This window comes from Oncorhynchus tshawytscha, linkage group LG16, assembly GCF_018296145.1.
Source record: "Oncorhynchus tshawytscha isolate Ot180627B linkage group LG16, Otsh_v2.0, whole genome shotgun sequence".
Lineage (NCBI taxonomy): Eukaryota > Metazoa > Chordata > Actinopteri > Salmoniformes > Salmonidae > Oncorhynchus > Oncorhynchus tshawytscha.
This window is the reverse complement of record NC_056444.1, coordinates 77,389,966-77,520,836: the sequence shown is the minus strand read 5'-3', so window position 1 is coordinate 77,520,836 and position 130,871 is coordinate 77,389,966. Positions and strand designations below refer to the sequence as shown.

General features: G+C 42.6%; 2 protein-coding genes across 2 annotated transcripts; one reads left to right on the top strand and one right to left on the bottom strand.

Annotated features, from left to right (window-relative positions):
• Nucleotides 1-13,596: 13,596 nt before the first annotated feature.
• On the bottom strand, nucleotides 13,597-19,796 carry LOC112216629 (acrosin). Its single transcript, XM_024376617.2, has 4 exons — nucleotides 19,336-19,796; nucleotides 18,687-18,964; nucleotides 14,449-14,591; nucleotides 13,597-14,289 (listed from the first exon to the last, which is right to left on the bottom strand). Exons 1-4 carry the CDS (start codon nucleotides 19,530-19,532, stop codon nucleotides 14,053-14,055), a joined length of 855 nt encoding a protein of 284 aa, XP_024232385.1. The 5' UTR covers nucleotides 19,533-19,796; the 3' UTR covers nucleotides 13,597-14,052.
• Nucleotides 19,797-20,771: 975 nt separating this feature from the next.
• Nucleotides 20,772-120,252, top strand: LOC112216376 (sodium channel protein type 8 subunit alpha-like). The gene is made up of 27 exons (XM_042299691.1): nucleotides 20,772-20,858; nucleotides 30,393-30,725; nucleotides 44,509-44,627; nucleotides 46,236-46,325; nucleotides 46,561-46,689; nucleotides 48,067-48,158; nucleotides 57,458-57,679; nucleotides 58,069-58,132; nucleotides 58,940-59,081; nucleotides 67,182-67,388; nucleotides 67,587-67,598; nucleotides 68,372-68,659; nucleotides 74,060-74,371; nucleotides 76,122-76,257; nucleotides 79,994-80,232; nucleotides 84,667-84,840; nucleotides 85,933-86,289; nucleotides 86,588-87,061; nucleotides 89,415-89,535; nucleotides 90,372-90,526; nucleotides 91,947-92,120; nucleotides 101,193-101,315; nucleotides 108,260-108,544; nucleotides 109,863-110,054; nucleotides 110,852-110,956; nucleotides 111,849-112,119; nucleotides 119,011-120,252. Exons 2-27 carry the CDS (start codon nucleotides 30,450-30,452, stop codon nucleotides 120,159-120,161), a joined length of 5,910 nt encoding a protein of 1,969 aa, XP_042155625.1. The 5' UTR covers nucleotides 20,772-20,858; nucleotides 30,393-30,449; the 3' UTR covers nucleotides 120,162-120,252.
• The last annotated feature ends 10,619 nt before the right edge of the window (nucleotides 120,253-130,871 follow it).

Sequence of the window (130,871 nt, the reverse complement as noted above, 5' to 3'; positions counted from 1 at the left end):
CCACACTAAAAACAGGATTAATACCCCATGATGAGCAGATCATTCTCCAGATCAAAGTACAAAAGTGTTATTGTACTACTGCAGTTCTAAGTTCCTATGTGTTGCATCATTGGTCTAAAACCATGATCATCATGAAGAGAAAGACATTCAACATCAGCATTAACAAGACTGAAGGGCACCCTGTCATCTACGTGATTTCAGTCATTAATATGTGCATCGTGGTCCGAGATCATCAACGTCTAGCCCCTCAAGCTGAAGGCCAACTAGAGGCATATCATCAGCATATTTTGAATAGGCTAAAACATTGTATTGAATCATGATTTAGTTTGTATAGGCATTAAATAATACAGGTGTATAAGAGTGAATGCAGTTGAAGTCGGAAGTTTACATACACCTTAGCCAAATACATTTAAACTCAGTTTTTCACAATTCCTGACATTTAATCCTAGTAAAAACTACCTGTCTTAGGTCAGTTAGGATCATCACCTTATTTTAAGAATGTGAAATGTCAGAATAAGAGTAGAGAGAGTGATTTATTTCAGCTTTTATTTCTTTCATCACATTCCCAGTGGGTCAGAAGTTTACATACACTTAATTAGTATCTGGTAGCATTGCCTTTAAATTGTTTCACTTGGGTCAAACATTTCGGGTCGCCTTCCACAATAAGCATCCCACAATAAGTTGGGTGAATTTTGGCCCATTCCTCCTGACAGAGCTGGTGTAACTGAGTCAGGTTTGTAGGCCTCCTTGCTCACACACACTTTTTCAGTTCTGCCCACTAATTTTCTATGGGATTGAGGTAAGGGCTTTGTCATGGCCACTCCAATACCTTGAATTTCTTGTCCTTAAGCCATTTTGCCACAACTTTGGAAGTATGCTTGGGGTCTTTGTCCATTTGGAAGACCGCAAATGACCAAGCTTTAACTTCCTGACTGATGTCTTGAGATGTTGCTTCAATATATACATATTATTTTCCTGCATCATGATGCTGTCTATTTTGTGAAGTGCACCAGTCCCTCCTGCAGCAAAGCACCCTCACAACATGATGCTGCCACCCCCGTGCTTCAAGGTTGAGATGGTGTTCTTCGGCTTGCAAGCGTCCCCCTTTTTCCTCCAAACATAACAATGGTCATTATGGCCAAACAGTTCTATTTTTGTTTCATCAGACCAGAGGACATTTCTCCAAAAAGTACGATCTTTGTCCCCATGTGCAGTTGCAAACTGGGGCGGCAGGGTAGCCTAGTGGTTAGAGCGTTGGACTAGTGACCGGAAGGTTGTGAGTTCAAACCCCTGAGCTGACAAGGTACAAATCTGTCGTTCTGCCCGTGAACAGGCAGTTAACCCACTGTTCCCAGGCCGTCATTGAAAATAAGAATGTGTTCTTAACTGACTTGCCTGGTTAAATAAAGGTAAAATAAAAAAAATAATAAAATAGTCTGGTGTTTTTATGGCTGTTTTGGAGCGAGCAATGGCTTTTTCCTTGCTGAGCGGCCTTTCAGGTTATGTCGATATAGGACTAGTTTTACTGTGGATATAATACTTTTGTACCTGTTTCCTCCAGCATCTTCACAAGGTCTGTTGTTCTGCACTTTTCACACAAAAGTACGTTCTAGAGGTCGACCGATTAATCGGAATGGCCGATTAATTAGGACCGATTTCAGGTTTTCATAACGATCGGAAATCTGTATTTTTTTTTACACCTTTATTTAATCTTTATTTAACTTGGCAAGTCAGTTAAGAACACATTCTTATTTTCAATGACGGCCTAGAAACGGTGGGTTAACTGCCTCGTTCAGGGGCAGAACGACAGATTTTCACCTTGTCAGCCACGGGGGACCCAATCTTGCAACCTTACAGTTAACTAGTCCAACGCAATAACGACCTGTCTCTCTCTTGTTGCACTCCACAAGGAGACTGCCTGTTACGCAAATGCAGTAAGCCAAGGTAAGTTGCTAGCTAGCATTAAACTTATCTTATAAAAAACAATCAATCATAATCACTAGTTAAGTACACATGGTTGATGATATTACTAGATATTATCTAGCGTGTCCTGCGTTGCATATAATCTGACTGAGCATACAAGCATACAAGTATCTAAGTATCTGACTGAGCGGTGCTAGGCAGACGCAGGCGCGTAAACATTCATTCAAACAGCACTCTCGTGCGTTTTGCCAGCAGCTCTTCGTTGTGCGTCAAGCATTTCGCTGTTTATGACTTCAAGCCTATCAACTCCCGAGATGAGGCTGGTGTAACCGAAGTGAAATGTCTGGCTAGTTAGCGCACGCTTATAGCGTTTCAAACTTCACTCGCTCTGAGCCTTGGGGTGGTTGTTTCCCTTGCTCTGCATGGGTAACCCTGCTTCAATGTGGTGGCTTGTTGTCATTGTGTTGCTGGTTCGAGCTCAGGGAGGAGCGAGGAGAGGGATGGAAGCTATACTGTTACACTGGCAATACTAAAGTGACTATAAGAACATCCAATAGTCCTATAATTACTACAACCTAAAACATCTTCTTTTTTTTTTTTTTGCCCTTTTTCTCCCCAATTTCGTGGTATCCAATTATTAGTAGCTACTATCTTGTATCATAGCTACAACTCCCGTACTGGCTAGGGAGAGACGAAGGTTGCTTTTATATGTTCTCATGTTCTGAGGAAGGAACTGAAACGTTAGCTTTCTTACAAAGCACATATTGCACTTTTACTTTCTTCTCCAACACTTTGTTTTTGCATTATTTAAACCAAATTGAACATGTTTCATTATTTACTTGAGGCTAAATAGATTTTATTGATGTATTATATTAAGTTAAAATAAGTGTTCATTCAGTATTGTTGTAATTGTCATTATTACAAATGCATTAAAAAATATCGATATATTTTTTTGTAAATTGGCCGATTAATCGGCATCGGCTTTTTTGGCCCTCCAATAATCGGTATCGGCATTGAAAAATCATAATCGGTCGACCTCTAGTACGTTCATCTCTAGGAGACAGAATGCGTCTCCTTCCTGAGCGGTATGATGGCTGCGTGGTCCCATGGTGTTTATACTTGCGTACTATTGTTTGTACAGATGAACGTGGTACCTTTAGGTGTTTGGAAATTGCTCCCAAGGATGAACCAGACTTGTGGAGGTCTACATTTTTTTCTGAGGTCTTGGCTGATTTCTTTTGATTTTCCCATGTCAAGCAAAGAGGCACTGAGTTTGAAGGTAGGCCTTGAAATACATCCACAGGTACACCTCCAATTGACTCAAATTATGTCCATTAGCCTTTCAGAAGCTTCTAAAGCCATGACATCATTTTCTAGAATTTTCCAAGCTGTTTAAAGGCACAGTCAACTAAGTGTATATAAACTTCTGACCCACTGGAATTGTGATACAGTGAATTATAAGTGAAATAATCTGTCTGTAAACAATTGTTGGAACAATTATTTGTGTCATGCACAAAGTAGATGTCCTAACCGACTTGCCAAAACTATAGTTTGTTGAAAAACGAGTTTTAATGACTCCAACATAAGTGTATGTTCAACTGTATATAATACACCGAGTATAATACAGGTATATCAGCCAAGGAATGTTTGTTTACTAAACGCTGTGCTAGCTACTCACGGTCTGTTGTAACATGTTCCTCCAAAGTGGCCAAATACAAGATAACACAAACTCCTGCGATGGCTATCAAAATGAACAATTTGGCACAGGAGTTCATCTTAGCAAAGTAAGTTAGCCAGATGTTGCTAGCTATACGGCTCGACCAGGCGTTCGCTAACTAGCTACATTGACAAACTGGTACGAGAAGCCTTTATTCAAACGGTCAAAAACTGTTACATTTGATGACGCACCCCCAACATTGATCGTTGAGTGCGCGCCACACAACAGAGCACCATGATTGGCGAACTCAACTCGTCATACACAATGGGCGCGTTCGTAAATGCACTCCGATTTCAGAGCACTCTCGTCTGAGTGGGGCAAAGCGCAGAATAATTGATTAATTTACGAACGCCCAGAGCACACCCTGAGTTCCCTCTAGAACTCCAGAGTGAATTTACGCATGCACCCCCATCGTAACGTCCAGTCCACTTTGCAGTGGAGGCTGCCTTAAAATATGCTTATATGCAGGCCAACCAAACGGTGTCATTGCAACATATTGGCAGCGGCGGCCACTGACTGAATATTTGGGGCGCGAGCCGGGTCGTTCGGCTCAGCTCACCAAAAAGAGCCGGCTCATTTGGCTCCCAAACGGCTCTTTAAAAAAATGTTTTTGTATTTTTTCAAGTCAAACAGTTTGCGATAGTTTGATATTGACTGGTGTTAAAACAATTCTAATTAAACGATTAAAGGAAATCACACTCTACCTTAACCACAATTATTTATTATTTAAAAATGCATTGGTTTATTACGAAAAATAATGCTATTAAACATTTGCATTTAAAGTATAACTTTTTAATCTATATAAACAAAGTGCATATAAATGTAACAATTCAAAACAAATACAATCTGAACAACATAATAATAGAATATTGCACCATATCAAAGAAAAATAAATAACAATGTGCAAAACTGCAGCATCCCACTTAAAACATTAAACTGGTCCCTTTTTTCGCTCTCTTCTTTATTGCCATGTTATAACCAGCAGCACACAGCAATGCTGACCATATTTAGCTTTTATGAGAGATTTGCATTCAGAAATGCAAGCTGCCTCACTTTCGAGGGGCTGATGAGCTTTCTTCTCTCAGTAATTATTTGTCCCGTTTTCGAGAAGACCCTCTCAGAGGGAATGGATGTGGTCACTATGCAGAGACTCCCTGTCCTGACTTTAGTAAGCCGTGGGTAGACAGAGGCCTTGTTCTTCCACCAGCTCAGAGGATCTGCAGATCTTTGGAGGGGCTCCCCCAAATAGGACTGGACCTCCATTATGGCATCAGCTGAGGGATTCCTTCATGCTGCATCCCCAGTTAATCTCTCGTCAAACAGCAGACGTTTGTGGCACTACTGCTGGTGCTTCTGCTCCATCTGCTCCCTCTTCTTCCTGTTGCCTGAGCCAGCTAACTGCCGAGGCTGTCCCTCCCTGTTGCTGAGGTTATTCTTTAAAGAGCCTCATCAATCGCTCTGGCATCACTGAAGGCTAACTTCTTAAACCTGGTGTCAAGCACAGCGGTTTCTGATAGCACGTGATTATATTCCATTTCTGTCCATTGATGAACATAGGGTGTCCATCAACTGGTTACGTTTGCTTCTCTCTGGCAGCTGGCTGTGATTCGCTGCAGACCCTCACACAGGAGTATCATTTTTGAGGCTGTCACATAGCTGAAAAGAGAGAACAGTAACTTATTAGTTCAGGTTCATGTTTTGTCTACTGATACTACATTCTCATCTACTGCTCATATACACATATAACACTGGATTAAATAATGATGTAGTAATAACTGCTTACTGTACCTCTCTCCACTGATCTCCATAGTGACCTGCTCAAAGTGTTCCAGGACTCTGCACACCTCCTCCACCACCTCCCATTCCTCTTGGGTCAGAGCATCAACAGGTGCATTGACAATGGCCAAAGTAGAGATGATGGCATCCTTTGACTCAAGAAACCTCTTCAACATATAACATGTTTAATTCCACCTTGTAGTGTAGTCTTGTCTCAGGCATCCCCATCTGGCATTGTGTAGACTTTAGTTTTTCAGCACCTACTGTGCTCCTGTGGAAGTATTCCACAGCAGCTTTCACTTTGTCCACAGTGGGCTTCATCACCTTCAGAGCATCTCTTACAATCAGGTTGATTGTGTGGGCAAGACATGGATGATGGATCCATTTGAACAATTTCATGGCTTTGGTTATTTTAGCTGCATTGTTGCTAACACAACACACCACTTTCCATCTACTTGCCATTCTCTGGCCACTCAACAGTTCCTCTGCCAAGTTCTCTGAGGTGTGTCTGTCACTGAACTCAAAGCAGTCCAGAAGACAGCTAGACATAAAAAAAATCTTCAATGAAGTGACATGTAACCGACATGTAAGAAGTGGTTATCCCTGATGTCCAGCAGTCAGTGGTAAGGCAAACTGTAGTAGCGTTTTGGACTTCTCCCGCACTGAAGCCTGTGTGCTATCGTACAGTTGTGAAATAAGTGATTTTAAAAGGGTTTTTAGGACATGTAAACATTATTAAGTTGCATTGTTTAAAGTGGCTAGTGATACATTTTTTACATCAATTTCCATCAATTTCCATTATTAAAGTGGCTGGAGTTGAGTCAGTATGTTGGCAGCAGCCACTCAATATACCACAAAGAACAACCCTTAGCTGTGGTATATTGGCCATATAACACAAACCCCTGAGGTGCCTTATTGCTATTATAAACTGGGTACCAACTTAATTAGAACAGCAAAAAGTATGTTTTTGGTACACAGCTGATATACCATGGCTATCAACCAATCAGCATTCAGGGCTCAAACAAATCAGTTTATAATTGTAGCCTAAATAAATCCCGTTTCCACATGTGCATAACTATAGATAAATCAGACAGGATAGTTTGAGTGATGAAAGTTGGACAGAGGATCTCAATCTCTGTGCAAGAAACACTTGGATTAACTTTTTAAAAAGGGGCAGTTCCCCTCATAGCAAATAGCTGGCAACACAATCCAAGCAATGTTCACACGGCTTGTCCTCCCACAGAGGTGGAGCTGCCGCTGCTGGGTTCCAAACCTGGTGGAAAAGATATTGAACTTATTTTTATGATGTCATATTCTGGTCGCACACTGGTTGAAAAGTACTGATTTTTCCCCCATGTTTTTACTGACCAGAATATGACGTCTTTTACTGACCACCACACCACCAGATTTGTATTAATACGATTGGTGTGATGAGGTAGATCCTCATCAAGGACCTCTGAGCACAGAAGGCGATCAGGAGTGTAGTGGTCCTCTTGAAGAGTGGTGTGATGGGTCAGATCTGCAGTGAAGAGTATTTGCGCATTCCCTTATTTTTATCCCCAGTTTTTTCCCCAATTTTGTGACATCCAATTGGTAGTTACAATCTTCTCTCAGATCGAGAGCCATGTGTCCTCTGAAACAAGACCCTGCCAAGCCGCACTGCTTCTTGACACACTGCTCGCTTAACCCGGAAGTCAGCCGCACCAATGTGTCGGCGGAAACACCGTCCAACTGACAACCGAAGTCAGCTTGCAGGTGCACGGCCACAACAAAGAGTCGCTAGAGCACAATGACACAAGGAAATCCCGGCCTGCTCAAACCCTTCCCTAACCCGGACGACGCTGGGCCAATTGTGAACCGCCCTGTGATTCTCCCGGTCACGGCCGGCTGTGACACAGCCTGGGATAAACCCGAGGCTGTAGTGTCACATCAGCACTGAGATGCAGTGCCTTAGACCCCGAGGCTGTAGTGTCGCCTTGGCACTGAGATGCAGTGCCTTAGACCCCAAGGCTGTAGTGTTGCCTCGGCACTGAGATGCAGTGTCTTAGACCCCGAGGCTGTAGTTTCGCCTCGGCACTGAGATGCAGTGTCTTAGACCCCGAGGCTGTAGTGTCGCCTCGGCACTGAGATGCAGTGCCTTAGACCCCAAGGCTGTAGTGTCGCCTCAGCACTGAGATGCAGTGCCTTAGACCCGAGGCTGTAGTGTCCCCTCAGCACTGAGATGCAGTGCCTTAGACCCCTAGGCTGTAGTGTCGCCTCAGCCCTGAGATACAGTGCCTTAGACCCCGAGGCTGTAGTGTCGCCTCAGCACTGAGATGCAGTGTCTTAGACCCAGAGGCTGTAGTGTCGCCTCAGCACTGAGATGCAGTGCCTTAGACCGCTGCACCACTCGGGAGGCCTTAGCGCATTACATCTTTATCAATTTGAGATTTGAAAAGAAAACTAGAAAATTACGTTAAAAGTATTTCCTTGGCATTAGTTGAAGAAATGTGTGTCAGTTATAGCTTAGAAAGCAAATCGATATCCTAAGTTTTCTGGCATTTCATGACCCTTACTGTAAGCATAAAAAGAGAAGAAAATAAATTAACAATTGGCACAATGTGGGCATGCAGGATAAGACAACAGTAACACACAGTAAAATATCTTTAACACTCATAATCTACAAAAAATGTCTCGTTGTCTATGTCAAATGTCTCAACTGCTCACATTTACTTACCAATGGAGCACACATGAGTGGTAGCAAAGGCATATTTGTTCGTCTGTCCCTTCATATTAGGACATTAATTCATTGGTCATAAATCTAAAAGAATTTAAGAAAGAGGATATCAAAAGTAGACAGTAGTTGGATAATATCTTTTTTTTTTTACTGATCTCTAAATGGTAAAGTTTTTCTTTACCTAATACCTAATACTGTTTCTAAACACACCGTTCCATAATCCTGAGGACATTGTCCTGTACAGAGATTGCCAAGCTTTCCTCAATTGGGGGATGCAAAAATGTAAGTATGTGCAAAGAGACAAAATATCATATTTTTCCAAAGTTATGGTGTCTGTTTTATCATTCCTGCAACCAGTGGCGGATTTAGGTATAGGCGATATAGGCAGTCGCACATCTTGCCGGAGGCGGCACGGGCCAGCCTCAAGAAAAAAAGAAAAAAAAAATCGTCAATGATATCATGTCACCGTGTGGGACTGTGGGTCAATTAACCTTGTCGGAGTGGGCGCCCTGATTCTAGTTTGTGAGCTAGGCAGGCTGCTGCTTGGGAAGGTCTCCCACTCAGAAGTACGAGATGGGGGGGGGGGAATCTATCAAATAGCGCACCTTTGTACAGTATCAATGCAATTAGTAAAATCAGTCACACTACGAAATACTACCAAATAAACCACAATTCATTCATAATACTGTGAATATAAAGTTTCAGACATTGTTGCATTTTTTTCTGGTTTGTGTGAAATTGTTAAGAATAATATAAACCAGTCTGCACACCACCGAGGTGAATTGGTTTAGTCTTGACTCTTGGTTGACAGTGTTGGGGGATGGGTAATGTATTGATGCTCGAGTGTCAAATCCCCACAAATTTGTCTTTGTTACTTCTTTTGATATTTCTGAGTCTTATTTTTGTATATACTTTTATATTTATACAGTTTTAAATGTTATGATTATTTATTTGTGTTGTTCCAAAAGTCTGAATAAAAATTACATTTAGTGCCGAACAGTGATTTTTTTTTTGTTAGCGGGGGTGTAATTGGCAAATCTCTTCTCTGCAACTGCGCATCTGTGTGAGTTTGAGTGAGCGACAGGGAGAATGAGTAAGAGAGAAAGTGGAGGTGTCTGTTGAATCAGGACACATGGGTTTTGCACCTGAAAAAAAAAGGCGAGTTAAAATATATTATTAGAAGCGGTGCTATTTCAATTGAATATACTTACACTATGATCAGGCAAGCATGGTCAGCTGAATAGGATGTCTCGTGGGGAATCCAGTCTCAGTGAGACCTGATGCAGAGAAAAACAAACATTAATGATCATCAGCATAGCTAGTACAAACCAAGCTCTTACCAAGCCAGTTAGTAGGAATCAATACACATTGAAGATCAGAGTATCAAAGAGAAAAAAGTAACATTTCGCACACAGAACTTTCCGTTAATGACTATGGATTTGAGGAGGGGTGGTTCTGCTCTCTCCATTCCCCGGGATGTAGCAGAATAGATCACTGGTTACTGAGTGGGTGTAGAGGCCATGCATCAGGTCATTGACGTTTCAGGAACTGTAAAGTGAGAAATAAATCATGATTAACCATTACCTAAGGTCTTCACTAAGTTAGACTTAGCCTAGCAAGTACACTGACTATCGTTCCCCTCAGAAATATGTCAGTCAGGCAGACAAACTGAGATATATAGAGAGAGATGGACAGCAAAACCTTGGCTATTTACATTTCTTAGTCAGCAGGCTGGATAAATACTGTACTACTTCGCTTTGTTCTCTCCTCCATCCAAGCTAGAAGATTCCTGAAAAAAATAAATAATAATAATTGAAAAAGGCTGTTGAGAAGTGTAACTTCAGAATGAGTGTTGGGGGAGCAGTGATATACAAAATGTATCATATTGTCAAATACAAAACACACAAAATTCAAGGATTCTTGATGAATCAAGAAGAACTTCACATTCATATTGGGGCGTACACGTTTCAAGAACTAGGCTTGCTAATAATGTCTCACACACACAATCAATGTTTCCTGTATTTGTATTAATCAACCACACACACACAAAGCTAGCATAACACAATGTTGACATGATGAGAATCTTTTCTATAAGTTATTGTGATCATTATCTCTCTCCGTCATACATGCACAACACACACAACATTGTCATGTCAACGTTGTCATGCTAGCTATCTAAAGCTATTGTGATCATCATCTCTCCCTGTCTCTCACACAGAGACAGAGAGAGAACACACACACACATTAACTAAACAGATAGTATCAAAATGTTAGCTAGCTATAACAGGTAAATGTACCATGTCCATGAAGGATTAGCCAGAGAGCTAATGTTAGTTAACTAAAATGAGCTATCTAGCAAAACGTTCCTTGACGTTTTTCTCCCCAACAAATCGCTGCTTTACACTCTAAAAAGAAAAGGTCCCTGGACTATCCTTTAGGGGTTCTTCATAGTTGAACTGTGGGGGAACCCCTATAAGTTCTTCAAATAACCCTTTTAATGTATCCTCAAAGAACCTTTTGGGTTTTATTTTTTAACTACCCCCCCGTCCCCTATTATTAATAATAATAACAATAACCCAATGTTTTAGTTCTCAGTGTTTATGATTTTAGTAGCAAAGCAGAATAATAAAATCTAAATGAGGTAAACTCCCAGCAGAGCCCCAAGTCCGATGGATATATCCTCTGGCGTGTTGATGTTAATGTGTTGATGTTCTCCGTATCCACAGCCAGAATGAATTTGCAGTGCATTGTGATCGAACAGGTTTCCTGTTATATTCATCAGAGGTGTAGGGAGGGTGAAGTCCCAAAAAATAGTACGTATACAGATGATTAACTTAACATGCACACAACAGAATTCATAGCTTGGTTTTTGTGTTGAATGTGAATGAAAAAAACCTGTTTTGATAATGACGTATGGGATATTTATTGTAATGGTAAGGGAGGACGATGGTAAATGCGAACTGCATAACATACCAATAGACATACTTTTGTCAAAAGCGAGCTGTTCAGTCATCTGCACGCAGTACAGCCAGCCTTCAACATATTCTTATAGCCTACATATTCTTACCTCTTGATATCCATTGAATTGTGTCCATTTTTGTTTTAGAAAGATTGGCACACATATGAAAAGACAGAGGGTTTATCATAAAACAATATAAATTTAGATCATACAAGGGACAAACCTTAAATTGAGATCTTCACATTTTTCAGTGTCCTTTCAAATCGAAATGTTTCAGTTGGGCAGTTAGATTCCTGCAAGAACCCCCAACTAAGAAGGTTCCTCGATGAACCCCACCTCCTATGGGGTTCTTCGAAGAACCTTTTAGGAGCCATTTTCAGTGCTAAGAACCCTAAGATTCTTCAAAGAACTTTGAGGATCTTAGAAGAACGCATGTTGAGTGTAATAAAAACCTAAATGGCCTTACTCCTCAAAAAATGTATTGAGCCGTATAAGCTGAAGTGGATTCGGCCCGATTACCATTAGCTGGAGCCCAGAGTAATATGATTCTGCCGGACTCTGGAAATTCTCAGCCCGCATGAAGCCACCCAAGTCCATTCCAAGTCCCCTGTATCTCAAACGGAATACGCCAGAGCCCAGCGTGTTGACTGGGTACAGCATGCCATGACACCCTAACACGGCTTGGTGCGCTCTGCCTGCTGTTGTTTACCACGTGTGCTAAACTGAATCATGCAAACCCTGTTGAAAAAGAACATTACTCAAATTGTAATAATTGTAATGGTTCTTGTGTCTTATATGCAATGGGTGCATGAACCACAAACACTATGAACATGTTTATATAGATTGGTGTCTATTAATTGAGTAGTATTTAGATAACTGATCAGTAGTTCAATCAGATTTCAACCAAAAAACAGATATCAACCAAAATAAGACGTATTTTTCATGGCGTCAAATATACATAATGAAAAACATGTCGGGTTATAAGACGTCTCGACCAGAAGTAAGAGACATCTTTATCAGGTCGTATGCCCACTGGGTGAGGGGCAGAGTAGTGTCATGACGCTGGCCTGGGGGTAGGTTTATGACAGTCATAAATACCTCTCCCCCCCTTTTTCCTCTCTCTACCCTACTGATGTGACTATTGAAAATCCCTTGGTTAACATAGAGATGCTGTGAACATCAGAAGGTGGGGGGAAATTAACCATATTTTGGTAATCCGACCAGTTGAACATATGCGTTGGTACTTAATGAATATGATGTCAGTTCGGTTGTCATCTGAGACATTCTCATCAATGATAGGATGACATAAATGGTACAGTGGAAAGTCTACACATTATAGTTATCAGATTCACATGGAATTGTTGTGCAATTTAAATGTTTGAATATAAAATTATTGGTGAAAAGATTAAATGTAATTTTAGCTTCCATGAGAGATTTGGGTTTTCATAAGGTTAGGGCTCTGCTCAATCAGTGGCCCGCCCCTGTGAAGACACATGGGTTATAAAACTATGAAAACACACCCTTCTCCCTCCACTATATAAGCCCTTGACGAAAATGTAACCTCCTGTTCCGAGGACGACGGTCCATACGTTAAAAAGGACTAACATGTCAACTACAGAACTAAGCCAACCTCAGCGTGAGCTTTGGTTATGAATGGTATGAACTAAAGAAGTGAGACATTCTAGCCGTTGAGTTAGCAACAGCAGCTAAAAACGTGGGCTAGGAAAGGACAGACAGAGTATCCCGCCTACCACCCAACAACGACGCTACAATGTTTCCCGTTTACCACCAGAGACACTCTTCAAAGGACTCTGTTGGGCAACACGGCCTTCCATCTACCACCAACCTAAGCGCAGCACAGAGTAAATATTTATTGCATTTTCATTTTCCAAATGGGCGGTAATATATAATGCATAGGATATTGTATTTACAATAGCACAGCTTCTCCCTTTTTTCCTCAGTCTTCCCACTCTTTCACTCAAACCCAACCCATTTTCCTTTGTGAAACCAGCTGTCATATCTGTTCCGTCCACTAGGGACGTTTTCCTTTATGACATCATTTGTATTTAAGGTATGATTCATTCTGTGTATATGTAATTCTGTGTGATTAGTTAGGTATTTAGTAAATAAATAATTAAACCCACTTTTGTATTGCTGATTCAACTTGTTAGCCAGGGTTTGTGAAGATAACCAAGAATTGACAACTTTCAGATGAGACTGAAATAAGGTGACGAGTAATATTGACTGCTATTGATGTAAAATATTACTAGGTCTTTAAGAGTTTATTTGGAAGATAACAGCTCGGTGCCCCAACTTTCTAGTTAATTACATTTACATGATTAGCTCAATCAAGTAATATTAATTACAGAGAAAGGATTGTACAGAATAGCATGTCATATCACTTAATCCGGCCTAGCCAAAGACACGACAGTAGTAAGTAACTGAACAGATGTTTTTGAACAATATATTTGTGAAACAGGAAAATGTACACATTTACATCGCATTTAAAACATAATCCATTAATTATATAATATATATATATATATATTTAATGTTTTTGGGACCAATCACAAGAGTGGCACCTCTGCTCAGTGGTTGAACTTGACATTTTTGCCAACCTGTGAGATCAAAAACTTGCCAATATAAGTAGGCTAGTAGTCCTAAGGAATATAATAGTATAGAATTCTCTCAAGAAATTATTAGTATGCTATAACATTTAATTTCATGTTCCTTAAGGCCTAGCTAATGTTTTAATGGGCGTCTTTATCCTTCAACAATCATTAAATTGTTGAAATGACCCATCAAATATAGCCTACAGAGCCTTTGAATAATATGGTTTATTTAGGCTACTCCTGAGAAGTGACAGAACTATTGACAATGTAAAGTCATCAAAATGTAAGGACCATCCATGAGAGAGTAGTTTATGTCAAACACTAGACTAGATTCAGCAGTTCACCTCATTCAGATAAGTCTAGAAACCACACTGGACAGGACTAAGATGAAACAGTTATCTAGCTGACAGACGGCTGACAGGGATCTTGACTGAGTTGTCTTCAGCCAGGCTGAGTACTTGCTGGCCATAGTATACACTCCGGGTCTTTTAGGCAATCCGCAGGCATCCCCAAAACTTGTCACGCCAACAATGTAGAATTTTTCCTGATCCTCACTGAAGCACTGGAGTGGACCTCCACTGTCTCCCTTCATAATGCAGTGAAAACAGAGTATGTTTATGGTATTATCATGGTGAACACAAGTTTATTCAATGGAACCCTATTTTCCATGAGCTCTGGTCAAAAGTAGTGTAGTATAAAAGGGAATTGGGTGCCATTTTGGACACAGACATAATGGCCACCTCACCTGACATGTGTCGACCCCCCCGGTCTCAAAGCCAGCACAGATCATGCCATTCTTGATGTAACCGTTGTACCAGTCGATCTGGTTACAAGTATTTTGCTCAAACAGCTCCACCTCAGCTTCTTGCAGTATGTCCATTGGCTTTCCTAAAGAGATACCAGACACACATTGTTCCAAGATGGCGTAGCAGTAAGACGTGTGTGTTTGTCTTTGTCTTACCCTGTGTTTTATCCCGTGTAAATAGCAATAGTCTTTTCGTATACATCTTAATCTCACTTTCTATCTACGAACTAAATATACTTTCCTGCAACCCACCTCACCCAATGTGGTACGGATCTGCTATTTTTATTCCTGGCCGTGGAACTTCTATCAGGAGCTAGCCAGCTAACTAGCTACTAGTCTTTGTTAGCCACGGCTAGCGGTATTCACTTTTTTCTCGGTCATCAGCCAGCCAGCCAGCCTTAGCTCAGACAACACCTGCCTGTCTGCACAGAGCGATATCAACCCAGAGCATATTTGACTGCTTCTATCTACCACATCACCAGATTCCTGGCGCTCTGGATCATTACACCGGATCATCGCAGCTAGCTAGCTGCAAACAAGTGGCTACTGTTATCTAATGCATCTGTCCCGAAGAAAGCACCAGCTAGCCTCGAGCTAGGCCCATATACCAGCTAATTCTAGGGCTACAATACCTCCTTTGCCAATTGGCCTGGACTCTTTGTCGACAAGGAGCCCCGCTGATCCATCACGACTGGACTGCCGACGTGATTGCCCGATGTGGTCTCAATGGGCTATTATGTTACGATGTCACCGAAGAACCATCTACTAGCCCAGGCCCGCTAGCTTTTATGAACTCTGTGTCCTCTGCTCGCCTAGCATAGTAGTGACTACCAAACTATACCCTGACTCACCTATTGTTGCTCTTTTGACCCTATGATCACTCGGCTACACAGTTGATGCCCCCTGGACTGTTTCAATAACACAATACCTAATTTTGTTTACCTGTTGGCCCCAGCCTTAAACTCAGGTCCTGCATGTACCAAACTGACCTTTCATCGCCATTTACCCGTTGTCTTAGCTCTTCTGATCAACACCTTTGTTTGCTTTATGTCTCTCTAATGTCAATATGCCTTGTCTACTACTGTCTTGGCTAGTTCTTACTGTTTTATTTCACTGTAGAGCCCTCAGCCCCGCTCAAAATACCTTAGATAGCTCTTTGTCCAACCCCACACACATGCAGAGATCTCAATTGGCTTAACTGGTGCCTCCAGAGACAAGACCTCTCTCATCGTCACTGTACTCGCAACTTACCATACCATTGTCGGTACATTATGCCTTGAATCTATTCTACCACGCCCATAAATCTGCTCCTTTTATTCTCTGTCCCCAACGCACAAGACGACCAGTTCTTATATCCTTTAGCCGTACCCTTATCCTACTCCTTCACTGTTCATCTGGTGAAGTAGAGGTTAACCCAGGCCCTGTAGCCCCCAGTTCCGCTCCTATTCCCCAGGCACTATCATTTGTTGACTTCTGTAACCGTAAAAGCCTTGGTTTCATGCATGTTAACATCAGAAGCCTCATCCCTAAGTTTGTTTTATTCACTGCTTTAGCACACTCCACCTACCCTGATGTCCTAGCCGTGTCTGAATCCTGGCTTAGGAAGGCCACCAAAAATTCCATCCCCAACTACAACATTTTCTGCCAAGATAGAACTTCCAAAGTGGTGGTGTTGCAATATACTGCAGAGTTATGTCATGCTATCCTGCTATCTACTTTTAAAAATCCACCTTTCCAGAAATAACTCTCTCATTGTTGCCGCTTGTTACAGAGCCCCCTCAGCCCTCAGGTGTGCCCTGACCACCACATGTGTGCCCTGAACACTACATGTGAATTAATTGCCCCACATTTATCTTCAGAGTTTGTACTGTTAGGTGACATAAACTGGGATATGCTTAACACCCCGGCCTTCCTACAATCTAAGCTAGATGCCCTCAATCTTACAGAAATGATCAAGGACCCTACCAGGTACAACCCTGAATCCGTAAACACGGGTATCCTCATAGATATCCTCCTGGCCATCCTGACCTCTAAATACACCTATGCTGTCTTCAACCAGGATCTCGGTGATCACTGCCTCATTGCCTGTGTCCGTAATGGCTCCGCGGTCAAACGACCACCCCTCATCACCTCAAACGCTCCCTAAAACACTTCAGCAAGCAGGCCTTTCTAATCGACCTGGCCCGGGTATTCTGGAAAGATACCTCATTCCATCAGTAGAGGATGCCTGGTTATTCTTCAAAAGTGCTTTCCTCACCATCTTAAATAAGCATGCCCCATTCAAAAAAATGTAGAACGAAGAACAGATATAGCCCTTGGTTCACTCCAGACTTGTTTGCCCTTGACCAGCACAAAAACATCCTGTGGCGTACTGCATTAGCATCGAATAGCCCCCATGATATGCAACTTTTCAGGGAAGTTAGGAACAAATAGACACACGCAGTTAGGAAAGCAAAGGCTAGATTTTTCAAGCAGAAATTTTCATCCTGTAGCTCTAACTCCAAAACATTCTGGGACACTAAAGTCCATGGAGAATAAGAGCACCTCCCAGCTGCCCACTGCACTGAGGCTAGGAAACACTGTCACCACTGATAAATCTACAATAATTTCAATAAGCATTTTTCTACAGCTGCCCTTGCTTTCTACCTGGCTACCTACCTACCCCGGTCAACAGCTCTGTACCCCCCACAGCAACTTGCCCAAGCCTCCCCATTTCTCCTTCACCTAAATCCAGATAGCTGATGTTCTGAAAGAGCTGCAAAACCTGGACCCCTACAAATCAGCCGGGCTAGATAATCTGGACCCTTTCTAAAATGACCTGCTGCAATTGTTGCAACCCCTATTGCTAGCCTGTTAAACCTCTCTTTCGTATCGTCTGAGATCCCTAAAGATTGGAAAGCTGCCGCGTTCATCCCCCTCTTCAAAGGAGGAGACACTCTAGACCCAAATTGTTACAGACCTATATCTATCCTACCCTGCCTTTCTAAGGTCTTCGAAAGCCAAGTCAACAAACAGATCACCGACCTTTTCGAATCCCACCGTACCTTCACCGCTATGCAATCTGGTTTCCGAGCAGGTCATGGGTGCACCTCAGCCACACTCAAGGTTCTAAAAGACATCATAACCGCCATTGATAAAAGACAATACTGTGCAGCCGTCTTCGTCGACCTGGCCAAGGCTTTCGACTCTGTCAATCACTGCATTCTTATCGGCAAACTCTACAGCCTTGGTTTCTCAAATGACTGTATACATCATTGATGTCGCTCTTGCTGCTGGTGATTCTCGGATCCACCTCTACGCAGATGACGCTATTCTGTATAATTCTGTCCCTTCTTTGGACACTGTGCTAACAGACCTCCAGATGAGCTTCAAAGCCATACAATACTCCTTCAGTGGCCTCCAACTGCAAGTAAAACAAAATGCCTGCTCTTCAACCGATCGCTGCCCGCACCCGCTCGCCCGTCTAACATCACTACTCTGGACCTTTTCTGACTTAGAATATGTGGACAACTACAAATACCTAGGTGTCTGGTTAGACTGTAAACTCTCCTTCCAGACTCACATTAAGCATGTCCAGTCAAAGATTAAATCTAGAACCAGTTTCCAATTTCGCAACAAGCATTCCTTTTGCCACTATGGCCAATTTATTGCCGTCCCTCCCTATTCTTACTACATTTGCACACACTGTATAGATTTTTCTATTGTGTTATTGACTGTACGTTTGTTTATCCCATGTGTAACTCTGTGTTGTTTGTGTCGTACTGCTTTGCTTTATCTTGGCCAGGTCGCAATTGTACTGTAATTGAGAACTTGTTCTCAACTGGCCTACCTGGTTAAATAAAGGTGAAACAAAAATAAATAAATAAACATGCTGTATTCATCTACTGCTAAATTCAACATTCAGCACTGTTATACCCTTATAGCCTGGTCCCAGAAATGTTTGTGCAATCACAATGGCACAAACAAACTGGTACCCAGGCTAAGGCTTTTAACACCTAAACGTATCTTCATTCAGGGGTACTGCACTGTGGCTGAACCTCCTCTCAAATGGATGTGTTTGTGTTTATACGGGGGGTTGAGAGCAGAGCAAGAGGCCAGTTTCCGATGTTACAGTTAGATTAATAACGGTTGTATTGTATCATATTGTATTATCATTTCCTAATAGATCCCACACAAACCTTTGAAAGAAGTGCTGCCCCAACCACTGATGAAACACTGGTTGAGGTTTAAGTTGAACTCCTCCATCTCGTCTTCCACTGTACAGACAGGCTGGACAAAGTCTGTGTACTCCAGTGGAGAGCTGAGACGCAGAAGAGCTATGTCGTTGGAGTAGCTGGGGTGGTGGAACTTCTCATGGGCTCTGACCTCCACAACATAGCGGCACTGGGAGTACTGCCCTGGTTCTGTTAGCACGTTGAGTCCTGCCACCACGCGCAGACTGGACCTCCTATGGGGTCTGGGCACAGCAAAAGCAGTTGGGGCGTTAAACAACAGAAATGATTATTTTGAGCAGAAGAGTATCAGCAGCTTTTTCCATTGTTTACTGACTAGAAGGAAAAATGCATTATTGAAGGATGCGAAAGTATGTATCTGTCACTGCAATGTAATTTCTAAGTTAAATAATTTTGTCTTATTAAGCCTATAAGCAATTGAAGAAAATATTTTTTTATCAGTGACACTTTCAATTATGTATCTCAAGTGATTCTACCTTTTTGGCTTGATCTTTTTGCATGTATGATTAGGCATGGTGATGGCTGGGTAGCCTATGTAGATTTAATATAGGCTATTCATGTGATTTATTTCTTGTTGGTTATATAGATGACTCACGGAACGATAGTGAAGCAGTGTGCAGCGGTGAGCACCCAGAGGCTGTTGACGATGGTCCCGCCACAGAGGTGCCAGGACCTCACCTGCACGCTGACCTGCCAAGGCCATGCACCCAAAGGTGCATTGCGCCCTCCAACAACACGTGACCCTCCTGGAGCGTCCGCCAATGGCCGCTGTCCGCATGCTGTCATCACCATCGCAGAATAATGGAAATGTAGAATGTAAATTTAAGTTTCAGTTGAAAGTTATGCAGGTCAAGCATGCGCACTAATGATCACATATGAAACTGATTATCACAGCAGGCCGAGTATGGCAAACGTAAACACCCTTTACTCTGCTTATCATAATCGATGTAAGGTCAATATCAAAGTAAACATATACTGATTAAAACACCTGGTTTTCTGATTAAAACACCTGGTTTCGAATTATTAGGACATGTGAACGACTTAATCGGCGTTCCAGCGATATATTTAATCTGCGCATGTGCCAGCCCGTAGCACAAGCCCTCAACAGGCTGGAATCAGCCTTCGCGTCATCGCTTATTGGCAACATTTAGCGCGCCCGTTGCGCACAATTCTTTTCATGATATATCTGGTATTGATCTAGGACTTACTTCCTTGTTCCGAACCTTCAGAGAACAATACACTTATGGACAGGGCACATTGTAAAACGATTCCAAATGTCCTAAAGTCCATCTTTATGGGAGGAAAATATAGGTGGACTAAACTGGCAGGTGGATTGGTGGATCTCCAAACATTGATTGATTCATTCATGTATTGTTCCAAAGCAAAGACTTGTCGGCTTTGTGACGTAATAAAAAGTTTGGTCACCTTTTTTTACTGTAGGCTGTGTGTGAGGTCACTTATCAATAACTAGGGACTGGGATAATGTTGATACCGGCTATCATAGGCTACAATATAATTTCAGATTTTGCATATAATTATTTGCAACGAATTTTAGGCCCAATTTACACAGTGTCTCATGTCATCAATGTAGCCCACATCAGTAACCTAATGATCATTTACAGACAGTAAAACATTATTGTATGCCAACAACTCATTAGGCTACATTGGCCACGATGTAGATCTACAGTAGCCTAAACGGCATATCATAAATCTTACAAGACTGGAAAAAGTGCTCCACAATGGTCGGCTGATATGGCCAATTCAGTTGCTGTGCCTGTGCTGAACGCCCTACAGGCTAGTATTTTTAACTATTTCACCTCTTGTCGAGGTATTTGAACAAAAGTTAGATAACAATTCACCTCTTTATTGTGTTAACATGTACAGTAGGCCTGTTTTTGACGCACAAATGAATGGTCGTGGTGGTCACTGATTTCTTCAGTAAAATGCATTTGCCGACACTCCCTTATATTTCTGCTGAGTGTCATCAATTATGCAGCCAGAGTAGCTGCAAGCACTGAGGCAGCAGCAACAATATGGCGACAATCCCAGTTTCTCCCGAATCTTTTCGACATCTGCAGTAGAGCAACGCCTTTCTGGGTTCCTTGTAATGCTTATAAAGTAGGTCAATTCTTAGCTTTTTCTAAAATGGTTGCATGTTTTGATGAATTGGTTGGTTCTATAGTCTGTCAATAATCTGATAAAAATGTCGCAGAGCTTCTCTCACCAGCATCTTCTTTTTTTGCTTGAATTGGCTGCCTGCCTTAGCCTCAACCTGATTCCCGTTATATTTAAGCTTAATAGATATATTGCTAATATCCTTCACTGAGCTGGCCATAATATTGTTCAGACAAGTAGGAAAAATTATAAGGAGAAGAGGATGGCCACAATTTTGACAGCTTCAAAAACTCAACGATTTTATTTTTTATTTTTTATTATGATTATCAAACAACAATATATGATTTTGTGCTTAAATTTAATTTAATTTCGTGGTAGTTAATGACACGCTGCAAATATTGTCCAAACGAATGTATGGTAATGGGCGTCAGTAGCCTGACGAGATCATTCTCTCCCCCACCTTCCCCCAAAAATGCTCATCCATCTAATCGAGCCTATTCTAACATGTTGGGGTGTTTTCTGTGTTGCCAGAGCCTTTGAAACTATGCTGCTATCCTCCACGAGTCTTTTTCATCAACCTTTCATCTCAAAATTGATCATCAAAGCAAGAACCTTACAACCATTGTAATTTCGTTGCATACACATAGCCTGGTATCGATCAGGTGGTCGACATGGCTTTACGGGTGTGGTAGCCTACACATCTCCTTCCTTCAATTGGAGCCGAGTTTCCTGAGTCTACCATGTTGATGGCGATAAGGTAGGACTATGTATTCGAGATGGGAAATTTTGCACGGTGGGGAAATATAACAGCCTAAAAGCCTAACATAGAAACCACCCACTGCAGCATTTCGTTGTGTTTCTTAGGCTTAATGCGCCGCACTTTTGGGTAGGCTGGTGCTAAACGCGTACATTGCAATATCTGTGCACGATGGTTAATTTGTCGTATTATGTACAGTAAGTCTACAAACCGACTTTGTGATAAGATTGGCAACGGTAGAATGATCGATATAAAAACACATGTTTTGTTATACATCAAAACATTCAGTGGTACTCGATTGCCGGTGTTAAGCGTATTACTCCTCCCGTGAAAATCAGATTAGATAACAACGATACACTGAACTAGTGTGCACGTCTTTGGCAGGGAGATTGTTGTCATTGAGTTTGTAGTAAACAATAGTAGCCTGAAATTGATAGGGCCATCGACTGCCAGGAATATGGCAGGTTCTGGTGCAACACACTGAGATCTGCCTGCTTCATTACAGAATATAGATTGCCATTTGCCATCATACCATGCCGCCGAATGTGTATCCTAGGCTATATTTGGAAAATGTTTGTCATTATGTGAAGTAAGGACATTTGTAGTAGCCTAAGGCCATTTGGCCAAGGGTTTACCTGTGAGACATCGTCGTTAACAGTAAGAGCTGCATGGCGCTTTCTGTATACTCTGCCTGAGATGGTTACATAAAACTGGGCCGGGGCACCGCCACCCGATGAAAGAAAATTACAGAAAATGTGTTCATTTCGTATTATGTATTATGTCCCACAAGCAAGAATAGAATATGAGGTATGGTGGCTATCGAAGTTATGCTGATGCATAGGCTAGCCTAATCTTACATTAGCCAGTGTGGTAACATTTACGTAGGTAAGTAAACGCCGTAGCCTAAAAAAACATGTGCATTTTGATATTGCTTGTGTTTGTTTAATCAACGGAACATATTCCATTATCGGATTATACGACACCTGCAGCCCCATATCTCTGTTAGTATTAATGTAGCCTATGACTTTAGACTCATGGCCTGCAACCTAAAATCCATTTCTGCCCAAATATCTTGTCCTGTTATCATTAACGCCCCAATACAATACTGTTTCGGAGTAAAGCAATCAAAGAAAAATAGTGTGCATGTTGATTTTGCATTCAAAAGGCTTTTTTTTTTACAATATATTTGAGCCACTACTCTCGCTTGCCTCTCGATCTTGTGGTGCTGAAATGGACAGCGCCCGTGAGCAGCGCGAGACGAGGGAGAGAAAACTTCATTCCAATCCCTTTCCCCTTCTTTCTCTTATCTCTGATTTTAGGCTGCAATATTGTTGCTATTCTAGCCTGTTAGAAGTGTTTCGGGCTGCCTGTAAGGTTGGTTACGTTGTCAATCCCTGTATTTAGTTATATTGTGTCAATGCAAACAACACAGTTATACAACAAGCTCTACAGTGAACGAGCATTCAGTGTGAGGACAAAACACTGACATTTACGTTTTTATCGTTGGTTGAATTTAATATTTAATTTTAAATCGTGAGATTTATACAACGTTATTCATTGCAATATGTTAGCGGGACGTTTCGATATTTGCAGGTTTATACATGATAAATGATAGGCCCATTTTGGATGTAGGGCTCATCCTCCCTGACCGTCTTGGTTCAGAGGTTAGATGAACCCTCTACAGAATATGTAGGCCATAGAATGCATAATTTGTAGTTTGTGTGAATTGTCCTTATACGAGTATACCAGAACCTGTACTCTGGACAGCTTGATGACATGAGCTTGAGAGTCACAAAAAACGTTAAGAATATTGACTTAAAATATTGATGACGGGCAGTTTGTGTGTGTGTGTGTGTGTGTGTGTGTATGTGTGTGTGCCTGTGAGAGAGAGAGAAAGAAATTGCACGTTGACTGAAGTCATATTGTAGAGAAACTTTGTATGTTGTTGAATAGTGATTGTGGTCGTGTTTAGAAATGGTCTTTGGACAGATGCCCCAACATGATTATGTACTAGTGTCATGTGCAGTAGCCTATTACAGTTACACATCCCATAGGTCTCTTTCTTCCTCTGCTGGCACAGAGATTCATGACACGGCACATTTCTATACTACCACTTTACTACTGTACTATTACCATAATACTGTTGTATTTTATACATTTTGCCAAGCATGGTTAGCATGGAGTGTGATAGTGAAAAACTTGCCATTATAGAAGTAGATGGTAAGCAACAAAAAAAAAGAAGATCAGATGGCAAACATTCTAATTCTATGCTTGCCATACCTAAACAATATTAGTGTTTCATACTGCACTCAAAAACGGTTCTATCTAGAACCTAAAAGGGTTCTTCGGCTGTCCCCATAGGAGAACCCTTTGAATAACCTTTTTTTTCCAGGTAGAACCCTTTCCACAGAGGGTTCTATATGGAACCCAATAGGGTTCTACCCGGAACCAAGAAGGGTTTTTCTAAGAGTGTGATGGTAATGATAATATCTTTTCAGCATTAATTTTTGTTACAGTAAGAGCAGCGCCTCGCCGCTTACTAAGGATCTAACTTAACTGAATATACAGTACCAGTCAAAAGTTTGGACACACCTACTCATTCCAGGCTTTTTCTTCATTGTTTATATTCTCTACATTGTAGAATAATAGTGAAGATCTCAAAACTATGAAATAACCCATATGGAATCATGTAATAACCAAAACAGTGTTAAACAAATCAAAATATATTTTTTCTTTAGATTCTTCAAAGTAGCCACCCTATGCCTTGATGATAGCTTTGCACACTCTTGGCATACTCTCAACCAGTTTCACCTGGAGGGCTTTTCCAACAGTCTTGAAGGAGTTCCCACATGCTGAGCACTTGTTGGCTGCTTTTCCTTCACTCTTCGGTCCAACTCATCCCAAACCATCTCAATTGGGTTGAGGTCGGGTGATTGTGGAGGCCAGGCCATCTGATGCGGCACTCCATCACTCTCCTTCTTGGTCAAATAGCGCTTACACAGCCTGGAGGTGTGTTGCGTCATTGTCCTGTTGAAAAACAAATTATAGTCCCACTAAGCGCAAACTAGATGGAATGGCTTATTGCTGCAGAATGCTGTGGTAGCCATGCTGGTTAAGTGTGGCTTGAATTCTAAATAAATCACTGAGAGTGTAACCAGCAAAGCACCATCACACCTCCTCCTCCATGCTTCACGGTGGAAACCACACATGCGAAGATCATCCGTTCACCTACTCTGCTTCTCACAAAGACACAGCAGTTGGAACCAAACATCGGACAGATTTCCACAGGTCTAATGTATATCGCTCGTGTTTCTTGTCCCAAACAAGTCTCTTCTTCTTATTGGTGTCCTTTAGTAGTGATTTCTTTGCAGCAATTTGACCATGAAGGCCTGATTCACACAGTCTCCTCTGAACAGTTGATGTTGAGATGTGTCTGTTACTTTAATTCTGTGAAGCATTTATTTGGGCTGCAATTTCTGAGGCTGGTAACTCTAATGAACATATCCTCTGCAGCAGAGGAAACTCTGGGTCTTCCATTCCTTTGGCGGGCCTCATGAGAGCCAGTTTCATCATAGGGCTTGATGGTTTTTGCGACTGCACTTGAAGAAACGTTCAAATTTCTTTACATTTTACGGATTGGCTGACCTTCCTGCCTTAAACCTCTTAAGGATCCACCCCTTTTTTCCCAATTTTTACCTAAAATGACATACCCAAATCTAACTTCCTGTAGCTCAGGACCGGAAGCAAGGATATGCATGTTCTTGATACCATTTGAAAGGAAACACTTTGACGTTTGTGGAGATGTTACATTCATGTAGGAGAATATAACACATTAGATCATGTAAAAGATAATACAAAGAAAAAAACAACCGTTTATTTAATTGTTTTTGTACCATCATTTTTGAAATGCAAGAGTAAGGCCACAATATATTATTCCAGCCCAGGTGCAATTTAGATTTTGGCATTTAGATTTTGGCAATGCATGTGCATTTCTGTTAAAAAAATTATCTGTAGAGATCCTTGAGAGTAGTGATGGACTGTTGTTTCTCTTTGCTTATTTGAGATGGTTGTGCCATAATATGGACTTGCTTTCACCAAATATGTCTATCTTCTGTATACCACCCCTACTTTGGCACAACACAAGGTAGGGGTGGTATATTGTCCATAGGGTGTGTTCATTGTCTATAGTTTATTCCTGCCCATACCATAACCCCATCGCCACCATAGGGCACACTGTTCACAATATTGATATCAGCAAACCGCTCACCCACACATCACCATACACGCTGTCTGCCATCTGCCTGGTACAGTTGAAACCAGGATTCATCCATGAAGAGCACCCTTCTCCAGCGTGCCAGTGGCCATTGAAGGTGAGCATTTGCCCACTGAATCCGGTTACGACGCCGAACTGCAGTCAGATCAAGACCCTGGTGAGGACAGTGAGCACGCAGATGAGCTTTCCTGAGACGGTTTCTGACAGTTTGTGCAGAAATTCTTCTTTGTGCAAACCCACAGTTTCATCAGCTGTCCGGGTGGCTGGTCTCAGATGATCCCCAGGTGAAGAAGCAGGATGTGGAGGTTCTGTGCTGGCGTGGTTACACGTGGTCGGCGATTGTGAGGCCAGTTGAACATTCTGAAAATTTTTCTAAAATATTTAGATTTAAATAATTTATTAGATACTCCTATTCTGAGCGACTTACAGTAGAGAGTGCATACATTTTCATATTTTTCCGTACTGGTCCCCCGTGGGAATCGAACACCCTGGTGTTGCAAGCGTAATGCTCTACCAACTGAGCAACATAGAACTAAAACAACGTTGGAGACAGCTTATGGTAGAGATATTAACATTAAACTCTCTGGCAACAGTCAGCATGCCAATTGCACGCTCCCTCAAAACTTGAGACATCTGTGGCGTTGTGTTGTGTGACAAACTGCCTTTTATTGTCCCCGACACAAGGTGCACCTGTGCAATGATTTTACTGTTTACTGAGCTACTTGATATGCCATACCTGTCAGGTGGATGGATTATCTTGGTGAAGGATACATGCTCACTAACAGGGATGTAAACAAATTTGTGCACAAAATTTGAGAGAAATAATATTTTTGTTCATATGGAATATATCTGGGATCTTTTATTTCAGCTCATGAAACATGGGACCAACACTTTACATGTTGCGTTTATATTTTTTGTTCAGTATATATATTTAATTGAATGTCCTTTTCTATAACTGTTCTCTACTTTGTCTGTTCTGTACTACGTTTTAGGTGGACCCCAGGAAGAGTAGCTTCTGCATGTGCAGTAGCTAATGAGGATCCTAATAAACAAAACTAAATAAACTAACATCCCAGGCCTGAATCAACCACACATTTTATGCAAGTTACGGCATCAGTATCTTCAATTGATAGAGAGCAAAACTAATTGTCACAAGAATTTTCAATCCCAATGATAATACCTGACAATCAATAGCTCTGACCAATCCCCGAGATCTGTAAGACCATGGGTTTAATAATAGTCAAAGACTATTATTAAGAGTTTATGCAAAAAGATAGTACAGTTTATTCAGAGAACGTTCTGAAGTCCATTATACAAAGACATCCATTTTGTAGCTGCGCACATACTTCCACACAAACAGTAGATATCCTACGCACATACATACACACGAACAGTAGGTGAGTTGTATCCACTGTTTATCACTACCAAGCAGGCAGTTCCATTCCTCTGAGATTAGAGAAACGTTGAGAAGAACTCCCTATGCTATCATATGTTCCTCAGGGGCCTAGCCAGGTCGGTCCAAACACAGTTTTAATTGTTCTTCGGGTATTTTCCTAGGCACCCACATCGAAGTTCAAATCCTAAGCTACGCCTTGCTCAGACAGTCTGTGTTTTTCCACTCTACAGATACATTGTTTAACCTAATTCCGACTAAAACTACACACATTATCAGATTATAATTTTATGATTCTAATCAATTTCATACAGTTCTAAGGTTTCAGAGTGGAATTATTTTATCATTATCTTTCAACATATACATTATTTTAGCACTAATCTACAGTTGAAGTCAGAAGTTTACATGCACCTTAGCCAAATACATTTAAACTCAGTTTTTCACAATTCCTGACATTTAATCCTAGTAAAAATTCAGTTTTAGGGTTAGTTAGGATCACCACTTTATGTTAAGAATGTGAAATGTCAGAATAATAGCAGAGAGAATTATCTATTTCAGAATTTATTTATTTCATCACATTCCCAGTGGGTCAGAAGTTTACATACACTCAATTAGTATTTGGTAGCATTGCCTTTAAATTGTTTAACTTAGATAAAACGTTTCGGGTAGCCTTCCACAAGATCCCACAATAAATTGGGTAAATTTTGGCCCATTCCTCCTTACAGAGCTGGTGTAACTGAGTCAGGTTTGCAGGCCTCCTTGCTTGCACACACTTTTTCAGTTCTGCCCATTAATTGTCTATAGGATTGAGGTCAAGGCTTTGTGATGGCCACTCCAATACCTTGACTTTGTTGCCCTTAAGCCATTTTGCCACAACTTTGGAAGAATGCTTGGGGTCATTGTCCATTTGGAAGACCCATTTGCGACCAAGCCTTAACTTCCTGACTGATGTCTTGAGATGTTGCTTCAATATATCCACATAATTTTCCTGCCTCATGATGCCATCTATTTTGTGAAGTGCACCAGTCCCTCCTGCAGCAAAGCACCCCCACAACATGATGCTGCCACGCCTGTGCTTCACGGTTGGGATGGTGTTCTTCGGCTTGCAAGTCTCCCCCTTTTTCCTCCCAACATGACAATGGTCATTATGGCCAAATAGTTCTATTTTTGTTTCATCAAACCAGAGGACATTTTTTCAAAAAGTACAATATTTGTCCCCATGTGCAGTTGCAAACCGTAGTCTGGCTTTATTGTGGCAGTTTTGGAGCAGTGGCTTCTACCTTGCTGAGCGGCCTTTCAGGTTATGTTGATATAGGACTCGTTTTACTGTGGATATAGATACTTCTGTACCTGTTTCCTCCAGCATGTTCACAAGGTCCTTTGCTGTTGTTCTGGGATTGATTTTAACTTTTTGCACCAAAGTACGTTCATCTCTAGGAGACAGAGTGCGTCTCCTTCCTGAGCGGTATGACGGCTGCGTGGTCCCATGGTGTTTATACTTGCGTACTATTGTTTGTACAGATGAATATGGTACCTTCAGGCATTTGGAAATTACTCCCAAGGATGAACCATTTTTTTCTGAGGTCTTGGCTGATTTCTTTTGATTTTCCCATGATGTCAAGCAAAGAGGCACTGAGTTTGAAGGTAGGCCTTGAAATACATCCACAGGTACACCTCCAATTGACTCAAATTATGTCAATTAGCCTATTAGAAGCCTCTAAAGCCATGACATCATTTTTTTGAATTTTCCAAGCTGTTTAAAGACACAGTCAATTTAGTATATTTAAACTTCTGACCCACTGGAATTGTGATACAGTGAATTCTAAGTCTCTTAAACAATTGTTGGAAAAATTACTTGTCATGCACAACGTAGATGTCCTAACCGCCTTGCCAAAATGATAGTTTGTTAACAAGAAATGTGTGGAGTGGTTGAAAAACGAGTTTTAATGACTCCAACCTAAGTGTATGTTAACTTCCGACTTCAACTGTATGTGAGCAATACACTAATTAGTATTTTCTTCAAATACAATATTCATGGAGCTAGCATTATATATTTTAATAAAATACAGGGTGTCCCTTACAGCATTTCAAGCCTTTGTCCCCAAAGCACCCTGTTTCCTATAGTCCACTACTTTTGACCAAGACCCATAGGGCTGTGTAAACTATTGTATGTAGGGAATAGGTTGCCATTTGGATTGGGACTCGTGATCTAACCTACTTGTTATGTCTATCATACATGAAAGCCAATGACTCAAATTTGTTCTGTCATTCTACATCTGTAGTGTGTTCTCAAAATAGCAGCATCGTTATTTGATGTTTTAGTTGGTGTTTTTAGTTTGATGATCTCACATTTTTAACCGTTATCTCTCGTTCAGTGTTAGCGTATCTGGTCCCGCCCCAAATTGCACCCTATTCCCTATATAGTGCACTGCCTTTGACCATGGCCCATAAAGCTCTGTACAGAAGTAGTGCACTATATAGGAAATAGAGTGTTATTTAGGACATATCCTGTGTTTTTTTCTTCTTCTGTCAAGTCCGGACTGTACTGGTCCATTTCTGCGACGGCTCTGCTGTGAAAGAACTTGAAACATCTTCTCTTGCTCTGAAGCTTTTCTTTACCGTAGAAAAAACAGGGAGAGAGTACTTGCATTCAAAATGGCACCCTATATAGTATTTGGGTCAAGACTAACGGGTGTGCCATCTTGGATTCACATAAAGTGTAACGCTAAATAATACTTCTCCAAGTCCAGTTCAAACACATACATCTTGCTGTTATGATATTCATGTATGATATTTACAAACATTTATAAAGAATTCAAACTATTAAATATTTAATGCCTTGTATTTTCAAGAGAAATCACAGGAGCCTCAACAATAGGACAGCCCATCTCTACACAGTCTAATCTGTTCTGATGATCATTGGGCTCTGCTTCCTCAACTCTCTTGCTCTTTTGAAGGAAACAGGCACCACTCACTCTTGTGCATATTCCCTTCAAATGCTCTTGTGATTTTTGGTTTTACCTTGATTCATCTTTTGTTGAGCACCTTCTATTACCCTTCTAACTCTGCTCTCTTGGCTCATTTGTTCTTCTTTACTCTCTCTCATTCCCCCAGAGCTGGTTTTAGTGGATGGTCCAATACTTAAAGACCAAGTAGTTACAGGATGACAACATGGCTGCTCCCCTTATGGCACCACCAGGACCTGACAGCTTTAAATATTTTACCGCGGAAACATTGGCTAACATCGAGCTCCGGATCAACGAGGAGAAGAACAAACCGCCGCCCAAACAGGACAGCAGTCACCGTGATGACGACGACGACAACAAACCGAAGCCCAATAGCGACCTGGAGGCTGGGCGGAATCTGCCCTTCATCTATGGTGACATCCCTCCTGGAATGGTGGCGACACCATTGGAGGACCTGGACCCTTTCTATCAGGCTCAGAAAGTAAGTGACAAAACACACGCCTCCTCCTTATCTCTATCCTCCTTCAGAGACAGACAGACACACACACACACACACACATCCATGGCCTTGCTTTGTCTCAACACCTTACATCACAGATATAGTAAGAGGAATAAGTGATGTCATGTGACTAAGATTGTATTACCGTTTTTTCTTTTTTTTTACAATCGCTTTGGCACTAATTTCAGAACCTTGTGGTCATTTTTCAAAACTCTAGACACAAAACTCAAAACGGTCACCACTTTTAACACAGGCCGTCCAATGTTCAAAACATTGCATTGTGCATTCATATCTTTAAAGAAACCTTGTACTTGCAGAATCGTTGGTTCAAATAACTAATTTATCATGAAATACCATAGGAAAATTAATTTAGATCACACACAAGATACCAATAGTTTCACTGTGTAGTTGTTCGTAGAACCATTAAATATTATAGTACAAAATATGTGATACATTTCATTATGGTACTACATGTAAATACATCACTGTAAAAGGACTAGTAGAGAGAATACTACAGACACAGTGGAATCATTGACAAAATATGAAATGTATTAATGAAATACATTAAAATCACAACATAGCTTTCTTTGAATCAAAGTAAAAACAAAGAAAAAAATTACAGTAAAACGTCAACTGCAGTGTTCCTCACCTGGCTTACTGTAAAAAGCAAAACAAAGGATTGATTACTGTACTTCTATATTTCTATCAGGATTTCTTGTGGATTTGGCCATAGGTTCTCATCCACATCACAATAGATGTTTTTATTTACCAAACATCTTGGGAAGAATCTTCGGGCATGTCGAATCCAGGCCTGACACTGGTCTGCCGTGATGTCATTGCATGCATCATCCATGGCCTGGAGAAGGGTGGCTTGTTTGTGAGGGCGGCTATCATATACCTTCCACCTCCATGTGGAGAAAAATTCCTCAATCAAGTTAAGGAAAGGAGAGTATGGGGATAAGTATAGGGTGGTAAATTGTGGATGAGCCTGAAACCATGCTTGCACCATTTGAGCATGGTGGAACCTGACATTATCCCACACAATGACATAGGTCACATCATCAGCTCTACAGACCTTCAGCTCGTCAAGGAAGGTTACAAGGAAAGATGCATTATATGATCCAATACGAGGTCCGTGTCCCACCACACTATTTTCCAATATAGCCGCACACATGGTGATGTAGGCCCCACGTTGTCCAGATACTTGGATGGTTGGCTCTCATCCTTGTCTTGGCCAGGTTGAAGCCTGCCTCATCCAAGAATAGGAATTTGTGATGGTTTTCGTCAGCATCCAGCTCCATCACCCTCTAAAAATACATTTTGGAAAGAGAATTACTGATTACAATGATGTAGAATTATGGGGAAAGTTTTCACAACAGGCATCTTGCTTCACTCTGTCAGCATTTCTTTCTAAAGGCACACGGTATAGCTGTTTTAGAGACACCTGGTGCCTTTCCAGCATGCGTACAATAGTCGGCAAACTTATGGCTTTCACATTGTTCAACATGTCATCATTGTCCATGATGGGCTGCCGAATTTCTGTAAGGTGAACATCATTTCTGGCCTGAACCATTGACCACAGCCCACTCTTGTTGGTTAGTCAGAATTTTGCCTCTGCCTCCCCTATTTGGCCTAGTCTCAATTCTTCAGGGAAAAGGACAGTAAGAACACATTTACTCACATCACCTACTCTGTGGTACACATTGGCATGCAGTATACAGTCATTTAACAATTAAGAGTAGCCTAATGTTTAGTGCACGCTCAAGACTTACCGGTTCTCATTGCGGAAAGTTGATCTTCTGAGGTTTGGTTGAATCATTGTAGCTGCCTCAGTCATTGTCATGCCATGATTTACAACTATTGCTCAGATTTCATTGGACACTCTTTGCTGTTGCTGCTGCAGTCTTGGTCCTTGGCCTTGTCCTCTACCACGTTCCCCCACACCTCTCAGACGAGGCCCACAACCACCTCTCAGAAGGGGTGCTTGTCCCCTGCCTTTCCTTTCACCACCACGTCTTCCTCGTCTTCCTCCCCCCACTGCTTGACCTCTATTGTGACCTGGATCACCTGCCCGCTCCATGTTATCGCTATGTTGTTGTAGGGGGATACCACTCATTTCACTATATACTCGTACCACAATGTGAAATCAAATCATCAGTAACGAGTTGGCAGTATTGGAAAACATACACTCACTGGCCACTTTATTAAGTACACCTGCATTATAACGCAAATAGCCTGCTCCTTCGAACAGCGAATCATGTGGCTGCCTGCAACTCAATATAAAGAGTATATAGAGTAGAGAGATTTAGTTGTTGTTCGACCAAACATTAGAACAGGCAAGATGCGTAAGGTGCCACACATTGTGGTTCCAGCATCTCAAAAACAGCTGCCCTCCTGGGATTTTTACACACTACAGTCTCTAGAGTTTACAGAGAATGGTACGATAAACAAAACACATTCAGTGAGTGTCAGTTCTGTGGGCAAAAACACCTTGTTAATGAGAGCGGTCAGAGGGGAATGTCCAGACTCATTCAAGCAAACAGAAAGGCCACAAATGCTCAAATAACAGCCGTTTAAAACAGTAGTATGCAGAAGGGCATCTCTTAACGTACAACACCGTGAATAATTCAGGCTGTTGAGGAGGCAAAAGGGGGTCGTACCCAGCACTAGATAGGTGTACCTAATAAAGTGGCCGGTTAGTGTACAGTAATGTGAAATCTGAAAACATGGTCTGGAAAAGGGATACATGGGACCATAGAAACAGTGTCTGATAAAGAATGATGAAATTTTACATCCATAGATAATGTAGTCCAATTGGTTCATGTTCCACGTTAATTGGTGTCAATGGATCTCGTTATCCTGAAACTTTCATGATCTAAACATGGAATATTGTTTGTCAGTTTCCATAAAACTATGCAACAGTTACTTATCATTTTGAGCAGTTGTATCAATTGATAGTGAGATCATTGTAATGAAGTGAATAGACAGCCATCTCAGATGTAATGTGTGAATTGCATTTTGAAATGGTAATACTTTGATGTTTAAGTCATTTTGAACAGGTGATTTTAGTTCAATGACAAATGATCTTAGCTTTATGTGTATTGTATCCAAGCAATTGGAAAAAGTGTTAAAATAGTTTTAAAAAATGTGCACTTTGATCATCAGTTGTGAGTTTAGAGTTTTGAAAAATGACATCAAGATGCTGAAACTTAGTGCCAAAGTGGTAGTGCCAAAGTGGTTGTAAAAACCCCCAGTAAAGAACAGGGAAAACAGTGATGCTAGTAATAGGCCTAACTGTCTTCTGAAGGCCAGTATGGAAAGGCTTTCCCAAAAAATCTCCCAATTAATTTACTGCAGTGGGCTAAATCAGTTTCTTGGTAGTCTTAAACAAATCTTCTTTGGAGCAAAAGTATATACCTCACCCACATGGTTATGGGCTTCAAAAAAATAAAGAATACACTTGTCAGATATAAAGTTGAAATGTAATACATTTAGAGTTTGTATCCCAATATTACACTATACATCACAGAAGACTGAAATATAACTAAACCGTTTGACATAAAATTACCGGATTTTTGGAGGATTTTTAAAAACAATGTTAATTAATTATGAAATTATGAAAAATATTCATAACATCCCACCCACGAGGCCAATATGTCTTTTGACTGCAGGAAAGGGTTGTGGGCCTCCCGAGTGGCGCAGTGGTCTAGGTCACTACAGATCCAGGTTCGATCCCGGGCTGTGTCGCAGCCGGCTGAGACGCACAATTGGCCCAGCATCGTCCAGGTTAGGCTAGGGTTTGGCCCAGCATCGTCCAGGTTAGGGGAGGGTTTGGCCCAGCGTCGTCCAAGTTAGGTGGAGGGTTTGGCCCAGCATCGTCCAGGTTAGGCTAGGGTTTGGCCCAGCATCGTCCAGGTTAGGGGAGGGTTTGGCCCAGCGTCGTCCAGGTTAGGGGAGGGTTTGGCCGGCGTGGATGTCCTTGTCCCATCGCGCTCTAGCTTCTCCTGTGGCGGGCCGGGTGCATGCACGGTCGTCAATTGTACAGTGTTTCCTCCGACACATTGGTGCGGCTGGCTTCCGGGTTAAGCGAGCAGTGTGTCAAGAAGCGGTGCGGCTCAGCAGGGTTGTGTTTTGGAGGAAAAGGGCTACATCTTAACTATGCCTACCTGTCAGAATTATTATTTACATCAATCCAGTGGCCATTTGTTTTGTTAATCTCATGTGTCCTACAGAATCAGCACTAACCAAACAGTGCTAGGTGCCTGCACAGTTGAATTAAAAGTGGTATCCTGATGTTGTTTAAGCATTGTTGTGGACTTAGATCATATGTTGTTGTTTTCCTATTAAAAAGTGTGACTTTGAGAGCGGAACCCCCCTCCCCAAAAAATAAAAAAGAATCGGACAACTTTTTGACAAAGTTGACGGCCTCATTTCACTAGTAGGCTGAAACCAAAATGAAGACACTCATTCAGAGGCTGTAGTGTAGTTAGTATGTGCTAATAATTCCATATCTGGCCGTGTCTTATGACTTTAAATTCTTATTCCTTCTTATTTCATGTTTTCATTCCATTATTAGCCTATTTGCATCGTACAGTTTGAGTTGGCCTGACTGAAAGACCAATTGATCATTTTAGGTCATTCATAGTGTATGTCACTGTTTGTCATAGAATTTTTCACACAGGGCGCCGTCCTGTCGCCGTGGGGGCCTTTTAGACATTTTGGGGCAATATTATAGTATACCCACTTCTCCAGGTACCACTACACCACTGTTCATATAGCCAAGGGGGAATGTAAGGCGGAACGGTCCGGTACGGCGTCCCGGCAAAATAAATAGTGGGGCCCATACTGGTAAAACATGAGCCTATCACAATAATGAAACCAAAATGTCAAGAAAACTGTGAGCTACTAGATCATTATTTATCATTACTGCATGTCAGAGGCATGACAAAGACTCCAAAATGCGATATGGTTCAACGAGAACACTGGCATTTTGCCAAGGCAGAGATGATTGGCCGAAACCGAGACAGTGAAGGCCTAATGACAATCTCCAAATGTCATTAGACTGTTTGGTGTTTTGTGTAACAGTGTCTTTCCATTCACCACTGTTTGGAGGCTGGTAATATGTTGAGAGTGGATGAACGTGTGCGGGTAACATAGTAAAAGGAGCCCTTTGAAGTGATTGACAATCATATGAAAACACAATTACTGGTTGCGTTTATGCCACAAGAAAAAGTAATGCATTTTAAAAGTGACATTTTTGTTGTTGTTTATGACTAGGCCCACAGAGATGCTATTGAATTGATAGCGATTTTAAATATAATTCTATGATTAGGCAAGGGCGGCATTTTCTGAGCTAAACTAACCAAGACGCACCTCCAACAATACATACCTCACATTATTCTGCCCCAAAACAATGATAACTTCTCTCACTCAGTGGCATCAGGGCTATACAGATGAGCGCTGATGCCGCTCTATGATAAGCAGTGCCTACTTTGCCGAATTTAGCTTGTCCATGCCCAGCGCTCCACCAACACTAGAGTACAGGCTGAGTAGTGCAGTCTGTGTAGAGTACGGGCTGAGTAGTGCAGTCTGTGTAGAGTACAGGCTGAGTAGTGCAGTCTGTGTAGAGTATAGGCTGAGTAGTGCAGTCTGTGTAGAGTACAGGCTGAGTAGTACAGTCTGTGTAGAGTACAGGCTGAGTAGTGCAGTCTGTGTAGAGTATAGGCTGAGTAGTGCTGTCTGTGTAGAGTACAGGCTGAGTAGTACAGTCTGTGTAGAGTACAGTCTGTGTAGAGTACAGGCTGAGTAGTGCAGTCTGTGTAGAGTACGGGCTGAGTAGTGCAGTCTGTGTAGAGTACAGGCTGAGTAGTGCAGTCTGTGTAGAGTATAGGCTGAGTAGTGCATTCTGTGTAGAGTACAGGCTGAGTAGTACAGTCTGTGTAGAGTACAGGCTGAGAAGTGCAGTCTGTGTAGAGTATAGGCTGAGTAGTGCTGTCTGTGTAGAGTACAGGCTGAGTAGTACAGTCTGTGTAGAGTACAGTCTGTGTAGAGTACAGGCTGAGTAGTGCAGTCTGTGTAGAGTATGGGCTGAGTAGTGCAGTCTGTGTAGAGTACAGGCTGAGTAGTACAGTCTGTGTAGAGTACAGTCTGTGTAGAGTACAGGCAGGAGTAGTGCAGTCTGTGTAGAGTACAGTCTGTGTAGAGCACAGGCAGGAGTAGTGCAGTCTGTGTAGAGTACAGTCTGTGTAGAGTACAGGCTGAGTATTGCAGTCTGTGTAGTGTACAGTCTGTGTAGAGTATGGGCTGAGTAGTACAGTCTGTGTAGAGTACAGGCAGGAGTAGTGCAGTCTGTGTCGAGTACAGTCTGTGTAGAGTACGGTCTGTGTAGAGTGCAGTCTGTGTAGAGTACAGTCTGTGTAGAGTACAGTCTGTGTAGAGTACAGTCTGTGTAGAGTATGGTCTGTGTAGAGTACAGTCTGTGTAGAGTACGGTCTGTGTAGAGTGCAGTCTGTGTAGAGTACAGTCTGTGTAGAGTACAGTCTGTGTAGAGTACAGGCTGAGCAGTGCAGTCTGTGTAGAGTACAGTCTGTGTAGAGTACAGTCTGTGTAGACTACGGTCTGTGTAGAGTACGGGCTGAGCAGTGCAGTCTGTGTAGAGTACAGTCTGTGTAGAGTACAGGCTGAGGAGTGCAGTCTGTGTAGAGTATAGTCTGTGTAGAGTACAGTCTGTGTAGAGTACAGGCTGAGTAGTGCAGTCTGTGTAGAGTACAGTCTGTGTAGAGTACAGTCTGTGTAGAGTACAGGCTGAGCAGTGCAGTCTGTGTAGAGTACAGTCTGTGTAGAGTATGATCTGTGTAGAGTACAGTCTGTGTAGAGTACAGTCTGTGTAGAGTACGGTCTGTGTAGAGTACGGTCTGTGTAGAGTACAGTCTGTGTAGAGTACAGTCTGTGTAGAGTACAGTCTGTGTAGAGTACGGGCTGAGCAGTGCAGTCTGTGTAGAGTACAGTCTGTGTAGAGTACGGGCTGAGCAGTGAAGTCTGTGTAGAGTACAGTCTGTGTAGAGCACAGTCTGTGTAGAGTACAGTATGTGTAGAGTACAGGCTCAGCAGTGCAGTCTGTGTAGAGTACAGTCTGTGTAGAGTACAGTCTGTGTAGACTACGGTCTGTGTAGAGTACAGTCTGTGTAGAGTACAGGCTGAGTAGTGCAGTCTGTGTAGAGTACAGTCTGTGTAGAGTACAGTCTGTGTAGAGTACGGTCTGTGTAGAGTACAGTCTGTGTAGAGTACAGTCTGTGTAGAGTACGGGCTGAGCAGTGCAGTCTGTGTAGAGTACAGTCTGTGTAGAGTACAGTCTGTGTAGAGTACAGGCTGAGCAGTGCAGTCTGTGTAGAGTACAGTCTGTGTAGAGTACAGGCTGAGTAGTTGAGTCTGTGTAGAGTACAGTCTGTGTAAAGTACAGTCTGTGTAGAGTACAGTCTGTGTAGAGTATAGTCTGTGTAGAGTACAGTCTGTGTAGAGTACGGGCTGAGCAGTGCAGTCTGGGTAGAGTACAGTCTGTGTAGAGTATAGTCTGTGTAGAGTATAGTCTGTGTAGAGTACGGGCTGAGCAGTGCAGTCTGGGTAGAGTACAGTCTGTGTAGAGTATAGTCTGTGTAGAGTACGGGCTGAGCAGTGCAGTCTGTGTAGAGTACAGTCTGTGTAGAGTACAGTCTGTGTAGAGTACGGGCTGAGCAGTGCAGTCTGGGTAGGGTACAGGCTGAGTAGTGCAGTCTGTGTAGAGTACAGTCTGTGTAGAGTACGGGCTGAGCAGTGCAGTCTGGGTAGAGTACAGTCTGTGTACAGTACAGTCTGGGTAGAGTACAGTCTGGGTAGAGTACAGTCTGTGTAGAGTACGGGCTGAGTAGAGTACAGTCTGTGTAGAGTACGGGTTGTGTAGAGTACAGTCTGTGTAGAGTACAGTCTGTGTAGAGTACAGTCTGGGTAGAGTACAGTCTGTAGAGTACAGTCTGTGTAGAGTACAGTCTGTGTAGAGTACAGTCTGGGTAGAGTACAGTCTGTGTAGAGTACAGTCTGGGTAGAGTACAGTCTGTGTAGAGTACAGTCTGTGTAGAGTACAGTCTGTGTAGAGTACGGGCTGAGTAGAGTACAGTCTGTGTAGAGTACGGGCTGAGTAGAGTACAGTCTGTGTAGAGTACAGTCTGTTTAGAGTACAGTCTGGGTAGAGTACAGTCTGTGTAGAGTACAGTCTGTGTAGAGTACAGTCTGTGTAGAGTACAGTCTGTAGAGTACAGTCTGTAGAGTACAGTCTGTGTAGAGTACAGTCTGTGTAGAGTACAGTCTGTGTAGAGTACAGTCTGGGTAGAGTACAGTCTGTGTAGAGTACAGTCTGTGTAGAGTACAGTCTGGTAGAGTACAGTCTGGCTGAGTACAGGCTGTGTCAGTACAGTCTGTGTAGAGTACGGGCTGAGTAGAGTACAGTCTGCCTACAAGTACAGTCTCTTGCATAGTTAGTTTTGTTTAGAGTACAGTCTGTAGAGTACAGTCAGGGTAGAGTACAGTCTGTGTCAGAGTACGGGCTGAGTAGAGTGACAGTCTGTGAGAGTACAGTCTGTTAGAGTACAGTCTGGGTAGAGTACAGGGAAAACTCTAGAACAGTGATGGGTGAGTACAGTCTGTGTAGAACAGTCTGTGTAGAACAGTCTGTGATGGTGTGAGCAGTGCGGAAAATCTAGAACAGTGATGGTTCTAACAGGGAAAATCTCTAGATAGTTAGTTTTGTTTGGTATGTTGCATTGAAAGTGGAAAACAATTTCAGTGAAGGGACACGTTGATGGTGTTAACAGGGAAAACTCTAGAACAGTGATGGTGTTAACAGGGAAAACTCTAGAACAGTGATGGTGTTAACAGGGAAAACTCTAGAACAGTGATGGTGTTAACAGGGAAAACTCTAGAACAGTGATGGTGTTAACAGGGAAAACTCTAGAACAGTGATGGTGTTAACAGGGAAAACTCTAGAACAGTGATGGTGTTAACAGGGAAAACTCTAGAACAGTGATGGTGTTAACAGGGAAAACTCTAGAACAGTGATGGTGTTAACAGGGAAAACTCTAGAACAGTGATCACCAACCTTTTCTGAGTCAAGATCACTTTGAGTCAAAATGCAAACCGAGATCTACTGCTCAGATTTTGTTTAACTTGGCTAGTCTATGCAACATTAACCAATTAAAATCAGTACTGGAGCAATTTTTGTTTGTGCAGTAAGCTACAGTTGAAGTCGGAAGTTTCAATACACTTAGGTTGGAGTCATTCAAGTTCGTTTTTCAACCACTCCACAAATTTCTTGTTAACTAACTATAGTTTTGGCAAGTCGGTTAGGACATCTACTTTGTGCAATTCTTCCAACAATTGTTTACAGACAGATTATTTCACTTATAATTCACTGTATCACAATTCCAGTGGTTCAGAAGTTTACATACACTAAATTGACTGTGCCTTTAAACAGCTTGGAAAATTCCAGAAAATTATGTCATGGCTTTAGAAGCTTCTGATAGGCTAAATGACATAATTTGAGTCAATTGGAGGTGTACCTGTGGATTTATTTCAAGGCCTACATACTAATACATACTAATTGAGTGTATGTAAACTTCTGACCCACTGGGAATGTGATGAAAGAAATACATGCTGAAATAAATAATTCTCTCTACTATTATTCTGATATTTCACATTCTTAACCTATAGTGGTGATCCTAACTAACCTAAGACAGGGATTTTTTTACTAGGATTAAATGTCAAATGTTGTGAAAAACTGAGTTTAAATGTATTTGGCTAAGGTGTATGTAAACTTCTGACTTCAACTGTATGGACCCAATACATTATCACCACATATTGGCTTTGATTGAATTGCCCTGCCAATGCATTGTTCGTGCCATTTATATACAATTATTTTTAAAAGGTATGATCACACCGGTAATAGATCCATGGCTGTATTACTGGTGAGGCATAGCTGAGTGAGTATACATTTAAATAATTTGCTTTTTATTTTACTGGGCTGATGGTGCCTTTATCTGATGTTCAGTCTCAGTGGAGGGAGAGAGCAGCAGACTGAGGGTCCACCTGTCAACATCCCTCCAGTCTCCATTTCCTCCACTGACACTGACCAAAAAGGGACGGTCTTCCAGCTGATGGCCAAACTCGAGTCGCACCGCATTATTTCTGCCTCTTGCACAAATTCATGTTGTTACTCCTATGAACAGAGGAAGTGAAATATTCCTCGATATTAAAAAAGACCCAAGCTGCTAATAATAACAACACAAGCCTATAGAGACACTTTCCTACTCATTCATTACTGCTGCAGTGCTTGATGTAGCACTGAGTGGAAATAGGAAGAACACACATTTTATGTCTTATAAAAGTTGAATACAAAGTGTTGACAGTGCTGAGTAAGAACTTAAACATGAAGTCACTCATAAAAACAGCAACTCGTTACTGTATTCGTTGACAGTCTCTCTCTAGTTATGGTTTTAAACGTTTAGAAACAGTATCAACTTTGTTGTAGCTTTCTGTTACGTCTTTACTGCAGATACGGTAGTCTGAGCCATCTGATTGACCGGTTGGTGACCACTGCTATAGAAAGTTGAGTGAAGTTTCATCTCGTGCTTCTCTCTGTGGGCTGATATTTCTGCAAGCCCCGGGGAGCTGCGCTGCAGTCTCGGTACGCACGCAGCTTAGAGGGAAGATTGGCCGGAAGAAGAATTTACAGTCAACTTTCCTGACAGTTCGTGACAATGTTGACACTATTTACCAGAATGCAGCAGCCACTGCTCTTAAACCATTTGATGCTGTCTACCATAGCTTTATTACAGGTGACAAATATTTGTATTTTATTTTTGTTGGTACCTTCTACCCCTTTTTCTCCCCAATTTCCTGATATCCAATTGGTAGTTACAGTCTTGTTCCATCGCTGCAAATTCCATACGGAGTCGGGAGAGGGGAAGGTCGAGAGCCATGCGTCCTCCGAATCACGAACCTGCCAAGCCGCACTGCTTCTTGACACACTGCTCGCTTAACCAATGTGTCGGTAGTTACACTGTACAACTGGCAACCGAAGTCAGCGTGCATGCGCCCTGCCCGCCACAAGGAGTCGCTAGAACCCGATGGGTCAAGGACATTCCCGCCAGCCAAACCCTTCCCTAACCCGGACAACGCTGGGCCAATTGTGCGTCACCCTATGGGACTCCCAGTCACGGCCGGTTGTGACACAGCCTAGGATCAAACCCAGGTCTGTAGTGACGCCTCCAGCACTGAGATTCCTTAGACTGTTGTGCCATTCAGAAGGCCCACAGGTGACAGTTTTAATTCTCATCACTATCAGAAGGTCAGCTGGACCTCACTAAAATCCCGTAAATCACTTCATTACTCCCTTCTTGTTTACAAGCCTTGCTCCACAAGTTTCCAACATACACTATAAGGCCAACACCCGTTGCTGAAAGGTGTATACAATTGAGCATACAGCCATGCAATCTCCATAGAAAACATTGACAGTAGAATGTCCCTTACTAAAGAGCTCAACGTGGCACCGTCATAGGATTCCACCTCTCCAACAAGTCAGTTTGCCCTGCTAGAGCTGCCCCGGTCAACTGTAAGTGCTGTTATTGTGAAGTTGAAACGTATAGGAGGAAAACACTCACTACTGAATTCCAAACTGCCTCTGGGTGCAATGTCAGCACAAGAACTGTTCATCGGGAGCATCATGAAATGAGTTTCCATGGCTGAGCATCCGCACACAAGCCTAAAATCACCACTCGCAATGCCAAGCGTCAACTGGAGTGGTGTAAAACTCGCCGCCATTGGACTCTGGAGCAGTGGAAACGTGCAGTCCGACTTTACAATGCATAATGCCAACTGTAAAGTTTGGTGGAGGAAGAATAGTGGTCTGGGGCTGTTTTCATGGTTCGGGCTAGGCTCCTTAGTTTCACTGAAGGGAAATCTTAATGCTACAGCGTACAATTACATTCTAGACAATTCTATGCTTCCAACTTTGTGGAAACAGTTTGTGTAAGGCCCTTTCCTGTTTCAATATGACAATGCCCCCGTGCACAAAGTGAGGTCCATATAGAAATGGTTTGTCGAGATTGGTGTGGAAGAACTTGACTGGCTTGCACAGATCCCTGACCCCAACCCCATCGAACACCTTTGGCATGAATTGGAACGCCGACTGTGAGCCAGGCCTAATGAACTAAGAACTAATGTGGCTGAATAGAAGCAAGTCCCCGCAGCAATGTGCCAACATCTAGTAGAAAGTCTTTCCAGAAGAATAGGGCAGATGAGAAAAGCTCTTTGAAGAGCGACAGTAACCAGCTTTGATTGAGGAGGGTATCAGTGCTATTGTGCTGTATGTATAGACAGTGTATCTCAGTGTATCTCCCTATGTTCCTCCACCTTCTGTCTCTGTCTCTGTCTCCTCTCCTCTCCTCTCCTCTCCTCTCCTCTCCTCTCCTCTCCTCTCCTCTCCTCTCCTCTCCTCTCCTCTCCTCTCCTCTCCTCTCCTCTCCTCTCCCTCCTCCTCTCCTCTCCTCTCCCTCTCCTCTCCTCTCCTCTCCTCTCCTCTCCTCTCCTCTCCTCTCCTCTCCTCTCCTCTCCTCTCTATCTTTGGGCTAAAACACTGGTCCACGGTCTATGCTCTGCTAGACTTACTGCAGGGTCATTAAAGTTTCATGCAAATTGTCATGTTTTATTTAAACAATTATGAGGTAATCTGCTGAAAGAAGTTTGCCACCACTTTCCTACTCAGTAGGTCTCTCTGCACGCTTCCACTCCTTTGAAATCTAACAATCGACAGCAGGCAGGGCAGGGCACAATGTAGAGGCAGCAGCTGAAACATTAGCACAGGACATTTCTCTATACACTGCACATTTCCTGTTAGAGAAGGAAACATCACGATGATTGGTTGAGAGGGGCTTATGGGAAAAAACCCAACATTAGAGGCTGCCTGCCCTGCATTGAGATTGTTTGGCAAACATTTTCAGGATGTTGATTAGTAGTAACAGTATTCTAAACATGTAGTTTACATATACAGTGTATGTCGGCGTTGTAAGGTTTCCCAGAGTCGGTCCTGGTGCCCCCTCTGAGTGAACGTGTACTCAGTGGGGCCCCGGGACCCAGGTTGGGAAACCCTGCATATAGGACAAGGTGGAGAGTTTAAAAAAAGACTGATTATTCCTTTAAATGGCTAACATTGTTACAGCTGTGAAATGTTGTTTGTGAAATATGTTTCTTTAGAAATTTATTCAAACATACAGTATTTATTTATGTAGATTAGAATACTAGTATTGTGACTTCTCTGTGCATGTAATTGACCAATATCTATGGCATATAATGTAATTGACAATGTTTTACCTGACATTTACTTTTCTGCACATAGCTGATACATGAGGATGAAGTACTGTACCTAGAGCTATTTTGGGTGTGCATGCCTTGAAATATTACATTTAACTTGTTTATATTTTTTCTCTCTCTCTCCCCCCTCCCCCCTCTCTTTCCCCCCTCTCTCTCTCCCCCCACTCTCTCTCTCCCCCCCCCTCTCTCTCCCCCTCTCTCTCCCCCTCTCTCCCCCCCCCCCTCCCCCTCCCCCTCTCTCTCTCTCTCTCTCTCCCCCCTCTCTCTCTCTCTCTCTCTCCCCCTCTCTCTCTCTCTCTCTCTCCCCCTCTCTCCCTCCCCCCCTCTCTCTCTTTCTCTCTCTCTCTCTCTCTGTTTCTTCTCTCCACAGACATTCATAGTGCTAAACAGAGGGAAGACAATCTTCCGCTTTAGTGCCAACCCTGCCTTGTACATCATAAGTCCTTTAAATCTTTTCAGGCGAATAGCTATTAAAATTTTGATACATTCATATCCTTTCAAAGTGTGTCCTACCAGGAGAGACCTAAGTATTTCCTGTTCGTTTTGATTATTTATGAACATTCTGCTGCTTCTGTTAGTGCTGCATGCTAATGTGCATTTGACTGCTGCTTCAGTTTAGGTAGTATAGACTGTATATGGCACCCTATTGACTTTATACACTCTTAGAAAAAAAGGTGCTATCTAGAACCTAAAAAGGTTATTTGGCTTTCCCCATAGTAGAACCCTTTTGAGAAACCTTTTTTGGTCCCGGCAGATTGCTAAAGGGGATGACCCTTAATCATGGAAAGAGAGGTTTGACGTTTGATCATCCTAAGAAAACATTCTCCAAACGTAACCTGCCAACCTTAAAGTATCTTACTGAGTCCCCTGTAGAGGGCCTTCTAAAGTCTTCTGAAAACAAGGATGCCTTTTACTTCTTCCATCCACCCTCAGCCATTGATTAAAGTAGATGACACTGAAAATGACAATAACTGAGGAGAGGAAGGAGACATAGAGGAGAGGAAGGAGACATAGAGGAGAGGAAGGAGACATGGAGGCAAAGAGGAGAGGAAGGAGACATGGAGGCATAGAGGAGAGGAAGGAGACAGAGGAGAGGAAGGAGGCATAGAGGAGAGGAAGGAGACATAGAGGAGAGGAAGGAGACATAGAGGAGAGGAAGGAGACAGAGAAGAGGAAGGAGACATAGAGGAGAGGAATGAGACATAGAGGAGAGGAAGGAGACATAGAGGAGAGGAAGGAGACATAGAGGAGTGGAAGGAGACATGAAGGAGACACAGGGGAGAGGAAGGAGGCATAGAGGAGAGGAAGGAGGCATAGAGGAGAGGAAGGAGGCATAGAGGAGAGGAAGGAGACACAGAGGAGAGGAAGGAGACATAGAGGAGAGTAAGGAGACAGAGGAGAGGAAGGAGGCATAAAGGAGACAGAGGAGAGGAAGGAGACATAGAGGAGAGGAAGGAGACAGAGGAGAGGAAGGAGACATAGAGGAGAGGAAGGAGGCATGAACGAGACAGAGGAGAGGAAGGAGACATAGAGGAGAGGAAGGAGACAAAGGAGAGAAAGGAGGCATGAAGGAGACAGAGGAGAAGAAGGAGACAGAGGAGAGGAAGGAGACTTAGAGTACAGGAAATGTAGAGGAGAGGAAGAAAGGAGACAGAGGAGAAGAAGAAAGGAACTCAGGAGAGGAAGCCACTATAATCTATTGATATGCAGCCCTGGTTGCTCAGATGCTGACATTGGGGTTTTCTTCACACAACCACATCGGTTGGTTAGTCTTGAAAGGTATAGTGCAGTATTTTTCATGGTTAAGTGCCAAATGGCACCCTACTACCATTGTAGTGAAGTATGTTTGTCCAGATACCCATGGACTTCCAGTCATTTTGCTAACGCTAACGCTAGCTTGCGGAACTACCTCTAACTTTCTTCATACTGGACACAGAGATATACAAATGGTATCCACTAGTTCATCAGACTCTAGGGAAGTAGATAAGGGGCCTCATTGCCAAAATCCCAAAGTATCCCTTTAACTGTTTTGGATGATGACATTTACTTTGTTTTCCACTGTGAATCTCTGGACTTTTCCTTAATTCATTTCCTCACTCTTTTCAGCATGATCATTATGTGTACTATTTTGACCAACTGTATATTCATGACCTTTAGTGAACCTCCTGAGTGGTCCAAGCAAGTAGAGTAAGTTCCAGTTTATTATATGTATCTACACAGGTATATAATATAAACTAGAAAATGTTTATTATGCATGTTTTAACCTACACAAGTTTGGTTTTAACAGTGGTGTATTGCTAGCCTTGATAAGAGCCTGAACGTATTACCAGTACATCATTTCAACAGATAAAAACGATATGCTTCTTGGATTTGAAATAGTAAATTGCTCATTCTGATCATGTTCCATGCCTCTGTCATCCAGGTACACATTCACAGGGATTTATACATTTGAATGTCTTGTAAAAGTCGTCGCTCGAGGATTCTGTATAGATGGGTTTACATTCCTAAGGGATCCCTGGAACTGGCTGGATTTCATGGTCATTTCTATGGCGTAAGTATGAGAGTCCTAGAGATACAGGTACCTACCTGTTCATTCTTATAAGATTATAAGACATATTAAGTATTAATATTATGGTGTGGGATAATTGATAAATAGAGCGTTAATAAGTCTAAAGGTATTGTTACTGTCCAGAATTGTCCAGGCTTTCTTTCTTTCTTTCTTTGAAGGGGGGTTCAATCAGGTGTTTTCAGAGGGTTCCTAACTGTTCCTGCTTATCTCTCTTTCTCTTTTCCTCCCTCTCTCTTTATCTGTTTCTCTCTCTCTTTTCCTCCCTCTCTCTTTATCTGTCTCTCTCTCTCTTTTCCTCCCTCTCTCTTTCTGTCTCTTTCTCCTTTCCTCCCTCTATCTGTCTCTCCCTCTCTTTTCCTCCCTCTCTTTATCTCTCTTTCTCTTTTCCTCCCTCTCTTTATCTCTCTTTCTCTTTTCCTCCCTCTCTCTTTCTCTCTTTCTCTTTTCCTCCCTCTCTCTTTATCTCTCTTTCTCTTTTCCTCCCTCTCTTCATCTCTCTTTCTCTTTTCCTCCCTCTCTCTTTCTCTCTTTCTCTTTTCCTCCCTCTCTCTTTATCTCTCTTTCTCTCTTTTCCTCCCTCTCTCTTTATCTGTCTCTCTCTCTCTTTTCCTCCCTCTATCTGTCTCTCTCTCCTTTCCTCCCTCTATCTCCCTCTCCCTCTCCTTTCCTCCCTCTCTCTTTCTGTCTCTCTCTCTTTTCCTCCCTCTCTCTTTATCTCTCTCTTTCTCTTTTCCTCCGTCTCTCTTTATCTGTCTCTCTCGCTCACTCTTTCAGTTTGCTGGAGACCTTAGGATTCTGATCAAGGCTTCATCTTACCATGTTGGATTTGACATGATATAGATGTATATTTACTAACACATTACATTACATGTTGGCAAACTAACTATAACTATCACTAACTCTAAGGCCACCATGTTTTTGATGTTGCGTAGAACTAGTTCAGCATTTTATGAAGTGGACCTTAAATATCTTTAACTTCAAGAAGTGTTTCTGTTCAACCACTACATTCGTCTTATATCATGTGTGTCAATAACAGTTTGTAACTTGTATGTGATTCTGCAGGTGTATAACAGAGTTTGTAAACCTAGGTAATGTCTCAGCTCTGCGTACGTTCAGTGTTGAGGGCATTGAAAACTATTTTCTGTAATTCCAGGTAAGACAGGATGGGGGTCGATGTGTCGTGGGTCCTATTTTTATTTTCTTTATCCTTTACTCCCCCTCCGTGGACAGGCTCTGTGAGTGGCGTTGTGGTTACTTCCTGGTTGAGTGCGTGCGTGGTGGTGGTGGTGTTGTGGTGCTTTTGCGCGTGTGATTTTGTCACTGGTGTTTGTTTGTGTGTGATCCTTCCCCTGTTTACAGATATATAACAGAGTTTGTGGACCTGGGCAATGTCTCTGCGTTGAGAACATTCAGAGTTCTCCGAGCATTGAAAACTATCTCTGTCATACCAGGTGAGATTCAGTTTAAACACTAAGGCTGATGTTTATATCACACCCTTTTACTTTTATTATACTCACTAATATTATTATTATCATTTTTAAGCACTCCCCAAAAAAAGAATTGGAAATAATATTTGTTGAATTCATTTTTTCCTCCAAATTTATCAAAAATGGTACTGATACATTTTTGATAGGCTTTGCAGTCTACTCCAGGTTCTTCCAAAGTGTCTGTCTTCTGCCCCAGTAGAAGTCTCATCCTAAAGGCAGCTGTGATTCTCCTCGGAAATAGCTGTAAGCCACTGTCTATGTCTATTCATTGGAATGGGCAATAGCAGAAGCCCCACTAAAGAAAAGGACACTGACAGTAGCAGTATGATAGCACATCAATAGATTATCACCAGAGACAAAGTCAAATATATGTTGATTAATTATGGGATTCATTTTTCTTTAGCTGACCATAAGGAATAGCTTATAATTAACCAACCTTTCCTGATTCACTGTACTGCACACTTTGACAAAGACTGTTGAGACATCTACAGTATAGCTCATCCATAGTACTTTTATCATTGGAAAAAGCCTCCAGGCTCTTGCAAAGTTTTCGAAAGATGGAGATAATTATTCATTTCCAAAAATATCTAGGTAATTGGATTGGAAGAGAGGGTACAATTAACTAAATACATTAACATTATTTATTACGGGGAAAAAAGGATGTAAATGAATGAATTTGACTCTATACGTCTGAGTTAAAGAAGAAACGTAGAGTATATTGACGCTCAGCTGGGAACTGACATAGCTCTTACTGACATCCCACAGAATATACTTATTCATTATTGATGAAGACTGCCAAGCCTAGTTTGTGGACATATTTTATGCTGCATGATGCCTTTGAGTGACTTGCTTTACAGTATTAGTCTGCTAAAAAGCTTGGGTGATGAAAGATGGCATTGAAAACGTTTGTTTTGCCCATTTCCGTTTGTTGTTTTGTTCATGTTGATGGTTAACTTTTCATTATAATGACCGACTTGAACAGAAAATAGAACACATATTTTCCGCTGGCATTCTAGAGCTTTCTAGAATGCTGATGGGTTGACTGAATGAGCCACTAACCTTTACTTGAGTCAACACATACAGTTCATACAGTACATACAGTATATGATATGGTGTATGACGGATGGTAGTGCTTAAGTTGTAAATCGGGAGATTCCAGAACAAAAAGTGAGCTCGAGAGAGGGGTGACCTAGGGGGCTCTGCGGTACCACAGTGAATCAACAATAAATCACCTTGCTAATAAAGCAGTGCACACATATCATTGCTTTTGTGTAGTGCCGTAGAGCATCAGAGGAGAGGTGCTTACAGAAGTTGCACACATGAGTTCTTTTTTTTACTTGGGTCTGGGAAGAATTTGACCTTTCACAAACACATTTAATTCAGTTCAGTCGTTTTATATGACTTGGAGAGTTTAGCTGAATATTTTTGAATACCTCACAAATGATCGAAATTACAGTTTACTTTGATACTGACAATCTGAGATCAATAAAAACGACCTTGTGTTGAGTCCTAGAAAAGCTTTCCAGTTTCACTGACTCACCCAATGATGAGCAGCTGACTCACCCAATGATGAGCAGCTGACTCACCCAATGATGAGCAGCTGACTCACCCAATGATGAGCAGCTGACTCACCCAATGATGAGCAGCTGACTCACCCAATGATGAGCAGCTGACTCACCAATGATGAGCAGCTGCTCCCCAATGATGAGCAGCTACTCTCTTGTTTGAGCTTTGAAAAACAACGATGAGCAGCTCAATCAGCCCAATTTGGAAGTTGATTGAATATTTTGATGAGCAGCTGACTCAGTCTTCTTTTTTAATGATGAGCATTTGACTCACCAACCTGTATTTTCCAACCGCGATTCTTGTTTGAAATTTGTAAGGCAATTTCCGGCTCAATCAGCCTATTTGGAAGTTGATTGAATATTTTGGTAGCCTACAGTAGGATTCAAGTCTTCTTTTTTAAGCAAGAGCCATTTGCTTTCTAACCTGTATTTTCCAACCGCGATTGTGTTTGAAATATTACGTAAGGCTATTTCCGGCTGCATGCTGTTCACTGACAGATTTGCAGCTCGTTCCCAGGCTATATGCTTTGGGATTGAGCTATGTGAACGCAGTCCAAAACGAGGCATTTTTTGTAAACAGCTATTGGTCCTCTGTGGCTAAATGATGGACCTACTTCTGGTGTAGTATTATAAATGATGGACCTACTTCTGGTGTAGTATTATAAATGATGGACTTACTTTTGGTGTATTATTATAAATGATGGACCTACTTCTGGTGTAGTATTATAAATGATGGACCTACTTCTGGTGTAGTATTATAAATGATGGACCTACTTCTGGTGTATTATTATAAATGATGGACCTACTTCTGGTGTATTATTATAAATGATGGACTTACTTCTGGTGTAGTAGTATAAATGATGTCATTCCTTTCTGAACAGGCAGCAGTTATTCTATAACTCTGGCAAATGTATTTCAACATACATACAGTATATGATATGGTATGGTATATGAAGGATGGTAGTGCTTAAGTTGTAAATCGGGAGATGCCAGAACAAAAAGTGAGCGCGAGAGAGGTGAGAACAAAAAGTGAGCCCGCGGGCTATGATTCTATAAGGAAATAAATGATGAAGTGCAACGCTGGAGAGATGAGAGGTGCAGGTCATAGAAAGTAAACGTCATTCTAGTTCTGAGAGAGATACAGGCGCTCTTCTGTCTTTCACCACATCAACGGCCACACATTGGTCTCAAGCATAGGCTATAAGGTTGCACCAACCATTAACCCGAGCCGGCCCAACACAAATTCATTCGTAAAATATCAAGTGTGGGCTGAAAATCTACGTTTTCACATTATGTTGTTTTCGGGGGCAGGAGAATTAATGAGGAGGCAACTCGAATGAACACTGATCGCTTTTGTTAGAATTTTTAGTTTGCAAACAGTGATTATTTTTCTTCTCTCGCGTAGATGTGCCGGTGTTGTGCCGAAAATCTCCCCCTGCTTCTAATTTGCTTAATTTTGTAGCTAGAGTCAAATACTTTCTGTGGCACACAACAGAGTCAAATAGTTTCTATAGAACAAACTTCACATCAGGATAGGCGACTGAAATGAATAATTATTGTATGTGTGTTATATTAATAAACATAGAGGATGGAGTAAAATGTTGGCAAGCAATAAACATTTCAGAACAACTATGGCTGAATTATTATCCTTACACTTTCACATATACTAGTTGAATAAGACATGGGAGAGATGACGAATTTTGGCAAAGAGATTTATTTATAGACTAATACAAAATCAGTAGCGGATTTAGGTATGTGCGACATGGGCAACCGCCCAGGGCGGCATCTTGCCAATGGTGGGGGCAGGCGCGGGCGCTGATGGAGGGGTTCGCCCAGGGGCCATACAAGCTAGAACCGCCACAAACACTTGAAACAAATAGCCAAACCGAAAACTGCAGACAAAAATGCTTTCTGCTACTAAGATCAGTGAAATGTAGACTAAACTGTCAACGGAGTGAAGAGCAGAAATCTCAACTAGCAAGCAAGTCGCAACAATGAAGAACGTGAAGGGAGGGGGGAATTCTGGCTGGGGGAGATTTTCACCTGATCCTGCTCAAATTAAGCACTGAAGGATGGTCAGCTATGGTTCTGGTCCCCAGCTGGCAAAGCTGGGCAAAACTGGTTGAAGTGACATCATGGTGACATAATTGTATAGTTGTATTGACAACTCATGAGAAGTCAAAACAGGGAGGTGTCAAAAAGAAAAAGGGATTACTCTCTAAACCCTGTCCGGATTATAGTCCTTGATGTTTATAATGTATAATTTGTTTATAATGTATAAGATGTTTATAATGTATATGGCAAATTCACTCTGTAGTGTCACTGAAAATATAGAAGAGGTGGTTTCTTATTATTTCAACGATATATTGATTAGTTGCATGACACCTCACTAATGGTACATTTTTACGTCACTAGTCAGCATCCTAGAGGTCTAAGTTAAGTTGAGACCATATTATACAAGAAGAGGTGTAGGCCAAGCCTGCAGAGGGACATGTGTGAGAGACATTCTGTTTCTGGAAATATTTGGAATCCTCTTGCATTCTATGGATTAATTGCGTCAGCCATTGGGGGTTCTGCCTGAAGATGTTGCCTGTCCTGAAGGGAAGAGCTGTGGGTGAGACTGTAGGGTTGGGGTAATATAAAGTAAGAGTCTGGCTGTAGTAGGTTTGGGGTAAGATGAGGTAAGAGTCTGGCTGTAGTAGGGTTGGGGTAAGAGTCTGGCTGTAGTAGGTTTGGGGTAAGATGAGGTAAGAGTCTGGCTGTAGTAGGGTTGGGGTAAGAGTCTGGCTGTAGTAGGGTTGGGGTAAGATGAGGAAAGAGTCTGGCTGTAGGGTTAAGATGGGTAAGAGTCTGGCTGTAGTAGGGTTGGGGTAATATAAAGTAAGAGTCTGGCTGTAGTAGGTTTGGGGTAAGATGAGGTAAGATAGTAGGGTTGGGGTAAGAGTCTGGCTGTAGTAGGGTTGGGGTAATATGAGGTAAGAGTCTGGCTGTAGTAGGGTTTGGGGTAAGATGAGGAAAGAGTCTGGCTGTAGGGTTGGGGTAAGAGTAGGGTTGGGGTAAGATGAGGTAAGAGTCTGGCTGTAGTAGGGTTGGGGTAAGATGAGGGTTGGGGTAAGAGTCTGACTGTAGTAGGGTTGGGGTAAGATGAGGAAAGAGTCTGACTGTAGTAGGGTTGGGGTAAGAGTCTGGCTGTAGTAGGGTTGGGGTAGAGTCTGATGAGGGTTGGGGTAAGAGTCTGACTGTAGCAGGGTTGGGGTAAGAGTCTGACTGTAGTAGGGTTGGGGTAAGAGTCTGGCTGTAGTAGGGTTGGGGTAAGAGTCTGACTGTAGTAGGGTTGGGGTAAGAGTCTGACTGTAGTAGGGTTGGGGTAAGAGTCTGGCTGTAGTAGGGTTGGGGTAAGAGTCTGACTGTAGTAGGGTTGGGGTAAGAGTCTGACTGTAGTAGGGTTGGGGTAAGAGTCTGACTGTAGTAGGGTTGGGGTAAGAGTCTGGCTGTAGTAGGGTTGGGGTAAGAGTCTGACTGTAGTAGGTTTGGGGTAAGATGAGGTAAGAGTCTGACTGTAGTAGGGTTAGGGTAAGAGTCTGACTGTAGTAGGGTTGGGGTAAGAGTCTGGCTGTAGTAGGGTTGGGGTAAGAGTCTGGCTGTAGCAGGGTTGGGGTAAGATGAGGTAAGAGTCTGACTGTAGCAGGGTTAAGTCTGACTGTAGCAGGGTTAGGGTAAGAGTCTGACTGTAGTAGGGTTGGGGTAAGAGTCTGGCTGTAGCAGAGTTGGGGTAAGAGTCTGGCTGTAGTAGGGATGGGGTATGAGTCTGACTGTAGTAGGGTTGGGGTAAGAGGCTGTCAGTAGTAGGGTTGGGGTAAGAGTCTGGCTGTAGTAGAGTTGGGGTAAGAGTCTGGCTGTAGTAGAGTTGGGGTAAGAGTCTGGCTGTAGTAGAGTTGGGGTAAGAGTCTGGCTGTAGTAGAGTTGGGGTAAGAGTCTGGCTGTAGTAGAGTTGGGGTAAGAGTCTGGCTGTAGTAGAGTTGGGGTAAGAGTCTGGCTGTAGTAGAGTTGGGGTAAGAGTCTGGCTGTAGTAGAGTTGGGGTAAGAGTCTGGCTGTAGTAGAGTTGGGGTAAGAGTCTGGCTGTAGTAGAGTTGGGGTAAGAGTCTGGCTGTAGTAGAGTTGGGGTAAGAGTCTGGCTGTAGTAGAGTTGGGGTAAGAGTCTGGCTGTAGTAGAGTTGGGGTAAGAGTCTGGCTGTAGTAGAGTTGGGGTAAGAGTCTGGCTGTAGTAGAGTTGGGGTAAGAGTCTGGCTGTAGTAGAGTTGGGGTAAGAGTCTGGCTGTAGTAGAGTTGGGGTAAGAGTCTGGCTGTAGTAGAGTTGGGGTAAGAGTCTGGCTGTAGTAGAGTTGGGGTAAGAGTCTGGCTGTAGTAGAGTTGGGGTAAGATGTTTGTGCTTTAACCTAAGACAGGTATGAGAGGAAAAGGCCCCAGAGTGGCAGTGGCATTGAATGGTTTCTGTTCAGCCTGCATGTCATTGGTTTCTACCCCCTGCCTGCCTGAACCTCTGACCTCTTATCATATCCCCTCATTGTACTGCTGTGGTTACTTCCTTTCTTTCTTACGGATTGCCCTCTCACTGTTCAGTTTCCTGGAGTCCTCCCCTTCTGGTTTAGCTGTAATCCGTCACTGGCCATACTGGCAACATAGAGGAAATATTTTGCAAGGCAAGATACTATACGTCTCATCCTGGTTCAGTAGTGATATGTTTTTTACGTTTTTCTTAACTGTTAACATTAAGTGATACTAATAGATCTCTTCCTGGTTCAGTAGTGGCATATCAACTAACTGTATACAGTCAGTGATACTAATAGATCTCTTCCTGGTTCAGTAGTGGCATATCAACTAACTGTATACAGTCAGTGATACTAATAGATCTCTTCCTGGTTCAGTAGTGGCATATCAACTAACTGTATACAGTCAGTGATACTAATAGATCTCTTCCTGGTTCAGTAGTGGCATATCAACTAACTGTATACAGTCAGTGAGTGTCTCATTACTAAACCTCTAAACAGAGGGGATGGCTTTTGGATATTTATTGTTCATATTTGTATTATAAAATGGTTTATATGTAATCAGTTGTTGAAATTTGTCTGAAGTTGTACTGTTTTTAACTAATGAAATATACATTTTACGTTATTTACATTTATGTTATTTAAATGTAAGATATCAAATGTCAGCTTTCCAACCCACTACAAGGTTTTACTTTTTGTACACACTTTTTCCTTGTTTGATATATACACAGAGTATACCAAACATTAGGAACACCTTCCTACTATTGACCCCCTCTTTTCCCCTCAGAACAGCCTCAATTGGTCGGGGCATGGACTCTACAAATTGGCTAAAGCGTTCCACAGGGATGCTGGCCCATGTTGACTCCAATGCTTCCCACAGTTGTGTTAAGTTGGCTCGATGTCCTTTGGATGGTAGAGCATTATTGATACACATGGAAAAATGTTGAGCGTGAAAAACCCAGCAGCGTTGCAGTTCTTGACACAAACCAGTGCACCTGGCACCTACTACCAATGTTCCCTAGATTTTTTTTCTACACTGAGTCTGGGTCTGCTGAGCGCAAACTTGAATGTTGTGATAGTTTTAAAAGTGGTCATGTTGGCTACTGTGGCCATTTGATCATAATGCATAATCCCATCACATTTTAACATGGAATTAGCTTTTCTATCAGCCTACAGTAGCAGCCAATGTGTGGTGTTCAATATAGGCCCACATTCCATGAGACTTAAAAAAAAAACATGCAGGGCTTGACATTAACCTGTTTATCCACTTGTCCTTCAGACAAGGATGGGACTGAAAATGTTGTGTTTGACAGAATAGAATAAAACTTTATTGTCCATCCAGGATGGACATTTTTCTTTGTCTTCGTTTCCCATTAAAAGGATCACATACACATAGTTTCTCACATCATACACATTTAAACCAGTCCATCATGTTGCATACACTAAAAATAGATAAGTACATTAAGGCGGCAGGTAGCCTAGTGGTTAGAGCGTTGGGCCAGTAACCGAAAGGTTGCTAAGATCGAATCCCTGATCTGACAAGGTAAAATCTGTCGTTCAGCCCCTCAACAAGGCAGTTAAGGCACCGTTCCTAGGCCGTCATTGTAAATAAGAATTTGATCTTAACTGACTTGCCTAGTTACAGTAAATATAAATAAATTGGTGCAAGAAACCATTTTACAAAATCAAATTCATTATTATTCCCATTATTACAGAGAATCAGACAAATTATGCTACCGTCTGCCTATTAGCTAGTTATCTCTTTGGCTCACAACTGGCTATTTAAAGAGTGAAAGAAATGTATATGTTTTGTGCTCTTGTAGGAAGCAACTAGCAATAATGTGAACAAATGTGCACACATCGCTCCATGCAGCTCTCACTTTGATCTTAACACAAACACATCTACTCAAGACCACTCATACTGTAGCCTAAACATAGTCCAGTTCAAAGTGAATGGCATAGATCCATATATGGCAATGGCTATTTGCATATAGGCCTACTGCTGCTCTGATTGGTTATGGCGCACCGTATAGAGTACATCATGAGTTGTGCTGTCAATGCAATAGAATCATACACCAATGCGCTCTGCCTACGAGAACATTTCTTACACAATTAGTTTTGCATACTAAATCTTGCATAGTTTGTTTTATTTCGGTATATTACATTGAATGCGGCTAATTTTGCATTGATTCAATCACAATTCCCACTGTGAGGTGAAACTTTGATAGTGTTAACTAAAGGGGAAAACTGTAGAAAATTGAGTGAAGTTTAATCTCATATTGCTTCTGCACCGGCAGTCCGAGGGGAGCTGCTCACTAAAGCAAGCACTCAGTTTAGAGGAAACATTACCTACTACCATACCCCGTTCAAAGGCACTTCAATATTTTGTCTTGCCCATTCACCCTCAGAATGGGACACATACACAATCCATGTCTCAATTGTCTTATGTCATGGAAAGAACAGGTGTTCTTAATGTTTTGTATACTCAGTGTACAGGTACATACTATATACTGATGACACATCAATTTGTATTGTATTATTAAATACCCAACTCAGGCATAAGGGTTTAATGTGCGTGTTATAATGGATACTCAGGACAATCCATCCCATCGCACAATATACTGTAAGTTGAATACTGGTTGATGAAGGAATGGACATAAAGCAGACAGTATAGTACAGTACTTTGGTAATGGACTTATTAGACAGTATAGTACAGTACTTTGATAATGGACTTATTAGACAGTATAGTACAGTACTTTGGTAATGGACTTATTAGACAGTATAGTACAGTACTTTGGTAATGGACTTATTAGACAGTATAGCACAGTACTTTGGTAATGGACTTATTAAACAGACAATACAGTACAGTACTTTGATAATGGACATATTAGACAGTATAGTACAGTACTTTGGTAATGGACTTATTAAACAGTATAGTATAGTACTTTGATCATGGACTTATTAGACAGGCAATACAGAACAACAAAGTCACTTTGTCTGGGAACCCCAAGATCATCTCCCATATACAAACCTTCTGCATCATCTCTTTGGTTTGTGTGTGTGCACGTCCGTCTGTGTTTGTACCTCTGTGCGTTTGTGTGTGTGTGTGTGCAAACGTTCGTCTGTGTGTGTGTGTTTCTCCCTCCCCAGGCCTGAAGACCATTGTCGGTGCTCTAATACAATCCGTGAAGAAATTGTCAGATGTTATGATCCTCACGGTATTCTGTCTCGGTGTCTTCGCTCTGATTGGACTACAGCTCTTCATGGGCAACCTACGACAAAAATGCGTGATTTGGCCAATCAACTCCACCGAGAACTTCTTGGCCAACGGCAGCATAGGCTTCGACTGGAATGAATACATCAATAACGACAGTACGTAGCCTGGCTGCAGTCAAACACACCAGGGTTGTGTTTTTAAGAGCACAACGTAGCAAAATGTTTCTATTTACTGAGAAAGTTTGTCCTATATCCCTCTACATCACAGGAGGTTGGTGGGACCTTAATTGGGGAGGACAGGCTCGTGGTAATGGCTGGAGCGGAACCAGTGGAATGGTATCAAATACATCAAACACATGGTTTGATGCCATTCCATTCGTGCCGTTCCAGCAGTTATTATGATCCGTTCTCCACTTAGCAGCCTCCACTGATCTACATAGCTGCAGAGGTCTAGCCTTCTACTCCTAAATGGCCATTAGAAAATACAGATAGGGAATGTTATTCTGATGCTATTCTGTATGTGTGTGTTGTCTTTCTTTCACCAGAAAATTTCTACTTCCTGCCTAGACAATTGGATGCCCTTTTATGTGGCAACAGTTCAGATTCTGGGTGAGTTGCATACAGGCCCCTGGTGTCCGTTCTGGAGCTGAACAAGCTCTGCCCAAGCTGTGCCAAAAAACCTGGCCTGCCCAAGAAAGTCTATGTAAATTTCCAGAATGGTCCAAAGATGTTTTCTAGATGACTGTTTTGGACTCTAAAATTAGTATATTATGATGAATTTCGATCCCCACAGTGAATTATTTTCAAGTTCGCTACAAATCTAGATATTTAATTAAATAGTGATCCATTCTGACTACTACATTTGTAGTCACACAGGACCACGTGCTGACACAGACCAATCACGAGCCGGCCTGTGATCTTTGCGCGCATCTCTCAGGCAGGATGAAAGCAACTACATCGACCATGATCCTTTGCTATTTACCAGAGGAGGCTGGTGGGAGGATCTATAGGAGTCCAGGCTCATTGTAATGGCTCCTCCCACCAGTCTCCTCATCATAATCCTTAGTGTGTTTTTGGTGTCATTCACCCCCATATGGCGCGCTTCAAATTGAAATAATTCCGTCTTCATGCGCCATCGGGAGTTTTCCATAGGATACATGGATGACTTCAGCGCTATCACTCTCCACTGGTTTAAATGTGTCTGTCTGTCTGTCTGTCTGTCTGTCTGTCTGTCTGTCTGTCTGTCTGTCTGTCTGTCTGTTTGTCTCTGTCTCTCCTTCTGTCGGTGTCTGCCTGTCTATCATTCTTATTCTTTCATTAAACCAGACAACTGTACTATCCGGCAGCCATGTCGTTTTTGTATGTAAATATTGCTGAGTCTTTGTATGGTTGTGTGGCCCTCTCCTCTCCCCCCAGCCGCTGCCCTGAAGGCTTCACATGCATGAAAGCTGGCAGGAATCCAAATTACGGTTACACCAGTTTTGACAGCTTTGGATGGGCTTTCCTGGCTCTCTTCAGACTCATGACACAGGACTTCTGGGAGAACCTCTACATGCTGGTGAGCACAGAATGAAATAGAACATACAGTATTATATACATGGCTTCTATCTATGATATTGTATATATATGCTAGTGAGACAGGCTTGTTGTTTTACCAAAGGATATGTTGGTTTGGTTTTGAGTTACACTACTGTTCAAAAGTTTGGGGTCACTTAGAAATATCCTTGTTTTTGAAAGAAAAGCACATTTTTTGTCCATTAAAATAACATCAAATTGATCAGAAATATAGTGTAGACATTGTTCATGTTGTAAATGACTATTGTAGCTGGAAATGGCAGATTTTTTATGGAGTATCTACATCGGCATACAGAGGCCCATTATCAGCAACCATCACTCCCGTGTTCCAATGGCACGTTGTGTTAGCTAATCCAAGCTTATCATTTTAAAAGGCTAATTGATCATTAGAAACCCTTTTGCAGTTATGTTAGCACAGCTGAAAACTGTTGTTCTGATTAAAGAAGCAATAAAACTGGCCTTCTTTAGACTAGTTGAGTATCTGGAACATCAGCATTTGTGGGTTCGATTACAGGCTCAAAATGTCCAGAAACAAAGAACTTTCTTCTGAAACTCGTCAGTCTATTCTTGTTCTGAGAATTGAAGGCTATTCCATGCGAGAAATTGCCATGAAACTGAAGATCTCGTACAACGCTGCATACTACTCCCTTCACAGAACAGCGCAAACTGGCCCTAACCAGAATAGAAAGAGGAGTGGGAGGCCCCGGTGCACAACTGAGCAAGTGGACAAGTATATTAGAGTGTTTAGTTTGAGAAACAGATGCCTCACAAGTTCTCAACTGGCAGCTTCATTAAATACTACCCGCAAAACACCAGTGTCAACGTCAACAGTGAAGAGGCGACTCTGGGATGCTGGCCTTCTAGGCAGAGTTGCAAAGAAAAAGCCATATCCCAGACGTGGTGGTGCGGCGGGTTTAGCATTGAAGATCAGGAGTAATGGTCCATGGATTACGGCAGGAATCAGGTTACCGGAATAATTGAATTACAATGGAAAAGAGATTGAAAATAAAATTGAAATATATACAAAAAAAGACGAAAAATACAAAAGTACAAGAGAGGACGAACAAACAAAACACGTCTGCACTGCTACGCCATCTTGGAGTATCCTGCCTTGGCAAATCGTGCTGTTAAGACACTGATGCCCTTTGCAACCACATACCTATGTGAGAGTGGATTCTCGGCCCTCACTAGCATGAAAACAAAATACAGGCACAGACTGTGTGTGGAAAATGATTTAAGACTGAGACTCTCCAATACAACCCAACATTGCAGAGTTCTGTGCATCCTTTCAAGCACACCATTCTCATTAACCTGTGGTAAGTTATTCACAATTTTAGATGAACAAATAAAGTTTTATATGTAAGATGCCTAAATAAAGAGCAAAATTGTTGATGATTATTATTATATTATTACTTTGTCCTGGTCCTATAAGATCGCTTTGTCACTTCCCACAAGCCGGGTTGTGACAAAAACTCACACTCATTCTTATGTTTAATAAATGTATCGTATAGTGTGTGTGTGGTAGGCTTACAATGATGGCAAAAAAACTAATTTGAGAGTGCGCTGACCCTGGTGCTAGAGGGGGTATGCAGCTAGTGGTTGAATGTTTGAAGGGGTACGGGACTATAAAAAGTTTGGGAGCCAAAGCTCTAGAGGCACCAATTCCTCCAATGTTAAAGTGCGTTGGAGATCATTCCACACGTAAGGTGCAAAAAAGCTAAAAGCAGATCTACTCACTGGAGATGGAAGGGACCTCCGGAGTTAACCATCCCTGAGAGCAGGTGTCTTGTACGTCTAGAGTTCTTTTTTTGTAACAGTATTTTTATTGGAATTTCACAATTTTCACCCATATTAAGAGATACAACAACAAAGACAAAGCAAATACACAGCACTCACTTACACATACCTGCATATATACACATATACCCATATATATATATATATATATATACATATATACATACATATATATATATATATATACATACACACATACATACCCATATATATATATACCTACATACAGTGGGGAGAACAAGTATTTGATACACTGCCGATTTTGCAGGTTTTCCTACTTACAAAGCATGTAGAGGTCTGTAATTTTTTATCATAGGTACACTTCAACTGTGAGAGACGGAATCTAAAACAAAAATCCAGAAAATCACATTGTATGATTTTTAAGTAATTAATTTGCATTTTATTGCATGTGTATCAAATACTTGTTCTCCCTACTGTACATGCACACATATACACACACACACATGCACCATCTTTCTCTCCCTGCTCGGCGCTTCTCTCACCCCATTCCCATCATTACGTTTCTCAATACATACATTTTAAACAAACATACAAACAGAAATTGAACAAAAAAGTTCAGTTTAAACCAAGAAGTTAGGTTCCACACATGGAACGTACAGTGTAATTCTGAAATACATAGATCACCACCATTCTAAGAGAATCCTTGCAGCATAATAGCTGACCTCAGGTTCTAGGTAATTTAGATAAGGTTCCCATACTTTGTAGAACTGATCTGTTTTAGAATGCAATGTACATGTCAGATATTCCAGTGGCACCCATTCAAATAGTATCTTATGCCAATCTTTAATAGAAGGAACCTTATAACTAATCCACTGTAAGAGGATGTTTTTCCTCGCTGCGAAGGTAAGGATGTTGTAAAGCCTCCTTTTACCGACAGAAGTAACATGCCTACTAGGGAGACCCAACAGTAAAGGAACTGGGTCCAATTCTAGATCAAGCCCTAGGATCTTTTCAATTTCTTGCAGAACAACAGACCAGTATCTTTGTATTTTGGTACATGACCATAAACAATGTGTTTAGGGTGCCTGTATCAGTTTTGCATTTAAGACACTAAGGAGAAGAGGAACAGGGGCTAAAAGCATGTCTGCAATTTGGGGATACAGTATGTGCAATTTGTGTATTATTCTTAACTGGATTGCTCTAGTACGATTATGTATAGATATTGTTTTTACATATCTCCAAATGTGCTCCCACATCTCTTCATCAATAGTAACAGACAATTCTTTCTCCCTAACTTGTTTCACCCTCTGTGTGTCGACAGCAGAAAATGACCTTAAAGCATCATAAAACAGACTTACAGACATTTTCCTTTGTGGGAAAAAAAAAGCATTCTTTCAATGACAGACACATCAGGGTTACCAATTAAGGTGGTGCTCTTCAGAATATAATGTCTTACTTGTAGGAAGCAGAAAAAGTACTGCTTTGGGAGTCGATATTTCTGGACCATGTGCTCAAATGACAATAAAATCTTATCAGCAAATAAGTCATATTGTCTGCGTATGCCCTTATTAAGCCACAAGTTAAAGCCAGCATCCAGCAATCCTGGACCAAAATCTGGGTTGTTAAGAATTGGGGTAAAAGCAGAGGTTAGTTTGGACCTTCTCAAAAATGTTGAACTGACCTCCATACTTTGAGTGTGTTAAGTGTAATGGGATTATTGCAGTGATCTTCTACAGACTTGAACCTTCTGAAAAATAAAAGATCCTGTAAGGGGTATTTTTAAAGAGAAGTCTCAATGTCTAACCAAATAGAGGAGTCATCATTTGAGATCCAGTCAGAAATATAACAAAGGTGGGCACACCATTGATAGAACCTGATATTGGGCAGGTCCAAGCCGCCCATAGAACATGGCAGCTGCAATAATGCCATCTTAAGTCTTGGCTTGCGTTTACTCCATATAAAGGAACTTAGCCATCCATTTACATCCTTTATTACCTTATTGGAGAGTAATACTGGGATTATTTGGATTGGGTAAAGTAGTCTAGATAAAATGTTCATTTTCAAGAGGGATATTCTACCCAACCAAGAAATCGGGAGAGAGTTCCAGCGCTCCAGATCCTGTCTTATTGTATCGAACAAGGAAACAAAATTGTCTTTGTACATTTGCTGGAATTTAGGAGTTACAAATATACCCAGATACATGAAACCTGAGGGAGACCATTTAAAAGGGAAGGGGGGAGAAGTATTAGGTACAGAGTGAAGGTTACCAAGTGGCATAGCCTCTGATTTAGTTAATCTTATAGCCTGAGAATTCGCTGAAAAATTCAATAATATTAATAGGAGATGTAATTGAAGTCTCGGGACTAGAGATGAATATCAGAACATCATCAGCATACAAGCTTATCTTATGGTGAACATCACCAATGAGCAGCCCCTGTATAGCAGGCGTTACCCTGATGGCCTCGGCCAGTGGTTCCATAACGACGGCAGGGGCGGCAGGGTAGCCTAGTGGTTAGAGCGTTGGACTAGTAACCGGAAGGAGAGTTAGGAGAGAGTCCAACGTTGATCTAAGGACTGATATGTACATCTATAGGTTAATAATAAAGTACGGTATGGAGGAAGTTACCTTTTGATACAGAATGCCATGATGTGTACTCAACCTATCAAACGTAATAAAGCCTAGTGAGCTGTGATAAACTGTTTTCAATGTCTTCAAATAAAATCAAACTTTATTTGCCACATGCGCCGAATACAACACGTGTAGACTTTACCGTGAAATGCTTACTTACAATCCCTTAACCAACAGTGCAGTTCAAGAAGAAGAAAATATTTACCAAGTAGGCTAAAATAATAAGTAACACAATAAGAATTACAATAACGAGGCTATATACAGGGGGCACCGGTACCGAGTCAGTGTGCTGAGGTACAGGCTAGCTGTGGTAATCTGTACATGTAGGTGGGGGTGAAGTGACTATGCATAGGTAACAAACAAACAGCAGTGTACAAGGGGTGGGTCAATGTAAATTGTCTGGTGGCGATTTTTATGAATTGTTCAGCAGTCTTATGGCTTGGGGGTAGAAGCTGCTGAGGTGCCTTTTGGTTCTGGACTTGGCGCTTCGGTACCGCTTGCCGTGCATTAGCAGAGAAAACAGTCTATAACTTGGGTGACTGGAGTCTCTGACAATTTTATGGGCTTTCCTCTGACACCGCCTATTATCTAGGTCCTGGATGGCAGGAAGCTTTGCCCCAGTGATGTACTGGGCCACTCCTTAAAGTCAGATGCCGAGCAGTTGCCATACCAGGCGGCGATGCAACCAGTCAGGGATGCTCTCGATGGTGCAGCTGTAGAACCTTTTGAGGATCTGGGGGCCCATGCCAAATCTTTTCAGTCTCCTGAGGGGGGAAATATTTTGTCGTGCCCTCTTCACGACTGTCTTGGTATGTTTGGACCATGATAGTTCGTTGGTGATGTGGACACCAAGGAACTTGAGACTCTCGAACCGCTCCACTACAGCCCCGTCGATGTTAATGGTGGCCTATTCAGCCCGCCTTTTCCTGTAGTCTACGATCAGCTCCTTTGTCTTGCTCACATTGAGGGAGAGGTTGTTGTCCTGGAACCACACTGCCAGTTCTCTGACCTCCTCCCTACAGGCCATCTCATCGTTGTCGGTGATCAGACCTACCTATGTTGTGTCGTCAGCAAACTTAATGCTGGTGTTGGAGTCGTGTTTGGCCACGCAGTTGTGGGTGAACAGGGAATACAGGAGGGGACTAAGTACACACCCCTGAGGGGCCCCAGTGTTCAGGATCAGCATGGCAGACGTATTGTTGCCTACTCTTACCACCTGGGGGCGGCCCGTCAGGAAGTCCAGGATCCAGTTGCAGATTGAGGTGTTTAGTCTCAGGGTCCTTAGCTTAGTGATGAGCTTTGAGGGTACTATGGTGTTGAACGCTGAGCTGTAGTCGATGAACAGCATTCTATATAGGTGTTCCTTTTGTCCTGGTGAGAAAGGGCAGTGTGAAGTGCGATTGAGATTGTGTCATCTGTGGATCTGCTGGGGCGGTATTCGATTTGGAGTGGGTCTAGGGTGTCAAGGAGGATAATGACAAAGCAAAGACGTTTTTTTTTGTCATTTAAAAAAAAACTTGAAATATCACATTTACATAAGTATTCAGACCCTTTACTCAGTACTTTGTTGAAGCGCCTTTTGCAGCGATTACAGCCTCGAGTCTTCTTGGGTATGACGCTACAAGCTTGGCACACCTGTATTTAGGGAATTTCTCCCATTCTTCTATGCAGATCCTCTCAAGCTCTGTCAGGTTGAATGGGGAGCGTTGCTGCACAGCTATTTCCAGGTCTCTCCAAAGATGTTTGATCAGGTTCAAGTCCGGGCTCTGGCTGGGCCACTCAAGAACATTCAGAGACTTGTCCTGAAGCCACTCATGTGTTGCCTTGGCTGTTTTCTTAGGGTCGTTGTCCTGTTGGAAGGTGAATCTTCACCCCACTCTGAGGTTCTGAGCGCTCTGGAGACGGTTTTCATCAAGGATCTCTGTTTGCTCCGTTTATCTTCGCCTCGATCCTGACTAGTATCCCAGTCCCTGCCGCTGAAAACCATCCCCACGGCATGATGCTGCTGCCACCACCATGCTTCACCATAGCGATGGTGCCCGGTTTCCTCCAGACGTGACGTATGGCATTCAGGCCAAGAGTTCTATATTGGTTTCATTAGACCAGAGAATATTGTTTCTCATGGTCTGAGAGTCTTTAGATGCATGTTGGCAAACTCCAAGCGGGCTGTCATGTGCATTTTACTGAGAAGTGGTTTCCGTCTGGCCACTCTACCATAAAGGCCTAATTGGTGGAGTGCTGCAGAGATGGTTGTCCTTCTGGAAGGTTCTCCCATCTCCAGAGAGGAACTCTAGAGTTCTGTCAGAGTGATCATTGTGTTCTTGGTCACCTCCCTGACCAAGGCCCTTCTCCCCAGATTGCTCAAATTGACCTGGCGGCCAGCTCTGGGAAGAGTCTTGGTGCTCCCAAACTTCTTCAATTTAAGAATGATGGAGGCCACTGTGTTCTTGGGAACCTTTAATGCTGCATAAATATTTTGGTACCCTTCCCCAGATCTCTGCCTCGACACAATCTAGTCTTGGAGCTTGTTTTTTTGCTTTGACATGTATTATAAACTATGGGACATTTCTACAATCCTGTTTTCGCTTTGTCATTATGGGGTGTTGTGTGTAGATTGCTGAGGAAATTGTTTAATTGAATCCATTTTAGAATAAGACTGTAACATAACAAAATATGGAGAAAAGTCAAGGGTTCTGAATACTTTCCGAAGGCACTGTACATGGAATGATGGAATTCCAAATAGCATTCAGAAACAGAGTGGTTGTTTTCCTTCCTCTCTGCTTGAGTCTCATGGTTTCTCCTCTGGGGATAGCAACTCACTGAAAGGACTGGCCTTATGTTAGCTAGCTGTCTGGTGGGGTGTGCTTCCACTGCACTATTCATGGAAAACTAAAATGCAGATATGGGGGAGCCCAGGCTTCATTTGATAAATAATGCCAAGTTGTGCCCATGCTGGGAACCTAGCACACACACACACACACACACACACACACACACACACACACACACACACACACACTGGGAACAGTCAGTGCATGGAAGTACTTCTGGTGTTGAGGCACAACCAGTAACAACAACAAAAAATAGTTCTACACCTCACTGTTAATCGGCTTACACAATGTCTATGACAGGGAATTAGAGTAATCATCACACTCTAGTAAGCAGAAGGGAATGTAAATTGAATTTATTGTGTTTGCAGTGGGGAAGTGTTACAGTACCGCCACTAGCGTTTAGATTCTACACTTCTACACAGCCTGGATAGTTTCAACAGTACTCAGTAACTGATACATAACCTCTGACCTCTTAACGTTTGACCTTTACCCTCTAACCCCACCTCAATATGAACCTCACATCCCTGTCATATGACCCAGTTATCATCGTAATGAAGGCCTGGATAAAGGAGGGGGCACCAATTGACGACCTCTTCTGGAGAACTGGATGGGAGACAAGTGTCTGACTCTGCTGTACTCTCTGTTCTCTTCCAGACCCTAAGGTCGACAGGATTGTTCGGTTAGGGGTCAGAGGGTATAGGTCAAATATCAGTGTTTTATTTCCAGGTAGAACTCTTTTGGATTCCATGTAAAACCCCTTTCCACAGAGGGTTCGACGTGGAACCCTAAGGGGTTATACCTGGAATCAACCCTTTTTTTCTATGAGTGTATCTGACCCTCTGCTGTCTTCTCTCCCCCCTCCCAGACTCTGCGGGCAGCAGGGAAGACCTACATGATCTTCTTTGTGTTGGTGATCTTCGTGGGGTCCTTCTACCTGGTCAATCTGATCCTGGCTGTGGTGGCCATGGCCTATGAGGAGCAGAACCAGGCCACCATGGAGGAGGCTGAGCAGAAAGAGGCGGAGTTCAAAGCCATGCTGGAGCAGATCAAGAACCAGCAGGAGGCTGCACAGGTCAGTATCCCAGTGTCTCTGTGTCTCAGCATGTCTATGGGACCTTTTCCCCAACAGACTTTATAGTGCACTACTTTTGACCAGGTAGTGCACTATGTCTAGGGAAAGGGGTGCCATTTCAGATGAATTCTTTGTGACCATACACTGTATATGTCATATGTGTTTGTTTCTCTGTCTTTGTTGTTACTGTCTCTGCAGGAGGCCGCACAGGTCAGTGTCTGTTCTGTCTGTCTGTCTGTCTGTCTGTCTGTCTGTCTGTCTGTCTGTCTGTCTGTCTGTCTGTCTGTCTGTCTGTCTGTCTGTCTGTCTGTCTGTCTGTCTGTCTGTCTGTCTGTCTGTCTGTCTGTCTGTCTGTCTGTCTGTCTGTCTGTCATCTCTCTGTGTATACTGTATGTGCTTGTCTCTTTACTGTCTGTGCTTACTATACTCCACTCCTATCCTTGACTGTCTGTTTGGTTTAAATCTGTTGTGTCTAATATAAACAGTGGAGCTGTGTTCGTTACCGTGCTCCTATACCTCACTGTGTTTGTGACGGAGGTGAGTAACCTTGCCTGAGACCTGAAGATCTGCATGGGCTTCCTGAGTCAATGCCTAGGCTTTGGCTTAGCAGGCTAATGCACTCTTTTGGCTCACAGCAAACTGGGGTTGGAACCCTGTCTGTCACATATGGCAAGTTGAAATCTGTTTAGCCTGATAAAAGCCATGTCTCTGAAGCCACGCTATGCAAAATGGTTCTGTTCTGCGTACTTGCTTAGCAAAAATATGCAAACTTGCACAGCAAACTTGCACAACTTACTCCCAAGTAAGTCAAGTGCAGATGCAGCCCCGCAATTTGTATCTCGATACAACTACGCAGGATTGCTATTTTTGCGTAGCTAGCTAAATGCATTGTGTATTTGCATAAGGTATGAATGAGATTTCAGTGGGAATGGACACGCAGGTGTTTGTCTCACTCTCTCTCCCGGTGTGGCGGTTTGCGATAGTCCAACGCCATGGCGACGTCGGCAGGCACCATGTCGGAGGACGTAGGGGATGATGACGGCGGGGGGACCCTGTCCTGTAGCTCGTCAGAGATGTCCAAGCTCAGCTCCAAGAGCGCCAAGGAGCGGCGCAACCGCAAGAAGAAGTGGCGCCAGAAAGAACAGTCGCAGCGGGAGGAGAAGGGGGACTGCGAGAAGTTCGTCAAGTCCGAGTCGGACGACGGCAGTAAGAAGAGCCGCTTCCGTTTCCCTGACAACCGGCTAGGCCGCAAGTCTTCCATCATGAACCAGGTGAGAGGACCAGTGTCAAAGGTCACTGTTTGTCACTGTGCAATGCATTCCTGGAAGAAGACGGAATAGGACTAAATAACAGGCAGTTATTAATGTTTCCATTTGAGGTCCCATATTGACACTCCAATGTTCAAAATTATTTCAGTTCCCTTCTAAGTAAATTTAAACATCAGGGTTTGGTTTCAGTTAAAGACTATTTAGAGCTTTTTAACAGGGATTCAACCACAGAGTAACAGGGATTCAACCACAGAGTAACAGGGATTCAACCACAGAGGAAGAGGGCTTCAACCACAGAGTACCAGGGCTTCAACCACAGAGTAAAAGGGCTTCAACCACAGAGTACCAGGGCTTCAACCACAGAGTACCAGGGCTTCAACCACAGACTAACAGGGCTTCAACCACAGAGTAACAGGGCTTCAAACACAGACTAACATGGCTTCAACCACAGGTTAACAGGGCTTCAACCACAGAGTAACAGGGCTTCAACCACAGAGTAAAAGGGCTTCAACCACAGAGTACCAGGGCTTCAACCACAGAGTAACAGGGATTCAACCACAGACTAACAGGGCTTCAACCACAGAGTACCAGGGCTTCAACCACAGAGTACCAGGGCTTCAACCACAGAGTACCAGGGCTTCAACCACAGAGTACCAGGGCTTCAACCACAGAGTAACAGGGCTTCAACCACAGAGTAAGAGGGCATCAACCACAGAGTACCAGGGCTTCAACCACAGAGTACCAGGGCTTCAATCACAGTGTAACAGGGATTCAACCACAGAGTAACAGGGATTCAACCACAGAGTAACAGGGCTTCAACCACAGATACAGCAGCATTCATCATAACCTGCGGTTGTAGCTAAAGATACAGCAGCATTCATCATAACCTGCGGTTGTAGCTAAAGATACAGCAGCATTCATCATAACCTGCTGTTGTAGCTAAAGATACAGCAGCATTCATCATAACCTGCGGTTGTAGCTAAAGATACAGCAGCATTCATCATAACCTGCGGTTGTAGCTAAAGATACAGCAGCATTCATCATAACCTGCTGTTGTAGCTAAAGATACAGCAGCATTCATCATAACCTGCGGTTGTAGCTAAAGATACAGCAGCATTCATCCAAGGCTTGAATTATTAACAGTGAATACATTCATGTTTCATTATGGAAGAGTGTTATTTTGTTCTGGGGTCTTTCATATTGTACTGCTACTTAGGGGCAGGCTGATATCAGTATCGCAATACCCATAAGCATCATGGGAAGAAAAGAAAACACAAAGCGGGTTTAACTTCTTTAGTTAATCAGCACTAATTTTGGAAACAAACATCATTATGTTGTCATCTAGAGTCACATGTATTTATTTTCCAAGCTATAATACAATATTTTACATACAGCAGGTTTTTAAAGGACCAAAGAGTTTTATTCTACTTCATCTTTTCATTTTTTGCCATGGAAAAAATATTGCAATACTGGTACACTCTAAAAAGGTTCCTGGAGAGTCCTTTAGGGGGTTCTTCAAATCGAAACTGTGGGGGAACCCCTATAAGTTCTTCAATGAACCCCGTTTAAAGGATCCTCAAAGAACCTTTTGAAGAACTACCCATCCCCCCGTCCCCTATTATTAATAATAATAACAATAACACAATGTTTTAGTTCTCAGTGTTTATGATTTTAGTAGCAAAGCAGAATAATAAAATCTAAATGAGGTAAACTCCCAGCAGAGCCCCAAGTCCGATGGATATATCCTCTGGCGTGTTGATGATAATGTGTTGATGTTCTCCGTATCCACAGCCAGAATGAATTTGCAGTGCATTGTGATCGAACAGGTTTCCTGTTATATTCATCAGAGGTGTAGGGAGGGTGAAGTCTGTGAATTCAAATTGTTTTAATTATATACATCGGTGCAGAGGAAGGCTCCGGCCTTGGAGCTGCACTGGATGCTGTGCTTGGACTGGGCACCGGCGCAGAAGAAGGCTCCGGCCATGGAGCTGGAGGTTCCAGACCTTGGACCGTCGCAGGAGGTTCCGGACTGTGGACCGTCGCAGGAGGTTCTGGACTGTGGACCGTCGCCGGAAGCTCTGGACTGGGAAGGCGCACTGGAGGCCTAGTGCGTGGAGCAGGCACAGGACGTACCGGACTGGGAAGGCACACTGGAGGCCTGGTGCGTGGAGCAGGCACAGGACGTACCGGACTGGGAAGGCACACTGGAGGCCTAGTGTGCGTGGAGCAGGCACAGGACTGGTACGTGGACCGGACTGGGAAGGCGCACTGGAGGCCTGGTAGGTGGAGCAGGCACAGGACGTACCAGACTGGGAAGGCACACTGGAGGCCTAGTGTGCGTGGAGCAGGCACAGGACGTACTAGGCTGTGAAGGTGTACTGGAGACCTGGTGCGTGGAGCCGGCACAGTTTTTACCAGACTGCTAGCACACTCCTCAGGACGAGTCCAGAGAGCTGACTCAGGTGGCATCAAACTGATAACACGCTCCTTAGGGCGAATGTTGTGCATCATACACCAACACAACAACTCTCTCATTGCTCTCTCCTCCAATTTCACAATCAGCTCACTGACGGTCTCTGACTCCCTCCGTTCACTCTCCTCCAATTTCTCCCTCTTTTCCCAGACTGGCTCTGGTTCACTCCTCGGCTCCGCCGACCACCCCTTGTGCCCCCCCCCCCAAAAAATGGGCTGTTTTTTGGGCTTTCTTTGTGGCCGCGAACCCCGGCTCCTCCCTTCTCTCCTTGCGTCTGCCTCCAAGGAAGGCTATCCTGTCCTGCCATGATTTCCTCCCAAGTCCAGGATCCCTTCCCATCCAAGATCTCGTCCCAAGTCCAGGATACCTTCCCCTCCTGGGCACGCTGCTTGGTCCTGTTGTGGTGGGATCTTCTGTCACGATCGCCGTAAGAACATTGACTGAAAACAACACACTCATCTCTTTTTGGAATACCACACTTCCTTTATATTTTTTAAGCTTTTATTGTAAGGCTTTGATTCTAAAAAAAACACGCTAAATGCCAATTTTTCACATTTGCATTTTTTCACCTGAAATTAAAGATTATGGGTACCTTTATGTGTATAAATTATGACTGTTCTCATACTTTTCAAACATTTACTTTAGAATGTTTTTTTTTTTTTTTTTTTTTTGGCAAGTGCGATATCTGACATTTGTTTTTATACCAAAACGTGCTATATCCAGATCCACGTATTTATAGAGTTGGACCAATGAGCTTTCTGCATTATGATGCAATTACATGACACTACAACATTCTACGGCAGCCATGTTAGAACTTCATTAACATTACACAGGGAATATTTAAATAAAATGTTATGGAACTGAATGTCTAGAAGCAGAACAGTATTAAACATTCTAAAAGTTGGCCCAACTCTCTAAATAAATAGCTCTGGCTATATCCACTGTCCAGATGAATGAAATGTTCCATATGGGTTTTGCCGCTAGAGGTAAAGTGAGTCATTTAGGGAATCATTTCTATTATATTTGTCTGTTCAGTCATAAGTTAGGTTTAATAAGAACCTTATCTTATTCATTTAGGCTATCCCCTGACTTAGTCAGCCAGATGCAGAGATAGACAGCTGTCACTCTCAGCTGTTTGCAGGCTGGCTACCTAGCACTATGTTATCTTTGACCTCTTGAGTGTAGTGGACCTTTTGATTATTATGGATCCCTTCAACACTTTGGAGCCTGTGATATCTGTTCCTGTTGGCCGAAAGAGGAAACCTTTTAAACAAGCTGATGAAAAGGAGAGAGAAAAGATGCAGCGACGGGAACTGTCTGTAAACCTATGGAGGGCTATGTCAGTGAATCACTCCAACAATAAGAATCAATCCATCCATGACTTTCTAATTATTCCTTAAATCCTTCCTTAAAGTGTATATAATCAAACTCAAAAAACTGTCCTTGATTTATCCTACAGAAAAAAACCTGTAAAACCCCCATAAACGTTTTTTACAAAAGCTGTCAGAAAATTAAACACATTGTATTTACCTTGTTCATCCTCTGGATACAATAAATTGCCTATGTGATTGGCTATGTGATTGGCTATGTGATAGGCTATGTGATTGGCTATGTGATTGGCTATGTGATTGGCTATGTGATTGGCTATGTGATTGGCTATGTGATTGGCTATGTGATTGGCTATGTGATAGGCTATGTGATTGGCTATGTGATAGGCTATGTGATTGGCTATGTGAATGGCTATGTGATTGGCTATGTGATTGGCTATGTGATTGGCTATGTGATTGGCTATGTGATTGGCTATGTGATTGGCTATGTGATTGGCTATGTGATAGGCTATGTGATTGGCTATGATAGGCTATGTGATTGGCTATGTGATTGGCTATGTGAATGGCTATGTGATTGGCTATGTGATTGGCTATGTGATAGGCTATGTGATTGGCTATGTGATTGGCTATGTGATAGGCTATGTGATAGGCTATGTGATTGGCTATGTGATAGGCTATGTGAATGGCTATGTGATAGGCTATGTGAATGGCTATGTGATAGGCTATGTGAATGGCTGATGGCTATGTGATTGGCTATGTGATAGGCTATGTGATAGGCTATGTGATTGGCTATGTGATTGGCTATGTGATAGGCTATGTGGATGATTGGCTATGTGATTGGCTATGTGATAGGCTATGTGATAGGCTATGTGAATGGCTATGTGTTGGCTATGTATGGTGATAGGCTATGGGTGATAGGCTATGTGATTGGCTATGTGATTGGCTATGTGATAGGCTATGTGATAGGCTATGTGATTGGCTATGTGATAGGCTATGTGATAGGCTATGTGATTGGCTATGTGATTGGCTATGTGATTGGCTATGTGATTGGCTATGTGATTGGCTATGTGACAGGCTATTTGCACAATATAGTTGAAACAAATGGATTCTTTAAAAATGTATTTATTTATGTATCAGGATACTTTGTTACATGTAACTGTTTAAAACCCAATCGGGAGACTTTTTCTACTGCAGTTTGATTGTTTGGGGTGGATATCTAGCATTTCGCCACAAAACATGATTATTTGTCAATCTAAAATAAAATTACCTTGGTAATCATTGGTGTCTTTTCAGTAGCCCATGTCATGGTAAGATTTACAAATTATAGCTCCGGCTCTTTCACAAGATATGTTTTAATTTGTGTAAATTTACAAACATTTCTGAAAATGGCTCAATTGCCTTTTGAAATTAAACTTAATTTAGACATTACAGAAATAGAGTTGGAGAGAACGGCAGGAGGAGATAAAGTAGCATAGATGGTTGTGGGGATTGAACTCTTGACCTTCAGCACTATCATGTGATTTGTGTTACAACTATATCAATTTCAATCACTCACTCGTCTCCTTTCCTTATTTCCTCTCCTTATTCCCCTGTCCCCTGCAGTCCCTTCTCAGTATCCCCGGCTCACCGTTTCTGTCGAGGCACAACAGCAAGAGCAGCATCTTCAGCTTCAAGGGCGTGGGCTCGGAGAACGAGTTCGCCGACGACGAGCACAGCATGGTGGAGGAGTGCGAGGAGAGGCGGGGCCCCCGGTTCAGCCCGTACCGGCGGTGCAGCTACACGAGCTACCACCACGGTGGTGGGAAGAGGAACTCCACGGTGGACTGCAACGGCGTGGTGTCTCTGATCAGTCCGGGGACCGGCGGACGCCTTTTGCCTGAGGTGAAAATAGATAAGGCATCTGGTGACGACAGTGTAAGGAAGTAAATGAGTAACTCAGACCCGTCTAGGCATGGCCCCCACTTTCTCTATCTTACTCTCTCTCTCTCTCTCTCTCTCTCTCTCTCTATCTCTCTATCTTACTCGCTCTCTCTATCTTACTCTCTCTTTCTCTATCTTATTCTCTCTCTCTCTCTCTCTCTCTCTCTCTCTCCTTATCTTACTCTCTCTCTCTCATCTTATTCTCTCTTTCTTTCTCTCTCTTGATCTTACGCTCTCGCTCTCTCTCTATCTTATTCTCTCTCTCTTTCTCTCTCTCTCTTCTTTGCAAGTCCGTCTGCGCTATCTGCGCTCGCCCTCCTCCCCTGCTACCTAGTATGTAGTGTATGCTATGCTGCCTCCCACCACTAGCTAAAGAAGCAAAATAGAGAAACTTTAGTTCATCAGAACAAAAGGTTCTTATTGTTACTTTATAACTGGGTTTTTCAGTGACTACCAGCATACTGTTGTTTTATATCTCAACGTTTTAATATCCTCACGCCAAACAGTGTGACGTTACATTGACATTAAAGGGATAGTTTGAGATTTTGGCAATTAAGCCCTTGCTCCTGTAGACTTCCAGCCATTGTGCTAACATTAGTATTGGCTCTAGAAACTACCCTCAACTTCCTTCAAATTGCACACAGGTGACATACAAATGGTATCCATGAGTTTATCTGACTCTGGGTAAATAGAAAAGGGCTTAATTGCCAAAATCTTGAACTAGTCCTTTAACATTGTACAAATTTAGCAAACTCTCTTATCTTAGGGCGACATTCAACTAAAATACAGTTGGTAAAAACAACCACATATCACAGTCATTGTCAGTAAAAACCCTCTTCAAAATAGCCAAAAATAGTCATTTTCTTTTCAAACAATCTGCTGTGAACAAACCAAGCTAAACAGAAAAGTCAAACCAATGTTTCTCTTTTGCTAGTAAGCAGCATGGTAGTGTGACCTGGTCCTTCTACAGGTCTTGTACAGTGTTTTTAACTTAGCCAGCATGATAACAACTAATCTAGTGACCATGGTATCTAATCTATCCTCTCCTTTTCTTTGACTTGGTGCATGCTCAATGCATGCCGACTGGGACGTACCTCAATCCCAATAATGTTGCCCCTAATGTTCTCAACGGTAACCAGACTACTCTTCCCTCTACGTCCTCTTCAAATGCTACATCATTTGTTACAGGACTTGAAGGTGATATTCTATGGTCAAAAAAGTACTAAGTCTGGAGATGTTTAAGGATAGGAGAATGGTTAGAGGGGTGAAATATAGTGGCAGGATTGGCACATTTAGGCAGGGGGACATTTAGGTTGGTTCAGGAGTAATGGTTGGTTCAGAGATAAGGTAAGTCAGACTGAATAATGTACATACATACACACACATACAAAATACTTCCCTGCTCAATTTCTGAATATTCAAATATTCAAGTTTTATGTAATCACAATAAGGTCAAATTTCCCTATACCGCTGTTCTCACTCTGGCTGTGAAAGACCTGCATGTTTCTAGACACAATATACTCTCCCTACCATCAGTATCCATTGACAACAAGATAATACATTACTACCCTGTGTGCCAGCCAAAAATGTACCAACCTACAATTTATCTCACCATTCCTTTCAATCCAAACCAATCCAATCTTGTTACAAGTGCACTTCCCTCTCTGGCCAGCGATGGCGCTGTGTGGTGGTGTTCATGGTTTGACTACCATTAGTGCTTGATTCTTCTTCTTCCTCCTGGCAGCCCACTACTGAGGTTGAGGTGAAGAAGAAGCTGTCTGGTTCCCTGATGGTGTCTATGGACCAGCTCAATACCTCCTTCGGAAGGAAAGAGCGGACCAACAGTGTCATGAGCGTCATCACCAACACACTAGCGGAGGGTACTGCCTCTATATACTTTATACTTTACTCCCTACACTAACTATACATCTCCCTACACTAACTATACATCTCCTTACACTAACTATACATCTCCCTACACTAACTATACATCTCCCAACACTAACTATACATCTCCCTACACTAACTATACATCTCCTTACACTAACTATACATCTCCCTACACTAACTATACATCTCCTTACACTAACTATACATCTCCCTACACTAACTATACATCTCCTTACACTAACTATACATCTCCCTACACTAACTATACATCTCCCTACACTAACTATACATCTCCCTACACTAACTATACATCTCGCTACACTAACTATACATCTACCTACACTAACTATACATCTCCCTACACTAACTATACATCTCCTTACACTAACTATACATCTCCCTACACTAACTATACATCTCCCTACACTAACTATACATCTTCCTACTAACTATACATCTCCCTACACTAACTATACATCTTCCTACACTAACTATACATCTCCCTACACTAACTATACATCTCCCTACACTAACTATACATCTCCCTACACTAACTATACATCTCCCTACACTAACTATACATCTCCCTACACTACTAACTATACATCTCCCTACACTAACTATACATCTCCCTACACTAACTATACATCTCCCTACAGTAACTATACATCTCCCTACACTAACTATACATCTCCCTACACTAACTATACATCTCCCTACACTAACTATACATCTACCTACACTAACTATACATCTCCCTACACTAACTATACATCTCCCTACAGTAACTATACATCTCCCTACAGTAACTATACATCTCCTTACACTAACTATACATCTCCCTACACTAACTATACTTCTCTCTACACTAACTATACTTCACATCTCCTTACACTAACTATACATCTACCTACATGAACTATACATCTCCCTACACTAACTATACATCTCCCTACCCTAACTATAATATACATCTCCCTACACTAACTATACTTATCTCTACACTAACTATACTTTACATCTCCATACACTAACTATACATCTCCCTACAGTAACTATACATCTCCCTACACTAACTCTACTTCACGTCACCCCACACTTTACATCTCCCTACTCTAACTATGACTGTATTGTTCAGGGGTAGAACGACCTTGTCAGCTCGTGGATTTGATCTAGCAACCTTTCGGTTATTGGCCCAATTCGCTAGCCACTGGGCTCCCTGCCACCCCAACACTAACTATACTTTACATCTCCCTACACATTATAGCTATTTCCATGCTCTATTGTTTTCACCTGACAGTGTAAACCAAAAAGTTCCAAACCTGAGGCATAGTTATTGGAGGAACAGTTATTTCTAGATCGGATCAGATTTTTATTGATAGACTTTCTTAGTACCCAAATGGGACTCACCTGAGCTGCCCTCCTCGCTCATTGGACGAACAGTTCTAAATCTCCTATATCTATAGCTACACTGAATGTACAAAACATTAGGAACACCGTACTAATATTGAATTGCACCCCCTTTTGCCCTCAGAACAGCTTCAGTTTGTTGAGGCATAGACTCTACAATGTGTCAAGTAGAGGTCGACCGATTATGATTTTTCAACGCTGATACCGATTATTGGAGGACAAAAAAGCCGATACCGAATAATTGGACAATTTTTAAAAATGTATTTCTAATAATGACAATTACAACAATACTGAATGAACACTTATTTTAACTTAATATAATACGTATATAAAATCAATTTAGCCTCAAATAATGAAACGTGTTCAATTTGGTTTAAATAATGCAAAAACAAAGTGTTGGAGAAGAAAGTATAAGTGCAATATGTGCCATGTAAGAAAGCTAACGTTTAAGTTCCTTGCTCAGAACATGAGAACATATGAAAGCTGGTGGTTCCTTTTAACATGAGTCTTCAATATTCCCAGGTAAGAAGTTTTAGGTTGTAGTTATTGTAGGAGTTATAGGACTATTTCTCTCTATTTCTCTATTTCTCTCTATACCATTTGTATTTCATATACCTGACTATTGGATGTTCTTATAGGCACTTTAGTATTGCCAGTGTAACAGTATAGCTTCCATCCCTCTCCTCGCTCCTACCTGGTCTCGAACCAGGAACACAACGACAACAGCTACCCTTGAAGCAGTGTTACCCATGCAGAGCAAGGGGAACAACTACTCCAAGTCTCAGAGCGAGTGACGTTTGAAACGCTATTAGCGCGCACCCCGCTAAGTAGCTAGCCATTTCACATCACATCGTTACACCAGCCTAATCTCGGGAGTTGATAGGCTTGAAGTCATAAACAGTAGAGCTGCTGGCAAAACACATGAAAGTGCTGTTTGAATGAATGCTTACGAGCCTGCTGGTGCCTACCATCGCTCAGTCAGACTGCTCTATCAAATCATAGACTTAATTATACATAATAACACACAGAAATGCGAGCCTTAGGTCATTAATATGGTAGATTCCGGAAACTATCATCTAGAAAACAAGACGTTTATTCTTTCAGTGAAATACGGAACCGTTCCGTATTGTATCTAACAGGTGGCATCCATCAGTCTAAATATTCCTGTTACATTGCACAACCTTCAATGTTATGTCATAATTACGTAAAAATCTGGCAAATTAGTTCGCAATGAGCCAGGCGGCCCAAACTGTGCAAAGAACGCAAGAGAAGTGACACAATTTCACCTGGTTAATATTGCCTGCTAACCTGGATTTATTTTAGCTAATAATGCAGGTTTAAAAATATATACTTCTGTGTATTGATTTTCAGAAAGGCATTGGTGTTTATGGTTAGGTACACGTTGGAGCAACGACAGTCCTTTTTCGCGAATGCGCACTGCATTATATGCAAACCAGGGAACGCTAGATCAACTAGTAATATCATCAACCATGTGTAGTTATAACTATTGATTATGATTGATTAAGTTTAATACTAGCTAGCAACTTACCTTGGCTTCTTACTGCATTCGTGCAACAGGCAGGCTCCTCGTAGAGTGCAATGAGAGGCAGGTGGTTAGAGCGTTGGACTAGTTAACCATAAGGTTGCAAGATTGAATCCCTGAGCTGACAAGGTAAAAATCTGTCGTTCTGCCCCTGAACAAGGCAGTTAACCCACCGTTCCTAGGCCGTCATTGAACTTAAAAATGTGTTCTTAACTGACTTGCCAAGTTAAATAAAGATTAAATAAAGGTGTAAAAAAAAAAAAGGCAAAATCGGCGTCCAAAATGACCGATTGTTATGAAAACTTGAAATCGGCCCTAATTTTATCTTGCCCATTCACCCTCAGAATGGCACACATACACAATCCATCTCTCAATTGACACAATGCTTAAAAATCCTTCTTTAACAGGTGACATCAATAAGGAATCATAGCTTTCACCTGGAATTGCCTGGTCAGTTTGGAAAGAGCAGGTGTTCCTAATGTTTTGTATACTCTGTGTATATATTGTCATTCTTGTACTGACAGATACTTCATTACAGACATATGTCACATATACAGAACGTATTATTTCGTAACATTTATCAATAGCAGACCTTAATTCAAATACTATTTGCTTTATTTCAAATTCTTTAAGCATTTCCTTTAGCCTGCCTGGAGTGGCACTTTGGTGGGGCCAAGTTGGCGGGGACAGGGTTTGCACTGTTGGGGACTTTTCTATTGTTTTGATTTTTGATATATTCCTTTCTTTGCGGGTCTCTTAAATACTTTTCTCAGAACTGGAGGAGTCTCAGCGTAGTTGTCCACCGTGGTGGTATAAGTTCTCCAACATGGTCCTCATCTGGGAGTGTTGTCCCATCTGGTTGAAGATCAAGGAGATCGTCAACCTGATCGTCATGGACCCCTTCGTGGACCTGGCCATCACTGTCTGCATCGTCCTCAACACCCTGTTCATGGCCATGGAGCACTATCCCATGACCCCGCACTTTGAGGAGGTGCTGTTCGTGGGAAACTTGGTGAGGATTTCACTATCTCTTTTTTGTGTGGTATTACTGCAAATGATTTATTTTACAGCCATTTTAAGCTGGTATTTAAAGGACACTTTACCACTTTTTAACCTTAAGAAGTGGTGTAGTGCCCCTTTAAAGGGTACTTTAAGCTGGTACTAAGCTGGTATTTGTATAGTATTAAAACCTTTTCCTGCAGTCAAATTACAAGGGGCCTCATGGGCAGAATTGTATTAATAATCATAATCATAATTAATTAAAAAAAAAATTTAAAGGCCGGAAATCTGGTGTTTCTATGTCAAACCATTTTGTTATATTTTAGTCTTCATTGATGTATCTAAAGTGTAATATTGGGTTGCAAACTGAAACATTTGATACATTTCAACTCTATATCTGACATGGTACAGGTGTCTTCTTTTTTTAAAGCCCATAACCATGTGTGTGAAGTGTATACTTTTGTTTCAAAGTAGATTTGTTTAAGACTACCAAGAAACACTCTGTGTGACCCTGATTTAGCCCACTGCAGTAAAAGGTTAACTAAGAAAGTATATGGAAGCGTTAGACATGTTCTATTATTGACCTCAAATAATTCAACACAATGAATAGGACAGTAAGTAGGGGCCAGGGAACAGGAAAGACTGTAGTAGAGTATGTGCCAAATTGGTAGTGGGACAGATACACTACATGATCAAAAGTATGTGGACACCGGCTTGTCGAACATCATTCTAAAATCATGGGCATTAATATGGAGTTGTTCCCCTCTTTGCTGCTGTGACAGCCTCCACTCTTCTGGTAAGGCTTTACACTAGATGTAGGAACATTGCTGCTATAACAGCCTCCACTCTTCTGGTAAGGCTTTACACTAGATGTAGGAACATTGCTGCTGTGACAGCCTCCACTCTTCTGGGAAGGCTTTACACTAGATGTAGGAACATTGCTGCTATAACAGCCTCCACTCTTCTTGGAAGGCTTTACACTAGATGTAGGAACATTGCTGCTATAACAACCTCCACTCTTCTGGGAAGGCTTCCCACTAGATGTAGGAACATTGCTGCTATAACAACCTCCACTCTTCTGGGAAGGCTTCCCACTAGATGTTGGAATATTGCTGCTATAACAGCCTCCACTCTTCTGGGAAGGCTTTCCACTAGATGTTGGAACATTGCTGCTATAACAGCCTCCACTCTTCTGGGAAGGCTTCCCACTAGATGTTGGAACATTGCTGCTATAACAGCCTCCACTCTTCTGGGAAGGCTTTCCACTAGATGTTGGAACATTGCTGCTATAACAGCCTCCACTCTTCTGGTAAGGCTTTACACTAGATGTAGGAACATTGCTGCTATAACAGCCTCCACTCTTCTGGGAAGGCTTTCCACTAGATGTAGGAACATTGCAGCTATAACAGCCTCCACTCTTCTGGTAAGGCTTTACACTAGATGTAGGAACATTGCAGCTATAACAGCCTCCACTCTTCTGGTAAGGCTTTCCACTCGATGTTGGATCATTGCAGCGGGGACTTGATTCCATTTAGCCACAAGAGCATTAGTGAGGTCGGGCACAGATGTTGGGTGTTAGAACTGGCTCGCAGTCGTCGGTCCAATTCATCCCAAAGGTGTTCGATGGAGTTGAGGTCAAACCATTTCAGTATGCGCCTTGCTTTGTGCACAGGGCATTTGTCATGCTGAAACAGGGAAGGGCAAAGTTGGAGGCACAGAATTGTCTAGAATGTCATTGTATGCTGTAGTGTTAAGATTTCCGTTCAATGGAACTAAGAAAAACAACCCCAGACCATTATTCCTCCTCCACCAAACTTTACAGTTGGCCCTATGCATTTGGACAGGTAGTGTTCTCCTGGCATCCGCCAAACCCAGATTTGTCCGTAGGACTGCCAGAAGGTGAAGGGTGATTCATCACTCCAGAGAACACGTTTCCACTGCTCCAGAGTCCAATGGCGTCGAGCTTTACACCACTCCAGACGACGCTTGGCAATGCACATGGTGATCTTAGGCTTGTGTGCGGCTTCTTTGCCATGGAAACCCATTTCCTGTAGCTCCTAACGAACAGTTATTGTGCTGACGTTGCTTCGAGAGGCAGTTTGGACCTCGGTAGTGAGTGATATACCCGAGGATAGGCGATTTAGAGCGAGGCGATCCCGTTCTGTGAGCTTGTGCGGCCTACCACTTCGCGGCTAAGCTGTTGTTGCTCCTAGACGTTTCCACTTCACAATAACAGCACTTACAGTTTACTGGGGCAGCCCTAGCAGGGCAGAAATTTGACGAACTGACTTATTGTATAGGTGACATCCTATGACGGTGCCACGTTGAAAGTCAACGAGCTCTTCAGTATGGGCCATTCTACTGCTTATGTTTGTCTATGGAGATAGCATGGCTGTGTGCTCAATGTTATACACCTGTCAGGGGTGTCCACATCTGTGTATGGCCTAACCGCTAGCTAGAACATCCCAGGACAATCTCTATCTCTCTCTCTCTCCAGTAGTTGTACCCTCATTCCATATCTTCTCTCCTCCCCCCGTCTGTAGACTTTTCTTCCCTTCTCTCCTCTCCTCTCCTCCCTCCTTACATTTGTAATTTTAGTCATTTAGTAGACGCTCTTATCCAGAGTGACTTACAGTAGTGAGAGCATACATTTTCATACTTTTTTGTACTGGTCCCATGTGGGAATCGAACCCACAACCCTGGCATTGCAAGCTCCATGCTCTACCCCCAATTTCTTACATGGGACTGGTCTGGTCTGTAGAGGGGCGTCTCTCTCTCCCTCTCCCTCTCCCTCTCTCTCCCCCTCTTTCTCCCTCTCTCTCCCTTTCCCCTAGCAGTGTCCAGACAGCACTCTGTTTCACCCTCCCTGCGGTCTCTGTGCTGGCGGGAGGCCTACATTAATATTGTATGCTGCCTGATCGATTAGCTTCTCTAAAATGGGGCCTGAATCACTGCTCTCTTCCTTTGAAAACCCAAACTAGGCTTTTTACCATTAGCATTTCTACAGAAACGGTGTCTAGTTCTTGAGCAGCACATTTCATCATATTCTACTAGCATGTTAGCATGGATAGCTTGCTTATTTGCTTAGGCCTACTACCTAATGCTAGCTAAAGCTAATAGCTAATACTGTTAGCGTGGATAGCACAGCAGTATAAGACAGTCACTCTGTTTGTGCTAAGGGTATGATATTTAGAAACAGCGGTTTGATCAATAATAGCAGCCAAAAAACGTATCACTTTCATTAAATTGTGAGAAACAGATATGCTCTTCACAGGCTGATGAAGATAACATGCAATATGTCACTTACTATCTGATTTGATTAGAGCAGTGTGTGTATGTGTGAAATAGCAGTTAAAAACAGCTGTTAAAAACGGTGTATTATAGGGTTGGGAATTGCCAGGGACCTCACGATACTGTATTATCATGATACTTAGATGCCGATACGATATGTATTACGATTCCCACGATTCTATATGTATTGTGATTTGATGTTCCAACCTTATTGCTCACTATATGTCTGCTGCAAAGGGGCAAGAGAGAGCCATAAGAAAACAACACTATATGTCTGCTGCAAAGGGGCAAGAGAGAGCCATAAGAAAACAACACTATATGTCTGCTGCAAAGGGGCAAGAGAGAGCCATAAGAAAACAACACTATATGTCTGCTGCAAAGGGGCAAGAGAGAGCCATAAGAAAACAACACTATATGTCTGCTGCAAAGGGGCAAGAGAGAGCCATAAGAAAACAACACTATATGTCTGCTGCAAAGGGGCAAGAGAGAGCCATAAGAAAACAAGTTTTGATCAGTCATGGAAATTAAAGTGCTGAAAACAAATTGGCTCCCTGTTTAAAAAGAAGATGGAGAACAAGCTATGAAGGAAAAATACTGGAGTTTTGGTGCAGGAACAGCCAACTAGGACAGATACAGCCCCGTGCCTGGCCACGCCTTGATCTATGGACACCTCCATGATTAACTACGACCTTCAATCATTCATTACACTCAGATTAACTATCACGTTTAGTCATTCATTACACTCAGATTAACTATCACGTTTAGTCATTCATTACACTCAGATTAACTATGACCTTCAATCATTCATTAGAATCAGATGAACTATGACCTTCAGCCATTTATTAGAATCAGATTAGCAGAACACAGAGGTGTCACAATATCCTTACTGACTTCAGAGCAGCTGTGAGATTTGGAAAGACAAAATGTCACTGTCGTGGGGGGCTAGTTTTGCACATTTTCACGGTCTGAAAAGTACTAGCCTCTGGATAGCGGTCCACCTTAATTTCGATGTAAAATAGTGCTCACTACACCCTTTTTGAATAATTACAATACGAGTTCGTACAGTACATCTGACCTCTGTTGGTCCCTGTGACAAGGTAAAGGTTCTAGTAGCAGTTACTCTACCTGACCTCTGACCTCTATCCGTCCCTGCCAGGTGTTCACAGGGATCTTTGCTGTGGAGATGTTTGCCAAGTTGGTTGCCATGGATCCCTACTACTACTTCCAGGAGGGGTGGAACTGCTTCGATGGCTTCATTGTGACTCTGTCCTTAGTGGAGCTGGCATTGGCTGACGTGGAGGGGCTGTCCGTGCTCAGATCATTCCGATTGGTAATCTCTTTTTGGGCCATGTCCTCCCCTCAAAATATACGTGTTTGTTGTGTATACAAATGATGTTAAATACACAGTGTGCATTGATTCAGTTACTGAATGATTACATGGTTATTGCTCAGCTACAGTACTGTCTCTATTATAGTGATACATTTACTATGTGAAAAATCACTTATATACTGCCTTAATATTCTATGTAAAGCTACTTTTCAACACATATGTATGGTCTTAATTGGAGCCAGTTTTCTACAGCAGGAAAATAAATCTGCAGTAACAGGAAATGTGGATTATAATTCATGGATATTTTTGTATGGGTTGATACATTTTTAGTCAGGGCAAATAAAGTCTGAAATTTCAAAGTGGTCTAAGGCACTGCAATGCAGTGCAAGCTGTGCCTCTAGATATTCTGGGTTCGAGTCCAGGCTCTGTCGCAGCTGGACGTTATTGGGAGGCCCATGGGGCGGTGCACAATTGGCCCAGCGTCATCCAGGTTAGAGGAGGGTTTGGCCGGCAGGGATGTCCTTATCCCATCGCGCACTAGCAACTCCTGTGGCTGGTCGGGTGCAGTGCACGCTGACACGGTCGCCAGATGCACAGTGTTTCCTCCGACGCATTAGTGCGGCTGGCTTCCAGGTTAAGTGGAAATTGTGTCAAGAAGCAGTGCGGCTTGGTTGGGTTGTGTTTCGGAGGACACGCAGCTCTCGACCTTCGCTTCTCCCAAGTCCGTACGGGAGTTGCAGCAATGAGACAAGACTGTAACTACCAATTGGATACCACGAAATTGGGGAGAAAAACGGGTAAAAGTAACAAAAAACACAATTAAAAATATATATATAACTAAAATACACTACAAGTTTGCAATTCCTGCTGTGCAGGAAACTTGTCAGCAACAAAATAGTGATCGAATTCTGTGTAACTGTTACTTCTACCTCTATAGCAATTACCATGCCAATACCCCAAGAGCCATTGCTGCTACAGGGCTATTGATCACTCAACCCTCTGCTGATAATATGCATTTTCCTCTCTCCCTTCTTCTGTCATTCTCACATCTTCTCTTTGTCCCTCTCTTCCTCCACCTCTCTCCCCACTCAGCTGAGAGTGTTTAAACTGGCCAAGTCATGGCCCACACTCAACATGCTGATTAAGATTATCGGTAACTCTGTGGGCGCCCTGGGAAACCTGACCCTTGTCTTAGCTCTCATCGTCTTCATCTTTGCCGTGGTCGGCATGCAGCTGTTCGGCAAGAACTACAAGGACTGTGTGTGTAAGATTGCCCTGGACTGTCAGCTGCCCCGCTGGCACATGCACGACTTCTTCCACTCGTTCCTGATGGTGTTCCGGGTGCTGTGCGGGGAGTGGATCGAGACCATGTGGGACTGTATGGAGGTGGCTGGCCAGGGCATGTGTCTCATAGTCTTCATGATGGTCATGGTCATCGGGAACTTGGTGGTAAGTGTCCTCTGAGTGTATGGTTGGGATGGGGAATGTTAGCCTTCCCGACGGACAGTTCTCAAACCCCAGTCTCCATGGCGAGGGCAGTGACTGTAACCGCTGGCCCAAGAAACGTAAGTCTCTGGGGAGAGCAGTTTGCTGTCTTATGAATGCCATATTCGTTGCACTACCCCCACCGAACAAGAGAGCGTGTCCCAAGCTACACATACCAGGTCCCGTTTGTACACACATCTCTGTTGGCCATATCAGATCCACTCTCACGTCTGACCCAGTGTGTCTCCTCTCCTCCCTACAGGTGTTGAACCTTTTCCTTGCCTTGCTGCTGTCCTCGTTCAGTGCAGACAATTTAGCCGCAACAGATGACGACGGAGAAATGAACAACCTTCAGATCTCCGTCATCCGCATCAAGAAGGGCATCGCCTGGTTCAAGATCAAGCTGGCAGAGTTGGTGCTCAGCTTGACCAAAAAGCCTCCGGTGGAGGATGAACAGAAAACCGTAGACGACATGTACGACAAGAAACTGAACTGTATCGCCAACCAGAGTGGTGTGGATATCAACCGTGACCTGGACTACACCAAGAATGGTAACGGCACCGCTAGTGGTATGGGAAGCAGCTTCGGGAGGTACTTGATCGACGAGGACCACATGTCGTTCATCCACAACCCTAACCTGACCGTGTGCGTTCCTATTGCGGTCGGAGAGTCTGACTTCGAGAACCTCAACACCGAGGAATTCAGCAGCGAGTCGGAGAACGAGAACAGCAAAGATGTGAGTGAACAGATTTAGTTAGCCACATTTTGAGTGATAATGTAGTGTATATGTTGTCATCAACAGGGCTCTGATGTAAAGTAGTGCACTATAAGGAATAGTGTACTACTTTACAGTTTATCTCTTGTTAATTATGTTGTAGTAATATTTTGGTAATGTTGCAGGAGGTAATGTTGGGGTTATGTTGTAGTAATGTTATGGTAATGTAGGAGGTAATGTCGGGGTTATGTTATATTAATGTTTTGGTAATGTTTCATGAGGTAATGTTAGGGTTATGGTGCAGCAATGATGTGGTAACGTTGTGAGAGGTAACGTTGTGGTTATGTTGTAGTAATGTTGTGGTAATGTCACAGGATGTAATGCTGAGTTATGTTGTAGTAATGTTGTGGTAATGTTGTAGGAGGTAATGTTGGGGTTATGGTGTAGTGATGTTTTGGTAGTGTTGCAGGAGTTAATGTTAGGGTTATGGTGTAGGGATGTTTTGGTAATGTTGCAGGAGTTAATGTCGGGGTTATGGTGTAGGGATGTTTTGATAATGTTGCAGGAGTTAATGTTAGGGCTATGTTGTAATAATGTTTTGGAATGATGTTGTATTTTTACACAGGGTAAGTAATGCTGTGGTTAATCTGTAGTTATGTTGTGGTAATGTTGTAATAATGTTGCAGTAATGTGGTCTGGGGATAATGTTGTAGTAGACAAATGTTGTAGTTATGTTGTAGTAATGTTTCAGTTTTGTTTGGTAGTTTTGTGGTTATGTTTTAGTAATGTTTTGGTAATGTTGTGGTACTGTTGTGGTAATGTTATTGCAATGTTGTGGTCATGTTGTGGTAATGGTGTAGTAATGTTGTGGAAGTGTTGTTGTAATGCTTTACTCCATGGTTGTTATTGTTGCTGTGGCCTCCTGGCTGTAAAGTATGGGTATGGTCACCAATGTAACAATAGTTTCATGTCCAAAGCTCTGATGTAATTCCATTACTCAATAGTATACACACTCATATACAGTTGAATTGGGAAGTTTACGTACACTTAGGTTGGAGTCATTAAAACTAGTTTTTCAACCACTCCACAAATTTCTTATTAACAAACTATAGTTTTGGCAAGTCGGTTAGGACATCTACTTTGTGCATGACACAAGTCATTTTCCCAACAATTGTTTACAGACAGATTATTTCACGCATAATTCACTGTATCACAATTCCAGTGGGTCAGAAGTTTACTTACACTAAGTTGACTGTGCCTTTAAACAGCTTGGAAAATTCCAGAAAATGATGTCATGGCTTTAGAAGCTTCTGGTGGGCTAATTGACATAATTTGAGTCAATTGGAGGTGTACCTGTGGATGTATTTCAAGGCCTACCTTCAAACTCAGCGCCTCTTTGCTTGACATCATGGGAAAATCTAAAGAAATCCGCCAAGACCTCTCTCCCTCTCTCTCTCTGTCTGTATATGTGTGTCTCTCTGTCTCTCCATCTCTCCCTCTCTCTCTGTGTCTGTCTGTATATGTGTGTCTCTGTCTCTCTCTGAGTCTGTCTGAATCTGTGTGTCTCTGTCTCTCCCTCTCTCCCTCTCTCTCTGTGTCTGTCTGTATATGTGTGTCTCTCTGTCTCTCCCTCTCTCCTGTGTCTGTCTCTCTCCTGTGTCTGTCTGTATATGTGTGTCTCTCTGTCTCTCTCTCTCTGTGTCTGTCTGAATCTGTGTGTCTCTGTCTCTCTCTGAGTCTGTCTGAATCTGTGTGTCTCTGTCTGTCTCTGAGTCTGTCTGAATCTGTGTGTCTCTGTCTCTCTCTCTCTCTCTCTCTGTGTCTGTCTGTATATGTGTGTCTCTCTGTCTCTCCCTCTCTCTCTGTGTCTGTCTGTATGTGTGTGTCTCTGTCTCTCCATCTCTCCCTCTCTCTGTGTCTGTCTGTATATGTGTGTCTCTCTGTCTCTCCCTCTCTCTGTGTCTGTCTGTATATGTGTGTCTCTGTCTCTCCATCTCTCCCTCTCTCTCTGTGTCTGTCTCTGTCTCTCTGTCTCTCTCTCTCTGTGTCTGTCTGAATCTGTGTGTCTCTGTCTCTCTCTGAGTCTGTCTGAATCTGTGTGTCTCTGTCTCTCTCTGAGTCTGTCTGAATCTGTGTGTCTCTGTCTCTCCCTCTCTCCCTCTCTCTCTGTGTCTGTCTGTATATGTGTGTCTCTCTGTCTCTCCCTCTCTCTCTGTGTCTGTCTGTATATGTGTGTCTCTGTCTCTCCATCTCTCCCTCTCTCTCTGTGTCTGTCTGTATATGTGTGTCTCTCTGTCTCTCCCTCTCTCTCTGTGTCTGTCTGAATCTGTGTGTCTCTGTCTCTCTCTGCATCTGTCTGTATCTGTGTGTGTAGCTGGATGACACCAGCTCATCAGAGGGCAGCACCATAGACATCAAGCCTGATGTGGAGGTGGAGGCGGTGGTGGTGGAGGCTGAAGAAGTGTACTTAGACCCAGAAAACTGTTGGACACCTGGTAGGACTGCACCCTGTCCCTCCCTGCCTCTCCCTTCCCTGCCCCGCCCTGAACCACCGCAGCCTGACGCTCCCGTCCTCTACTGCCCTCCCCCACCTTCCCTTCCCTGCCCTGCCCTGAACCACCACGGCCTCACGCTCCCGTCCTCTACTGCCCTCCCCCACCTTCCCTGCCCTGCCCTGAACCACCACGGCCTCACGCACCCGTCCTCTACTGCCCTCCCCCACCTTCCCTGCCCTGCCCTGAACCACCACGGTCTGACGCACCCGTCCTCTACTGCCCTCCCCCACCTTCCCTGCCCTGCCCTGAACCACCACGGCCTCACGCTCCCGTCCTCTACTGCCCCTCCCCCACCTTCCCTGCGCTGCCCTGAACCACCACGGCCTGACGCTGCCGTCCTCTACTGCCCTCCCCCACCTTCCCTGCCCTGCCCTGAACCACCACGGTCTGACGCACCCGTCCTCTACTGCCCTCCCCCACCTTCCCTGCCCTGCCCTGAACCACCACGGTCTGACGCACCCGTCCTCTACTGCCCTCCCCCACCTTCCCTGCCCTGCCCTGAACCACCACGGTCTGACGCACCCGTCCTCTACTGCCCTCCCCACCTTCCCTGCCCTGCCCTGAACCACCACGGCCTGACGCTGCCGTCCTCTACTGCCCTCCCCACCTTCCCTGCCCTGCCCTGAACCACCACGGTCTGACGCACCCGTCCTCTACTGCCCTCCCCCACCTTTCCTTGCATGCCAGTTGCCCAATTTGTAATCCCTACAAGGTATTTAAATCACAAGCAAATGACTGAGGTATCGTGTTATGTGTGCCTGTCCCCTTCTATACAGAGTGTATTATCAAGTATCCTTGCTGCGATGTGCCCATCACTCACGGGTGGGGAAAATATTGGTGGTTCCTGAGAAAGACATGCTATCTTATTGTGGAGCATAACTGGTTCGAAACCGTCATTATCTTTATGATCCTACTCAGTAGTGGGGCCCTGGTAAGTCACAGTGTTTAATGTTAACACACACACGCACGCACGCACGCACGCACGCACGCACACACACACACACACACACACACACACACACACACACACACACACACACACACACACACACACACACACACACACAGCTACGACCAGTGTGTGAGTGGAGAAAGTTGTCTTTTTAAGGGCTGTCTCTCTCTACCTAGAACAAGACATGGAGTGGTACAGTCACCAGGCCCAGTCTCTGAAGAGGGCGGGGGAGGGGCCAGGCAGGAGCATCACAGCCAGTCACTGTACTAAGGAGGGTTGGGGGAGGGGCCAGGCAGGAGCATCACAGCCAGTCACTGTACTAAGGAGGGTTGGGGGAGGGGCAAGGCAGGAGCATCACAGCCAGTCACTGTATTAAAGAGGGATGGGAGGGGCCATATAGGAGCATCACAGCCTGTCACTGTACTAAAGAGGGTTGGGGGAGGGGCCATATAGGAGCATCACAGCCTGTCACTGTACTAAAGAGGGTTGGGGGAGGGGCCATATAGGAGCATCACAGCCTGTCACTGTACTAAAGAGGGTTGGGGGAGGGGCCAGATAGGAGCATCACAGCCAAACACTGTACTAAGGAGGGTTGGGGGAGGGGCCAGGCAGGAGCATCACAGCTAGTCACTGTACTAAAGAGGGTTGGGGGACGGGCCAGGAGCATCATAGCCAGTCACTGGACTAAAGAGGGGGAGGGGCCAGCCTGGCAGGAGCATCACAGCTGACAGTCACTGTACTAAGGAGGGTAAGGAGGGTGGGGGAGAGGCCAGGCAGGAGCATCATAGCCAGTCACTGGACTAAAGAGGTTTGGGGGAGGGGCAAGGCAGGAGCATCACAGCCTGTCACTGTACTAAGGAGGGGGGGGAGGGGCCAGGCAGGAGCATCAAAGGCAGTCTATTGCCTTTTTGGTCAAAAGTAGTGCACTTCATACGGAATATGGTGCCATTTGAGACACTTGAGCTTGACTCTCTCTGTGATTAATCAACTGTACCATTCACCAGAGAGGGGATCTAATAGACTGTACCATTTACCTGATAAGATAGGGGAATCTATTTCTGTTGTCCTCAGACTTGAAGTCAAATGAGCAGGGAGGGAATAGTGCAATCAATGCTCCATGCTTTTAATGAACAATGTTCGTTTTCAGTAATGATTTAGCAACAGTACCGTTGTTGTATACATTTCCAATACTTTTAATGTAAATTGTCTGTTGACTTTATTGTGTTTCTTACCCTCAACGTTTGTTGATGTATTCATTGTTGTACTTACATGGCTGAGGCAACTCTAGGCTATGTATTTTAGATTTGTCAAATAAAATCAATCAATCAAACAATTATTCACTGAGCATGTTATTCCACCCCCAGCTAGAGCTAACCATGTGTGTGCTTCCCCACGCCAGGCTTTTGAGGATGTGTACATCCAGCAGAGGAAGACTATCAGGACCATCTTGGAATACGCCGACAGTGTGTTCACCTACATCTTCATCCTGGAGATGCTGCTCAAGTGGGTCGCTTACGGATTCCACAAGTACTTCACCAACGCCTGGTGCTGGCTTGACTTCTTCATCGTCGATGTAAGTAGCGTTTCCTGACTCTTTACGGTAGATTTGGTAGCCATTTTTGGAAGCCAGGATAGGAAGCTAGGACCATACAAATAGAATTCCTAGAATGGGTATTTTTCCTTATTCAAGTCAATTATATTTATATGGCCCTTCAACCACACCCTGTTGAAGCAACATATTGTACTGTGTACAGTCTGTATAAAGCACATAAACACTGCCTGTCATGTAGAGATAAGGTGATTAAAAACACACATGTTGATGGAAAACAGGCCCTGTATAGTCCATATAACACACTATAGGGCCTAAGGTGGGCTTTCAGTCACACAGTGTCACGTTATTGTTTCTAGAGGTATTCTGTACAGTGATCCCTAACATAGGCTACAGACTGACAGAGTGTGGTAGGGTTGGGAGGAGAGGATAGATAGAATAGGATATGAACAGTATTATGCAATGTTATTATGCATGTTATGCAATGGGTGAGAGGACATATGATATCCACATTAACAGAAAGTGTAGGATACATCAATCCTACAATATCCATATCTCAAGAGAACATTGAAATGTATACTAGAACCATATTGTAGTCCATCCATTTGTAGAGGACCTATGTCTCTCACCCCTTGTATCTCCATGAAGCAATGTCTCTCTCTCACTTTCTCTCTCTCTCTTTTGCTCTCTCCCTCTCTCTCTCTCTCTCTCTCTCTCTCTCTTTCTCTCTCTTTTGCTCTCTCCCTCTCTCTCTCTCTCTTTCTCTCTCTCTCTCTCTCTCTCTCTCTCTCTCTCTCTCTCTCTCTCTCTCTCTCTCTCTCTCTCTCTCTCTCTCTCTCTCTCTCTCTCTCTCTCTCTCTCTCTCTCTCTCTCTCTCTCTCTCTCTCTCTCTCTCTCTTTCTCTCTCTCTCTCTCTCTCTCTCTCTCTCTCTCTCTCTCTCTCTCTCTCTTTCTCTCTCTCTCTCTCCTCTCTCTCTCTCTCTCTCTCTCTCTCTCTCTCTCTCTCTCTCTCTCTCTCTCTTTCTCTCTCTCTCTCTCTCTCTCTCTCTCTCTCTCTCTCTTCTCTCTCTCTCTCTCTCTCTCTCTCTCTCTTTCTCTCTCTCTTTCTCTCTCTCTCTCTCTCTCTCTCTCTCTCTCTCTCTCTTTCTTTCTCTCTCTCTCTCTCTCTTTCTCTCTCTCTTCTCTCTCTCTCTCTCTCTCTCTCTCTCTCTCTCTCTCTTTCTCTCTCTCTCTCTCTCTCTCTCTCTCTCTCTCTCTCTCTCTCTCTCTCTCTCTCTGTGTTTACTTGGTTTCTTGTCAATCTGTGTTTACTTGGTTTCTTGTCAATCTGAGATGCTTGAATATGAACAGCAATTTTCTGTTTGTGAGTTTGGATATTATGTGCCTTCATTTGCAACAAAGTCAGGAATTGTGCACTCTGTTACCCATCATGTGCAAATAGAAAACAATTATATTGTTTTACGACATAACAACAATTCAAATTGGATTACATTGAGATTGGAATGTGAATGCTGACAGCAAGGCAGCAGCACAAATTAGAATCGGCCAATCAATAACCAAGATTATCGATCGACATATTCAAGCCATGCTCGGCAACAAAGGGGTATGTGCTTCTATTGTCTCCGGCCTGTCTCCAACCTGTCTCCAACCTGTCTCCAACATGTCTTCGACCTGTCTCTGACCTGTCTCTAACCTGTCTCCGACCTGTCTCCGGCCTCTCTCCGACCTGTCTCCGGCCTGTCTCCGACCTGTCTCCAACCTGTCTCTAACCTGTCTACAGTCTAATCTACTGTTCGTCTACAGTTCTGGATGTCTTTTAAATCTCAGTGTTATTGGTCGTTCTCTGTCCCTTTTGTGACAGAGTGGAGTGGAACAGTGGAGTTTCTTTAATTCCATTCTTTAATTCTAAACCGATTAATACATTCTAAATGAATTCAGGACCATTGAAATGATAAATGATGGGAATGATAATTCATTGGGGTTGGTTGCTTTGACAGTAATTTAAAAAAATAATTTAAAAAAACTGGTTGAGAAATTCCTTCAGCCTTCTAAGTTGACACGTCAGCAGGGGCATGGAGTAATGTAATGTTGCATAGATATGATCCAATCCCCTGACTGCACTGTATCTGTGATGGATGGAATACCTCCTACTTCGATGGTCAGATATGGCTTTGGTTATTACTGACCTTGTCATTGGAAAGATTAAGAACGTGACTATCTATTCAAGTCATTGACACCATGATGGGGGAACCAGGAAGTAAAGAAGTATGTGTATGTTCTAGTGATTGTTGAGCCCATAGAGGCACTACGATCCTACATGTAATTCTATGATTCTATATGTACTTCTATGATTCTATATGTAATTCTATGATTCTATATGTAATTCTATGATTCTATATGTAATTCTATGATTCTATATGTAATTGGTTACATATAGGTTACATATAGTTGACCCATCCATTTCTCAATCACTGAAATCAAACACTGTTGCCCCCTTTTTACAGTTATAGCCCAGGCACACCGCAAAGACCAACTGCCAAAAGCAGAGGGTGGCCGCGATGTGTTAGCGATCACCTGCTGGGTGTCGATGAACGTTGGCCATACAATATGTAGACTCGAAATGAACAGAAAATGGCGGCCACCTGCAGCTTTAAAGAGCTTGTCATCATGTTGTGTTTTGGTCTTTACAGTCCCAGTATGTTTGACTGTTCAATAGGCTGTATTGATTGATCAGACATAGTCAGAATTAGTATGTTATGTTACACCCATCTCTCTTTAAAACATTAACTTCCTTTTTATGCATCTATAATGACATTGTTACCCTACAGAATAATCAACTTTAATACATTACAATCTTTTTTTCTCTAAATGAAATGTAAAACTTGTTCCAGTTATTATGCTTTATCATGTACAGTAGTACCTTTAGTGTTGATTCTGGTAGAACAAATTCTACCTCAGTCTAATCTAAGTCCTATATGTACTGTTTACTGTATATTTAAAGTATCCCACATAGTTAGTGTCCCCTCTACGGGTTGATAGACAATGTACCCCATGCCCTAGAGCCATTGATGCTAGTCGTGCCGCACAGGGGCCTACATTTCCCAAGATGCACTCGGGATGGTCGTACGGTATGGGAACCGACAATTCCCTCCCAAGCTGTCAATGTGTGACAACAAAGTGTGACATACTCCCCACTCCCCATCCGTCTTAAAGTCTTACGCCTCCTCTTACTCCAGAAATGTTGTGAGTGACCTTTGACCTTGTGCTGAGATGATGATGTAATGATGGTGGCCTGGCAGCCAGTGGTAAGTTTGGTCCTCCAGAGTGGCAGACAAGCAGTCAGTCCCTCTTATAATGCTGCTGTGCCTCACTGAGTCTGGGTCGTCCGTGGTAGTCTGTCTATCTGTGGCCTGTCTGTCTGTCTGTCTGTCTGTCTGTCTGTCTGTCTGTCTGTCTGTCTGTCTGTCTGTCTGTCTGTCTGTCTGTCTGTCTGTCTGTCTGTCTGTCTGTCTGTCTGTCTGTCTGTCTGTCTGTCTGTCTGTCTGTCTGTCTGTCTGTCTGTCTGTCTGTCTGCTTTAGACCAGCATGCATTACTCGGAATGTGTGTGTGTGCGTGTGTGTGTGTGCTTGCGTGCGTGCGTGCGTGTGTGTGTGTGTGTGTGTGTGTGTGTGTGTGTGTGTGTGTGTGTGCTTGCGTGCGTGCTTGCGTGCGTGTGTGTGTGTGTGTGTGTGCGTGTGTGTGTGTGTGTGTGTGTGTTTGTCCGTTCCACGTACCTCTTGTATTTTGATATCTTTCTGTTGAATTATCTTTTCATTGGCCTCTCTTCTTGATTTTTATTGTAGAAATGTGGATAGCAAATGTGATACAGGAGAACTACTATGAGAAGACAGAATAACTTACTGTACCCATGCTTTCTATTTGGTCCAAAAGTTGAAGAATAGATTTTTATCAAATCATGTGCTTTACAATGTTGAGAGAACATTTAGTTACAGTATACCACTCTCTTAATAATGGAGATATGAATACAATGCAGGACAGAAAACTTGATTAGGCAACCATAGTGATGTAAGGTCAAATCTAAATCAAAACTAATCTTTCTAGTAAAACTACAGATGTAGGGTTTTAATTTGAGCCTGTTTGCTATAGCAGGAAAATAATCATGCAACAACAGGAAATCAGAATTATTATGCAAATTATAATTGATGGATATTTTTTTAGGGGTTGATTCATTTTTCAAAGGGGAAATAAAGTCTGAAATTTCATACTGGAAATTATAAACTTCAGTAACCTTTTTAAACCTCAAATACACTTCAAGTGTGACATTTCCTGCATCAACAGGGTGATCAAATTAAGATCCTACATCTTTAGTAGCCAGTCAAGTGTCGGCAGGGAGTCGTTATGTAAGAGTGGAATGCGTGTGGATCCATCCATCCATACTTTTAGTTTACAGACATTTAGATATTTTCTTTATTGTTGTTTTTGTTCTGTTTGATTTTAGTTTCCGTTGTCTTTCTGTTTTTCTTTCTGTTTCTGTTCCACTGTTCCTCATTGGATCACAGCCCAGAGGTGTGATTGGCCTTGCCTTGCTCGACGCTGATTCGCTGAGGGCTGCCACACCCACACAACAGGCCAAACCCTTGACCTATAAGGGGGTGGGGCACTCCAAGGGGTCAGGCTGAGGCTGAAGGTGACAAATACCCCAAATACTGTGACAGTAAAATAAAGGCTAAATCTTTATTTTATTTGACATCTGCTTTAAATTGACTTCATTGTTTTTATATACCAACTGGCTGATTAATAAATTCCATCAATCAATTCATCATCGCTCTGATGAAACAACCTGCCGGGAACAGACAGTTATTATTAAGCTAAACTGATTATTAACAAATGGGACATCTTCAACTAAAAGAACTGAGCTAGCTAGAATCTGAAAGAATCCTCGGTGTAATATGCAGTTCATACAGAGACCTGGAGGGTCAGGAGCCCTTGACCGGCATAATAACCCAGAGATGACTCATTAGTCATGAGTCCAGTCATCACTTCCATGCTGATAGCTTCACCTCTGTCCTTACCTATGACCAAATCGTTTGGAATGACTAGTTTTCCATTGCAAAAAGTATATACGTGCACTATCATAGACTGTAGTACCGCTAATGGCCTTCAATCAAAATAAAGATTTAGCCTTTGTTAGAATCCCTCCTCTATCTGTGACTATGGTCTGGTCTTCTTTTGATGTTGTGTTCTTTGAGTGAGTTTGACCAGTATGGTCTTGTTGGCTGGTTGGAGGTGCTTTCACGTGTTTTTACTGTGTTATACTGTCTTCCCTTTGGATCTGGTGCTCTCACTCTCCCAGTCTCACCACCTGAACAATGGCAGGGAGAGAGATAGGGACAACCTTTTAGTGTTCCCAGGTCGAAGAACTATTAGATGGACTTCATCTGTAATGTTGAGTCAATGAGATACTGCAGTGCCATTTAGTGACATCAGGGTTGGGGTCAATTCTATTTCAATTGAGGAAGTAAACTGAAATTATTAATGAGGAAAATTGGCATTTGAATTTCAGTTTACTTCCTGAATTAAGTGAAAACCCATTGCCACATCTAGCCTTGCTCTCCTCTCGTCACTGTAGGCCCTGCTTGACAGACTCATGGTTCTTCACCCCCAATTGTGTCTGAGACTACTGTATAGGCCCCTATCTCTCTCTCTCTCTCTCTCTCTCTCTCTCTCTCTCTCTCTCTCTCTCTCTCTGTCTCCCTCTATCTTCCTCTGTCTGTCTCTCTCTCTCTCTCTCTCTCTCTCTCTCTCTCTCTCTCTCTCTCTCTCTCTCTCTCTCTGTGTGTCTCTCTGTCTCCCTCTATCTTCCTCTGTCTCTCTGTCTCTCTCTCTCTCTCTCTCTCTCTGTGTCTCTCTGTCTCCCTCTGTCTCCCTCTGTCTTCCTCTCTCTCTCTCTCTCTCTCTCTCTGTCTCCCTCTATCTTCCTCTGTCTCTCTCTCTCTCTCTCTCTCTCTCTCTCTCTCTCTCTGTGTGTGTCTCTCTGTCTCCCTCTATCTTCCTCTGTCTCTCTGTCTCTCTCTCTCTCTCTCTCTCTCTCTCTCTGTGTCTCTCTGTCTCCCTCTGTCTCCCTCTGTCTTCCTCTCTCTCTCTCTTTCTCTCCCTGTCTCTCTCGCTCTCTCTGGTTGTGTGTTTTAGCTTACATCAGCTAGAAGGGCCTGTATTGTAGCTTTGCATCCCAAATGGACCCTATACGGTGCCATTTGGGATGCTGGCAAGTAGTGTACAGTGCCTTCGGAAACTATTCAGACCCCTTGACTTTTCTCACATTTTGTTACGTTACGGCCTTATTCTAAAATTGATTAAATTGTTTCCCCCCTTATCAATCTACACACAATAGCTCATACGACACTTCAAATTTCACACACCTGTATTTGTGGAGGTTCTCCCATTCTTCTCTGCCGATCCCCTCAAGCTGTCAGGTTGGATGGGGAGCGTCGCTGCACAGATAGTCTCTCCAGAAATATTAGATCGGGTTCAAGTCTGGGCTTTGGCTGGGCCTCTCAAGGACATTCAGAGACACTTCTGCGTTGTCTTGGCTGTGTGCTTAGGGTCATTATCCTGTTGGTGTCACGTCGGCTCCTGCTCTTCCCTCCCCTGGCGCTTGAGGGCGCCAGGCCGCCCTGCATCACGCAGTCCTGCCTTCCCTCGTCACGCGCATCAACGATATTGGACTCATTCATCACCTGTTTATTTCCTCCCCTATATTTGTCAGTTCCCCAGCTCTGTTCCCTGCTGCTGCATTAATTGTTTTTTTGTCTGTATTACTCGTTTGCTGACGCTGTATTACTCGTTCCATGTCCGTTCTATATTAAACGTTTGACTCCCCGTACCTGCTTCGTGTCTCCAGCGTAATTCCATGTGACAGTTGGAAGGTGAACCTTCACCCCAGTCTGAGGTCCTGAGTGCTATGGAGCAGGCTTTCATCAAGGATCTCTCTGTACTTTGCCCTGTTCATCTTTCCCTTGATCCTGACTAGTCTCCCAGTCCCTGCCACTGAAAAACATCCCCACAGCATGATGCTGCCACCACCATGCTTCACCGTGTTTCCTACAGATGTGACGCTTGGCATTCAGGCCAAGAGTTCAATCTTGGTTTCATCCGACCAGCCTTTTGGCCTTTTGGCATTGCTGTGACATGCACTGTCAACTGTGGGACCTTATATAGATAGTCAAATGGCCAAATCGACCCTAGTGGCCTCATGGGTGAAATGTTGTTCATAGTTTTCAGATTTTCATAATTACTAAACTTTTTTTGTTTTTTTTACAGAAAATCTGGTGTTTCAATGTCAAACAGTTTTGTTATAATTCAGTCTTCTGTGATGTATATAAAGTGTACTATTGGAACGCAAACTGAAAATGTAATACATTTCAACACTATATCTGACATGGTACAGGTGTTTTCAAATTTTTAAGCCCATAGCCATGTGTGTGAGGTGTATACTTTTGTTTCAATGTAGATTTGTTTAAGACTACCAAGAAACACTCTGTGTGACGCTGATTTAGCCCACTGCAATAAAAGGTTAAAGAACATTTTAAATCCTTGCTGCTTGGTTGATTGAAGTCGCCAATACTTTCCCACTCTGCAATAGCCCCCTTACCACATGCCCCTAGCCCCTTAAACTGATGCTTAAACTCAGTTGCAGGGTTCCTATTCCATTTCCATGGATAAAACAGGGACTATCCGAGAGCTATGGTCATGTGAGTTATTTAGCAGAAGCTCTTATCCAGAGTGACTTACAGGAGCAATTCAGGTTAAGTGCCTTGCTCAAAGGCACATCGACAGATGTTTCACCTCGTCAGCTCAGGGATTGAAACCTTTTGAGTTACTGGCCCAACGCTCTTAGCCGCTAGGTTACCCTCCGCCCGCTATGTAGACGGTGATGCCTAGTTGGCAGCAGCTGCTGTACTGTGCGTGAGAGTGGGGAGCAAGACGGAGCATTAAACAGTATTACTTACCCCTGTCAAGTCCTCTCAGTTCTTCACAAGTGCATAGGGCATAGTTTAGGGGTTGATTTGGGATCGGGCCATTGTGTGTGAGAGTGGGGGAGAAGCACCGTTTCTTTAGGGCTGTGTGCTGTTAACTGTTCCTGTGTGTATTTCTACTGTACTCAGTGTCTCTCCAGTGGTCCTTCCAGTACCATCCAGTGCCAAATAACTACTGAGTCCGATCTCCCTCTAACCCCCCCTTTCTCAACCCTTTACTACTGTCAGTGTGTGGTTAGCTGTATATGACTGTATGTGACTCTCCTATTTTATTCTAATGCTGTGTGATAATGATAAGATGATTTTTGTCAAAACAAAATGACCTACATGTACATATTTACCTGTATTCTTTCTCTTGCGTTCCATTAGTTTGTCTGTCTTAGATTATATTGGAAATTATGCCTCAGCCAAGAGTGACAGACATGGAGAGACAATGTTAGAGGGGCCAGGGTAAGGTTCTACAAGTCTGTTGGGTATTTAATATGAACTTTTACAGGTTGTAACCTCTCTCCTTCCCTCCTCCTCCTGCTCCTCCTCCTCCTCCTGCTCCCTGGTCCCCTTCGCCAGTCTGTCTGTATTTGTATTGAATCAGTCGTGTGCTGTGGCAACACTTTTCTGCCTATTTCCCCCTTTGTCTTATGCCTCTCTCTCTCTCTCTCTCTCTCTCTCTCTCTCTCCTCTCTTTTTCTCTTGCTCTCTCTCAACCACAAGTTTCTTTGCAGGTACAAAGGAGTTTGTCACATTTCTCCCATCTGCCCTAAAATAACAGAAACAAACCCCTCCTCCCACAGTCTACCCTTTACTGCTACTAAAACACTACGCACATAAAACCTATACTAAACATTGACCTTCTCTCTCAATGTGTATACATATATAAATGCAATATTATACATGTATATACATGCATATAGATTTATGTGTGTATGTCAAGCAACTCTCTCCACCCAATGCCAGTCCTATTGCTTCAAGGGCTCTCGTCTGAGTCTCTTCTACCTTTAGAGAAATTTCTCACTACTTCTAACAGTTTGGAACCTCTTTTGCTTCTCTGTTTGTGTGTAGGTGTCTATAATCAGTCTGGTAGCTAATGCACTGGGCTACTCGGATCTAGGTCCTATTAAATCACTAAGGACACTAAGGGCCTTGAGACCCCTCAGAGCCTTGTCGCGTTTTGAAGGGATGAGGGTAAGATCCAAAGCTAAGCAGCTGATCCTTACGCATGCCCATTCAACAGTATTAAAGCATGCTAGAAAGTGAAATATTATTCAAAAAGTAACCAAACAATTTTTTTTATGACAAAAACATTCCAATATTAATTTATTGGGGGATTTTTTTTAAATATAAACTTTAGGAAACTAGCCAAGACAAGAAGTCACCTTTCCATGCACACAAATCTTTTACCATACTTCACATACTATTTATGTATACACGTCGTGATGCAGCTGGGAGTGTGAAGTAATGTTGCATATTAATGCTACAAAGTAATACAGTAATACCATTAGAAACTATTTCCCTGGTTTTGATTCAATCTTTAAAAAATACATCTAAATACTAATTGATATTTTCTGAATTTCCACTATCTACAGGAATAAAAATAAAATAGAGAGTGGAACTAGAGGAATATGTCACAAAGCAGCCTCATCACATAAAAACAAAGCTGCCTCATCACATAAAAACAAAGCTGCCTCATCACATAAAAACAAAGCTGCCTCATCACATAAAAACAAAGCTGCCTCATCACATAAAAACAAAGCTGCATCATCACATAAAAACAAAGTTCCTCATCACATAAAAACAAAGCTGCCTCATCACATAAAAACAAAGCTGCCTCATCACATAAAAACAAAGCTGCCTCATCACATAAAAACAAAGTTCCTCATCACATAAAAACAAAGTTCCTCATCACATAAAAACAAAGCTGCCTCATCACATAAAAACAAAGCTGCCTCATCACATAAAAACAAAGTTCCTCATCACATAAAAACAAAGTTCCTCATCACATAAAAACAAAGCTGCCTCATCACATAAAAACAAAGCTGCCTCATCACATAAAAACAAAGCTGCCTCATCACATAAAAACAAAGCTGCCTCATCACAAAAAAACAAAGTTCCTCATCACATAAAAACAAAGTTCCTCATCACATAAAACAAAGCTGCCTCATCACACAAAAACAAAGCAGCCTCATCACATAAAAACAAAGCTGCCTCATCACATAAAAAAATCACATAAAAACAAAGTTCCTCATCACATAAAGACAAAGTTCCTCATCACATAAAAACAAAGCTGTCTCATCACATAAAAACAAAGCTGCCTCATCACATAAAAACAAAGTTCCTCATCACATAAAAACAAAGTTCCTCATCACATAAAAACAAAGCTGCCTCATCACATAAAGACAAAGTTCCTCATCACATAAAAACAAAGCTGTCTCATCACATAAAAACAAAGCTGCCTCATCACATAAAAACAAAGTTCCTCATCACATAAAAACAAAGCTGCCTATTCACATAAAAACAAAGCTGCCTCATCACATAAAAACAAAGCTGCCTCATCACATAAAACAAAGCTGCCTCATCACATAAAAACAAAGCTGCCTCATCACATAAAAACAAAGCTGCCTCATCACATAAAAACAAAGTTCCAAAGTTCATCACATAAAAACAAAGTTCCTCATCACATAAAAACAAAGCTGCCTCATCACATAAAAACAAAGCTGCCTCATCACATAAAAACAAAGTTCCTCATCACATAAAAACAAAGTTCCTCATCACATAAAAACAAAGCTGCCTCATCACATAAAAACAAAGCTGCCTCATCACATAAAAACACATTTTCATTTTTTTTGGGGGGGGGGGTGTTAATGATTGGTTCGAGAGATAAGGTGAAATTATTATTAGTTAAAGCTCCATGTAAACCAAGCCAAACTACATACCATTTCATAAAGCATTTAAATAAACAATTCACTGTTCATTTGGCCTGATTCTCAATCTCTGCTGCTTTGATTCTCAATTCCCCTACCACTACCTGCACCCCACCTGGTTGTTGTCATCCTCCTCTATCTCTTTATCACATGTAGTCCTTTTCCATCTCCCCATCCTTAGACTGGTTTGAACTTACTACCCTCTCCACCTCAGTTTAGTCCTCCACCACCAACCTCCACCCCACCCTGCCTCTCCTCCTACCCTTCCTCTGCTCACTCCATCCTGACCCAGTAGATCTGCTGGGCCTGCAGCAGGTCTGTCTGTCTGCTCCTCTTTGTGTCCTGCTTGTCTGGGGCTGAGAAAGGAACCACACATACACTCCACACTCACATTGTTGTGGGTGTGGAATATTTGCTAAGCTTCTGCCTGTGTCTTTGTGATCATCACTTTGTGTTAAATGACTGAGATCTTTAAGGGCTGAATCGCAGAGATCGGTTAAGTCATGTCAGTTAGTTCAATGTAGACCAGACACCTGAAACTGCCAGCCCGCGGGCCAGATACGTCTTAAGTAAATGCGGACCAGATTCAGTATCTTAGCTTGTTTGTCTTCTTCTTAACCCTAAGTCAGAAGCTTAGGAAATATGCTGATAAGCTTCCATCTCACAAGGCATTACTGTCGCCATGTCATAACACGACACGTTGCATTGCAACCATACTGCAGGTTTTATGGAACTTCCTACTTCCTGCTTCCTATTGCCTTCCACTCCTGCTAGGTCGAAAATATACAGGTTAAGACAACTTCATCACAGATTTGGGACAATAGTTGCAAAGAGTTATGGGATATTTGAATCCCATTGTCTTAACCTTTGTCATCTTCAATCTAGCTTTTATTTCCTACTTCCTGCTTCCTGTTGCCTTCCATTCCCACAAGAAGTGAATCTGGGAGGCAACATTGTTTAGCACACTGGAGCGCTCTCTTATATTGTATCTTAAATCTTATATTTTCTTTTAATAGAGGAGTGAGTTGGGTTGGGTGGGCAGCAGGGCCGATATTATATTAACCTATTAGGACAACACTAGTCTTTCTTAACCCCTAGACAGTCGCAGAGCATGTCTCCTCTTCCTCTTCATAATGTCCCAAAAATGACAGACCAGGTGTGGTAGACTAGACGTGTTCCATGCACCACTGTTAATACGCTACAGGAGAGGTTAGCTAGCTAATCATCAATTTGACTGACATTTCCATTCATACTGAAGTGCCCATCCATACAAAATATCCACTGGCTAAAATATGACAATGACGTTGCAAATACGAGCTGATGACATCACAAAACCTTTTGGCCCTAGATAGGCTTTATGGTTGTTTACTACTATACTTATGAATGAGTCCACATCACCAAACGTTTACATGGCAGTCTGGTTTGTCCAGCGTAGAATTAGAAGGATTCTGTTTCTATGGCGGCTAGACTGGTCAAAATTCCAATATAATATTTTGGCGGAAAAAAGCATGGTACATTCTTAAAGGAACGTTGTAGTCAAACATTGCGTTACCCCTATTAATGATCTCAATCAATGGGAGTGTGGTAGGAGGTGACGGTGGCCCAGTAGGCTAATACTTGTAGCAGTGAAAAAGCAGATCCTGTCTGTACTTACTCACCAATTCAATACAATGTTGTCTACTGTATGTTCATCAATTGATTTGCCTATTTTTTTTTCTTTACCTAAAAGGAAGATTGACAAATCAAAGTGGTAAATAAATGGATAGGGAATTACAAGAATGGAGAGATGACACTGACAACCATAATAATGAAAGAGATTCTGGAGAGTTGGAATGTTGAGAACTCTTGCTGACTTGATCTTCATGGCTGTGGTCATGGAAGGTTGTGATTGGAGGAGGCCAATGCAAGTCAACAGCTCTGAGAGAGCAGCATAACACAGCTTTCATTTGAATATATTGCTATGCTTAACATGCAATGATGCAATGGGCTGTTCCTACCTACCTGAATGCCTATAGTCACTTGTTAAATGCTTTATCTGTTACTATGCTGCTTTGTAGCCTCATTGTTACTTTTGAGCAATGCAATGTACAAGAATGACACAGTCGCCAAGTCATCCTCACACTTGTCTTACTACAGATTTTCTAATGAGTTTGCACTCTAGTCTTTGGTTGCATTTGAATGTTTAGTCACAAAATATTTGTTGTATTATTAACTTAAAATGTATTTAAAAAAGACCTTCTAGCTGCATCATGTCAGACTTGCAGCAGACACATTAGCTGGAAACAGATCCTAAATTACAGACCAATCACACAGAGACCTCAGAACCATATAACAGATGTCTGAGTTCTTAGAACAGAGGTCTGAGTTCTTAGAACCTTAGAACAGAGGTCTGAGTTCTTAGAACCTTAGAACAGAGGTCTGAGTTCTTAGAACAGATGTCTGAGTTCTTAGAACAGATGGTCTGAGTTCTTAGAACCTTAGAACAGAGGTCTGAGTTCAGAACCTTAGAACAGATGTCTGAGTTCTTAGAACAGATGTCTGAGTTCTTAGAACAGATATCTGAGTTCCTAGAACAGAGGTCTGAGTTCTTAGAACCTTAGAACAGAGGTCTGAGTTCTTAGAACAGATGTCTGAGTTCTTAGAACAGAGGTCTGAGTTCTTAGAACCTTATAACAGAGGTCTGAGTTCTTAGAACCTTAGAACAGAGGTCTGCGTTCTTAGAACAGATGTCTGAGTTCTAACTCTACACAATCCATTCTTGACTGTTCTTAAATGTTGTGTCCAAAGATACCCAAGTGTCAAATCCACTTGTCTGATAGATATACAGTATAATATATAGACAAGAAACCTTTTGGCCAGTTATCTCTCTATCCAAAACATTTCTCTATCGGTTTGTTTATCGATTTCAACGGTTCTTGAAATTGCACCACAATGCCATGTAACAACACGCATGTACTCAAATTGCCGATGCACATTATGAGCTTTTGAAAGCCATTTTCCCTCATTGTTTTGATAAGGTTTTTGATTTTTGATAAAGCATGAACCATTTGATTATATAATGCATGGCTAATATTACCTTGAACACTTTGAATCTTTGAAACAAGTCAAATTCTACCGCCTCAGCAAGTAGTTCATTCTCTCAGCATGTGTGCAGTGATGTGTTCTCCTACAGATGTAGGAACTTAATTCAAGCCCGTTTGCTACAGAAGGAAAACAATCCTGCAGTAACAAGAAATGTGGATTATAATTAATATAATTATTTTTGTAAGGATTGATACATTTTTCATTAAGACATATCAAGTCTGACATTTTAATTTGGAAATTACTATCTTTTTAAACCTTCACTACAAGTTTGCATTTCCTGCCGTGCAGAACAATTCTCAGCAACAAAAAAAGAGTTTGAATTAAGATCCTACATCTGTATGTGAGAGGTGGGAGGTGTGATATTACTGTCATGATGCGGTATACTGCTAACTCTACGCATTGTGATCATTCCTCTCAAAAGGTAGCTTTCTCTTTACAGCTTCTGCATTTTTCATGACAGATTCTTACGTGTATTATTAGAGGTCCAAGCACAATGAATAGCCTATGTGCCTTATTTGCATTCTAATTCAGTTCAATTCAGTAAGATATTTTTATTATCTGTTTTTGGGTTACTCACACAGAAAGAAATTGGCACCCAACAACCTGAAGGTTCCTTTTGTGGCCATATGGTGTTTATCCAACCCCAGTGCCATAGCAGACAGTTAGCAGCCAGTAACTCCATATTCCATAATCATTCAAGAGGAACAGTCAAAGGCCTGTACTTAACGCTTCCAATAATACACATACTGTAGAGAGGAGAGTACCGATGATGTCATCACTAACATGTTTAACTGTAAGAGAAGAGTGTACCTACATTTTAGGTTATGATAAAGACAGCCAGTTGTGCAAGTCATATTTTTCCAAGAACCAATGGGTAAATATCAAGAATTAAAATGACCATTGAACAGCTCCCCCTGACGGTAGCTTTAAGTAATCAATGCAGGGTCCTGCACATTGCTGAGAGAACACTGCTCCTGAAGCTCGGTCTGCACTCTGTCTGCCTGTCTGTATACAAGGAGGGAATATGGCTCCACAAACCAAGTCTGTCAGCTAAAAACAGACGACATGCATGCTCAGCTCAGCCGTGCCTGACAGCTGCTGGTCTAGCGTTCAACCCCACTATGCACCACGACACTGAGCTTAATGCACATCAGTGTATGGAAGGGCCGGTCGGTCCGGAGATAGAAGCTGTTAAGGGGGCTAGCCGTGGGTGTTATGGAAATGGGAAGCAGTCTATGGGTTGCGTCTCAAACAAATGGCACCCTATTCCCTATAAAGTGAACTACTTTCTAGCAGAAAGTGCACTGCTTTTTACCAGGGCCTACAGGGCTCTACCAGGGTCTATAGGGCTCTGGTCAAAGTAATGCACTATACATTATAGAGAATGGGATGCCATTTAGGATGCATCCTATGGATAAAACTGCTTTCCATTGCATCACGTCTGGGTGCGTCTGGGTTGGAGGAAAAGGGACAAGGGGAGGGAGGGAGGGAGGTGAATGTTTGGGAGAAGATGAGGATGCATACTGGCATGGCAAATCAGTTGTGGTTCAATTAGTTTAAGACAGTTCTATGATCTCAAAAGGAAAGTGGGGTGTATGTATGTCTGTCTGTCTGTCTGTCTGTCTGTCTGTCTGTCTGTCTGTCTGTCTGTCTGTCTGTCTGTCTGTCTGTCTGTCTGTATGTATGTGAAGACCCCTTGGTAGTCCTAGTCGTGTTCTCAATCAGATCAAATACAATTCATTCTAATTATAACAGAACTGATAATACTCTTTCACTGTTAAACTATATGTTACTATACTATATTATACTTGTACTATAATAATGATGTACTATACTGTACTGTACTACAGTATACACAAACATACTAAAAATTATATTCTAATTCTAAACAGTACTATAGTACTATACTTTATACAACGTTATGTATCATAATAACGTTAAAACACCATTTGTAATATGACTCGATAATGGAACATAGTACATGTCAAATTCGTTTTTGCTGCCACTTTCTCCTTTATGATGCCATGACAGTATGCAGCTGCTCTGAGGGGGGTTGATAGGTATCATCATGGAGTATGTTTTGAATATCTCACACTGTCCTGTCCTCCTGTCTCCCCTGTCTAGGTTGTAGTCAACGCCCTGGTGGGAGCCATCCCCTCCATTATGAATGTGTTGCTGGTTTGCCTCATCTTTTGGCTGATTTTCAGTATCATGGGAGTCAACTTGTTTGCGGGCAAGTATTACTACTGTTTCAACCAGACAGCAGAGGAGTACTTTGACGCCACAGAGGTCAACAACAAGACACAGTGCCTGGCCCTCATTGAACAGAACTTCACTGAGGTCAGGTGGAAGAATGTCAAGATCAACTTTGACAATGTTGGCGCCGGATACCTGGCTCTGCTTCAAGTGGTGAGCCTCTCTCTCTCTCTCTCTCTCTCTCTCTCTCTCTCTCTCTCTTCTCTCTTCTCTCTCTCTCTCTCTTTAACTCTTCTCTCTCCCTCTCTCTCTTTAACTCTCTCTCTCTCTCTCTCTCTCTCTCTCTCTCTCTCTCTCTCTCTCTCTCTCTCTCTCTCTTTAATATGCAAATAAATTCATAAAAATCCTACAATGTGATTTTCTGGATTTTTTTTTCTCATTTTGTCTGTCATAGTTGAAGTGTACCTATGATGAAAATTACAGGCCTCTCTCATCTTTTTTTTAAGTGGGAGAACTTGCACAATTGGTGGCTGACTAAATACTTTTTTGCCCCACTGTATATATATATCTCTCTCTCTCTATATATATATATATAACTCTCTCTCTCTCTCTATATATATATATATATATATAACTCTCTCTCTCTCTCTCTATATATATATATATAACTCTCTCTCTATATATATATATATATATATATATATAACTCTCTCTCTCTATATATATATATATATATATATATAACTCTCTCTCTATATATATATATATATATATATAATTTGCAAATAAATTCATAAAAATCCTACAATGTGATTTTCTGGATTTTTTTTTCTCATTTTGTCTGTCATAGTTGAAGTGTACCTATGATGAAAATTACAGGCCTCTCTCATCTTTTTTAAGTGGGAGAACTTGCACAATTGGTGGCTGACTAAATACTTTTTTGCCCCACTGTATATATATATATATAACTCTCTCTCTCTATATATATATATATATAACTCTCTCTCTCTCTATATATATATATATAACTCTCTCTCTCTCTCTCTCTATATATATATATATAACTCTCTCTCTATATATATATAATATAACTCTCTCTCTCTCTATATATATATATATATATATATATATATATATATATATATATATATATATATATATATATATATATATAAATAACTCTCCCTCTCTCGCCCCACACCTGTTTGTTCACTGTTTCCTCCCATTTTGTCATGTTGTCTCTTCTTCTACTCTGCATGTTTTATTCTCCCTCTTCCTTCCATCGTCTTGCACAGTTCTCTTCCTCGCTGCTTCCTCTCTCCCCCTCTTCCTCTCTCCCCCTCTCTGTGCACATTTCTGTTTTTCCACGTGCACATTTCTGTTTTTCCACATGTGCACATTTCTATTTTTCCACGTGCACATTTCTTTCCATGAACAAGCTCTTCTCCAGGACACATCAGATTTAGGTTTGAAATGTGCATTTTTGGTATTTTGAATATTCTAAGTTAATCGGATCTCTTTGTCTCCAAAGGCAACATTCAAAGGCTGGATGGACATCATGTACGCAGCCATAGACTCCAGAAGAGTGGAGGACCAGCCCATCTATGAAGACAACATCTACATGTATATCTACTTTGTCATCTTCATCATCTTTGGATCCTTCTTCACCCTCAACCTCTTCATCGGTGTCATCATTGACAACTTCAACCAACAGAAGAAAAAGATAAGACCTATTTTCTTACCTCCTCTCCTCCTCCTCCCCTGTCTCTTTTTGCTCAATTCTATAGCATATTATATGCCTTGTTGTATAACATCAAGTCTCATACATGCCAATAACAAGTTTTAAAGCATTATTCCTGTATATAAAGTGTTACATTCAATGACATTTGAAAGCAAGGTTGTGGTCTATTCCATTTCAATTCCAGTCAGTTCAGGAAGTACACTGAAATTCCAATTCACTTCAATGCTTGTCAATTAGGAAAATGTGGACTTTTCTTAAGTGGAGATACTTTCTTATTGACTGAAATTGAAATTGAATTGACCTCAGGGTTGGGTCTCATTTGTTAGGGATGGGGTTGGGGTTAGGGTTGGGTTTAGGGTTGGGCTCATTTGTTAGGGATGGGGTTGGGGTTAGGGTTGGGTTTAGGGTTGGGCTCATTTGTTAGGGATGGGGTTGGGGTTAGGGTTGGGGTTAGGGTTGGGCTCATTTGTTAGGGATGGGGTTGGGGTTGGTTGTAACCAAATGTGTGTGTGTCCCTATTCTTTAGGGTTATGGAAGCGTTTCCCAAACTCATTCCTCAGGACCCCAAGTGGTCCACGTTTTGGTTTTTGCTCCAGCACTACACAGATGATTCAAATGATCAAAGCTTGACATTGAGTTGATTTTTTGAATCAGCTGTGTAGTGCTGGAGTAAAAAACACTAAACATACACCACTTAGGGTCCCCAGGACTGAGTTTGGGAACCATGGGTTAGTTAGGGTTAGGGTTGGTTGTAACCAAATGTTTGTGTGTCCCTTTACTTTGGAGGTCAGGACATCTTCATGACAGAGGAACAGAAGAAGTACTACAACGCCATGAAGAAACTGGGTTCAAAGAAGCCCCAGAAACCCATTCCCAGACCACAGGTTGGCTGTTGCTCCCGGCCTTTTTTAGCCCGGCTTTTTCATGCACTTTATTGGCAGTAAAAATCACTCCATATTTGTTTATCCAGCTCCGCACTTAGAGTGTGGGACCAGGCTAGGTCTGTATGGTGTGGAACACTGCCACACACATGAGGCTGCTGAGGGGAGAACGGCTCATAATAATGGCCGAAATGGAGTATGTGGAATGTCACCAAAAACATGGAAACCAAGGAAACCATGGGTTTGATGTACTTGATACCATTCCATATCTCCACTCCAGCTATTTCCACGAGCCCGTCCTCCCCAATTAAGGTACCACCAACCTCCTGTGCTGCCACAACATATTGAAATCAGTATTTTCAGTATTTAGCACTGTGTATTATGTTAACACTGAAATGCTGAAATATGAATTTCAATCCATTGTGGCAGTTTTTCCCTTCGATTAACAAAATGTGTGTTTTTGCTGTTGTTGTTCTTGTGTCTGTGTGTTTGTGTCTGCATGAGTACGTGTGTGTGTGTGTGTGTGTCTGCATGAGTACGTGTGTGTGTGTGTGTCTGCATGAGTACGTGTGTGTGTGTGTGTGTCTGTGTGTGTGTGTGTGTGTGTGTGTGTGTGTGTGTGTGTGTGTGTGTGTGTGTGTGTGTGTGTGTGTGTGTGTGTGTGTGTGTGTGTGTGTGTGTGTGTATGTGTGTGTGTGTGTGTGTGTGTGTGTGTATCTGCATGTGTACGTGTGTGTGTGTGTGTGTGTGTGTGTGTGTCTGTATGTGTACGTGCATGTGTGTGTACGTGTGTGTGTGTGTGTGTGTGCGTGTGTGTGTGTGTGTGTGTGTGTGTCTCTGCATGCGTACTTGTGTGTGTGCATGGTGCCTTGTTGTTGTCTCCTTGTCTCCACAGAACAAGATCCAAGGGTTGGTGTTTGACTTTGTGACCCAGCAAGTCTTCGACATCTCCATTATGATGTTGATCTGCCTAAACATGGTCACCATGATGGTGGAGACAGACGACCAGTCGGACGAGACGGAGAACATCCTCTATTGGGTCAACTTCATCTTCATCGTGGCATTCACCACCGAGTTCGTCCTGAAACTCTTCGCCCTGCGCCACTACTACTTCACCAATGGCTGGAACGTGTTCGACACGGTCGTCGTCGTCCTGTCCATCGCGGGTGAGGGGAGTGGGGCTGTGTCTAAAGTGGCACCCTCTTCCTTATTTAGTGCACTACTTTTTGACCAGGACTCATAGGACTCTGGTCAAATGTAGGTCACTGTATTGGGAATAGGGTGCCATTTTGGGCGCATACTGTACAAAACCATGGTCATAGAAAGCCTCCGTAGACTCTGCCAGACTTTGGTTTATCTACTGAGTACTCTTTTTTTAATGTTACGTTTATTTAACTAGGCAAGTCAATTAAAAACAAATTCTCATTTACAATGACGGCCTACACCAGCCAAATCCGGACGACGCTGGGCCAATTGTGCGCCGCCTTATGGGACTCCCAATCACGGCCGGTTGTGATACAGACTGGATTCGAACCAGGGTGTCTGTAGTGAAGCCTCTAGCACTAAGATGCTGTTCCTTAGACTGCTATGTCACTCAGGAGCATAGACAGTGTATCTTTCATACACAGTATATTTGGGATTTCAGAAAGCAGCTTTTCTATCAAACAGATCAATAAATTACAGGTCTTGGATCTTACTTCGATCACTCTTTTGTTGCTGAGAATTTTCCTGCACCACAGGAAATGCAGATAAGCTTTGTGATTTGCATAAATTCACTGAAAACCCACACTAACACACGGTTATATTAACCTACTTGCCTAGTTAAATAAAGGTAAAATAAAACAGCCTTCCGCATACAAATGGCAGAAACACATACAACAAAACTGATTTAAGATGTCTTTGGTACATAATTGGTCTAGCCTATACTGCAAAATGTAACTCATTTGAGTAATCGCCTTTGGGTGTGGACTGTATTATTATGCATACTGGATGGACTGGTTACCTGATGCTACGCCCCAAAATGAGTCTGGGAGAGAACGTATAGCCCTAGGCAATGCTGTTGGTTCATTGATTGTGCAGGGCAGCTTACAGTTAGCCTACAATTAGTGCATTTGTATTTTATTTTGAATAGTCTAGTAATTAATTGGGTGACACATTACCTTTAGCTATACAGAATATCTCAGCACCGTGCGTTTCCATCTCCTCCTCTCTGCCCTTTAACCTTTCTCGAACGTGCAGACGGCCTGTCAAATAATTTTGTGAAATATGTTTAGTTGCAAAAACATATTACTATTGATGTTCCCGAACAGGTTTAATTTGGTTTCCCAAATGAAGCACCGGGTAGCTGCAGGAACAATGTTGTAGAGCCCATGGCATACAGAGTTCTGGTGGAATATCATCTGTCAGGCAGTGAGAGCATGCTCCTCAAACAGGAATATCATCTGTCGGGCAGCGAGAGCATGCTCCTCAAACAGGAATATCATCTGTCAGGCAGTGAGAGCATGCTCCTCAAACAGGAATGTCATCTGTCAGGCAGTGAGAGCATGCTCCTCAAACAGGAATATCCCCTGTCGGGCAGTAAGAGCATGCTCCTCAAACAGGAATATCACCTGTCGGGCAGTGAGAGCATGCTCCTCAAACAGGAATATCACCTGTCGGGCAGTAAGAGCATGCTCCTCAAACAGGAATATCATCTGTCAGGCAGTGAGAGCATGCTCCTCAAACAGGAATATCATCTGTCAGGCAGGAGCATGCTCCTCAAACAGGAATATCATCTGTCAGGCAGTGAGAGCATGCTCCTCAAACAGGAATATCACCTGTCGGGCAGTAAGAGCATGCTCCTCAAACAGGAATATCATCTGTCAGGCAGTGAGAGCATGCTCCTCAAACAGGAATATCATCTGTCGGACAGTGAGAGCATACTCCTCAAACAGGAATATCACCTGTCAGGCAGTGAGAGCATGCTCCTCAAACAGGAATATCACCTGTCGGGCAGTGAGAGCATGCTCCTCAAACAGGAATATCATCTGTCAGGCAGTGAGAGCATGCTCCTCAAACAGGAATATCACCTCTCAGGCAGCAAGAGGCAGGAATATCATCTGTCAGGCAGTGAGAGCATGCTCCTCAAACAGGAATATCACCTGTCGGGCAGCGAGAGCATGCTCCTCAAACAGGAATATCATCTGGCAGACAGTGAGAGCATGCTCCTCAAACAGGAATATCACCTGTCAGGCAGTGAGAGCATGCTCCTTAAACAGGAATATCACCTCTCGGGCAGTGAGAGCATGCTCCTCAAACAGGAATATCATCTGGGACAGTGAGAGCATGCTCCTCAAACAGGAATATCGGGCAGTGAGAGCATGCTCCTCAAACAGGAATATCACCTGTCGGGCAGTGAGAGCATGCTCCTCAAACAGGAATATCACCTGTCAATCACCTGTCAGGCAGTGAGAGCATGCTCCTCAAACAGGAATATCATCTGTCAGACAGTGAGAGCATGCTCCTCAAACAGGAATATCCCCTGTCGGGCAGTGAGAGCATGCTCATCAAACAGGAATATCATCTGGCAGACAGTGAGAGCATGCTCATCAAACAGGAATATCACCTGTCGGACAGTGAGAGCATGCTCCTCAAACAGGAATATCATCTGATAGACAGTGAGAGCATGCTCCTCAAACAGGAATATCACCTGTCAATCACCTGTCAGGCAGTGAGAGCATGCTCCTCAAACAGGAATATCATCTGTTGGACAGTGAGAGCATGCTCCTCAAACAGGAATATCACCTGTCAGGCAGCAAGAGGCAGGAATATCACCTGTCGGGCAGTGAGAGCATGCTCCTCAAACAGGAATATCACCTGTCGGGCAGTGAGAGCATGCTCCTCAAACAGGAATATCATCTGTCAGACAGTGAGAGCATGCTCCTCAAACAGGAATATCCCCTGTCGGGCAGTGAGAGCATGCTCATCAAACAGGAATATCACCTGTCGGACAGTGAGAGCGTGCTCCTCAAACAGGAATATCATCTGTCGGACAGTGAGAGCATGCTCCTCAAACAGGAATATCACCTGTCGGGCAGTGAGAGCATGCTCCTCAAACAGGAATAATCAATCACCTGTCAGGCAGTGAGAGCATGCTCCTCAAACAGGAATATCATCTGTCAGACAGTGAGAGCATGCTCCTCAAACAGGAATATCCCTGTCGGGCAGTGAGAGCATGCTCCTCAAACAGGAATATCATCAGACAGTGAGAGCATGCTCATCAAACAGGAATATCACCTGTCGGACAGTGAGAGCATGCTCCTCAAACAGGAATATCACCTGATAGACAGTGAGAGCATGCTCCTCAAACAGGAATATCATCAGGCAGTGAGAGCATGCTCCTCAAACAGGAATATCATCTGTTGGACAGTGAGAGCATGCTCCTCAAACAGGAATATCACCTGTCAGGCAGCAAGAGGCAGGAATATCAAGTGAGAGCATGCTCCTCAAACAGGAATATCACCTGTCGGGCAGTGAGAGCATGCTCCTCAAACAGGAATATCATCTGTCAGACAGTGAGAGCATGCTCCTCAAACAGGAATATCACCTGTCGGGCAGTGAGAGCATGCTCCTCAAACAGGAATATCATCTGATAGACAGTGAGAGCATGCTCCTCAAACAGGAATATCACCTGTCAATCAGTGAGTGAGCATGCTCCTCAAACAGGAATATCATCTGTTGGACAGTGAGCATGCTCCTCAAACAGGAATATCACCTGTCAGGCTCAAACAGGAATATCACCTGTCGGGCAGTGAGAGCATGCTCCTCAAACAGGAATATCACCTGTCGGGCAGTGAGAGCATGCTCCTCAAACAGGAATATCATCTGTCAGACAGTGAGAGCATGCTCCTCAAACAGGAATATCACCTGTCGGGCAGTGAGAGCATGCTCCTCAAACAGGAATATCACCTGTCGGACAGTGAGAGCATGCTCCTCAAACAGGAATATCTCGGACAGTGAGAGCATGCTCCTCAAACAGGAATATCACCTGTCGGGCAGTGAGAGCATGCTCCTCAAACAGGAATATCACCTGTCAGGCAGTGAGAGCATGCTCCTCAAACAGGAATATCATCTGTCAGACAGTGAGAGCATGCTCCTCAAACAGGAATATCCCCTGTCGGGCAGTGAGAGCATGCTCATCAAACAGGAATATCATCTGGCAGACAGTGAGAGCATGCTCCTCAAACAGGAATATCACCTGTCGGACAGTGAGAGCATGCTCCTCAAACAGGAATATCATCTGATAGACAGTGAGAGCATGCTCCTCAAACAGGAATATCACCTGTCAATCACCTGTCAGGCAGTGAGAGCATGCTCCTCAAACAGGAATATCACCTGTCGGACAGTGAGAGCATGCTCCTCAAACAGGAATATCATCTGATAGACAGTGAGAGCATGCTCCTCAAACAGGAATATCACCTGTCAATCACCTGTCAGGCAGTGAGAGCATGCTCCTCAAACAGGAATATCATCTGTCAGACAGTGAGAGCATGCTCCTCAAACAGGAATATATCACCTGTCGGGCAGTGAGAGCATGCTCCTCAAACAGGAATATCACCTGTCGGGCAGTGAGCATGCTCCTCAAACAGAATATCATCTGAGCATGCTCTCAAACAGGAATATCACCTGTCGGACAGTGAGAGCATGCTCCTCAAACAGGAATATCATCTGATAGACAGTGAGAGCATGCTCCTCAAACAGGAATATCACCTGTCAATCACCTGTCAGGCAGTGAGAGCATGCTCCTCAAACAGGAATATCATCTGTTGGACAGTGAGAGCATGCTCCTCAAACAGGAATATCACCTGTCAGGCAGCAAGAGGCAGGAATATCACCTGTCGGGCAGTGAGAGCATGCTCCTCAAACAGGAATATCACCTGTCGGGCAGTGAGAGCATGCTCCTCAAACAGGAATATCATCTGTCAGACAGTGAGAGCATGCTCCTCAAACAGGAATATCCCCTGTCGGGCAGTGAGAGCATGCTCATCAAACAGGAATATCACCTGTCGGACAGTGAGAGCGTGCTCCTCAAACAGTTAATGCGTGGAGTGAAATAAGTGTTCTTTATTTCTCAAAGCACATGACCCACTATATAACTGAAGTAGCCTACAAAACGGTCTGGTAGGAAAGCACATGACACACTATATAACTGAAGTAGCCTACAAAACGAGCTGGTAGGAGAGCACATGACACACTATATAACCGAAGTAGGCTACAAAACGGTCTGGTAGGAAAGCACATGACACACTATATAACTGAAGTAGCCTACAAAACGGGCCGGTAGGAAAGCACATGACCCACTATAAACTGAATAGCCTGTCAAAACGGGTCCGGCAGGAAAGCACATGACCCACAAATAACTGAATATCAAATCGGGCTGGTAGGAAAGCATGACTCACTATATAACTGAAGTAGCCTACAAAACTGGCCTGTAGGAAAGCACATGAACTATATACCTGTAGCCAGTGAAACTGCCCTCAGGAAAGCACATGACACACTATATAACTGAAGTAGCCTACAAAACGGGCTGGTCAGAAAAGCACATGACCCACTATATAACTGAAGTAGCCTACAAAACGGGCTGGTAGGAAAGCACATGACCCACTATATAACTGAAGTATCGAAACTGGCCAGTAGGAAAGCACATGACACACTATATAACTGAAGTAGAAAAACGTTCTTTATTTCTGGTAGAAAAGCACATGACCCACTATATAACTGAAGTAGCCTACAAAACGGGCTGGTAGGAAAGCACATGACCCACTATATAACTGAAGTAGCCTACAAAACTGGCCGGTAGGAAAGCACATGACCCACTATATAACTGAAGTAGCCTACGAAACTGGCCAGTAGGAAAGCACATGACCCACTATATAACTGAAGTAGCCTACAAAACGGGCCGGTAGGAAAGCACATGACACACTATATAACTGAAGTAGCCTACAAAACTGGCCAGTAGGAAAGCACATGACCCACTATATAACTGAAATAGCCTACAAAACGGGCCGGTAGGAAAGCACATGACACACTATATAACTGAAGTAGCCTACGAAACTGGCCAGTAGGAAAGCACATGACACACTATATAACTGAAGTAGCCTACGGAACGGCCGGTAGGAAAGCACATGACACACTATATAACTGAAGTAGCCTACGGAACGGGCCGGTAGGAAAGCACATGACACACTATATAACTGAAGTAGCCTACGGAACGGCCGGTAGGAAAGCGGGCGGCCTCCATTCGCTATTTGACTGCATACAAATGACATTCATTTCCCCACTGCTCTGTTCCTTCCCATTTGGGCCATTCTACATCTAAACTAATGTTGCATATGAATAAAGACAAGATTAAATTGAGAATAGTCTGACGGGTGAAAATATGATCACTTGATGAGAAAACAGCTGTGCAGCCTGAGGCTAGGAACAGAGCGCCACTTTCTTGCTACTTTCTCAAGTCATCGGTAGTCTATAGTCACATTATGCTGCCCCTATATGTTTTGATTCTCAGGTTTGTATCATTGACAACTATAGTTGCCAAATAACTCAAAATCTAGCAGACATATAGGACCTGTTTCAAATGATCACTTTTATGCTCAACATAGCTTGTTAATACGCACACTCGCATGGAGCATAGATAACATAGATAACATAGCACTACAGTAGGCCAAGTCATATTCTGTTCTTCTGAAAAAAAAATATTCATATCATAATGTTTCTTTAGACCTGACTAAAATATATAATGGATGTATTGTGATGGTGTATATTACATTTATTTATTATATTTTTTTAAATGTAGATGTTACAAACGCACCCATCAACGGCTTGTAATGCATGGATGCCTAAAGATGCTAAACATATTTCATGTTGTTAATTAAAATCAATTACAGTGAGACCGGCAGTCTTTTGCATGACAATAACCGGCTGACAAAATGTCATGACTGCCACAGCCCTAGTTGAGTCATGTCTGCTAACTTTGTTGTCCCTGGGTGTCTTGTCTCCTCCACCCTCTTCCTCCACAGGAATGTTCCTGGCTGACATCATTGAGAAGTACTTCGTATCGCCGACCCTCTTCAGGGTCATCCGATTGGCTCGAATCGGCCGCATCCTGCGTCTGATCAAAGGGGCCAAGGGCATACGGACTTTACTCTTCGCCTTGATGATGTCACTTCCTGCCCTGTTCAACATCGGCCTCCTGCTCTTCCTGGTGATGTTCATCTTCAGCATCTTCGGAATGTCCAACTTCGGCTACGTCAAACACGGGGCCGGGATAGACGACATGTATAACTTTGAGACCTTCGGGAACAGCATGATCTGCTTATTCATGATCACCACGTCTGCAGGCTGGGATGGTCTCTTGCTCCCCATCCTCAACTACCCTCCTGACTGCGACTCAACTCTGGAGAACCCAGGTGCACCTGCGACAGGCAACTGCGGCAACCCCTCAGTTGGCATATTTTTCTTTGTGATGTATATCATTATTTCCTTCCTTGTCGTAGTCAATATGTACATCGCCATCATCTTAGAGAATTTCAGTGTAGCAACAGAAGAGAGCGCCGACCCGCTCAGTGAAGACGACTTTGAGACGTTCTATGAAATCTGGGAGAAATTTGACCCCGCCGCTTCCCAGTTCATCACCTTCGCAAAGCTGGGTGACTTCGCAGACACCCTGGAGCACCCTCTCCGCATTCCCAAACCCAACACCATCGAGCTGATCGCCATGGACATGCCCATGGTGAGCGGCGACCGCATCCACTGCCTGGACATCCTGTTTGCCTTCACCAAGCGTGTGCTGGGCGACAGTGGCGAGCTGGACATGCTACGCACGCAGATGGAGGAGCGCTTCGTGCAGGCCAACCCCTCCAAGGTGTCGTACGAGCCCATCACCACGACACTGCGCCGGCGCCAGGAGGACATATCCGCACGCTGCATCCAGAAAGCCTACCGCGCTCACCTCCTCAAACGGGGCTTCATCTGCAAGTGCAGGCCCAAGACCAAGCTGGAAAACGGAGGGACCAACAACCAGGAGAAGAAAGAGAGCACAGCCTCCACCTCCTCTCTTCCCTCATACGACAGCGTGACCAAACCTGACAAGGTGAAACAGGAAGAGAACGAGGGAGAGAGGAGAGAGAAGGACAGAAATCAAAAAGATGAGCGGGAATCTAAATTTTAGTCAGGGTTCAGTGACTGTCATTATTACAATACTACACACAGCCAGAAGGGACTCTGACCCCAATAAACAGACATTATTACAATACTACACACAGCCAGAAGGGACTCTGACCCCAATAAACAGACATTATTACAATACTACACACAGCCAGAAGGACTCTGACCCCAATAAACAGACATTATTACAATACTACACACAGCCAGAAGGGACTCTGACCCCAATAAACAGACATTATTACAATACTACACACAGCCAGAAGGACTCTGACCCCAATAAACAGACATTATTACAATACTACACACAGCCAGAAGGACTCTGACCCCAATAAACAGACATTATTACAATACTACACACAGCCAGAAGGACTCTGACCCCAATAAACAGACATTATTACAATACTACACACAGCCAGAAGGACTCTGACCCCAATAAACAGACATTATTACAATACTACACACAGCCAGAAGGACTCTGACCCCAATAAACAGACATTATTACAATACTACACACAGCCAGAAGGGACTCTGACCCCAATAAACAGACATTATTACAATACTACACACAGCCAGAAAGGACTCTGACCCCAATAAACAGACATTATTACAATACTACACACAGCCAGAAGGACTCTGACCCCAATAAACAGACATTATTACAATACTACACACAGCCAGAAGGACTCTGACCCCAATAAACAGACATTATTACAATACTACACACAGCCAGAAGGACTCTGACCCCAATAAACAGACATTATTACAATACTACACACAGCCAGAAGGGACTCTGACCCCAATAAACAGACATTATTACAATACTACACACAGCCAGAAGGACTCTGACCCCAATAAACAGACATTATTACAATACTACACACAGCCAGAAAGGACTCTGACCCCAATAAACAGACATTATTACAATACTACACACAGCCAGAAGGGACTCTGACCCCAATAAACAGACATTATTACAATACTACACACAGCCAGAAGGACTCTGACCCCAATAAACAGACATTATTACAATACTACACACAGCCAGAAGGACTCTGACCCCAATAAACAGACATTATTACAATACTACACACAGCCAGAAGGACTCTGACCCCAATAAACAGACATTATTACAATACTACACACAGCCAGAAGGACTCTGACCCCAATAAACAGACATTATTACAATACTACACACAGCCAGAAGGACTCTGACCCCAATAAACAGACATTATTACAATACTACACACAGCCAGAAGGACTCTGACCCCAATAAACAGACATTATTACAATACTACACACAGCCAGAAGGACTCTGACCCCAATAAACAGACATTATTACAATACTACACACAGCCAGAAGGACTCTGACCCCAATAAACAGACATTATTACAATACTACACACAGCCAGAAGGACTCTGACCCCAATAAACAGACATTATTACAATACTACACACAGCCAGAAGGGACTCTGACCCCAATAAACAATAAACAGACATTATTACAATACTACACACAGCCAGAAGGACTCTGACCCCAATAAACAGACATTATTACAATACTACACACAGCCAGAAGGACTCTGACCCCAATAAACAGACATTATTACAATACTACACACAGCCAGAAGGGACTCTGACCCCAATAAACAGACATTATTACAATACTACACACAGCCAGAAGGACTCTGACCCCAATAAACAGACATTATTACAATACTACACACAGCCAAAGGACTCTGACCCCAATAAACAGACATTATTACAATACTACACACAGCCAGAAGGACTCTGACCCCAATAAACAGACATTATTACAATACTACACACAGCCAGAAGGACTCTGACCCCAATAAACAGACATTATTACAATACTACACACAGCCAGAAGGACTCTGACCCCAATAAACAGACATTATTACAATACTACACACAGCCAGAAGGACTCTGACCCCAATAAACAGACATTATTACAATACTACACACAGCCAGAAGGACTGACCCCAATAAACAGACATTATTACAATACCCACAGCCAGAAGGACTAAACAGACATTATTACAATACTACACACAGCCAGAAGGACTCTGACCCCAATAAACAGACATTATTACAATACTACACACAGCCAGAAGGACTCTGACCCCAATAAACAGACATTATTACAATACTACACACAGCCAGAAGGACTCTGACCCCAATAAACAGACATTATTACAATACTACACACAGCCAGAAGGACTCTGACCCCAATAAACAGACATTATTACAATACTACACACAGCCAGAAGGACTCTGACCCCAATAAACAGACATTATTACAATACTACACACAGCCAGAAGGACTCTGACCCCAATAAACAGACATTATTACAATACTACACACAGCCAGAAGGACTCTGACCCCAATAAACAGACATTATTACAATACTACACACAGCCAGAAGGGACTCTGACCCCAATAAACAGACATTATTACAATACTACACACAGCCAGAAGGACTCTGACCCCAATAAACAGACATTATTACAATACTACACACAGCCAGAAGGGACTCTGACCCCAATAAACAGACATTATTACAATACTACACACAGCCAGAAGGGACTCTGACCCCAATAAACAGACATTATTACAATACTACACACAGCCAGAAGGACTCTGACCCCAATAAACAGACATTATTACAATACTACACACAGCCAGAAGGACTCTGACCCCAATAAACAGACATTATTACAATACTACACACAGCCAGAAGGACTCTGACCCCAATAAACAGACATTATTACAATACTACACACAGCCAGAAGGACTCTGACCCCAATAAACAGACATTATTACAATACTACACACAGCCAGAAGGACTCTGACCCCAATAAACAGACATTATTACAATACTACACACAGCCAGAAGGACTCTGACCCCAATAAACAGACATTATTACAATACTACACACAGCCAGAAGGGACTCTGACCCCAATAAACAGACATTATTACAATACTACACACAGCCAGAAGGACTCTGACCCCAATAAACAGACATTATTACAATACTACACACAGCCAGAAGGACTCTGACCCCAATAAACAGACATTATTACAATACTACACACAGCCAGAAGGGACTCTGACCCCAATAAACAGACATTATTACAATACTACACACAGCCAGAAGGACTCTGACCCCAATAAACAGACATTATTACAATACTACACACAGCCAGAAGGACTCTGACCCCAATAAACAGACATTATTACAATACTACACACAGCCAGAAGGACTCTGACCCCAATAAACAGACATTATTACAATACTACACACAGCCAGAAGGACTCTGACCCCAATAAACAGACATTATTACAATACTACACACAGCCAGAAGGGACTCTGACCCCAATAAACAGACATTATTACAATACTACACACAGCCAGAAGGACTCTGACCCCAATAAACAGACATTATTACAATACTACACACAGCCAGAAGGACTCTGACCCCAATAAACAGACATTATTACAATACTACACACAGCCAGAAGGGACTCTGACCCCAATAAACAGACATTATTACAATACTACACACAGCCAGAAGGACTCTGACCCCAATAAACAGACATTATTACAATACTACACACAGCCAGAAGGGACTCTGACCCCAATAAACAGACATTATTACAATACTACACACAGCCAGAAGGGACTCTGACCCCAATAAACAGACATTATTACAATACTACACACAGCCAGAAGGACTCTGACCCCAATAAACAGACATTATTACAATACTACACACAGCCAGAAGGACTCTGACCCCAATAAACAGACATTATTACAATACTACACACAGCCAGAAGGACTCTGACCCCAATAAACAGACATTATTACAATACTACACACAGCCAGAAGGGACTCTGACCCCAATAAACAGACATTATTACAATACTACACACAGCCAGAAGGACTCTGACCCCAATAAACAGACATTATTACAATACTACACACAGCCAGAAGGGACTCTGACCCCAATAAACAGACATTATTACAATACTACACACAGCCAGAAGGACTCTGACCCCAATAAACAGACATTATTACAATACTACACACAGCCAGAAGGGACTCTGACCCCAATAAACAGACATTATTACAATACTACACACAGCCAGAAGGGACTCTGACCCCAATAAACAGACATTATTACAATACTACACACAGCCAGAAGGACTCTGACCCCAATAAACAGACATTATTACAATACTACACACAGCCAGAAGGACTCTGACCCCAATAAACAGACATTATTACAATACTACACACAGCCAGAAGGGACTCTGACCCCAATAAACAGACATTATTACAATACTACACACAGCCAGAAGGACTCTGACCCCAATAAACAGACATTATTACAATACTACACACAGCCAGAAGGGACTCTGACCCCAATAAACAGACATTATTACAATACTACACACAGCCAGAAGGGACTCTGACCCCAATAAACAGACATTATTACAATACTACACACAGCCAGAAGGGACTCTGACCCCAATAAACAGACATTATTACAATACTACACACAGCCAGAAGGGACTCTGACCCCAATAAACAGACATTATTACAATACTACACACAGCCAGAAGGACTCTGACCCCAATAAACAGACATTATTACAATACTACACACAGCCAGAAGGACTCTGACCCCAATAAACAGACATTATTACAATACTACACACAGCCAGAAGGACTCTGACCCCAATAAACAGACATTATTACAATACTACACACAGCCAGAAGGACTCTGACCCCAATAAACAGACATTATTACAATACTACACACAGCCAGAAGGGACTCTGACCCCAATAAACAGACATTATTACAATACTACACACAGCCAGAAGGGACTCTACTACACACAGCCAGAAGGACCCCAATAAACAGACATTATTACAATACTACACACAGCCAGAAGGGACTCTGACCCCAATAAACAGACATTATTACAATACTACACACAGCCAGAAGGGACTCTGACCCCAATAAACAGACATTATTACAATACTACACACAGCCAGAAGGGACTCTGACCCCAATAAACAGACATTATTACAATACTACACACAGCCAGAAGGACTCTGACCCCAATAAACAGACATTATTACAATACTACACACAGCCAGAAGGACTCTGACCCCAATAAACAGACATTATTACAATACTACACACAGCCAGAAGGGACTCTGACCCCAATAAACAGACATTATTACAATACTACACACAGCCAGAAGGGACTCTGACCCCAATAAACAGACATTATTACAATACTACACACAGCCAGAAGGACTCTGACCCCAATAAACAGACATTATTACAATACTACACACAGCCAGAAGGGACTCTGACCCCAATAAACAGACATTATTACAATACTACACACAGCCAGAAGGACTCTGACCCCAATAAACAGACATTATTACAATACTACACACAGCCAGAAGGGACTCTGACCCAATAAACAGACATTATTACAATACTACACACAGCCAGAAGGGACTCTGACCCCAATAAACAGACATTATTACAATACTACACACAGCCAGAAGGACTCTGACCCCAATAAACAGACATTATTACAATACTACACACAGCCAGAAGGGACTCTGACCCCAATAAACAGACATTATTACAATACTACACACAGCCAGAAGGACTCTGACCCCAATAAACAGACATTATTACAATACTACACACAGCCAGAAGGACTCTGACCCCAATAAACAGACATTATTACAATACTACACACAGCCAGAAGGACTCTGACCCCAATAAACAGACATTATTACAATACTACACACAGCCAGAAGGACTCTGACCCCAATAAACAGACATTATTACAATACTACACACAGCCAGAAGGGACTCTGACCCCAATAAACAGACATTATTACAATACTACACACAGCCAGAAGGGACTCTGACCCCAATAAACAGACATTATTACAATACTACACACAGCCAGAAGGGACTCTGGACTACACACAGCCAGAAGGACTCTGACCCCAATAAACAGACATTATTACAATACTACACACAGCCAGAAGGACTCTGACCCCAATAAACAGACATTATTACAATACTACACACAGCCAGAAGGACTCTGACCCCAATAAACAGACATTATTACAATACTACACACAGCCAGAAGGGACTCTGACCCCAATAAACAGACATTATTACAATACTACACACAGCCAGAAGGGACTCTGACCCCAATAAACAGACATTATTACAATACTACACACAGCCAGAAGGACTCTGACCCCAATAAACAGACATTATTACAATACTACACACAGCCAGAAGGACTCTGACCCCAATAAACAGACATTATTACAATACTACACACAGCCAGAAGGACTCTGACCCCAATAAACAGACATTATTACAATACTACACACAGCCAGAAGGGACTCTGACCCCAATAAACAGACATTATTACAATACTACACACAGCCAGAAGGACTCTGACCCCAATAAACAGACATTATTACAATACTACACACAGCCAGAAGGGACTCTGACCCCAATAAACAGACATTATTACAATACTACACACAGCCAGAAGGACTCTGACCCCAATAAACAGACATTATTACAATACTACACACAGCCAGAAGGACTCTGACCCCAATAAACAGACATTATTACAATACTACACACAGCCAGAAGGACTCTGACCCCAATAAACAGACATTATTACAATACTACACACAGCCAGAAGGACTCTGACCCCAATAAACAGACATTATTACAATACTACACACAGCCAGAAGGACTCTGACCCCAATAAACAGACATTATTACAATACTACACACAGCCAGAAGGACTCTGACCCCAATAAACAGACATTATTACAATACTACACACAGCCAGAAGGGACTCTGACCCAGACATTATTAATAAAGCCAGACATTATTACATTATTACAATACTACACACAGCCAGAAGGACTCTGACCCCAATAAACAGACATTATTACAATACTACACACAGCCAGAAGGGACTCTGACCCCAATAAACAGACATTATTACAATACTACACACAGCCAGAAGGACTCTGACCCCAATAAACAGACATTATTACAATACTACACACAGCCAGAAGGACTCTGACCCCAATAAACAGACATTATTACAATACTACACACAGCCAGAAGGGACTCTGACCCCAATAAACAGACATTATTACAATACTACACACAGCCAGAAGGACTCTGACCCCAATAAACAGACATTATTACAATACTACACACAGCCAGAAGGACTCTGACCCCAATAAACAGACATTATTACAATACTACACACAGCCAGAAGGGACTCTGACCCCAATAAACAGACATTATTACAATACTACACACAGCCAGAAGGGACTCTGACCCCAATAAACAGACATTATTACAATACTACACACAGCCAGAAGGGACTCTGACCCCAATAAACAGACATTATTACAATACTACACACAGCCAGAAGGGACTCTGACCCCAATAAACAGACATTATTACAATACTACACACAGCCAGAAGGACTCTGACCCCAATAAACAGACATTATTACAATACTACACACAGCCAGAAGGACTCTGACCCCAATAAACAGACATTATTACAATACTACACACAGCCAGAAGGGACTCTGACCCCAATAAACAGACATTATTACAATACTACACACAGCCAGAAGGGACTCTGACCCCAATAAACAGACATTATTACAATACTACACACAGCCAGAAGGGACTCTGACCCCAATAAACAGACATTATTACAATACTACACACAGCCAGAAGGGACTCTGACCCCAATAAACAGACATTATTACAATACTACACACAGCCAGAAGGACTCTGACCCCAATAAACAGACATTATTACAATACTACACACAGCCAGAAGGGACTCTGACCCCAATAAACAGACATTATTACAATACTACACACAGCCAGAAGGACTCTGACCCCAATAAACAGACATTATTACAATACTACACACAGCCAGAAGGACTCTGACCCCAATAAACAGACATTATTACAATACTACACACAGCCAGAAGGACTCTGACCCCAATAAACAGACATTATTACAATACTACACACAGCCAGAAGGACTCTGACCCCAATAAACAGACATTATTACAATACTACACACAGCCAGAAGGGACTCTGACCCCAATAAACAGACATTATTACAATACTACACACAGCCAGAAGGACTCTGACCCCAATAAACAGACATTATTACAATACTACACACAGCCAGAAGGGACTCTGACCCCAATAAACAGACATTATTACAATACTACACACAGCCAGAAGGACTCTGACCCCAATAAACAGACATTATTACAATACTACACACAACCAGAAGGACTCTGACCCCAATAAACAGACATTATTACAATACTACACACAGCCAGAAGGACTCTGACCCCAATAAACAGACATTATTACAATACTACACACAGCCAGACATTATTACAATACTACACACAAGGGACTCTGACCCCAATAAACAGACATTATTACAATACTACACACAGCCAGAAGGGACTCTGACCCCAATAAACAGACATTATTACAATACTACACACAGCCAGAAGGACTCTGACCCCAATAAACAGACAAATGTATAAAAAATATAATTGGCAAGTTTTAAAAAATGTACGAAAACTACACTTTTTTTTTTACAGACTTCAATTTAACACAAAATGAAGGATCGAGATTCGGCGTTGGATAGTTAGGGTCAGTTGAAGCAAAACACAGATGGCGATGTACATGTTGCCCATGATAAGAATTTAGTTAGGACACCATTATTATCACTAAAGGATTTTACTGCCTGATGATAAATGTCTTCTTTATTTTTGGAAATAATGTGAGGAAGAACAACGATAATATAAATATTTATCAATAATAACTCAATAATAGTGTGCCCGCCATTGGCATTCTATATATTAAAATATATGTTCAGGATCATCGAAAAGAAGGGAGAAACCTCTGCAAACAAGATGGAGGGAGATTTATTGGCGCAAAAGAGTCTCTGACTGCCAGTACCCTGTGTGGACGAGCCCCTGCAGCGAAATGTCCACCACTATGGGAGCACCTCAGGAGAGGAACGGGACGGAACCTATGTTACAGAAGCTTCTAGAACTGTTCTACTACGCAGTCTGACATGGTCTCTGTAACATCCACTTCCTGCACTGTCGTTCTTATCAAGTTTTAAATACGAAGAATGAACATTTAGAGAAAGAAAGAAAACAGAACAGCAGACAAAGTTTTTACTTTGTCAGTTTGTGCTGAAAATACTTTTATCTTTACATTATTTGAGCAGCAAAAAAATGAGAACAAATAACATTTAGCCCATGTCACACTGGTCTCTTTTCATCTTCTCTCGCTTCGTTATACTAACATTATGAAAAATACATTTCATACATGGGCTTTCATACTGTCACACTGGGTAGGGGGCACAAGTCAGTGTTTAGACTTGGGCTGAAGAAGGGTGGGGACTCGCTCTGACCGACTGAGTCTCAGATAAATTATTGTGCTCGTTCAATGCATAGATATGACTTGCATGAAGGCATGTTTTCATCAGGAATCATGCATGATGTAATCATAGTCCACGAGACACTAATTATCTTACTACTCTAATGGCTCGACCATACGTTTGAGGCAGTCCACTGGAAAAATGTTTATGAGAAACAGAACTGGAAAATGATTGATATATATATATATGACACATATATGTCTATATATACAATTTTGAAGGAATCAAGTGGTGTGACCTACCGTTCACTATAATGTTGCTTTTCAACTGCCAGACCGATCTTTTTATGACGCCCATTTGGGATTTTAATTGAGTATGTAGTGACACCCTCATAGGCAAACCTCTATTCTGCCACATTTATGAAAAACAACGTAGAATTTGATTAGAATTTATTCTGAGAGGGACAAGCATAGTTTCTGCTGAGTTCTATCAGGAATATATCTTCAGAATAAGAATGAGGATGCACAGATTTCGAATCAGGAATATATCTTCAGAATAAGAATGAGGATGCACAGATTTCAAAGACACTTTTCAGACCGTTCTAAAGAAACCTAATCGGGGTCTTATTAAGAGACCCTGGTTTTTACATCAAATGTTTACTACCTTTACCTTTGTTGCTACGGTTACCACCCTTACCTGTGGTCTCCAACCAACTCCCTCTTGTTGTTGTGGCAGTACGAACAGGCAATGTTTGATGTCACATCCTGTATATCCATATCCTGTATATCCATATCCTGTATATCCATATCCTGTATATCCATATCCTGTATATCCATATCCTGTATATCCATATCCTGTATATCCATATCCTTCACAGATCAATGTCAGTTAAAATTCTATAATTCTCCTCCAATGCTTTGTCTGTCTGCGGACAGGGAAGAGTGAGACATGTATCAGTGGTACTGTAGGGGAGGATGATGGGAGATGTTGAAACAGCTGATATACTGATGCTTCCATAGATCCTTTCTTCTGGTTTTTATTTGATTCACTTCTGTCCTCTGTCACTCTGTCAGTTCCCGGTTAGACTATCGTTCACTGTGGCCCAGTGGCACGTCGATAGACACTTTGAGTTTCCAGCTCTGATGTATGTAGATGTCCTCTGATCCAAT

What these genes read in the sequence shown, in the direction of transcription:
- LOC112216376 (XM_042299691.1), top strand. Translation starts at nt 30,450, where the DNA reads ATGGCTGCTCCCCTTATGGCACCACCAGGACCTGACAGCTTTAAATAT. An exon ending in AGGCATCTGGTGACGACAGT is followed by an intron (nt 74,372 to 76,121) that starts GTAAGGAAGTAA and finishes TCCTCCTGGCAG; the next exon opens with CCCACTACTGAGGTTGAGGT. An exon ending in ACCTGGCTCTGCTTCAAGTG is followed by an intron (nt 108,545 to 109,862) that starts GTGAGCCTCTCT and finishes TTGTCTCCAAAG; the next exon opens with GCAACATTCAAAGGCTGGAT.
- LOC112216629 (XM_024376617.2), bottom strand. Translation starts at nt 19,532, where the DNA reads ATGGTGATGACAGCATGCGGACAGCGGCCATTGGCGGACGCTCCAGGA. An exon ending in GGGCAGCACTTCTTTCAAAG is followed by an intron (nt 14,592 to 18,686) that starts GTTTGTGTGGGA and finishes GTATCTCTTTAG; the next exon opens with GAAAGCCAATGGACATACTG. An exon ending in GGGGGGTCGACACATGTCAG is followed by an intron (nt 14,290 to 14,448) that starts GTGAGGTGGCCA and finishes TGCATTATGAAG; the next exon opens with GGAGACAGTGGAGGTCCACT.